The sequence below is a fragment of the Podarcis raffonei genome, chromosome 16 (genome assembly GCF_027172205.1).
Source record: "Podarcis raffonei isolate rPodRaf1 chromosome 16, rPodRaf1.pri, whole genome shotgun sequence".
In the NCBI taxonomy this organism is placed as follows: domain Eukaryota; kingdom Metazoa; phylum Chordata; class Lepidosauria; order Squamata; family Lacertidae; genus Podarcis; species Podarcis raffonei.
Window position 1 is genome coordinate 30,691,763 of NC_070617.1, and position 121,896 is coordinate 30,813,658.

Sequence of the window (121,896 nt, forward strand, 5' to 3'; positions counted from 1 at the left end):
TGACCATTAGGTCCAGTCGTGGCCGACTCTGGGGTTGCAGTGCTCATCTTGCTTTACAAGCCGTACAGCTTCTGGGTCATGTGGCCAGCATGACTAAGTCGCTTCTGGCAAACCAGAGCAGCGCACAGAAACGCCATTGACCTTCCTGCCGGAGCGGTACCTATTTATCTACTTGCACTCTGATGTGCTTTCGAACTGCTAGGTTGACAGGAGCAGGGACTGAGCAGCAGGAGCTCACCCCGTCGTGGGGATTCGAACCACCGACCTTCTGATCGGCAAGTCCTAGGCTCTGTGGTTTACCCCACAGCGCCGCCCGCGTCCCTCACCTATCTACATAGCTGTCAACTTTTCCCTTTTCTTGTGAGGAATCCTATTCAGAATAAGGGAATTTCCCTTTTAAAAAAGGGGAAAGTTGACAGCTATGCCTATCATCTATCATCTATCTATCTATCTATCTATCTATCTATCTATCTATCTATCATCTATCTATCCCACCATGAATGTAAAACAGCAGCCGCCCCAACACAATGGGGGGGGGGAGTCCAAACAGGTGTCAATGGCGTTGTAAGAAAATGAGAGATGGCCTTTGGTTGCCCCATTTGCTCAATAAATGGTTTCCTGCTCTTTGCTCCGTCAATTCCACCTCCCTGCCTTTCGCACACCATCCGTCTGGTGCCTGAAAAACGCAACATTGAGAGAAAGAATGAAGTAAGTCTGGTGAGATTCCCAAAACCGCTGCATTTAAGAGCAATGCCTTCCGGATTATCTCGAAAGCTCCTCTGCCAACAGCATACGGGAATTATTACCAACCTCTCTAAGGAAAAGGCCTGGGTTTCCTGACATTCTCAGCTGTGGTTACGCAGTTTCCCTTAGCGTGAGGTTGGAAGGGGGAAAAGATACACTTCCTTTCCCCCTTTGGAGCAAATACATTAATAAGAGTCATTAGGAAGAGCTGCTTTCAAGGCTGAGGCTGGACTGCTTTACCCCTGTTGGCAACACCTATTTTTCTTATTATATATATATTTTAAATATATCACTTAACAAGACCAATTCAAAAGTTAACAGAAAGCCAACTGAGGTTTCATCAGAAGCAACTCTATCTTGGATGTTTGTGCAAGTGGAACATCAACAGGCGCTTCGTGAACCCCCTGAGGCGCTGGGGCAAAGTTCTGCCAGAGTAGATGTGCCCCTGGAACTCCTTGCCACTGGGGCCTGATCCATAGCTGTCAACTTTTCCCTTTTTTTAAGGGAAATTCCCTTATTCCGAATAGGATTCCTTGCAATAAAAGGGAAAAGTTGACAGCTATAGATCAGGCCACGATCTCACTGAAGCCACCTGACACGAAAAGCAGTAGCCAGGAATTCCCCCGGCCTGTTGCCTCTGCTCTGTACAGCCCGAGGGCCAAATTCTCATATGGCCAAAGGTCGGCGGTTCAAATCCCCGCGGCGGGGTGCGCTCCCGTCGTTCGGTCCCAGCGCCTGCCAACCTAGCAGTTCGAAAGCACCTTCGGGTGCAAGTAGATAAATAGGGACCGCTTACCAGCGGGAAGGTAAACGGCGTTCCGTGTGCTGCGCTGGCTCGCCAGATGCAGCTTTGTCATGCTGGCCACGTGACCCGGAAGTGTCTGCGGACAGCGCTGGCTCCCGGCCTCTCGAGTGAGATGAGCGCACAACCCTAGAGTCTGGCAAGACTGGCCCATACGGGCAGGGGTACCTTTACCTTTACCTATCTGGCTGCGCTTCCCCAGCCACTCTGGGCGGTTTCCAAAAAAATATTAAAATACCTTAATACATCAAACATTAAAAGCTTCCCTAAACAGGGCTGCCTTCAGATGTCTTCTAAAAGTCTGGTAGTTGCTGTTCTCTTTGACATCTGGTGGGAGGGCGTTCCACAGGATGGGTGCCACCACCGAGAAGGCCCTCTGCCTGGTTCCCTGTAACTAATTGGAGGACGGGGCCAGAGGCGAAAGTGAGCAGAAGAGCAAGCGTCAGTTTTATAGAGGGGGTGTGGGGAAGTCCCAAGGGCCACATAGAGAGGTCTAGAGGACCACATTTGGCCCTCAGGTTCCTCACCCCCTGCTTTGACGGAAGAGCTTTTCTGTCAGATCCAAGCACACTGGGCTCACAGAAGGAACTGCCGAGAGACCTTTCCTTGAAACAGGCGTTTTCCTCCTGGATGCTGGTTTTGGCAAGCTGCAATCTACCTGTATCTACCCAGTGAACAATGCGGAGCGCCCTGTTTGAACAAGACCAGTCTCCCTTTCCACTCCTCCCCGAGGGAAAATCTCCCCCACCCTCTCTCAATTCCGACTGATGCAATCAAATTCTGGAAAACTACCTCCTGCAACCTCCGTCCCAGCCAGCCCTCTCGGGAATGAGGTTTAATTTTCCACACGGAGGCCGACAGATGCTGGCATGTGCTGGATCTTGTCTGTCGGAAGCAGGCCTGGCAGCGCCTGTGGGATTCCGACGGCCCTCTTTGCATGCGCAAAACAACAACATCCCCACAGCGAGGATCCTGATTGACAACGAAGGCAGGGAAAGGAAGGAGGGAACCTGGCCAACCATTCTAGTTCGGGCCAATAAAACGTTTTATTCCTCAACCAAGGATCTTGAAACCATGGATAGGGAATACAGTGGTACCTCGGGTTACATACGCTTTGGGTTACAGACTCCGCTTACCCAGAAATAGTACCTCGGGTTAAGAACTTTGCTTCAGGATGAGAACAGAAATCGTGCTTCGGTGGCGCAGCAGCAGCAGGAGGAGGCCCCATTAGCTAAAGTGGTGCTTCAGGTTAAGAACAGTTTCAGGTTAAGAACGGACCTCCGGAACGAATTAAGTACTTAACCTGAGGTACCACTGTACATTTGTTTGATACAGGGCTGGGCTGCTGCTTTTGAATTATGGTGCTGGAGAAGACTCTTGAGAGTCCCATGGACTGCAAGAAGATCAAACCTATCCATCCTTAAGGAAATCAGCCCTGAGTGCTCACTGGAAGGACAGATCCTGAAGCTGAGGCTCCAATACTTTGGCCACCTCATGAGAAGAGAAGACTCTGGAAAAGACCCTGATGTTGGGAAAGATGGAGGGCGCAAGGAGAAGGGAACAACAGAGGATGAGGTGGTTGGATAGTGTTCTCGAAGCTACCAGCATGAGTTTGACCAAACTGCGGGAGGCAGTGGAAGACAGGAGTGCCTGGTGTGCTCTGGTCCATGGGGTCACAAAGAGTCAGACACGACTAAACGACTAAACAACAACAACAACCATTGTACGTTTGTTTGGGACAGGGCTGGGGAAGCCCTGGCTCTTTCGCTGCTGCTAGGCTCCAGTCTCCATCACCCCTGGCCATTCACCACGCCGGCTGGGGATGAGGGGAGCTGTAGTTCAACAGTGTCTGGAGAGCCAAGGATTCTCCATTCGTGGTCTGGAGCTTGTGATGTACCGTATTTTTCGCTCCATAAGACACACTTTTTTCCTCCTAAAAAGTAAGGGAAAATGTCTGTGCGTCTTATGAAGTGAATGTGTGGTCGATCACTGGCTCCTTTTCCGGCCCAGGCCTCCATCGCTGAATGTTCTGCAGACGGAGGCTGTTTGTTTCCCCAGTGACATGTGACTGGCCGATTACCGTATTTCTCGCTCTATAAGACGCACCAGACCATAAAACGCACCTAGTTTTTGGAGGAGGAAAACAAGGAAAAAAATATTCTGAATCTCAGAAGCCAGAACAGCAAGAGGGATCGCTGCACAGCGAAAGCAGTGATCCCTCTTGCTGTTCTGGCTTCTGGGATAGCTGCGCAGCCTGCATTCACTCCATAAGACGCACACACATTTCCCCTTACTTTTTAAGAGGGAAAAAGTGAGTCTTATAGAGCAAAAAATACGGCAGATTATCTGTCTGGAAACTGTAGAAACAACTCCCTTTCCTTTCCTAAAGAAGCTGCAGAACTGTGAGTTGAACCCCATAAAAACAGGATTTTCCCCCTTTGCAAAGTAAGCTCAACAACTTTGAGCTGATCCTCAAAAAAAGGGGCTTTTCCCCTTTGCAAAAGAAGCTGCAAAACTTTGAGCGGATCCCTCAAAAAACCGGGCTTTCCTCCTTTCCTCCTCTAAAAACTAGGTGCGTCTTATGGAGCGAAAAATACGGTATATTGCCAAATACTTGAATGGGCAGTGAAGCATTTACTATGGTTTGGTCCAGGGATAGAGAGCCTCAGGCCAAATGTGGCCTTGTCAGGGACTGGGCAAAGGAGGAATGGATGGAGACCCCCTCCGCAGCCTGACCCATCCAGAGAAGAAGGAGGAGACAGTTCAGAATTACAACAGGGGGTTGAGGGAGGTCACAGCTCAAAGGCAGATGCGGGGGAAATCTGGGAAATAATGGGAGTGGAGGAAGAAGCAGTACCAGAGCGGGGACAGCTGACGGACACAGTGTCTTTAGAAAACAATCCAGACCCTTGGACTCCAGGGCTGCAGCACTGCTGTGAGGGACAAGCCCCTCTTGAAATAGCCATGCTGTAAGAACTGACTCCCTCCATGCAGACTGAAGGTATAAATAGGTGCTAAAGGTAAAGGTAAAGGGACCCCTGACCATTAGGTCCAGTCGTGGCCGACTCTGGGGTTGCGGTGCTCATCTCGCTTTATTGGCCAAGGAAGCCGATGTACAGCTTCCGGGTCATGTGGCCAGCAGGACTAAGCCGCTTCTGGCGAACCAGAGCCGCAGACAGAAATGCCGTTTACCTTCCCGCCAGAGCGGTACCTATTTATCTATTTGCACTTTGATGTGCTTTTGAACTGCTAGGTTGGCAGGAGAGGGACCGAGCAACAGGAGTTCACCCCGTTGTGGGGATTTGAACCGCCGACCTTCTGATCAGCAAGTCCTAGGCTCTGTGGTTTAACCCACAGTGCTACCCACGTCCCTCTGTGAATAGGTGAATAACCCATTATTTCTTAAAGCTACGACAGTCTCCACTATGTCTCAGTTCTCCAAAGGAACACAGGCCCTGGGTGAGTGACTGGAACCCCCCCGGACTCTAGCTGTCGCTTGGCGTATCGTGAGGGTGACACATGGCGATTGGAACAATACCATCATGAGGCGGACAAAAGCACAATGCATTTCTAAGTCTTTATCAAACCGATACATGCGTGTTTGTGCATACTTCCTATGCCTTTCTGCAGATGTTATTTGGCTGTAGAAGTGCACTGCAATATCGACAGCAGAGCGGATTTTGGCAGACACCTACATTTCAAGCACAATTCAAAGTGTTGGTGCTGACCTTTAAAGCTCTAAACGGCCTCGGCCCAGTAAACCTGAAGGAGCGTCTCCACCCCCATCGTTCAGCCCAGACACTGAGGTCCAGCTCCAAGGACCTTCTAGCAGTTCCATCACTGCGAGAAGTGAGGTTACAGGGAACCAGGCAGAGGGCCTTCTCGGTGGTGGCACCCACCCTGTGGAACGCCCTCCCACCAGATGTCAAGGAAATAAGCAACTATCTGACTTTTAGAAGACATCTGAAGACAGCCCTGTATCGGGAATTTTTTTAATGCCTTATGTTTTACCATTTTTAAATGTGCTGTAAGCCGCCCAGAGTGGCTGGGGAAACTCAGCTGGAGAGGCGGGGTAGAAATAATAATAATAATAATAATAATAATAATAATAATAATAATAATACAGTTCTACCTTGGATCCCAAACACCTTGCAAGTCGAACCTTTTGGCTCCCGAACGCCGCAAACCTGGAAGTGAGTGTTCCGGTTTGTGAATGTTCTTTTGGAACTCGGAACGTCCGACGCGGGTTCCAACCTGCGCCTTGGTTTCCGAACGTTCTGGAAGTCGAACGGACTTCTGGAATGGATTCCGTTTGACTTCCGAGGTGCCACTCTAATAATGGTAATAATAAATTTGTGCATTGTTTTTGGAAAGGATGAACCGAATTGATTTCCTTCCCCATCGCGGGGTATGGAAGAGCCCTTACAGCCACCTGCTGGAAAACCTGGTGACCGGAGGGAGCCGAACGATATGCATTTATGCCAGCTCCCCATTGCTGAGTGTGTGTGTGTGTGCATCATAGCTGCCTCTTCCCTAATGTAGCACTGCGCTGCCGTCTCTCTGACATGTCTTAAGGGTTCCCTGTCAGACTCATCAGAGAGGAGCTCATGTTCTTTTGTTCCCCCAACATGCAGGGTCCCATCCGCGTCTAGCAGAGCACCGGTAGGCTGAGCCGATGTTTTCTTAAGGTGTACACGAGATTAAAAGCTGTTCAGTTGGATGCCTAATACCACAACATGGCCCGGCCCTTTGTAGTTTGCGTGTTCTCCGCGGCAAAACCGAGCGACACGAGTTTCGAGAAAGGCGCTGAAGGGGATGTCTCGCGCGCCCCATCAAACCTCGATGTTAGGGGATTAGACCTAAGAATAGCTGACAATATTGACTCAGAGTGGCACAATGGAGACATAATTAGCAGCTTGACGTTTGGCGGACAGAAAGACTCAAGGTTTCTATGGCTGCTCAAGTAATTACATCAACATCTTCCCTGGCTGGCTCCCCACCCCCATCCAATTGTCGATATCTCAAGACGAATGGGTTGGATCCTGCTGAGTTCAGAGTAGACCCATTGGGATTTAATGGATCCGAGTTAGGCATGTCTATTTATGGTCAATAGGTCTACTCTGAGTAGGACCAGCATTGGATACAGGCTCCTTCCCTCCATTTCCTTGAGTTCTTTTTTAAAAAATAAATAAATTTGCAAATCTAACCTTTAAAAGACAATAAAAATAGTGTAACCATAAGACTAATAGTAGCCACCACCCTGTGATCATCAGAACACAATCTGAAGGTCAAGAGTCACCAGTACATACATTTTAAGTTAAATGTGTAAGTTTTGTATTTATTTCAAACATTTTATACAGGGGCACCTCGGTTTACAGGCGCTTCAGGTTACAGACTCTGATAACCCAGAAATAGTACCTCAGATTAAGAACTTTGCTTCAGGATGAGAACAGAAATTGTGCGGTGGTGGCGCGGCGGCAGCAGCAGGAGGCTCCATTAGCTAAAGTGGTGCTTCAGGTTAAGAACAGTTTCAGGTTAAGAACAGACCTCCGGAATGAATTAAGTTCTTAACCCGAGGTACCACTGTACTCTGATTGTTAAAAAGAAAACCTCAAAGTGGTTTACCAAAATAATAAAACAATAGAATTATTGATAAACATTAAATGTATCATTTGTGGGCTACAACAACAGCGAATATTTGTCCATTTGTTTTATAAAATTTATACACCGCTTGCTTGTAGAAAAACCTCAAAGCGGTTTACAAAAACGATAAAAACCATGAAATAATCACTAAAAGATTTACAGCCGTTAATTTGAAAACATACAGAAGGTTAAACTGCAGTAAAATAGACTAAAACAAATTAAAACTCCTACAAACTTCCTAGACATCTGGGTAAAAGGTAAAGGTAAAGGGACCCCTGACCATTAGGTCCAGTCATGGCCGACTCTGGGGTTGCGGTGCTCATCTCGCTTTATTGGCCAAAGGACTTGCACTTTGATGTGCTTTCGAACTGCTAGGTTGGCAGGAGCAGGGACCGAGGAACGGGAGCTCACCCCGTCGTGGGGATTCGAACCGCTGACCTTCTGATCAGCAAGTCCTAGGCTCTGTGGTTTAACCCACAGCGCCACCTGCGTCCCATAACATCTGGGTAAAAGGTAAAGGTAAAGGGACCCCTGATCATTAGGTCCAGTCGTGGCTTGACTCTGGGGTTGCGGCGCTCATTTCGCTCTATTGGCCAAAGAAGCCGGCGTACAGCTTCCGGGTCATGTGGCCAGCATGACTAAGTCGCTTCTGGCAAACCAGAGCAGCGCACGGAAACGCCGTTTACCTTCCTGCCGGAGTGGTACCTATTTATCTACTTGCACTTTGACGTGCTTTCGAACTGCTAGGTTGGCAGGAGCAGGGGCCAAACAGGAGCTCACCCTGTCACGTGGATTCAAGCCACCAACCTTCTGATCGGGAAGTCTGTGGTTTAACCCACAGTGCCACTTGTCTAAATAAGAATGTGTTTCACAGGTGGCGAAAAGAATAGTGAAGGATCCTGGCTGATATCTATAGGCAGGGAGTTCCATAGTGCCATTGCTGCCACATTAAATGATAGAGTTCTTACAGAGGCAATTGGGGGTATTTTTATGTGGCACTTGTAAAACTGATTGTATTAGCTGGATTGGTTTCCCTTCTAGGCATGAGGTGAATCAGCAATTTTCATTTCTCCGACATCTTTACTGCTGACTGCCACCCTCAATAATCTGCCACCTGAGGCAGGTGCCTTATAGTAGAGCCAGCCTTGCCGAAAAGTGGGGCGGGGGGGTTGGCTTTGTTTCTAGCCTAAAAAGCTGTACTCAGTCAAGAGAACCCTGGATAATTTGACTGATGTGGTCTCACTCCTAGGGTTTTTATTTTTTATTTAAAAAGAGAGCTTTATATTTGATAGTATTCGAGACGTTCTCCATGGCGCAGACTTTCTCCCGCCTCCGCGTTTTCACGCTTGAGGAGAAACCAGGCCCAGCCTTGACAGGTGGCAAGTCTGCCTGCGAAGCAGAGAGCCCGGCTTGTATGCTTTTCCGTGGCAGGGTTTTGAAAGGAAGATCAAAGCCAGGGAAAGTGTTTCTGTACAAATAACGCGGATAACTGTAATGTAAGCACTGGAGAGAAAGCGTCACATTTCAAACGCGGCAACTGCCTCAATTAAGCTGAGGTGGGTGGATCTGGTTGCCGGCCTCTCGCTGTCTCTGCTCCTTTCCCCGCATTTTTGGATGACGGTACAAGTCTCCGTTCAGCAGAGCGTGAACCTCCATCCATCTCTGTTCGTCAAATGTGGGGTTTAGCCCTACGGAGGTATGCAAGTCATGCCAAGGGCAGGGAGACTTCCAGAAGTTTTCACTTCTCTGAATTTCACCCTGGATTCGGAGTTCCAAATTATCAGGCCTTGTTTTTTGAGGAGAGTTGCAAGGGGCTTGGGAGACAAAAATAAAACCACCTTCTCAATGTAGAAGCTTTCAGCCACGAGGGCTGGCTGACCCTGGCAATTTTGGCTTCTTTCAGTTTCTCATTTCCCCAGTCTTAAATCCCAGTTCTCGCATTTCCACATCGGTCTGCGAATTATTCCTTTCTTTTGAACACCTTCATAAAATTCACCACCATTTTAGTGTGCATTTCTCGGAATGTACACCTTTTTTTGCTGTGCAATCTTTGTAAATGACTACCACGATAGAGAGGGACGCGGGTGGCGCTGTGGGTTAAACCACAGAGCCTAGGACTTGCCAATCAAAAGGTCAGCGGTTTGAATCCCCGCAACGGGGTGAGCTCCCATTGCTGGGTCCCAGCTCCTGCCAACCTAGCAGTTCGAAAGCACAGCAAAGTGCAAGTAGATAAATAGGTACCGCTCCAGCGGGAAGGTAAACGGCGTTTCCGTGCGCTGCTCTGGTTCGCCAGAAGCAGCTTAGTCATGCTGGCCACATGACCCAGAAACTGTACGCCGGCTCCCTTGGCCAGTAAAGCGAGATGAGCACCACAACCTCAGAGTCAGCCACGACTGGACCTAATGGTCAGGGGTCCCTTTACCTTTAGGGTAAAGTGTGACTTAAAAATGTGTATGTTACTGAATATAACACGCATTACATTAAGCAAAACTGTTTTGCCCAGAGGTATATTAGGCCAAAGATGTACAGAAACATGTGTATTTTCTTTGTGCATATCCTTTCAAGTTTGCAGCATTGCAATGCATCCATCCAACCAAAACCTATGTGCAAAAATGTGTTAGGGGAAAGTATGCAGTAAAAAAAGCAAAAAAAGTCACCTACATTAGCGAAGGCAGCGTACAAAAATGTGTTCTATCGTGGTAAAGGTAAAGGGACCCCTGACCATTAGGTCCACTTGTGGCTGACTCTGGGGTTGCGGTGCTCATCTCGCTTTATGCGTACAGCTTCCGGGTCATGTGGCCAAGTTACAGGGAACCAGGCAGAGGGCCTTCTTGGTAGTGGCGCCTGCCCTGTGGAACACCCTCCCACCAGATGTCAAAGAGAAAAATAACTACCAAACTTTTAGAAGACATCTGAAGGCAGCCCTGTTTAGGGAAGCTTTTAATGTTTAATAGCTTATTGCATTTTAGTGTTTTATTATTATTATTAATAATATTATTATTATTACCGGGCTGCAGAACTGCATTGCAAAATTTGAAGCAGCATGAATCTCAAAGGAGGGTTCCTTTTTGGGTTGTGTGTTGTTTTTCGAATTAGGTAGGTTCCCCTTTAAACGCAGACCGGATCCCATTTCTGTCTCAGTCATACCTGATACTCATCCGGTAGCTGCATTTTTGTTTGGCAGGGGGAGGAGCCAAACGCTATCTCGGTAATCAGTTTCATTTCTGCGTTGCAGCCTGGCACTGGAAACAAACGTTCTCCTGTTAATCCTCCTCGGCTGCCACTGTGTTTTTTTAAGGGAGTTCCCTCCCTGGCATGCCTCTTCCAGGAAGCATTGCCAACGTGCATTTATCATAAGTGGATCTGATAGTCCTCATTAGTTGGGATAAACAGGCAAGCGTTTGAATCATTGCCTAAGCTAAAGGGCCCGAGGGAGTTCTGCTTTGCTTAACACGTACAAATTCACACTATCGTCTTGTAGCGCAGGGGTGGGGCATCTCAGGCCTGGGAGTCAAATGTGGCCCTCTGGGCCTTTCCTTTCGGCCCCCAGAACACTCTGAAGGCCACGCCACCTTCTCCCAAGGCCACCTCTCCCTTCACCGGCTATCACACCCTCCTTGAGGGCCTTTGCCCAGCTGAAATGTGTCCGTGAACTCTGATCCTGTCTCTCACTTGTCTAAAGGAAGGATGAAGAAGTATTTGTGCATGTATACACAGAAACTAATTTTGGTTACCACTTTGGCCCTTTTCACCACTGGCCAGAGGCAAAGAATTTAGCCTTTGAGCAGAAGAGAGTTCCCCACCCTCAGTGTAGTTAATTTAAAGGTAAAGGGACCCCTGGCCATTAGGTCCAGTCGTGACCGACTCTGGGGTTGCGGCACTCACCTCGCTTTATTAGCTGAGGGAGCCGGCGTACAGCTTCCGGGTCATGTGGCCAGCATGACTAAGCCGCTTCTGGTGAACCAGAGCAGTGCACGGAAACGCCGTTTACCTTCCTGCTAGAGTGGTACCTATTTATCTACTTGCACTTTGACGTGCTTTCAAACTGCTAGGTTGGCAGGAGCTGGGACAGAGCAACGGGAGCTCACCCCATCGCAGGGATTCGAACCACCGACCTTCTGATCGGCAAGTTCTAGGCTGTGTGGTTTAACCCACAGTGCCACCCTTTGTAGTTAATTTGGGTGTCCCTTAATGCAGGGGGTGGAGCAGCTTTGGTTGAAAGGTGGCCTTCTCCTTAACTTCATGTGGTTCGCAGAGATGGGTTGCACAGGGGGAAAGCAGGAAAGGTGCGGGAGAGGGAGATGGGATGGAGCAAAGAACTACGTTCCGATTTTCATTGGTTATAATATTGTATGCTTGGGATTTCATGTGCCGTTTAGACATCTCCTGAATAAAACATTTGAAACGACGGGAGTTCTACATTCTTGCAGTGCTGTGGTAGAGCATCTGTTTTGCATGCAGAAGGTCCCAGGTCACGGCAGCCAAGTGGTTAAAACATACGGACATTAAACCCAATAGGGTGGAATTTTTCAGACCTGACAGGGGGCAGCTGACCACTTCAGGGAATGAACACTGGTTGGACGATGTCAGGCGTCGCCTGGAGGAATGGTTGGTGAGTTGCTGGTGGTGTAGGCATGTGGAGGTGACGCTCCGCTTGTGCTGAGGCAAACCCCGCACCAGGCATGCAACAGTGTGCCAAGGAGCGAACGCTCCCTGACCTTTTGCCTTCTTGGCTAGTGAACACGGTTTTTCCCCTGACCGTCGTTTGTCCTCTCACAGATTGGGTTACTAGACATAATGCTTGGCTAGAGCATCACCGGGGACACAGATGCAATCAAGTATCGGAGAAAACATTTTAGGGAAACACCAGCTGACATGTGTATTTGCTAATGCTGGAAATGTGCTTAGATGGAAATACGTCCTGTTCAGAGTGGTTTCACTACTGTTTCCAATTGTTGGCTTCTGCTAATAAAAGGAACCTTTGCAGAGCTAGTCGGTTGCTTGTTTTGGAGAATGCTTGCCATTCAACCTCCCGTCGTCTTCGTTACAGTGGTACCTCAGGTTACATACGCTTCAGGTTACATACACTTCAGGTTACAGACTCCGCTTATCCAGAAATAGTGCTTCAGGTTAAGAACTTTGCTTCAGGATGAGAACAGAAATCGTGCTCCGGCAGCGCAGCGGCAGCAGGAGGCCCCATTAGCTAAAGTGGTGCTTCAGGTTAAGAACAGTTTCAGGTTAAGAACGGACCTCCGGAACGAATTAAGTACTTAACCTGAGGTACCACTGTATTCCTACATAGGTAGCCTTGGCGGCGAGACCGCGATTCCGTAGTCTCAGGTGGCGGTTTCAGGCCTTGGGCAGAATCCTTTAGTCTATAATTCAAACAAGGGGGGCGTGAAGTGGTGACTCACCCCCCCCCCGGCGACAGTGTTTTCAGGGTTCCCTGTTAAAGGGAGTTGTGCGAGGGGAGACACTGGCAAAACGCTGAAAGGCACTTGGTGAACTCCCCTAAGTTGCACGGAGGGGGTCTGGCTGGCTGTGTAAACACATGTTTTGCAGTGCCCCCTCTGATCCGATTAACCCTGCTGTGCCTCACTGCCCCGGCTGGGGGACTGAGAGGGATACACGCCCAATGCCTAAGCCAAGGTTGCCTACATCTGAAATGGTTAATAAAGCTGTGGCCATTTTAAATCTCAAAGTACATTGTCGTGTGCAATTCATTGCTCTTGGACTGTCTCCTGGAGGGGCAGGGATCTGCGCCTGGGCACGCAAACATCTGTAACAATGGGAATTCTACATTCTTGCTGTGCTGTGGCAGGGCACCTGCTTGGCTTGCAGAAGGTCCTAGGTTCAATCCCCGGCATCTCCAGGTAGGGTTGAGAGGGACTCCTGCCTGGAGTCCCAGAGAGCAGCTGCCAGTCAGTGTAGACAACACCAAGCTAGATGGACCAATGGTCCAACACAGCATCTTCTACAGTCATACCTTGGGTTACAGACGCTTTAGGTTGTGGGTTTTTTTTGGGTTACGGACCCACTGAAACCTGGAAGTACTGGAACGGGTTACGCACGCACAGAGGACTAAATCACGCTTTGCGCATGTGCAGAAGACCAAATCACAACCCGCGCGTGCACAGATGCATTGCTGCGGGTTGCGAACATGCATCCCGCACAGATCAAGTTTGCATCCTGAGCATCCACTGTAATAATTTTTATTTGTACCCCTCCCTCCCCAGCCGAAGCCAGGCTCAGAGCGGTTAACATCATACAAATAACACAGTACACTTTAAAACAGGCATCAATTAATTAAAATACATCTTAAAATTAATTCAGACAAATTAAAATCTGGACAAATGGCAGTTATCAGGTTAAGACTGAGAGCGGTTAATACGTGCCAGGACCAACTGTTTTCACTGATCATATAAGGACCTGTGAACAAGCTGGTTCTTATACTTCATGCTTGTTCTTATACAAAGGAAAATAGGTCAGACTGCCCCCTGGCCAAAGGCCTGGCGGAACAGCTCCGTCTTGCAGGCCCTGCAGAAAGATGTCAAACCCCGCAGGGCCCTAGTCTATTGTGGGAGAGTGTTCCACCAGGCTGGGGCCATGGCCAAAAAGGCCCTGGCTCTGGTCGAGGCCAGTCTAATTTCCCTGAGGCCTGGGATCTTCAGAGTGTTGCTGTTTGAGAATGTATTCTTAAGGCTGCAAACTCCTTTTGTTTCTGCCTACTCATCACCTGCAGTTCTGGATTGACTTTCGCCATGGGGCAAAGGCCCCTCATTGGTAAAGTAGTTGTTGTTCCTCCTCCCCCCCCCCCCATCTTAAGCCAGGATGGGACTTGAAGTCCTGCCACATCTGGAGGACCAACGTGGGGAAACGTTGGTCCTCCAGATGTGGCAGGACTTCAAGTCCCATCACCCCTGGCCACTGGCCATGCTGGCTGAGGCTGATGGGACTTGCTTTGCAGCAACATCTGCAGGGCCACAGCTTTCGCAGACCTGTCTTAAAGGTTTTCAAGGTGCAAGCCCATCACTGACCTCTTCTGAATGCAGGGCACACATTTTGACTTTCCATTTCTGGGATCAGCCAGCAGAAAAATCATTCCCGATATGACAGATTAAGTCCAACCGTTTCAAGAGCGTAGGAAGAAGGGCAGATCTGAAGGCAAGAGTTGAATCGGGATAGAACCTTTTGTGTTCTTGAAAGACTTGGGCTGCATTCAGGCAGCACTCCATTCCATTTTCCTGATTCCAGCTTCCTTACCTGGCAATTTCCACGTGTGATTTCATGCAGCAAAATCTGGGGAGGAATTCTGGCGTGGAGTTCTCTCCCGCCATTTGAAACGTAGTGTGACAAAGTGGTAAATTGACCAGAAGACCACAGTTCCACAACAGGTAATGAATGATCTTGGACAAAGGAATTGAGGGGTTGCTCATCCAGTTTGCAGATGATCCCAAACCCAGCTAATCACGCAGAAGACAGAACTGGGATTCAGCACTGGAGAACTGGGCCAAAACTAACAAAATGAATTTCAGGAGGGACTAAGGTAAGGTTCTGCACTTGGGCAGGAATAACCAGCTGCACAAATATAAGATGGAACACACAAAAAGGATCAAGGGGTCTTGGACAGAGATGCTGTTGTGGCTAGCAGTCCCTGATAGCCTGATCTTCCATGGAGTTGCCTAATTTTCTTCTAAAGCCACCCAATGTCTTTCTGCCCATTTCCCCAACTTTGGGGTCAAATGCCAGGCCACACCCTTCGTTTTATCACCCCCCCGAAAAAAACTAAGGCAGAATGATGGAAGCAACATCTACTTAGAGCAGGCACCCCCAAACTTGGCCCTCCAGATGTTTTGGGACTACAACTCCCATCATCCCTGACCACTGGTCCTGTTAGCTAGGGATGATGGGAGTTGTAGTCCCAAAACAGCTGGAGGGCCGAGTTTGGGGATGCCTGACTTAGAGGAAAAACCAGATTACATCCAAGATAGTAGAGTAGAAAATGGCACTACAGATATTAACCACATTTGCTTGGCGGGTAAGGGAGTATGTTTATTTTTCCATAAGGATATGCACCATAAATATAACGGGATCTGTTGTGTTGAGGAAGGTCCCAGCAGATCATCAAGACTTGTGCAGTCCAATGTGTGGTTTAATACACAAGCTGTCATTAGCTGGCATCCGGGAAAAGGGGTGCGGGGGGCAGCTGGCCAGACTGCATTTATTTGTTTGGTGAACTCACACACACATTTTTCAGCTCCGCACACACACACAGGAAATAATCCGAATCATCCATCAGGCCATTCAAGTCAACGTTAGCCTGGCCGATATTGTTACAACGAGGCCATCCCTGGAGAGCACGAGGCAGATTCCATCAGGAAAGGAGCAAATCCCTTTTCGTTTCCATCCGTCCTGCTTTGCCGTCAGTTCCATCCCGTCAGCATAAATCCAGATTGACGTCTATGGAAAGGAAAGAAAAAAGAAGGGGGGAAATAGCTGACGGAGAACAACAACATCGAAGATTCGAGTTCGGTTTCTGAGAAGCCCTCTAGGAGGCCGCAGTATCATGATGCTAAAACAACAGAAATAAAAGACTTGCAACATAAAGGGATCAATTAAAGGAAGGAGCTTTGGACAGAGATGGTGAGGATTAGCTTTGTACCCTGCGTGTAACTGTGTATGGTCGCCCCCCCCCCGCTGCAGCAAAGCGTCATCAGATTCCTTTGGTGGTCTCACGACAGGAGAGGGAAATCGATTTATCTCCAAGGCCCACAAGTATACAAACAACTGGATGGGGCTGGCCCACCCATGAGGCAAGGTGAGGCGACTGCCTCAGGTGTCACGATCCACGGGGGCAGCCGATTCCAGTGTAGATCTTTATTCCCCCTTGTTTCTGACACAGATCTTCACTCGCCCTTTATCTCCTAGCAGGGAAGGGGGAAACCATTTTGTGATGTGCCTCTGGTGCCAAAATGTCTTGGAACAGGGTGGAATCTTTAGCTCAAATAATGCAAAAGGTCTCTTCATCACAGGCTGAAATACAGGGCAGGGCAGGAGGAATCAGGAGTGCCGAGGCCACATTGCGGCAACGAGGCGTTCTGTGCCATCCTCCCAAAAGCAAACCAAACCAAACCAGAAGAGGTGAAGCTTCAGACTGGTGCTACTGGGAAACAGATGCCCAACTTATCATTTTAATATCGCATTTAGGAGCTTCCAGACTACCTGTTTATTGAGCGTTTGTCCTGATGTGCTTGCCAGGAAATTAAGATGTTGCGTCAAAGCAAGTCTCACCCCACTCCTTTCCAGGGCATCTTTTTCCTTATGGCAAGAAAGTCTCATCTTTTTTTTATGGGAAGCAGGCTGGTTGCGCAAGGCTGTAACTGCACATGACCTGAGTTTGCTGGGATGTGACTGAACCCCATCTGAATACAGGGGTGCCTGGGAGAAGCCTCTTTTTCCACGGACAAAACCCACCAGGCAATGGAGGTTTTGTACTCCAGTGGAGTACAAATGAATTTGCACTGTACTGAGTCAGACCATTGGCGCATCTAGGTCAGTATTGCTGACACTGACTGGCAGCAGCCCTCCAGGGTCTTCCCCCTGCCTGGGACTTTCTGCAAGCAAAGCAGGGGCTCTGCCACTGAGCTATAGCCCTCGTGGGAGAATCCTGTGTTCCTGTGTAATTGGGAGTAAGCCCCATTGAGTTCAATAGGATTGACTTCCGAGTAGACAGTGTTAGGGCTCCCGCTGGAAGCTGGCAGCCGGATCTTCAGATCAAATCGCTGGCAAGGGTTGCCTTTGCAGAAAGGCAAGCAAGAGCAGCTTTTTAAAAAATTTAGGTTTGGATTTTGCCATCACGGCCCAGTTAATTATTTTCTGCTAAGCAGCCAAACCGACCAACTAGGCATCTGCCTTGATTCATGTTAGGGAGCATCTCCCCCTCCTGGCCAAGACGGAAATAAGAAAGGAATTAGGAAAGGAATGAGGCAAAAATTTAGAAGGGCCGTTTTGCTTAAGGAATAAGTAGGAGCTGCAACCGTCGTTGTTGTTGTTCCGCCCATCTGCCTGGTCTGCCCCAGCCATTCTGGGCAGCTTCCAACAAATTAAAACATTAAGCACAGTAAAACACCAAAGATTAAAAACTTCCTGATACAGGACTGCCTTCAGATGTCTTGTAAAAGTCAGATACAAGTCATACCTCATGTTACGTTTGCTTCATGTTACGTTCTTTCAGGTTACGTCCCACAGCGACCTGGAAGTACCGGAAAGGGTTACTTCCTGGTTTTGCCACATGTGCAGAAGCGCTAAATCGCGCTTCACACATGTGCACAAGCGCCAAATCGTGCCATGCACCTGCGCAGATACCGCGCTTCAGGTTGCGCTCTTTTCATGTTGCGAACGGGCCTCTGGAACAGATCCCGTTCGCAACCAGAGGTACCACTGTAGTTGTTTATCTCCTTGACATCTGAAGGGAGGGTGTTCCTCAGGGAGGGCACCACCACCGAGAAGGCCCTCTGCCTGGTTCCCTGGAGTTTCACTTCTCGCAGTGAGGGAACTAGCAGAAGACCTTTGCAGGAGGACCTCAGTGTCTGGCTGAACAATGAGGGTGGAGACGCTCCTTCAGGTAGACTGGAGAACAGGATGTTGGACAGCTGTGGGCAGGATTCCCTCACTGCAAGCGACTGGAAATGATGAGTCTTAGGGTCCTTTCCAACTCTACAATTCTAGGGTTAGGGATAGGCCTCTGGCCTGATCCAATAGGCCTCTTCATTACTAGTTTCTTCTCCTTAATCTCCTTTCCCCTGAAGAGTCTTTCGGGACATTTGCATGAGAACATAAGAATAACCTGCTGCGTCAGGCCAGGAGCCACCCAGTCTAGCATCCTGGTCTCACAGTGGTTGCCCAGATGTGTGGGAAATCTGTCCACAGGACCTGAGCACAACAGCACTCTCCTCCTGTGCTTTTGGGCAACTGATATTCAGAGGCATCATTGCCTCTGACCAGAGAGGCAGAGCATAACCATCATGACTAGTAGCCATTGATAACCTTTTCCTTCATGGATTTGTCTAATCTTCTTTTAAAATCCATCTAAATTGGTGGCCATTCCTGCCTCCAGTGGCAGTGAGTTCCACAGTCGACCTACGCACTGCATGAAGAAGTACTTTCTGTTATCTAGCTTGGATCTTCCAACATTCGCCTTTGCTGGATGTTCACGAACTCCAGTGAGAAGGAGAGAAACCATTCTCTAGCCACTTGCTTCCACAACATGCATGATTGTATAAATGCCTATCCCGCCACTTCTGACTCGCAGAATTAAAAAGTCCTGAATGCAGGGATTGCTCCACCTGCTAACTTTGTGGTTCCCCCAAGCCTGGAGATACCTCCCTGTTTTGTGCACGGATGGTGTTGTTCTGGATCCAAATTAGAGAATGCAACTGCTCTCAGCACACAGGATGCGATATTCGGCTTGATGAGATGCAGCCCCCATGCAGAAACCAGGATGCGGCGAGCAAAAGAGCCACGGAGCTGGCCGAAGTTTCATTTCCTGATTCTACGGCTTGCCTCTTCCGCAGCGGGAACTCGCAGAGCAAAATCAGGATGTTTACTTTACCCTATCTGCTCTTTAGATCCCAGCCACGAAGCCTTGATTTTAGCAGAAGGCTGCTCCGCCCTCCCTTTCACAACCCCTCTGAGAGAACAAAGGCTTCCTTATCAATGGAATTAAAATTATGCCATGCTCAAATAAAATGAAAAAGGGTCGCGTTTCATAAAAGGCAGCCGGGCTCCACCAGCAATAACCTTGAGCTGCCGAGTTCGTTTAAGATTTTTCAGGCCTAGAAATAGGGACGTAGAAGCTGTCTGGCACAGAATCAGGCCACTGAGCCATCTAAGCTCAGTAATATTTACAACAGGAACGGGGAAGATGTAACCCTCCAGATGTTCTCGGATTCCAACTGCAAGCATGACCAAAAATTGTTGGCATCCGAGTGTGCCTTCGGGGTTGAAGTCAAACCACTGGGGAGTTTCCTGCAGCTGTAGAGTCCGATAAGGGAGAGACATGTTTTGCTACAACTGGGGCAGATGATGGTGTCTGGCTGAGCTGCTGCAGATGCTCAATGGCTTTTCTTGAAAGACCTACATTGGCTCCCAGTACGTTCCCGAGCACAATTCAAAGTGTTGGTGCTGACCTTTAAAGCCCTAAACAGCCTTGGTCCAGTATATCTGAAGGAGCATCTCCACCCCCATCGTTCAGCCCGGACGCTGAGGTCCAGCTCCGAGGGCCTTCTGGCGGTTCCCTCATTGCGAGAAGTGAGGTTACAGGGAACCAGGCAGAGGGCCTTCTCGGTAGTGGCACCTGCCCTGTGGAACACCCTCCCACCAGATGTCAAAGAGAACAACAACTACCAGGCTTTTATAAGACATCTGAAGGCAGCCCTGTTTAGGGAAGCTTTTAATGTTTGATGCATTACTGTATTTTAATATTCTGTTGGAAGCTGCCCAGAGTGGCTGGGGAAGCCCAGCCAGATGGGCAGTGTATAAATAAAATAATAATAATAATAATAATAATAATAATAATAATAATAATAATAATAATTTTTAATAATAATTAAACCTGACTGTCTGCGGTCATGTGCAAGGGATTCCCACATGGCGGCAGTGACGTCACCAGCCGACATGAATGTCTGTTTGCAGACATTTTTGTAACACAGAGCCAGTCTGCCAACAGGCCTGGTGCCAGGAGCCAGTTCCCCGTAGCGCACGTCCTTGCGGATCCTGCCACCTTCCATTCCGTGGGCATGACCAGGCCAGCGTAGACGTCGCTGAGACAGGGGTGTAAACGTGCTGGGGTGTTAGAATTCCTGCTCCATGATTGCAGTCACGGGATTGTTGTCTTTCACATGACGGTGCATATTTTGACTCCACAGAGTGGGAAGTGACAGAGACAGGATATTCGTGTTACTGCGTTTGGTGAACTGGGACTATTGTCCTTTGTTCTTTTTCTCTCTGCTGTCTGATGCTAGAGAGAGAGGGAGCCGTATTGCAGTGCTCCGTGTATAAAGGTAAAGGTAAAGGGACCCCTGACCATTAGGTCCAGTTGTGACCGACTCTGGAGTTGCGGCGCTCATCTCGCTTTATTGGCTGAGGGAGCCGGCGTACAGCTTCTGGGTCATGTGGCCAGCATGACTAAGCCGCTTCTGGCGAACCAGAGCAGTGCACGGAAATGCCGTTTACCTTCCTGCCGGAGCGGTACCTATTTATCTACTTGCACTTTGACGTGCTTTTGAACTGCTAGGTTGGCAGGAGCAGGGACCGAGCAACGGGAGCTCACCCCGTCGCGGGGATTTGAACAGCCGACCTTCTGATCAGCAAGTCCTAGGCTCTGTGGTTTAACCCACAGCGCCACCCGCGTCCCTGCTCCATGTATGTTTTTTGTAAATAAAGTAATTAGCCAAAATGCTGAGTTGCTGAGGTCTGTTACACATGATGCGCAGACTTTGTGGATCCCTAAGTGTGCCAGTGTCTTTGGGCATCGGTCACTGTGAAGTTTGGGCTGAAGAAAGCTTTTGAAGCTCCCGAACGAAAGACCAGGAGGGAGAGAACATGCCAGTCGGGCATGTGTCTCTGCCAGGGTCCTACTCGAGTGTAGGCCGAGCTCCTTACAACAAGGGTCGCTGAGACAGGGGTGTAAACATGCTGGGGATGTGGGGAATTAGGGGAGCACGTCTTTTTTTGAGGCTCTGCCCTGCCATGAGATAGGAGTGACAAACTCTTTCCCCCTGGTCTCCCAGAATCAGGAGAGGCATGTAGAGGGCGGAGGAGAGGTTAGCTTCATGCTGGCGCAGCCTCAGATTGCTTAGGGAAAACCCTGGAGAGGAGAGGATTTAGGCAGCTGTGGGGAGGCTGGGACTCTCGACCTCAGCAACTGTGTCACAGAGGCAAGACCTGCCAGAGATGAGTGCTGCGCTCATTAGGCCTGACACTGCAGATCCTGTTTTTGCTAATAAAGAGTTAACTCCATCTTGCCCAGTGTGGTTTACTGCTGGCTCGAGCCTGTCACCTGGAGTAGCACACAGGCATCATGTCTAGCAGCCTTGCCCTCCATCCATTTGTCTCATATTCTTTCAAAGCAGTGCTGGGGCCTTGGTTCTGGCTCGCAGGACTTGAGAGGTCCAGAGGGCGGCAACACGAGAACAGGGCCTTCTCCGCAGTGGCTCCCGTCAGTGGCATGTTCTCCCCAGGGAAGTTCGCCTGGCACCTTCAGGTACCAGGCAAAAATGTTCCTTTTTAATCAGGCCTTTGGTTGACCTGATCGACACCCTGTATCCTTTTAAAATGCGGCTCTTTTGGAGGTGTGTGTTATTGGGTTATTGTTTTTACTTTGATTTTATATATTGTGATCTTTTATGTGAACTGCCCTGAGACCTCGGGATATAAATTCAATTAATAATAATAATAATAATAATAATAATAATGACAACAACAACTCTCTCCCCCCAAGACACAGCCCTCACTGTTTGTGTCTGACTGGAATGTGTCATTGGAAAAAGGCCTTTTGCTTGTCTGGATGGAGAATAAAGGGGTTTATTACGTGCAAAAGCTAACCTACTGCGCCACGGAAACATTTCACAGAATCATAGAGTTGTAAAGTTGGGTTCCAAGGGTCATCTAGTCCAACCCCTGCAATGCCTCGCCCAACAGCAGGCATGTCACTTGCTCAGAAGGGAATGTGGCCTTTGGGCTGAGAAAGGTCACCCCACACCCAGTTTTACTGCTGTCTAAGCTAGTGGCATTCACCATTCCATGAGGCAGGGAGTTCCACAGTTTAAGCATCCCGAAACACGTTCTCCTTGGACCCAAGTGGGACTAGGCTGAAGGCTGGCAAAAGAAGGCTAAAGCAACCGACCTGCCGTTTCTCAATCTTCCAGCTGTTCTCTCCTTTTCTTCAGATTCCTGACGCCGGGTGCTCTTTCGGTTGCTACCCAGGGATGGCAGCTAACCTCAGCAGCCAGTGACGGTAGGATCGGCCCCCGACCGCTTGGTGATATGCAGTTTGGCAACTTCCTCTGCAGAGGTCGGGTGGATCCCAACCGTCTTCGCCATTTGGGAATAGGTAGCGCCACATCTACAAAGAAGGAAAAGGGATAAAACTGCGTGGACAGCCAAAGCCCTATTGAATCTTCAGGATGAGAACAGGAATCTGGCTCCGGGGGCACGGCAGCAGCAGGAGGCCCCATTAGCTAAAGTGGTGCTTCAGGTTAAGAACAGTTTCAGGTTAAGAACGGACCTCCGGAACGAATTAAGTACTTAACCCGAGGTACCACTGTACTCTCCACAACATGCAATCTGCAATAACTTGTCTTGTTAAAGCAGATCCTTTGCAAAACAACAGAAACAAATCTTCATTTCCTATCATCCAGGACCAGGTTTAGGTTTGATGAGGCTCATAGCTACTGAAGGTAATGGGGCCCTTTATATATCCAGCTGTCAACAACAAATTGTCACTTTTTTTGTGCTGAATATATGCTATATGGTAATTTATGAATCTAACAGGTACCTAAAGCCATTTGCACATAACAAAATATGTATTTTATCAAAGTAATTGTTGAAAAGTCCATGCAGAATGCTAAGTCTATGCAGAATGCAGGCACCCTATATATTGAAATGAGCAAACCAGTGATATTTTAGGGAGCAGGCTGGCATTCCTTACATCATATGAGCCAACACAACAGAAAACATTGTTGCTGTACGTAGGTTTTATTTTATTTGCTTTTTATCTTATATATTGGAAATGTACATCTAGTTTTTTTCCCCTTTACATTTTTTTGGGCCCCCCAAGAGAATGGGGCCCTAAACCATAGCTTGTTCAGCTTATACATAAATCCGGCACTGCTATCATCCCATGCAGAAACTCAGCTTACTTTCTTAGACGTTACTCCTTTCAGACGCTAGAGAGCAGCAGTTACAAGGAAAAGGAACCTGGCCCCAGGCACAGGGAGATTTCCCAAACTTTGCAAAAGCACCAAATCACCCCTGGGATTTTTTGAAGAGCAAAGTTTCTCTGGAATGGAAATTTACCAAAATCTGCAGGAGCGCCTTCTCCCACTGTCCGCAAAGAGCGCCACGGTCCTCTTTTAGCAACAGTTTAAACTAATTAGATCAGCCTCCTCTAACTTGTAGTTCACTCCAGATGTGGTGAACTACAACTCCCTGATGACTGGCCATGGTGGCCGGTGCTTATGGGGGATGGAGTCTCCAGCAACATCTGGTTGGGGGAGGCTGAAGTTGAGAAACTCAGAGGGTGGGTAGAGCAAATCTGCAAAGTTGAAAAGTTACTTTTATTTTATTTTAAAGCCACTTCTTACAACGCAACGTCTACTCAGTGGGACTGACTCCCAGGAAAGTATGCACAGGATTGCACTTTAATGAAATTAAAAGCTGCCACAATTCAGTTTTTATTTCATTTTAAGGAACTGTTAATGTAAGTTTTTTGGGGGTATATTTTGAGGTATGCTTTCCTCCAAATATATATTCCTTTCGTACGGTATTTTGGACAGAGAAACACATCGCAACATTTGGAGATGTGTGAATTTTGAAGGCGCGTGTTTCAGTCTGAGTACTGTTTTCGAGAAGCGCCAACCAAACTCCTCCACTATCCCAGCCTGTGATCAGCTATTTTGGGCTACAGCACACTTGGTTCCATAAACTTCCCTCCTCTGCCCCCTGGGGTAAAAGGTAAAGGACCCCTGGACAGTTAAGTCCAATCAAAGGCTACTAATGAGGTTGCGGCGCTCATCTTGCTTTCAGGCCGAGGGAGCTGGGGTTTGCCCACAGACAGCTTTCCAGGTCATGTGGCCAGCAGGACTAAACCGCTTCTGGTGCAATGGGACACCGTGACGGAAACCAGAGCACACGGAAACGCCGCTTACCTTCCCGCCACAGCGGTACCTATTTATCTACTTGTACTGGTGTGCTTTCTAACTGCTAGGTTGGCAGGAGCTGGGACAGAGAAACAAGAGCTCACTCCATCGCGGGGATTCAAACCACTGACCTTCTGATCGGCAAGCCCAAGAGGTTCAGAGGTTTAGACCACAGTGCCACCCTCATCCCCTGTGCCCCCTAACCCTATAAAAAGCATTATTCAGAATAGGGCTTGCATGAACCACTAACAAGATTGAATTCAAAACGGTAACAATTAATTGCACGCTTATTCAAAATCCAGAACTATTTAGTTTAATTAATGCAACAAAACTGATGAATCTGATCCAGTCTGATAATCGTTTATACTGGCACTGCCCTACTGCTGCAATCTTGTCTCTTAGCACCCTGCTAGGTAACATAATCAAAAAAAGCTTTTAGATTCCCCCCCATTCTCTTTTAAAAGAAAGGCTTCTGCATATTTCAGCGATCATTTATTATCCTGAAAACATAAAGCTTTCCCCTTTGCTGCACTTTGAAGAGTTAACAGTTGGGTAGTGAAATGGATTTATTTTTTTGGGAGGAGGGCTGTACGGTTTGCCAAGAAACATATTTCATAAACATAAATGCAAAAAACCTGGTACATCCGTCACTAAGCCCAACATTTTATTAATAAAGAAAGGCCGTATTTTTTAAAAAAACGAAAATCTAGGAAACGAGACATAAAAGTAAATGGAAACATGGGCTCTTTTTTTTAGCACTGCCAAAAGCTAAACCGCTATCTTTCATAATCTTACGGTGACTTAAAAGAGAAGGCTTTTGGAAAACTCCAGGAAGGGAGCGGATGGGGTGGAGGGCAGAATTCTCGATTCCACTTACTTGATTCCGAGGGCAAATCCTTGAATAACTTCGCCGGCGTTTGGGCCAATGAAATGAAGGCCGAGGATTCGCTGTTCTTGCCGGCGTAAGCACACCATCTGAAAGCGAAACGGGGAGCAGCAGGAGACTGTCAGAAGAAGACACAAAAAACTGCCTTCTGCTGATCACTGGCCCACTGAGATCAGTTCTGTCTGCACTGGCTGGCAGTGCCTTCGCCAGGGTTTCAGACAAGGGACCTTCCCAGCCTGACCGGGAGATGCCAGGGACTGAATCTGGGGCCTTCTGCAAGGTGGATGCTCTGTCACTATCAGAGGATAGCTGACTATCTAGCGCATCAGACCATCGGTCCATCTAGCGCAGTGTTGCACGCACTGACTGCCAGCAACTTCTCCATGGTTTCAGGCAGGGGACACCCGTAGGCCTGCCTGGAACTGAGACTGGGACAGGTGAGACTGTTTATCTACCTAGCCCTATACTGTCTGCTCTGACTGGCAGTGGGCTCCAGGGTTTATGGGCAGAGAAAGTCCTTTCCAATCTGGGAGCATTCTGCATGCAAAGCATCTCCTCTACCACCAACCACACCTTTTGCTTAGAATATAGGAAGCTGCCTTATTTGGAGGACTATTCGTCCATCTAACTCAGTACTGCCTACACTGACAGGCAGCCGTTCTCCAGGATTTCAGACATTTTCATTTCCCTTTTGATTTGCATACGCCTTTCTACAATACGAAACACAAGGCGGTTTGCAAGCTGAAAAAACAACAAAATAGACAGCAAAGGGCACAGCGCCCAATAACAATCTGATTCAATACAAAAAAAGTCATAATAAAGAGATAACTTGTAGCAAATAAAGCAATACAGTGGTACCTTGGTTCTCAAACACCTTGGTACTCAAACGCTTTGGTTCCCAAACACCGAAAACCCAGAAGTGTTCTGGTTTTAGAACGTTTTTTGGAAGCCAAACATTGGCTATTGTTTCTGGGGCGCCTGCACTAATCAGAAGCTGCGCCTTGGTTTTTGAACATTTCGGAAGTCAAACGGACTTTTGGAACAGATTAAGTTAGGCACTTTTGTTTTTGCTATTTATTTTGCGTTTTTGTTTTTGAGGCTTTTTCAGTTAATTTGTTTTTGTGACTGTGTGGAACCCAGTTTAGCTACTGATTGATGGATTGTGTGACTGCGGAAATGGATAAAAGCCCCCATCCAAACAATCACTACCATCAGTGCAGGTAAGAAATTTTAAAAAAATTTTTACCATCTACAATACTGTCTTATTTATTTTATAGTACAATACATTGATTATCGCTTTTATTTTATGGATCAACGGTCTCGTTAGATAGTAAAATTCATGTTAAATTGCTATTTTAGGAGTTGTTTTTAAAAGTCTGGAACGGATTAATCCGTTTTGCATGACTTTCTATGGGAAAGCACGCCTTGGTTTTGGAACGCTTTGGTTTTGGAACAGACTTTCAGAACGGATTAAGTTTGAGAACCAAGGTACCACTGTATTCAACAATCCATTTGAATATAATAGTAAACAGTAAAATTAAATACCAGCAAGTAATAATTAAGTAGTTCACACTTAACAATTGCAATGAAGAACTATAATCAATAAAAATAACGGCAAGTCACAATGCATAAAATACCACAAAACACACACAAACTTGGGAGGGGGGCACTGCCAACAGCAGAGGCAAATGTGAGCCTGGACAAGAGCAGGGCACCCTGGCACTGGGAAGACTGGGGTGGCAGTTTTTTGGCACCCTACCACCCTACCGCTATGCAGAAGCGAATCACCAGGTAGGGCAGAACTGCTATGGCAGCTTCCCGGCAGACAGGTAGGTTGGTGCAGTGCAAACGCAGCAGCAAGGAGGCTGGATAGGCTCCGACAGTGCATTTGCCCCATGCCAGCCTCCCCAGGTAAGTGATTATAGCAAGGGCCATGGACTGCAAGAAGATCAAACCTCTCCATTCTTAAGGAAATCAGCCCAGAGTGCTCACTGGAAGGACAGATTGTGAAGCTGAGGCTCCAATACTTTGGCCACCTCATGAGAAGAGAAGACTCCCTGGAAAAGACCCTGATGTTGGGAAAGATGGAGGGCACAAGGAGAAGGGGACGACAGAGGACGAGATGGTTGGACAGTGTTCTCGAAGCTACCAGCATGAGTTTGACCAAACTGCGGGAGGCAGTGAAAGACAGGAGTGCCTGGCGTGCTCTGGTCCAGGGGGTCACGAAGAGTCGGACACGACTAAACGACTAAACAACAACAAACTCACATACTACGAGCCACCATCTTTCCAGCAAAGCCAAGGATGCAGAGCCTCCGTGCTGGAAGTGGAGGTCAAACGCCAGGAACACAGACTTACTTTTATGTAACATTGAGCTGCATCTCTTTCGGCCACGGTAAACTCCAACGGCTTATAAAACGCATGGTACACCTAACAGAAAGGAATATCGACAATCAGAGCCAGCGCCTGCCTTACATCATTGCTTCATTTTACATTTTTATCATTTCTGATAAGAGAAATCTCTCTCTTCTAGCTGTTTCTTCTGCTAGCTGTTCCCCATCCAGTATTTCCCAGCTTCTGCCTTCTGAACTAGGCCCCTCTGCAAACCACTGTTCCAAATCTATACTGTCCTCCTGCTCCTGGGAAGATTCAGGATCAGGATCAGATTGGAATGGCTTCCACCATTCTTCCTCAGTGCAGCCCTCCTCAGCACGGTCCCTGACACACAGTGGCAGAGCAAGCTGGCTACTCGGCACTGGTGGCCAGCAGCCATGGCTGTCAGGAGCCCAGCGTACCTCTATATGATCTGCTCCAAACCGTCCTGCAGCATCTTCTTCCGAGAGTCCTACACAGCCATACTCCAGGGGGGTAAAGACAGTGGTAGGCACCTAGGTGATAGAAGGCCATCCTGTTACTCTCTCCCCCCTCAATTTTTTTTATTCATTTTATAACACAAATAAAAAACACAAACAGAAAAGACAAACAAAACGAACAAATTCTTGTCATATCCTTATTTTTCTAAACATTGTTAAGTGGGCTTCCCCAAGTCCCACCTATCTGATTTTCATTTTACTTCATCTTTAGCAGTTTCCATATATCATAATTTCTAACAATCTTTTTTTTTTAATCACACTTAAAATAACTTCACATTTTATCCCTTACAAATAATATTATTTTAAAATACCCTATCTTCTCCTTCTAACCCTACAGCCTATATCCACTTCCAAAGTTATTCTAAGGTTTAAATATTAACATATGTTTTCAAATATTCCTTAAACTTCTTCCAATCTTCTTCCATCGTCTCTTCTCTCTGGTCTCGGAGTCTCCCGGTCAGTTCAACAAGTTCCATATAGTCCATCATCTTCATCTGCCATTCTTCCCTGGTGGGTAAATCTTCTTTCTTCCAATTCTTCGCGGCCATCCTGTTACTCTCAAACCAATAGATCAAGAGCCCCATGCTTCTCCCTATCCCCCAAAACTTAGTGACACACAGTAGTAGTGTAGTGGAAAAAGCCTCTAGGCCAACCCCCAACAATGCAGGAATCTCAACATGCGGTCCCCCATCCAATTTCAAACCATACCGGACCCTGCTTAGCTTCACAAATGTGTTAGCAGTTTCATTGCTGCACCACTAGGAGGGGTTGATGCAGGACCCCTTAATAATACTGACAACCAGGGCGACTCACAGCCATGTGTGTCCCCCCCTTAGATTATACAATAACTTAATAATTATACAAGTTATAATTAGGGATATATTGCAAATGATCAGTGCAGATCCTCCATATATTGCCTTTCCCCTAGATCAACTCCTTCTTGGTGTTCTTCCCTCACCCCTTCTCCAGAGTGACCTCGGAAGCCAATCTTCAGTGGCTGACTTGCCTCTTCGCACTCTGATTGGCTCCCATCAACCCACAGAGCAAGAAGGCTTATTCTCATTGGCCAAAAAGCTCCCCTTTCATGCTGATTGGGTGGTTCTAGGATGCTATAGACAAGGACTCTGCTACAGAAATAATACTAACAAGTCGTTGATCCCCCATGACCCTAGCGTTCTTTTGCTGTTTACTTGAATTATCCATGTTTTGCAATTTGTAAACTGCTTTGAAGCCATATTGTCAAATAAGTATATCAATTTAATTAATACAAATACAGTAGTTAATTAATTAATTAATTAATACTAATACACCGGCACAGGGATGCAGGTGGCGTTGTGGTCTAAACCACAGAGCCTAGGGCTTGCCGATCAGAAGGCTGGCGGTTTGAACCCCCGCGACGGGGTGAGCTCCCATTGCTCAGTCCCTGCTCCTGCCAACCTAGCAGTTCGAAAGCACATCAAGTGCAAGTAGATAAATAGGTACTGCTGTGGTGGGAAGGTAAACAGAATTTCTGTGCGCTGCTCTGGTTCGCCAGAAGCGGCTTAGTCATGCTGGCCACATGACCCAGAAGCTGTCTGCAGACAAACGTCAGCTACCTAGGCCTATAGAGCGAGATGAGAGCCACAACCTCAGAGTCGTCCGCGACTGGACCTAACAATCAGTGGTCCCTTTACCTTTAATACAGTGGTACCTTGGTTTTCAAACGTAAACCGAGGCGCAAAGGGCAGTCTGCAAATTCAATAGTGAAAATTGTGGAAAACAACAGATATATGCAGCGGAAGCCATTCGACTTCTGAGGTGCATTCGAAAACGGAAGCATTTACTTCCGAGTTTTCAGCGTTCGAAAACTGAAACGTTAGGCTTCCAAAATGTCCAAAAACCGAGGTACCGCTGTACTACAGATGTTAAATAACAACCACAATGAAACACTTATTCATGCCCAGTGGTATGTGATTGCTTTGCAACAAATCGTTCATTTTCGAACCCCCAGGGAAGAAAAAAACTCGCAAACTACTCACGTTGTCATAATCCATGAGTTCTGCCGACTGGCCAAATAGCCTCTGAGCAACCAGCTTCCCTGCAGCAATGGCCGTAGGTGTTAGCTCGGGGCGACCCTAAGACAAGACAACAGAATTAGGAGAGGTCCAAATGTCAATGCGAGACTTGAACTCACGACCTGGACTAAGTTATGTTATCTATCTGTTCAGTCAGAACTCACCAGAACTCAATTCTGGCAGCTCTTAGCTGGGCTCCATTGACATTATAATTATAATACATCTATGTGTGTATGAGAGAGAGAGAGGGAGAGGGAGAGGGAGAGGGAGAGAGAGAGAGAGAGAGAGAGAGGGAGAGAGAACAAACAAGACTAACAGAGTATTTCCAAAATCAACAAAAGGGTGGTGTGATACAACTGAGAACAGTCAGGTATAAGGAAAGGAGACCAAAGATATAAAGAAAAACATTGGAAGAATTGTACAGTGGTACCTCGGGTTAAGTACTTAATTCGTTCTGGAGGTCCGTTCTTAACCTGAAACTCTTCTTAACCTGAAGCACCACTTTAGCTAATGGGGCCTCCTGCTGCCACCGCCGCGCCGCTGGAGCACGATTTCTGTTCTCATCCTGAAGCAAAGTTCTTAACCCGAGGTACTATTTCTGGGTTAGCGGAGTCTGTAACCTGAAGCGTATGTAACCCAAGGTACCACTGTATGAAAGAGGCAATACGGCAACACCTCAAGATAAGTCATAAACAGCAGATCATATAATCTGTTCGCCTTGTTTGTTATACATTTAATGATAATTAAAAAGAACGGAAGCAAGTCCCAAGTTGCAGTTTGGGATTAATCCCAAGGTTTAGGCAAATGTATGTGTTATCTCTTTTTCCGAACTAACGTTTTGGCTTTCAAGATCGTCTGTCAATGTGATTTGTCAACGTTGCCGTTTCCATCACCCCCCCCCCCCGCAAACCGCCTGAAATGCAGCTGCCAATCATTTCTGTGGCAGGAAATACAGATGTTATTTTGGCGTTCCAGAGATCAGAGAAAGAGATAAAACCTGGAGGGTGGGGGAGGAAAGCCTCTGGCATACATTCCTTTAAAAAAAAGCATGAGGAACACCCAAGCTAATTACTAAAACATCCCTGCAGACATAAGCGCAGGGTATTTTTTTTTCTCTGAGCGTATGAAAAAACAATGGCTTAAGACTTCCCTGAGTAAACAAGTCGACACAAACGCTCGCTTTGCACCTATGCGTGGGATTATGTTAGATTATCGGCAATAAAAATTCTAGGACTGGTGAAGGCTTTCTGGGAAATGGTATATAATGAGTTAAAGAAGGGGTTTAAAAATACTTTTCTTAAAAAACTGGAAACCTTTCTCTTGGGTATAGTGGGTGAAAAGATATCAAGGGAAGATAAAAGTCTGTTTATGTATGCAACAACTACGGCAAGAATTGTTGTTGTTGTTTAGTCATTTAGTTGTGTCCGACTCTTTAGTTGTGACCCCCTGGACCAGAGCACGCCAGGCACTTCTGTCTTCCTTCTTTATGCCTTCTTTATGGTCCAGCTTTCACTTCTTTATGCCTTCTTTATGGTCCAGCTTTCACTTCCATACATCACTACTGGGAAAACCATAGCTTTTACTATACGGACCTTTGTTGGCAACGTGATGTCTCTACTTTTTAAGATGCTGTCTAGGTTTGTCATTGCTTTTCTCCCAAGAAGCAGGCGTCTTTTAATTTCACGGCAAGAATTATTTTAGCCCAAAAATGGAAACAAGAAGAAGTACCAACAAAAGAAGAGGGGCAGATGAAGATGATGGACTTTGCAAAACTGGCGAAGCTGACAGAAAAAATCCGAAACCAGCAAGATCAAGTATTCCAAAAAGACTGGAATAAATTCACACAATATCTGAAAGATCATTGTAAGCAATTAACACCACTAGCAGGGTTGTCTGAAGGCTTGTAATGAGAAATTTTCTCTCTTTCTATATTTATTTAAATTTTCGAGATATTCTGTAATGAGTGTAATTAGAATTGGAAAATGTATAAATTGCAATGATATAAAAGGTGAATTTTGAAAGCCATGAGGCGGAAGAGAAGGAAGTCAATAGGCTCTAAGAGCCAAGGCGGTATAGTGGATAACGATGATGTGAATGCATAATATTAAATGGGAAAGAACTAAAAATTATATTAAAAAATAAAATAAAGAATAAAATGAAATAAATAAAAATTATAAGTATCTAGGAATGGTGTTACAGGCCTCAGAAACCAACAAACTACACATAAATTCCATCGGGAGCTCAGCGGGGGGGAAATAAAAATTCGAGGACCCAAAGCAATGAATTCAAGTTACAAGAATGGTGATTCTGACTAAAGAATAACGTTTCTGACAGTAATATCTATTTGACAGTGGAACAGACTCCCCTGACAGCCGGTTAACTCTCCTTCTTTGGATATTTTTAAGCAGACGTTGGTTGGCTGGCCATCCATCATGGATGATCAAGCTGAGATTCCTGCATTGGACTAGAGGACCCCCGGGGTCCCAATTCTACAATTCTAATAATAATAATAATTTGTTATTTGTACCCCGCCCATCTGGCTGGGTTTCCCCAGCCACTCTGGGCGGCTTCCAACAAAGATTAAAAATACATTAAAATGTCACGCATTAAAAACTTCCCTAAACAGGGCTGCCTTCAGATGTCTTCTAAATGTCAGGTAGTTGTTTATCTTTTTGACATCTGATGGGAGGGCGTTCCACAGGGCGGGCGCCACCACCGAGAAGGCCCTCTGCCTGGTTCCCTGTAAGCTCACTTCTCACAGTGAGGGAACCATCAGAAGGCCCTCGGAACTGGACCTCAGTGTCCGGGCTGAATGGTGGGGGTCGAGAGGCTCCTTCAGGTATACTGGGCCAAGGCCGTTTAGGCCTCTAAGAGCCTGCCAGATCAGACCAGGGGTCCATCTAGTCCAGCATCCTGTTCTCACGGGGTAAACCAGGTGCTACAATGGGAAGCCCGCAAACAGCACCCAAGTGCGCCAATAAACTGTGTGGTGCGGTGGTTGAGGGTGCTGGACTAGGGCCTAGGTGGCCAACTTTGCTGAGTGACCTTGGGCCAGTCACCCAGGCTCTGCCTAACTTCTACCACGCAAGGCGTGAGGGTACAGTGTGGAGAAGTGTGTTCACCGCAGTAAGAAAGGTAGGATAATATAAATGCCACAGATAACTAAAGAATACCCTCACTTCCTGCTCTTGACAGCAAAAGATATTGAGAAGTGTTACCTCCTCTGACAGTGGAGGCAGAACGTAGCCGTTTGGGTTAGGAGGCACTAATACATGGGTTGAGGGCCGGATCCGGCCCAATCGCCTTCTAAATCCCGCCCGCAGACGGTCCAGGGATCAGCGTGTTTTTACATGAGTAGAATGTGTCCTTTTATTTCAAATACCTCTCTGGGTTATTTGTGGGGCCTGCCTGGTGTTTTTACATGAGTAGAATGTGTGCTTTTATTTAAAATGCATCTCTGGGTTATTTGTGGGGCATAGGAATTTGTTCATTTCCCCTCCCAAAATATAGTCCGGCCCCCCTGCTGAAAAAGTTTGCTGACCCTTAGCTTTCTCCTCCACAAATTTGTCTGTTCTCCTTTAAAAGTCATTCCTGACAGAGGATTTGTCAAATGGTAAAAGAATATTGGGAAATAATATATAATGAACTGGGGGGGAAAATGTTTAGAAGTACCTTTCAAAAAAAACACACACACCAGAGTCCTTTTTGTTGGGAATAATTCAGAGGGAAATTCCCAGGTGTCAAAAAAAGGTTATTTGTGTATGCTACTACTGCAGCCCGTGTTTTTTTTAGCCTCAAAATGGAAAATGAGCGAGGTCCCAACCAAAGAAGAATGGCAGCTTAAACTGATGGAATCCGCACAGCTTGCAGATTTAACTTTTCGAATAAGAGAACAAGAAGAATGTACGTTTAAAGAAGACTGGAAAATGTTTACTGAATATATGGGTGAAAATTGTGTTTATTTAAAAACGCTGGTAGCATGAAGTTTTGATGGATGTAACAATGGATTATTGAATGGTTCAGTTCATGTAAAATACGCAGGGATGAATGGTATGCAAAATGAACCATGGAAAGAGAAGAAGAGAAGTCTTTGATTTAAGGTTGTGTAAATGAATATTTTGAAATGTAAATTAGAAAATTTTATTATATGTAATGTCATTCCAGTTGGTAGCCATTATTACCTTTTGTGGGAGCAAATTCTATAGTTTAACTAGGGACTGTGTGGAGAAGCTATTTCTTTTTTTGTCTGTACTGAATCTTCCGGCATTCAGCTTTGCTGGGTGCCCTCAAGTTCTAATGTATATTAGAGATGGAGAGGAAGCTTTCTCTGCCACACAACATTTTGCCTCTCTTGCAAGAATGGTTAGAAGTTGTGAGTTGCTGCCAGCAAGACAGCATGATGCATTTCTTTCAGAGAGAGAGAAAGAGAGAGCAAGTAAGAAGTGATTTTGCAAAAACCGTGTGAACTTAATTGTCAATCAGTTTGATTTCGCAGTCAAATTACTAACACCTTCAGCCTTTCTTTAAAAAAAATTGCTGTATTTTTTTTTTTGCCTTCCACGGGCAGCAAAACCTATTTATTTCAGAGGCAGAATTGATATAGGAGAGATAACAAAGCCTTCTTGCCAGCTGTTGCCACATAATGCTTTTCTCCTGATAAGCATCAGTAATAATCTCTGATGCAGAGGTGTTCTGCGTGGAGGAAATTACTGTTCTGTGTTGCTGGCATAAACACTCCAAATGAAAATGAAAAGCGGGGCTTTAACACGCTGATATAGGCTTGACGACAAATGGGCAGCGGTTATTAATCAAGAACAAAGTAAGTTTTCCTGTCATTGTCAAGGAGTTTATGTAGACGTCTACCTCTGTTATGTCTCCAATTGCATAAATGTGAGGAACAGAAGTGGTTTCTCTTGCATCAACAATGATTTTCCCCGTCGCGGGATTTGTTTTCACTCCAGCCATCTCCAAGTTGAGAGTTTGGGTGTCAGGGGCTCGGCCTGGGAAAGAAAGAGTAAGAGAATGCATATGGGTTGGTTTGTTTTTTAGAAAACAATAAAAATTAAAAGAAACATTTTAAAAAGATTTTAGCAGTTTTAATTCTTACCAAAAAAACCCCCCAACAATGTAAGGACAAAGGAAAAGCCTTCTAGATCAGACCAGTGGCCCATTTAGTCCAGAATTCTGTTTCAATTATATGCCCGTGGGAAACCTGTAAGCAGGACCTTAGTGCAATTGTACTCTCCCCTCCTAGACAGCATCTTAAAAAGCAGAGGCATCACCTTGCCAACAAAGGTCCATATATGGTTTTCCCAGTATGGAAGTGAGAGCTGGACCATAAAGAAGGCTGATCACCGAAGAATTGATGCTTTTGAATTATGGTGCTGGAGGAGACTCTTGAGAGTCCCATGGACTGCAACAAGATCAAATCTATCCATTCTGAAGGAAATCAGCCCTGAGTGCTCACTGGAAGGACAGATCCTGAAGCTGAGGCTCCAATACTTAGGCCACCTCATGAGAAGAGAAGACTCCCTGCAAAAGACCCTGATGTTGGGAAAGTTGGAGGGCACAAGGAGAAGGGGACGACAGAGGACGAGATGGTTGGACAGTGTTCTCGAAGCTACCAACATGTGTTTGACAAAACTGCGGGAGGCAGTGGAAGACAGGAGTGCCTGGCGTGCTCTGGTCCATGGGGTCACGAAGAGTCAGACACGACTAAACGACTAAACAACAACACTCTCCCCTCCTGTGGTTCCCATCGCCTGGTACTCAGAAGCAGGGATGCGGGTAGCACTGCGGTCTAAACCACTGAGCCTCTTGGGCTTGCCAATCGGAAGGTTGGCAGTTCGAATCCCCACGAGGGAGTGAGTTCCCGTTGCTCTCTCCCAACTCCTGCCAGCCTAGCAGTTCGAAAGCACGCCAGTGCAAGTAGATAAATAGGTACCGGAGTTTTCAAGACTCCGTTGGGATCCTGCACACCCCCGCTGAGGATGCCTTGATCAACCGTTAACTTACGAATTAACTCCCCCTGCCCACAGACAAATGTCGCCTTCTGCAGAAAGCTCTCCAGATTGTTTTGAGAAAGGTCCGTGCAGTTTTGGGGCAGACGCAGACCAATTTAGCCAACTCATTAATGCGAAAAGCAAAGACCTTGACTGATTTCTACAAGGATGAATCCCAGCTGTTCATTTTCCTCCAGCTTTGCGGATTCAATCCTTCCCAAGGGGGCGTGCTGGGGGTAGGGTGGGGGGAACAGCTTGGAATTTGCCAGCCGGTTCTCTTGTCGGGGATTTTTAATGAGGTCCAAACATCTCCTTGGACTCAAAAGGCTTTTCCTCTTATTACATGACAGAGATTCACCCCCCCCCAACCAGGCCATTGTTAACCTAGAAACCTCTTAAGTTACAGGTGGACAGATTTTTGCTGAACCTTAAGGAGGAACTGCCTTGAACCCTAAACTAAGATCCATTGGTATTTTGGTTCTGTGGGCCTATCCAGATGTTCTTTTTATTGTGCATTAATTATTATTGGGGGGGGGAGGTTTATTATGACCCCACTTTAAATACTGTTTGTGCCTGCAAAATTTTGGGGCAAACATGCAGCTTTCTTTCTAATCTATGCATTTCTCGTAGCTTCCTGGTGAAATCCTGTAAAATAATAATAATAATAATAATAATAATAATAATAATAATAATAATAGTTTTTATTTATACCCCGCCCTCCCCAGCCAAGGCCGGGCTCAGAGAGGCTTACAAGCAATAATAAAAACAAGTTGAATGATTACAACTTAAAAACAAAATTAAAATACAACATTAAAATATTGAAACATTAAAATATTAAAATGTAGCCTCCTCGCATGAGGAGAAGGAAAAGAAAAAAGAAAGAGAGGGAGGGAATCAAATTGGCTCCAAGCCAAAGGCCAGGTGGAACAACTCTGTCTTACAGGCCCTGCGGAAAGAAATCAGATCCTGCAGGGCCCTGGTCTCATGAGGCAGAGCGTTCCACCAAGACGGAGCCAGAGTTGAAAAGGCCCTGGCTCTGGTTGAAGCTAATCTAACTTCCTTAGGGCCCGGGACCACTAGGGTGTTGCTATTTATGGACCTTGAGGCTCTCCGTGGGGCATACCGGGAGAGGTGGTCCAGTAGGTACGAGGGTCCTAGGCCGTGAAGGGCTTTAAAGGTCAAAAGCAGCACCTTAAATCTGAACCTGTACTCCACCGGGAGCCAGTGCAGCTTGAAAAGCACTGGATGAATATGCTCCCATGGCAGGGACCCTGTGAGGAGCCTCGCTGCAGCATTCTGCACCCGCTGGAGTTTCTGGGACAGCTTCAAGGGCAGCCCCACGTAGAGCGAATTACAGTAGTCAAACCTGGAGATGACCGTCGCATGGATCACTGTGGCCAGGTCGGGGCGGGAAAGGTAAGGGACCAACTACTTGATGCTATATTGCCTCATTTGATTTTTTTAAGCAGAGGTTGGATGGCCATCTGTCAGTGATTCTTTAGCTGTGATTCCCATACTTCCGGGAATTCGAAATGTTGGCCCTTAGGGTTCCTTCCAACCTTATGATTCTGTGTTCCAGGTTTCTTTGTTTCCCTCCACTTTTGGCATTATATGTGCAAGTCTCGATATTCATACACAAGGCATTCTCAGGAAATAGTTTGCCAGTGTTCACAAAATGAGCTAACAATTTCCATTGATTCCTATGGGGAAATTTCTAATGCGTTCTCGACCGCAGAATTTTGACCTCCAAAATGACAACAAAAACCCAGAAAAAGCTTCGGAAACCTTACAAAAGGCATACAAGAAAGGGGAAAAAATGCTTCCTTATTTGTCCAACCCCCTCCATCCTTCCCACCATGGTTTCTGGTGAAATGTCTGTCGAAAACCAGCAAAACACAAAAAAGTAAGGCTTGTTTGTTTACAGTACTACAAGCAGGTCCAGCAGGTCCACACTGAATCTGCAATGTGTGGGGGGGAGGCCAAGATTTGGGTCCTAATTCCTCATGTTTGGATAAGTGAATTTTTGTATTTGGATAGCGGGACCCGCATATATTGTGCAAGAGCGTTCCTCCAGGCGGCAATAGTGCGACCAAAGAGCAAACAATGTAACAGAACAATGTGTGAACAGTCCAGTATAAATCCACCACTGCTGCACTATTATTGCGTCAACCAACTGTCCACAGTCGCATCATGTGTTTAGAGCGCTGTGATACCACTTTAAACAGTCACGCCTTCCCCCAAAGAATTATGGGAGCTATGGTCTGTCAGTGACAAACCTAGACAGCATCTTAAAAAGCACCTTGCCGACAAAGCTCCGTATAGTTAAAGCTATGGTTTTCCCAGTAGTGATGTATGGAAGTGAGAGCTGGACCATAAAGAAGGCTGATCGCCGAAGAATTGATGCTTTTGAATTATGGTGCTGGAGGAGACTCTTGAGATCCCATGGACTGCAAGAAGGTCAAGCCTCTCCATTCTGAAGGAAATCAGCCCTGAGTGCTCCCTGGAAGGACAGATCCTGAAGCTGAGGCTGCAATACTTTGGCCACCTCGTGAGAAGAGAAGACTCCCTGGAAAAGACCCTGATGTTGGGAAAGATGGAGGGCACAAGGAGAAGGGGACGGTAGAGGACGAGATGGTTGGACAGTGTTCTTGAAGCTACCAGCATGAGTTTAACCAAACTGCGGGAGGCAGTGGAAGACAGGAGTGCCTGGGGTCACAAAGAGTTGGACACAACTAAACAACAACAAAATGGTCTGTCAAGGATGCTGCGAGTTGCTGTTCACCTCACAGAGCTACAGTTCCCAGAATGGTCTAACAGCCAACCCCTCTTCACAGGGATCTCTGGGAATCGTAGCTGTGTGAGGAGCAGCCTCCCATCTACAATTTGGCCCTGTTTGCTGAGGGACTGGTGGGAACTGTAGTTCAGAAGCATCTGGAGGGACCAGCCCTGGTCTAGGATCTGAGATGGGGTAGGCCACACTGGACCTGGTGTTGGATCAACCCTCTGGACTTTTGTCAGGCAGATTCCTGCATTCCTAAGTACCCTTTACCACTTGGTGCGTTCAGTGTGCCACCTTCACCTCCTGCTCTCAAGGGTCTAAGCATCTGAAGAAAGCCACCATTAGGCTCTGAACGCCAGTGTCTGGAATTGCAAGGAGGAAAAGCTCAGGTGCTCAGGTCTTGTCTTCCCATTGGCGCATCTGGTTGGCCACTATGACTTTGAGAAGACATCTGAAGGCAGCCCTGTTTAGGGAAGCTTTTAATATTTGATGAATTACTGTATTTTAATATTTTGCTGGAAGCCGCCCAGAGTGGCTGGGGAAACCCAGCCAGATGGTTGGGGTATAAATAATAAAAAGGTAAAGGGACCCCTGACCATTAGGTCCAGTCGTGACCGACTCTGGGGTTGCAGCGCTCATCTCGCTTTATTGGCCAAGGGAGCTGGCGTACAGCTTGCGGGTCATGTGGCCAGCATGACTAAGCCATTTCTGGTGAACCAGAGCAGCGCACGGAAACACCATTTACCTTCCCACTGGAGCAGTACCTATTGATCTACTTGCACTTTGACGTGCTTTCGAACTGCTAGGTTGGCAGGAGCTGGGACCGAGCAACAGGAGCTCACCCCGTGGTGGGGATTCAAACTGCCGACCTTCTGATTGGCAAGTCCTAGGCTCTGTGGTTTAACCCACAGCACCTAAAGGGAAAGGTATTATTATTATTATTATTATTATTATTATTATTATTATTATTATTATTATAACAGGGTGCTGGGCTACAGGGGCCAATGGCCAGATCCAGTAGGGCCTCTTTTTACACCAGTGTTTCCCAAACATGGGTCTCCAGCTGTTTTTGGACTACAACTCCCATCATCCCTAGCTAGCAGGGCCAGCGGTCAGGGATGATGGGAATGGTAGTCTAGAAGCAGCTTGAGATTAAGAACACATTGGGGGGGCTTCAAAATTTGGAAGTGGAGCTAGCTAAGCCTCTAGACGCATCTAAAGCATTTTCCCAAACCAAAATACTTTCGCCCATTTGATCTTAATGGAGGGTATTGAATAGATTCTTCGGCTTGGAAACCAGAGCTGGACATGGCTTCCAGCCAATAAAATTTCAACGTTAAGTTTTAACATTTTCGTCGCTGCTTTTAGGATTCCGCATGGGGCACACAGGGGAAAGAGGATGAGGTTTCGCTTTGGGTCGGCCAAATGCATTTCACTTTCTTCCTTTTCGTTCTTAATGCCCAGATATTCAGATGTCGGGAGATTGGAACCGAGAGAAATTAAACATTGCCCTGCAGATTTGATCATCTCAGCTGTTGTTTTGGTTACAGCATAAAAAAAAAATGTCAGCCTGTTTCAGGGAGGGGGGAGATATTCAGTTCAGTTCCCCTTTAAATGCACACTTATCCAATCTGCACTTTCTCTAACAATTTGCACACTGGAAGACAGTGATCCTTCGAAATTTGCACTTCTCTGAATTTTGCAATGCTATCCTCCCTTCAGCTAACCTGTACAAATACCAAAACATTAGGAAAGTGTGCATGGAAATGGGTATATATTTGTGAAAGTAGTATGCACAAATGCACTGTATGTGGAGAAACTGGTATGCAAAAAAAAATCGGATACAAAAATGTGCAAAGCAGGAGAAATTCACACTAAAATGCTGGTGAATTTTCATGAGGACTTAAAAAAAATGCAGACTGATGTGGAAAACTCAACTCAAGATTGGAAAAATGAGAAACTGAGAGAAACCTAAACTGACTGTACAGTGGTACCTCGGGTTACATAGGCTTCAGGTTGCATACGCTTCAGGTTACAGACTCCACTAACGCAGAAATAGTACCTCGGGTTAAGAACTTTGCTTCAGGATGAGAACAGAAATCATGCTCCGGTGGCACAGTGGCAGCAGGAGGCCCCATTAGCTAAAGTGGTGCTTCAGGTTAAGAACAGTTTCAGGTTAAGAACAGACCTCCGGAACAAATTAAGTACTTAACCTGAGGTACCACTGTATCTCCCACCCCTAGTTGTGGTTGAAAGGTGCTGCATTAAAACGAAAGCTTTAATTCGCCCACTTCCCTGGGTCTGACAGAAAATGGTGGAAATCAAAATGGGCAGATTCGCCCCTTCCTAATGTCTCGGTAGGTTGCTGGAATGAGAAATTTGTGTGGCTGTTTCTCTCTCTCTCCTTCTCCGCCCTCCCACTTCTCTCTGTTTGTTTCTCTCTCTCTTAAAAGTTAGCATATTGCGTGCTAACTTGTTCCTCTAAGCTCTGCCTGAGCCGGAAAACGGGGAAACTGGAAAAGCCCCCATTAAGCTGCCGGCTTGCAGGCCTCCCCAGACGTTTTATTCTTGGTGCACAAAAGAAATACAACAGGAGGAAGTTGTTTCACATCCGAGCCCGGGATAAGGTCTCGCTTGTGTTTTCTTTAAAAGTATTGTCGTTGTTATTATTTTTGGTGCCTGATAGCATCGGAGCTCAGGGACCAGAGGGCCAAGAGAGGGACGGCAGGGATCCGGCGTCCCACAGGGAAGGCTGAAGGAAGGCAGACAGATAGCTTGAGTGCCGACAGCTCCACTCGCCGATCCCAGAGGAAGTGTCAGTTTCGCCAGCTGAAATGAATCTGCTGGAGCCTTCCCAACCTCCCCGTCTCCGAGCCGTTCAGATTCAGCATTGTTTGGATTGGAAGAGCGGGAGGACCCTGGCTTTTCAAGCCGGCGGATAATACGGTGAATCATATGTTTATTTATAATCAGATCTCCAATGCAGGGGCCAGGCTTCCTTTTTGTTTAATAATTTCCCTCCCTCCACATCAAAGGCCCTTAAGTGTTTTCCTCCGCTCAGCCCTTGTTTTCGGAACGCAAACACATTTCCCATCCTGGCTTTAGAGGAGACTCTCAAGTTCACATCAAACGTTGGGATGGTGTTCCCTCTCCCAGCGAAGACAGAGAGGGAGGGAGAGAATGCTTTTATTCTGTTTTCCTACTATAAGCCTATTAAAAGGCTTTAAAAAAATAAAAAAGTCAGAGGGAAAATTTCTGATTTAGATTTCTGTTTCTGGATCTTGACCCCTGTTTCTGGATCTTGACCCCATCTTGACGTGATGATCTCGTGACTGAGCTGACCGTTGCCTGGAATGGTTCCTCTTCTTCACCTTGCAAGGTTAACTTGGGGGTCATAAAAAGAGGTTGCTGGATCAGGCCATTGGCTTATCTTCTCCCACATCCAGCATTCTTAAAGGGAAAGGTAATAATAATAATAATAATAATAATAATAATAATAATAATAATAATAATTTATTATTATTTATACCCCACCCATCTGGCTGGGCTTCCCCAGCCACTCTGGGCGGCTTCCAACAAAATATTAAAATTCAGTAATCCATCAAATATTAAAAGCTTCCCTAAACAGGGCTGCCTTCAGATGTCTTTTAAAAGTCTGGTAGTTAATGCCCGATGGAATTAATCTGCAGAACTCACTCTTTCAGGAGGCAGTGATTGCCTCCAAGTTTAGATGGCTTTGAAAGAGGATTGGGCAAATTCATGGCAAAGAGGAATATTGATGACTGCTAACCAAGACGGCTATGCCCTGCCTTCGCGGTTGGAGGCAGCAATGCTTCTGATTAAAAAAGGTCAAGGACTCCTGGACGGTTAAGTCCTGTCAAAGGTGACTATGGGGTTGTGGCACTCATGTCGCTTTCAGGCCGAGGAAGCCAGCATTTGTCCACGGGCAGCTTTCCGGGTCATGTGGCCAGCAGGACTAAACTGCTTTTGGCGCAACTGGACACCGTGACGGAAGCCAGAGCGCACGGAAATACCGTTTACCTTCCCGCTGCAGTGGTACCTATTTATCTACTTGCGCTGGTGTGCTTTCGAACTGCTAGGTTGGCAGGAGCTGGGACAGAGCAGCGGGAGCTCATCCCGTCGGGCGGATTCGAACCGCTGACCTTCTGATTGGCAAGCCAAAGAGGCTCAGTGGTTTAGACCACAGCGCCACCCGCATCTTGCTTTAATAAGCCATGATATCAACAAACCCGGAAGCCGAAGTGCAACGATATGGAAATGCAAAAGAAAATCAGGACGGAAATTGCCGCCTCCTTACATCCCAACCTATGTAACCCCATAGGAACTCAATGCACCTCTTGCCGGCAACCTAGGTGTTGTTTTTCCATACGCACAGGACCACGTAGGCAGTCTTGGCACCTGCCCCTGTGGCTCTTGGGAGCTACACCTTTTCCAAGCAAGTAAGCTAAACATCCCGACAATTGTGCTCTGTGGCCACTTTCCCTTCCGTAGCGGCAGTTCCAAACACGGCTGAATGTTACGCCAAGTACACCTGGAGTCTTCTTCGACATATGGCTCCTAAATCAAGCGTTGGGCTTGGCGCCATTCCAGGCGTTTGAGGCAAATCAGATAAGCCGCTCGGGGAAGAGCACAGAGGGGAAACACCCTCAGATATGCAGAACAAACCTTTCCTTAACTTTTCTTGATATGCATCACAACTGTCAGGCGACACCCCTTGACAAGGCAGATGGAAAGATACCTTTCGATCCGGCTTTGTTATTTTCCTCCCTCCCAGGAATCTCCTCCCCACTATCACCTACAAACAGGTAGCAGTAGCGCAGCTGGTTAAGAGCATGGCGCTGCCAGGAGTGGCAAATCTGATCCCCTTATGGGAGAGTTGCATATTCTTGCATTGCAACTGCGTACGAGCGGGTTGCGATTCGGCGCTTCTGTGCATGCGCAAAGCATGATTTAGCGCTTCTGCGCATGCGCGTCCGCTGAAACCCGGAAGTAACCCATTCCGGTACTTCTGGGTTTTGGCGGGTCCGTAACCCGAAAAACACAACGTGAAGCGTCTGTAACCCAAGGTATGACTGTATATGAATGTGCCAACCAAAACAACAAATCTCCCCATAAGCATAGCATAGTAAGAGCCATTAGACAGTGGAACAGACTCCCACAAGAAGCGCCAGACTCTCCTTCCTTGGATGTTTTTAAGCAGAGGTTGGATGGACATCTGTCGTGTGTGATCAAGCTGAGATTCCTGCATTGCAGAGGGTTGGACTAGATGACTCTTGGGGTCCCTTCCGACTATACAATTCTATGATTCTGTATCAGGAAAAAGGCAAGTCTACAATAGTTCTCCCTGACATCTACACAGGAAGATTTATTTGCAATAGTGCATCTAGTCATGTGGGACGCGGGTGGCGCTGTGGGTTAAAGCCTCAGCGCCTAGGACTTGCCGATCGAAAGGTCGGCGGTTCGAATCCCCGCGGCGGGGTGCGCTCCCGTTGCTCTGTCCCAGCGCCTGCCAACCTAGCAGTTCGAAAGCACCCCCGGGTGCAAGTAGATAAATAGGGACCGCTTACTAGCGGGAAGGTAAACGGCGTTCCGTGTGCTGCACTGGCTCGCCAGATGCAGCTTGTCACGCTGGCCACGTGACCCGGAAGTGTCTGCGGACAGCGCTGGCCCCCTGGCCTATAGAGTGAGATGGGCGCACAACCCCAGAGTCTGGCAAGACTGGCCCGTACGGGCAGGGGTACCTTTACCTTTACCTTTATCTAGTCATGTAAACAAACACCTGCAGTTTGAAGAGCTGCAAGTCAGAAACAAGTTGATCCCTACGGTAAGAACTAGGCCTTGCCACCCGGATAAAGTAAACAGTAATGTTTGGAACAACCTCTTTGCCTAGTCAGCTGGAGCGAGTGCGAATCACAGCCAAGTAATCAAGCAAACAACCTAATTATAGTTGGTAGATTTTAGGTAACAGAAGAAAGGTACATGGGCAGGTGAGTGAAGATGTGATAACACTGGTGGACTTTGTGACAAGGCCCCTCACAGAGACACCTTTCAGAGAAAGAATGTAATCGTGCAAGAAGGTATGTTTTGCACACATAAGTCAATCCACGGTTGTGTGCAAAACAGGCCTATATGCAAGTCTCCACAAGGGCTTTTCTCTTGCTGTAGTAGCTTAAAACATGTCAGCTATAAAATAATTGTGTATATTGTCTCCCTGCTTATTTAACTTATATGCAGAATTCATCATGCGAAAGGCTGGACTGGATGAATCCCAAGCCGGAATTAAGATTGCCGGAAGAAATAGTAACAACAACAGATATGCAGATGACACGACCTTGATGGCAGAAAACAAGGAGGAATTAAAGAACCTCTTAATGAGGATGAAAGAGGAGAGCGCAAAATATGGTCTGAAGCTCAACATCAAAAAAAGTAAGATCATGGCCACTGGTCCCATCACCTCCTGGCAAATAGAAGGGGAAGAAATGGAGGCAGTGAGAGATTTTACTTTCTTGGGCTCCATGATCACTGCAGATGGTGACAGCAGCCATGAAATTAAAAGACGCCTGCTTCTTGGGAGAAAAGCGATGACAAACCTAGACAGCATCTTAAAAAGCAGAGACATCACCTTGCCAACAAAGGTCCGTATAGTTAAAGCTATGGTTTTCCCAGTAGTGATGTATGGAAGTGAGAGCTGGACCATAAAGAAGGCTGATCGCCAAAGAATTGATGCTTTTGGATTATGGTGCTGGAGGAGACTCTTGAGAGTCCCATGGACTGCAAGAAGATCAAACCTATCCATTCTTAAGGAAATCAGCGCTGAGTGCTCACTGGAAGGACAGATCCTGAAGCTGAGGCTCCAATACTTTGGCCACCTCATGAGAAGAGAAGACTCCCTGGAAAAGACCCTGATGTTGGGAAAGATTGAGGGCACAAGGAGAAGGGGACGACAGAGGACGAGATGGTTGGACAGTGTTCTCGAAGCTACAAACATGAGTTTGACCAAACTGTGGGAGGCAGTGGAAGACAGGAGTGCCTGGCGTGCTCTGGCCCATGGGGTCACAAAGAGTCGGACACGACTAAACAACTAAAGAACAAAAGTAGATAGAAAAAAGAGTCACATATCTCAGTGGTAGAGAATGCATTCTGCAGGCGAACAATCCCGACTTTAGTCTCTGGAATCGCCAGGGAAGACTTGGGAATGGCTCCCTGCCTGAAATCTCAGAGAGCTCCTGCTGGTTGAGGTTAACAATTGAGTGGTCCAATCGTCTAACTCAAAATAAGGCAGCTTCTTAGTAGAGGAAGGGCTGCAGTTCAGTGTCAAAGCATGTAGAAGGTTGCCCTTCGTTGCATGACAGATAGCACAATTTCTGCTAGGGCAACTGTTGCATTTGGATTCCTCTGCAATGCAATATTAAATCTCACCCTCGTGCTAGCAGACAGAGAAGATTGGATGCAACCCTCCGTATATAGAACATGGTTCGGAACTGAGAGGTGTTTGCGATCACTCTTGCATGCCTATCTCTTCCCATGTGCTTTCCTTCCCCCAACATTTCCTGTGCTGCATTTAAAAAAAAAAAAAAACCACAAGAGGGAACAAAAGGAAAAGGAGTGCCAGAGGAATTTCAAAACGCAAGTTTCTTTTTACCTACTGCCCACATCACTGTGTCAAATTCGTCCGACTTTTCTTTGCCAGAATCGAGGTATTTCCACGTCACGCGCAGCCGGCCGTTCTCCGCCTTCTTCACTTTCGTTGGGCTACATTTCTTCAGGAATCTCGTCCCGTGGCCTTCCATGTGATCTGCCACAAGAGTAGCCATTTGCTACAAAGGTGATGAGAAAAATGAACAAACAAACTGCATTTTTTATTTATTTTTATATTTCATTTACTTACTACAGGACATGTGGCCTGAAGGACGTTGCCAGAAGGATGGTCCTCAGTCATAAAAGGGGTTTCCATTCCTGTGGTATATGATAAGCAACTACCGCCTCACAACAGAAATTAATAATGCTATTGGCTGGAAGTGGGAATGGCTAAATCTATTGATTTTGGTTTCTCTCAGTTTCTCATTTCCCCAATCTTAAATTTAGATATCAGTTTGCTTTTTCTAAAGCCCTCATGAAAATTCATCAGTAATATTATTATTATTATTATTATTATTATTATTATTATTATTATTATTATTATTAAAATTCATATACCACCCTTAATCTGAAGATCACAGAGCGGTTCACAAAATAAAAATACAAAACAAGAACACAAAATACACAATAAAAGCAAGAACAAAAGTAACAACAAACCAATAACCCCCTTCCCACGAGCATATTTAAAAGGACATGGAATGTTAATCAGCCAATGGCCTGCTGAAAAAGAAACATTTTCAGCTAGTGCCTAAACATATACAACAGACACCAGGCGAGTCTTCCTGAGGGAAGGCATTCCACAAATGCGATTCCAGTGCAATTTTCTCCCAATATACATTTTCGCAAAGCAATTTCTCCCAACGTAGTGCATTTTTGCACGTTACCTTCATAAACATATGCATATCAATGCACAATTTATCCCAATATAATGCGCACTTTGCTAGGCTGGAGAACTGCATTGCAAAATTCAGAGAAGTGTGAATTTCAAAAGATGGAAGCGTTTCGATTCGCGAATTGTTTTAGAGTGTGCAAATCTGGAAGCTTCACTTTTAAATAGGAAGTGAGTTGAGTTTGTCCCTACAATCCAGTATGGACGAGGGATTAGCAGAAAGATGGTTCCCGGTGCCCAAACTGTGCCTGGGCACCCAAAGGAACCGGGTTGTTTGAACCCCGTACTTCAGACCTAGCCCTGAGAACACAAAGGGTTTTACCCTCCCCCCCACAGCACCTGTCAGATGCCTCGTCAATATAGATGACTCGTTAAGGTATCCTGGAGGGCTCGTTTTACGGATGGAAAAGATGCCTTTGCAGAAGACACCTCCAAATGTTTGAACCAATGCCATGCTGCTGTCAGGCTCTAAACGTTCCTACTGACAACTTTGTTCAAAAAAGATGCCACAGCTGTTGATGGCGATAAGTCAAAACTGTCATCCGTCAAAGGATGAGTCTGGTAGTGGTGTAAAGGAAATATCACAAAACGCCCACACAGGAGAATTTAAGTGCTGGTGTTTGGCTTTTTAAAAATAAATTAAAAAATACATTTTACACACATGCTCTCAGTTGCAACTGGGGGGAAAAAGTGGAGAACAAGATGTTTGTTCTCTTCTGAAACTTGACACTCCTGTGTTTCCCTTTCAGCCTGTGCCGACTTGAGCCCCTGTGCCTATTTCGTCTCACAAGGGACCTGACCCCTCACCTGGGGCGGGGGGGAGAGTCTGCTGGGGGCCCTTGAGAAAGATTGCTGCCGAAGGATGGTGATCTGTCCAGAGTGACAGCATTGGGCTTGATGAACCGTGAATAAGGACACAGGTGGTGCTGTGGTCTAAACCACAGAGCCTCTTGGGCTTGCCGAAGGTCGGCGGTTTGAATCCCCACAACGGAGTGAGCCCCTGTTGCTCGGTCCCAGCTCCTGCCACCCTAGCAGTTTGTAAGCACACCGGTGCAAGTAGATAAATAGGGACTGCTGCGGTGGGAAGGTAAATGGCATTTCTGTGCATTCTGGTTTCCGAAGGAGCTTGGAAACCACCTAGCAGTAAAACCTAGAAGCCAGAGTCGGGCACCCGAAAAATGGCACACAACTTACCTGGTCAAATCCTCGGAGCGGGATGCTCCTCATCATAACTGTTGCGTTCAGTCCGAGGCCAGTGAGAAAGCCAGCACATTCGAGGGAAACATCTGGAGGGTTGCAGCTTAAGGAAAACAGCTCGAGTATTTTGAGAGGGCAAATGGACAAGAACTGCAACAGCAAGAGGTAAGGCAGCCATGTTTTGTCTTTTGGTCCAACCCAGTGCAATGCTTTACAAGCACCTATCATCCAGCTGGTTCTTGGGGGTCTGAGAACCGCAGGGCAAAGCACCAAGCACAGGGCTGGCAAAGCTTCTTTCTGTGAAGCAGAGGTGGCCGTGGTGTATGTACTCATAATAATACTTTTATTATTTATACCTTGCCCATCTGGCTGGGTTTCCCCAGGCACTCTGGGCGGCTTCCAACACATAATAAAACATCAAACATTAAAAACTTCCATAAACAGGGCTGCCTTCAGATGTCTTCTAAAAGTCAGATAGTTGTTTATTTCCTTGACATCTGGTGGGAGGGCGTTCCACAGGGAGGACACCACTACCAAGAAGGCCCTCTGCCTGGTTCCCTGAAACTTCACTTCTTGCAGTGAGGGAACCTCCAGAAGGCCCTTGGAGCTGGACCTCAGTGTACAGGCTGAACGATGGGGTGGAGACGCTCCTTCAGGTATACTGGTCCAAGGCCGTTTAGGGCTTTAAAAGTCAGCACCAACACTTTGAATTGTGCTTGAAAACATATTGGAAGCCAGTGTAGATCCTTTGGGACCAGGGTTATATGGTCCCAGTGTCCACTCCCAGTCACTAGTCTCAGCTGCACAGTTAACTCATCAGGGTTGAACTCACCACCCGACAGCTGATGGGCACTGGGGCTATGAAAGTAATGAACCTTAAGTTTCAGGGTTCCTAATCCTGGAGGAGCCCCAGGAAAAACTTTAGCCTCCATGGATTTAAAATGTTGGGTCTAGTAGACCTGATTTGTTGTCTATAGTTCAACAACTCCAAAGTTTGAGAGTCAGTAGCACAAATGTTGTAAATGTGTGGTGATCTGTCGTGGAACAAAGTCAATGAATAAGATAAAAGTGGTTAACCAGACCATGGTTGCTGGCTGCTAAGGGCCCCCCATGACAATTAAACCATGGATTTATTTTAACCATGGATTTCAACACTTGAGACTATTGAACTTTCACAGGAAATGTAAATCGGTCACGTGATATAATAAAGCGTTACAGCATTTACAAAAGATACAGCTGGCTCCGACAACCAACCTGTTCAATGCGAAGCAGGGGAAGAAAAGAGAAGAGGAATGAGATGGGGAATATTGCTATAAACAAAACAAATTATTTTCTGGAGCACAGTGCGGCACAATAACAGGTAAATTGCACAGAAAGACATCTCAGGTTTCACAGGTAGACAGGGATAGAGAAAAAACAGCTTTTCAAAAACAAAACATACGCAGAGCTTAACAACTGGAGTGCCCGTTTTGAAAAGTTAAAACAGCTAGAAATTACATGGTGTTCCCAAAGCACCTCCAGTGATCGAAAACGTTGAGGCTGCAAACCCAAAAAAGCACTTCGTGGGAAGTAAGCTGCATGGAACACAGTGGGACTAGCTTCTGAGTAAATATGTACAGAATTGCAAGGCCAAGCTGCACTCCTAAGCATGCCTACAGCCCCTTCAGACTGGCGAAGATTTTTGTTGTTGTATTTCACAATAGGCCATCAACAGCACTGACGTTCTATGTGAGAAAGTGATTCAGATGAGATTTCTCAGTAACGTGGGTTCAAATGAAATCCCAGAAAGCAAACGCCCAGGTGAGCATCGGGAGGGTCCACTTCCTTCTGTGTGAGACAAGGGTTAAGATCTACCTCTACCTTAACCCTTGTTAAGCTGTCACCCGATCAGGGCTGGATTTAGTTTTGACGAGGCCCTCAGCTACTGAAGATAATGGGGCCCTTTCTATGTCCAGCTGTCCTTTGTCAACAACAAATTGCCGCTGTTTTTTGTGTTGAATATATGCTATATGGTAATTTGTGGACCTAATAGGTATCTAAAGCCATTTGCACATGAAAAAATATGTATTTTGTCAAAGTAATTGTTGAAAAGTCCATGCAGAATGCAAAGTCTATGCAGAATGTAGGCACCTTATATATAGAAATGAGCAAACCAGTGATATTTTAGGGAGCTGGCTAGCAGGTGGGGCCCATTGCTTATATCATAGGAGCCAACACAACACAAAACACTGTTGCTGTATGTAGGTTTTATTGTGTTTGTTTTTTATCTTATATTTTGTAAATGTACATCCAGTTTTTTCCCCTTTAATATTTTTTTGGGGGGTCCCAAGAGAGTGGGGCCCTAAGCTATAGCTTGTTTAGCTTGCGCACGATTAAAGGGGTCTTCAGTTGATTATTTGTGGGACGCGGGTGGCGCTGTGGGTTAAACCACAGAGCCTAGGACTTGCCGATCAGAAAGTCGGCGGTTCGAATCCCCGCAATGGGGTGGGCTCCCGTTGCTCGGTCCCTGCTCCTGCCAACCTAGCAGTTTGAAAGCATGTCAAAGTGCAAGTAGATAAATAGGTACCACTCCGGCGGGAAGGTAAACGGCGTTTCCGTGCGGTGCTCTGGTTCGCCAGAAGCGGCTTAATCATGACCCGGAAGCTGTACGCTGGCTCCCTCGGCCACTAAAGCGAGATGAGCGCCGCAACCCCAGAGTCGGTCACGACTGGACCTAATGGTCAGGGGTCCCTTTACCTTTACCTAAGTTGATTATTAAAACCATTAGACAATCATGGCTGCAACATTACAGGCACTGAACTGGGATGAAAGGGCCACTGAACTTAATGGGACTTGGTCCAAGGACAGAGATAGAGAGCTATACTGTCAAACTGTATCAGATTTGCACAGGGAGGGCAGAGTAATTCTGGGTAGGAGTGGATTGGCAGATGTACTCCAACACATTCCAAGCCATGTCAGTTTGGACTGGCTAGGGCAGAAAGCAGAATGGGGTGGAGGCAGTTTTTTGTTCTTTTTCAATACAGTGGTACCTCGGGTTACAGATGCTTCAGGTTACAGATGCTTCAGGTTACAGACTCTGCTAACCCAGAAATAGTACCTCGGGTTAAGAACTTTGCTTCAGGATGAGAACAGAAATCGCGGCACAGCAGCAGCAGGAGGCCCCATTAGCTAAAGTGGTACCTCAGGTTAAGAACAGTTTCAGGTTAAGAACGGACCTCCAGAACGAATTAAGTTCCTAACCCAAGGTACCACTGTATGTGTGTGCATAATGTGATACCAGGCACATTTGGTCTCTTACAATGGTCTGACTTGGTATAACGCAGCTTTGTATCTTTCTTCTATGTTTCTTCTTAACCAATTCATCCAACTGGCCAATCTGCCCCCCCTCAATCAAAGTGGAAATAAAACAGTTTGCCAGCCAGGTTTCCCCACACTTCATAACAGAAAAATCCAAACCTTTTCACTACAAAACCATTTTTTAAAAAAATGTAGGGGAAGACAGTGGTTTTTGGGTTTTTGGTTGTGATGTGGAAGGGGCTCCTTATGAAAAACTGAACTATCTGCAAAAAGGCTGCCCCGACGGCAGGAAAGAGAAAAACTCAAAGAAAGGAGGAGGGGGAAATTAATGGGGATAATCTGCAGGCAGATTTTAACTCGGGGAGAGAGGTAGAGATGGAAAGAATGTGCAAATATTGTACATTAAGACAGCAACTCCTCAGCAAGGCAAACTAACGTGTGGGTGGCCCTGCGCATTGGCCCTTTCAAAAGGATAAGGCAACGCTAGATCACATAATAGCCATGTCAAAGCTAATCCCCAAGAGGTACTAATAATATAATTCCACCTCAGAAAGAAACCAAAAAAAGCAGGCTCTTCAAATAATGCTGTGGGTGCCCCGACGGGAATCACCCACCCTCCGCCGCGCCACGAGGGGTGGAGTGACAGGAATGCGCCTAGAGATATTATCTTACGGCTCCCGCACAGACAGGGCGGGCTTGCAACTGTCCGGCTCTCGTAAACCACGATTCGGCTTCTGAGAATAGATGGGGCTCAGGAGGATCAGACCTGAGATTTGGCTTCCACAATGGAGACAGACAAGAGCGTGACACTTTGCGGATGTTCAGGCGCTCTTAAAATGGTATTCCTGGGGGTGGGGGGCGAACAGATGAGCAAGGAAAGTGGGACCCTGCGAGCCCTTGTGGTTGTAAATGTCCAGGAAGGGTGGGAGGAGAAACACCCACCACCTGCGATTCATTGAGAGGAAGTTCTCACTGCCCCTCCTACATCGGAACGCATAGCTAAATCCAATCTCATTTGGATACCTAATGGGACGTACGGATTGCTTACGTTCATTTGTATTCTTAAATCAGGATGTGTTTACTGTTAACATCTGCTGCTGATGTTTCTCCCCCCCCCCGGTTATAAGAGCATATCTACCTATATACATGAAAACATAAGGCTGTCGTCACGCTTCAGTTTGCCTGACTGCCAATAGGCATGTGAGGGGCGGGTCTGTGAGGTGTAAAAGCAAGGGGGTTGGTCAGCTGTGCAGGAAGGGCAGTTGGCAAAGGGCCAGGCGGGGTTGGCGAGTGGATCAAGCAGGGGCAGCAGTCAACAAATCAAAATGAAGAAGCGAGGCGCTTTTTCTGCCCTCTCGCAAGTCACGAACGTCAAACGTTACTTTAATATTAAGGGTGTGCCTGTTTGCACGTGGGAAACGGGGCGGATTTTTATCCATGTAAGGAGAGGCTGCTGGATCAGGCCAATGGCCCACCTAGTCCAGCATCCTGTTCTCACAGCAGCCAACCAGATGCAAGCAGGATTTGGGCACACGAGCCCTTTCCACCCCCTGCAGTATTCAGACGCACTGCTGCCTCCAGCTGTAGAGGCAGGGCATAGTCTTTGTCACATAATCTTTAGGCACCTGGCAGAAACATTCCTCTTCTCAGAATATTATGAAAAGGAAAAAAAGTTAGTAATTTGAACAAGTTAATTTTATTAGAAAGTGGATATTGGAAAATTGCTAAAATGAGATTTAATGAAAATCAGCTAGGAAGGATTTGAGGAAGTCATTTAACAATGGAATTTAATTTGGATCTTTGATTGGAAGATGTATGTTTGCTTTTTGTTTTTTTTTTAAATTTTTTGTATATGTTTTGTTTTTTTGTGTTGTCTTGTATTTGTAATAAATTTGGAAAATTAATTTTAAAAAACGGAAAAACAACAACATTCCTCTTCTCCAAGGTCTCTGGCTCATTAAACCATCAATAGCCTTTTAAACTGTGTTGGGGGTGTTGCTGCTGTTTTTGTTTGTTATTATGATATGCATTTTTATGTTTTTTATTGCAAATTGCCCTGTGATCTTGGGATAAAGGGTGGTATAGAACTTCAATAAATAATAGTAATAGCAGCAGTAGTCGTCACTGACAGCCTTTTCCCTCATGAATTTGTCTAATCCTCTTTTTAAAGCCGTCCCAGTTGGTGGACATTACTGCTTACTGTGGGAGTGAGTTCCACAGTTTAACTATGTGCTTTGTGAAGAAGTCGTTACTATTCCATACCCTGACTCCTCCAGCGGTTCCACGAGTTCTAGTGTTAGGTGTGAGGGAGATGAACATTTTCTTTGCCCAGTTTCTGAGCCCCATGAGTAATTTTACAAAATTCTATCTTGCCGCCTGTTACCGTACTTTTCCGTGTGTAAGACGCACCCTTAAGAAAATGGGGGGAGACAGGGTTGTTGACCTTTTTTTAGGGGGGATTGCCAAAATTTTTCCGCATGCGGCAAAAAATCTGCCTATCGTCTGTCCCCTCACTGGCAGAAGCTGCCAATCGCCCGCCCAACTGCTGCAGCGTCAGCACCAGCCCTTGACGCAACAACCAATAACATGCCCAATAGCCGCTGAGAGCTGTGACAGCAACCTATCAAAAGTCCAACTTATGCACTATCCATGTATAAGATGACCCCCACTTTTTAGCATAATTTTTAAAGAAAAAACCAAGTCTTATACATGGTACTCACTTTTTCTCTAAACTAAAAAGTCCCAAATGCTGCAACCTGCAGAAGCAGATGGGAAGAGAGTTCAGCGATAGTTTTGAAAAATAAGCTGTGTGTCCTTGTTTCTCAGTTTGATCCTCAGTTTTGTACGTTTTGTGGTATTTTATGCACTGTGATTTGCTGCCATTTTATTGATTATAGATTAGGAATCTTTTATTGTAACTGATGAGCGTAAATTGTTTGGGATTCTAATGGATTATTGAATATTGCTTTATTTGATAGAAGTTGTTTATTTTAAAGATCTTGTGGACTTTTTAAACATAGGATCTGATTGTTAGTATTAATGTTTGATGTTTTATTATTTTTGGGTATGTTGGAAGCCGCCCAGAGTGGCTGGGGCAACCCAGCCAGATGAGTGGGGTATAAATAAAATATTATTATTATTATTATTATTATTATTATTATTATTATTATTAAATGCAGGAAACTTTTTGCCCAACATGGGGCTTGAACCCACAACTTTGGGATTAAGAGTTTCATGCTCTAAACTAACTTGTTTGTTTTTATTACTCTGTATTTTACAATGTTGTTTTTAAATGCTGTAAGCTGCCTTGAACCCCCACTTGGGAGAAAGGGAGTATATAAATATATTAAATAATAACAAAAACAACTTGGAAGGCGGCAGCTTGGCAAAGGCTCCCCTGTGCTGCTGACTGTATAGCTCATATATAGTTTTTTTATATATCTATATATATATATACAGAGGTAAAACAGAGGCAGAGCACATAGATGCAAAGCAAAGTTGGGAGATTATTATTGTTTTCAAATGTCAAGGCATTAAACTGAATCATGGGAACATTTCTACGGGAAATTCGTTTGACAGAAACAAATTGTTGCTGAATACACCGGCTCTCGCTCTCCGTCTGCCGTAACACAGTCTGATAAAGTACAGAAGTGCTACTGTAGGCCTCAAGGCTTATTTTGACTAAAGCTTAGGAATGCAACGTATAAACACAGGACTCCCGCATTACACTGTTACAACTTGCACTGGACAAAAGCCACATTTACAGAGAAATATCTCACAGGGATAAATCTTGTGTTTAGCTTTTCTTGGCTTCTTCTTTTTTAAAAACACACACACACACACACACACAATTTCCTCACTTAAATCACGTTCCCAAAATCCAAGAGGTGACTGATATACTGCAAGCGACTCCAGGTTCAGTTTATCTCGCTTTCAGCACTATCAAAAGGCCACCACCCTGTTTACCTGGGCGAGGATGAACAGAACCAATGCAAAAAGGGTGGCATCCAATTACGTTCAGCTTTGAGTAGACCCATTGAAATCAATGGATCTCTGCTAGCCCATGTCTCTTCTTTTCAATGTGTTTTTTTTTGGGGGGGGTTAAAATTTACATGCTCACTGATTGTAAAAACGGCAACCCCCAAAAACCTAAAAGGGGTTTACAAAAGAAGAATAAAATTATCAGTAAAAACAGTTAAAAACAACTATTTAATTAAACAAAATCAGTGATAAACAAACAAAACCAGATTAAAACACACACCAACCTTCTACATATTTGGGGAGGCTTGTCTGAAATGTTTTTTGCAGACACCAAAAAGAGTACAGCAAAGGCACCTGCCTGATGTCAAGAGGCAGGGAGTTCCATAGTCAAGGTGCTACCACCCTGAAAGGTAGTTTTCTTACAAATATGGAACAGGTATTGGCGTGGCACTTGTAACAGCACCAATTCCACAGATGGAAGCGGTCCAGTTGGGATATATGGAGTAAGACAATCTCGCGAGTAAATGAGTCCCAACTTATTGAGGGCTTTGTATACTAACACGAACTGGAAACCAGTAAAGGTGACCGAGCACAGCAGGGCTGTTGTGGGAGTTAAGTAAGGAGAAAGAGAACCATGTTTACCACCTTGAGCTCACGGGAGGAAAAGGCAGGATGAAAATGGAATAGATAAAGGATAAGGTCTGATCGGCTGCTGGTGAAATCAACTGAATCCAACCAACTAGATAGCTCAGTTAGGTTAGAGCATGATAATGATTATGCCAAGGTTGCAGGTTTGATCCCCGTATGGGACAGCTGCCGGTTCCTGCATTGCACGAGGCTGAACTCTAGATGGTCCTCAGGGTCCCTTTCCAACTCTACAATTCTAGGATAACGATCAGTGTTCCCCCCCCCCACTAAAAAATGTTTAGGGGTACTCTCAACTCAAGAAAATCACCATTTTATAATTCAAATCATGAAGACCATAAAGAAGGCTGGTCACCGAAGAATTGATGCTTTTGAATTATGGTGCTGGAGGAGACTCTTGAGAGTCCCATGGACTGCAAGAAGATCAAACCGATCCCCTCTTAAGGAAATCAGCCCAGAGTGCTCACTGGAAGGACAGATCGTGAAGCTAAGGCTCCAATAATTTGGCCATCTCATGAGAAGAGAAGACTCCCTGGAAAAGACCCTGATGTTGGGAAAGATGGAGGGCACAAGGAGAAGGGGACAGCAGAGGATGAGATGGTTGGACAGTGTTCTCGAAGCTACCAGCATGAGTTTGACCAGACTGTGGGAGGCAGTGGAAGACAGGAGTGCCTGGCGTGCTCTGGTCCAGGGGATCACGAAGAGTTGGACACGACTAAATGACTAAACAACAGCAACAACAAAATAGTTCAAATCGGGAAAAATAAATACAGCAAATGGATAAAAGTGCAGTTGTACCTCGGAAGTCAAACGGAATCCGTTCCGGAAGTCCGTCCGACTTCCAAAATGTTCAAAAACCAAAGCGCGGCTTCTGATTGGCTGCAGGAAGTTCCTGCAGCCAATTGGAAGCTGTGGAAGTTGTCTCAGACATTCGGCTTCCAAAAAAACGTTCGAAAATCGGAACACTCACTTCCAGGTTTTGATTGTTCGGGAGCCAAAACATTCGAGAACTAGGCTGTTCGGAAACCAAGGTACAACTCTACAGTGGTACCTCGGGTTAAGTACTTAATTCGTTCCGGAGGCCCGTACTTAACCTGAAACTGTTCTTAACCTGAAGCACCACTTTAGCTAATGGGGCCTCCTCTGCCGCCGCGCTGCCAGAGCACGATTTCTGTTCTCATCCTGAAGCGAAGTTCTTAACCTGAAGCACTATTTCTGGGTTAGCGGAGTCTGTAACCTGAAGCGTATGTAACCTGAGGTACCACTGTACAACGATTCACAAAATGTTTAGGGTTCCCCCTAGGGGAAAAAAGGCACTGATAACGATAATTCCTTTCACACCACTTTGCGCTTCGAACTTCAGCTGTTTTCAAGCCCTTTGAACTCTGCCAAGTTATCAATGTTAGCAACAAAGCAAATTGTATTCTTCCCCTCCTCCTCTGCCGCCAACTCCGATAGAAGACACAACAGATGTATGGAGAAGAGACTCTAGAATTACATAAACCAAAATAGGTGATCGAGTCTGCATCTTAAAGCACTTGCTGCCCTCTTGTGGCAAGCGACCGGCAAAAGAGAAATCAACAAAACGGGGAATGTATGCTTAAAAAATATATCACCGTCACTTTTGCTTATTGCATACCATCAACACTGATTGAAATCTACAGTGGGGCTTTATAATCTAGAAGTCACCGTTCTTACACGGCCTCTGTTAACTCACACTGGGAGTTTAATTATTGCATGGATATCCCACTTTTTCCCCTCCCAGGAGCTCAAGGTCGTGTACGTGGTTCTCCCCATTTTATCCTCATAACAGCCCTGTGTGGTAGGTTAGGCTGAGCGGCCGTGACTCACCCAAGGTCACCCAGTGAGCTTCATTTCAGAGTGGGAGGATTTGAACTCTGGTCTCCCAAGTCCTAGCTTGACACCCTTAACTGTTGTACCACACTGGTTCGCTCAATCGGGCTGTTTGACCAAAATGTATTTAATAAAACAGAACCGTTTCTATATATGTGTGTGTGTGTGTGTGTGTATACACACATACACACACACCTACACACACACCGTATTTTTTGCTCTATAAGACCCACTTTTCCCCTCCTAAAAAGTAAAGGGAAATGTGTGTGTGTCTTATGGAGCGAATGCAGGCGGGAGGCTCTGCTCAGCACTCCCTTTAAAGAATATTTTCCCCCTTGCATTCCCCCTCTAAAAATTGGGTGCGTCTTATGGTCACGTGCGCCTTATGGGGCGAAAAATACAGTATATTCTCCTTGGATGTTGGCATTCTCTAAACTGAGAGTGTCAGTCTAAACTGAGAATGTCAGTCTAAATTTCCCATTAATAGCTACCACCCTGAAAATACCGCTCCTCCGTCAAATAAGCTGTTACCTGTTTCCAGTTTTGGGCTACCGCCCTAACAGCAAAGGAAACCGATAACCTCCAATAAAGCATCTTCTAAAACTCTTCAGTCACTGTCTACCACGTATGTCCACTGCATATGGCAACATGGACCTAGTCTCCCACCCTCCCAAAATTTGGGGTGGCACTGAAATATTCATCTCAGAGTCAGATATCACCCATGAACCAATCTAAAAGAATTATCTTTAAGCTTTGCACTTTTTCTGACCCGTTTTTCTGAATCTATCCCCTTACTAATATCCTGTTCCCATGCTTGACATAGACAAGCAAGTGATCCAGCAGATTCAGCCAGCAAAACGTTATATACAGTGGACCCTCCAGATATGAATTAAATTCATTCCGGGGGTGTCTGCAACCCGAAAAGTCCGTAGACAGAGGTGCCACTTCTGCACACGCGCACGGCACACAGAGCGCTTCTGCAAATGCGCGCAGCGAAACCTGGAAGTATACACTTGGAGGTTTGCCGTGTTTGTAACCCGAAAGTTACGTATCCAGAGCGGTACGTAACTAGAGGGTCAACTGTACAGTGGTACCTTGGTTCACAAATGGCTTAGCTGACGAACAAATCGGTTCCCAAATGCTGCAAACCTGGAAGTAAGTTTTCCGGTTTGCGGACGTTTTTCAGAAGCCGAACGTCTGACGCGCCTTGGTTTCCAAACAGTTTTGGGAGTCGACTGGACTCCCGGAATGGATTAAGTTTGAGAACCAAGGTACCACTGTACGTTCCTTCTTGCCCCTGGGATATTCCAGGCAAGGAACCACCGCAAACGCCCCATGCTCAGGGGAAGAAATGTTATCACTCGCGTGGGAGACCTCGATCTGCGACACTTACGTTTTCCCAGGAGACTTTTTCAGCCAGAAGAGATCATCACTCGTTATCCCATACTCCCGTGCTCCCGCAATCTAAGAGAAAGAACAAAAGAAAGGTGCACCCATCATAAGCTGACAAGAGCAGGCCTGCTGCGTCAGGCCAAAGGCCCATCTAGCCCAACATCCTGCTCTTACAGTGGTCAAACAAATACCTAAAGCAAGCTCTTCAGCAGCTCCTGGGTGTTTTCCACCTGATTCCTAGAAACTGGTGCCGAGAGGCACACTGCCATAATTTGCCCCTTCCTACCACCGGAATGTAGGGACGCGGGTGGCGCTGCGGGTTAAACCACGGAGCCTAGGACTTGCCGATCAGAAGGTCGGCGGTTCAAATCCCCGCAACGGGGTGAGCTCTCGTTGCCCAGTCCCTGCTCCTGCCAACCTAGCAGTTCAAAAGCACATCAAAGTGCAAGTAGATAAATAGGTTCCGCTCTTGCGGGAAGGTAAACTGCGTTTCCGTGCGCTGCTCTGGTTCGCCAGAAGCGGCTTAGTCCTGCTGGCCACATGACCCAGAAGCTGTACGCCGGCTCCCTCGGCCAGTAAAGCGAGATGAGCACCGCAGCCCCAGAGTCGGCCACAGCTGGACCTAATGGTCAGGAGTCCCTGACCACCACCGGAATGTGGCCCTCACAAGGTTGCCCAGAAGACCCCGTGGCCCTTGGGCTGAGAGTGTTTACCACTTGCCGTATCCTGCAAATCAGGATCCATGCCTGGGTACAGGTGTGATGGCTTTCTCTCTCCTCCTTGTTGCAAATCTCCCGCTCCCTTCACTGTAGTTTGACAGCTGTATCGCCGCTAACTATGGTTAACACCAGCCAGGGTTGGATTAACGCAAAAAACTTACGTTTGTGGGATATTTAGGCCTTCCCCCCGTGGCAAGGACTATGTTTTCTGCTGTGAGCAATGTCTGGGGATAAAAAATGAAAATAAATCAGAGAGTTTAAAGGAAAGAGCTGCCATCAAGCCCGAGCATGTGTACACTATTCAAAAGAATCCTTTACTGTATTTGCAAAACTATTAAAACTACATTTTATTGCATTTTTTAAAAAAACAAAGGAAATATAGCCAAGCAACTTACCTCTTTGCCTTTCATCAGCCCACGAATTGTGTGTGGATCCACGAAACTGCCTTTCACGTTTAAGTATTTCACTTTCCTATTATAACGAAAAAAGAAAGCAGTAGCTTCAATGCTACTCTATTTGCAGCACGATCCTCAACCTGATCCAGCCGATTCCTGGGTAGATCAGAATCACCTTGATCTGGGATTCAGCTGGATCTGGTGCACGTCCTGACCTAATTACATCTATTGGTAACACAATGGTTGATACTTATTAAGTAAAAACAGTTTGACTGCGTGAGAAAGAAGAATTGCATTTACTTATCCTGCAGCTGCACCCTGTGGCCCCAGTTCAAGGATTTGACGTAGTTTTGAACAGCTTTTGACATTGCAGACCTGGGAAGAAAGAAGAATAGGAATGTTATATTTGCTTTAAAACAAAACAGGAGACGAAGAATCACAGAATACTAGAGCTGGAACATGAGGATCATCTAGCCCAGGAATGTAGGAATCTTTCACCCAACGTGGGGCTCGAACCCATGAGATTAAGAGTCTCAGGCTCCGCCCACTGAACTATCCCTTGTTTTAAGAGAATAATGAGAGAAAGAGGCACATCTGCTAGATATTTTGTAGAAGACGTTCACCTGTCTGTTCTCTATGTATCCAAATATCTCTTAAGCAAATCACAAGCAAATTTGGCATGATGGTTTTTGCTTATGTTTTGATGCCATTTTGAACGAAGATGGCAGGCAAAGGCTTTCAAAGCTTTTGCACTGCTTTTGATAACCGATTTCAAAATGGCCCTGACTTTTGTTTGATTTCCAAGCAACACCAGGTATGAGGCTGCAGTTTCCCATAACCGCATGTGGAAAAGGCAGTGCGGAGGCCACAATATGTGCAAAAGCGCCACTTGCAGTCATGGTCAAGTTACATGACACCGTGCGTGCAAGAACAAGACCATAGTCACCTCATGGACCACCCAGCAGAGTGTCCAGCTGGCCCAGGAATATATGCTGCTTATTTATTTTTTATTTGAATACATTCATCTATCGCTTAATTGGTTTTTTTAAAACAACAACAACAACCATGCACTTTACATAAAACCATATAAAATATTCATTTAAAAACTCTCATAAAATTAATACATTAAAAACAAACTGGCATACAAATTTATCAAAGTACAAATAAAACCAGCAGTTCTAAAAACAAATACACAAAATAAACCTACAGTGGTACCTCGGGTTAAGAACTTAATTCATTCTGGAGGTCCGTTCTTAACCTGAAACTGTTCTTAACCTGAGGTACCACTTTAGCTAATGGGGCTTCCCACTGCCGCCGCCCCACTACCACGCAATTTCTGATCTTATCCTGAGGTAAAGTTCTTAATCTAAGGTACCGTATTTTTCGCACCATAGGACGCACCGGACAATAGGACGCACCTTGTTTTAGAGGGGGGAGAACAAGGGGAAAAAATTCTTCCGCTCTCTGCCCAGCGCCCCTTCAGCGAAGTGGCAGGAGGCGCTGCGCAGAGAGGGGGAGAATTTTCCCCCTCTTGTTTTCCCGCTCTAAAACAAGGTGCCGTTCAGGCGGCTACCTTGGAAGCCTGGAGAGCGAGAGGGGTCGGTGCACACCAACCCCTCTCGCTCTCCAGGCTTCAGGTTCCTTTCGACCTGCTCTTTGGGGCTGGCGGGGGGAAGCCCACCACCAGCCCCAAAGAGCAGGTCAGTGAGCAGCGGAAAGAATCAGCGGAGAGGCTCCTGCCATAGTCACGCGTCACCTCTCCAGCTGGGAGAGGGTCGCGGGGCTATGGCGTCTTCGCTCCATAGGACGCACACACATTTCCCCTTCATTTTTGAAGGGAAAAAGTGCGTCCTATAGAGCGAAAAATATGGTACTATTTCTGGGTTAGCGGAGTCTGTAACCTGAAGCGTCTATAACCTGAGGTACCACTGTACTTGTTAAAATTGCATGTCGTAATTGCACGGCTGGGTAGCGTTGCCTAAACAAAAAAGCTTTTCAGCCAGTGCCGAAAAATCATTCCACCAAGACGCTTTCCTTAATATCCATTGGCAGGGAGTTTCAGAGAGCAGCTGCTTGCAGCACTAATATCACGTTGCACTTGCACAAGGGCCAGTTTCCCCGTTTCCATATGAGGTTGCATAATACTTTTTGTCCATCTGGGTTAGCATCTTACTGGCCGTTCACCAGGGCCTTAGCCAGAAGGGTCTTTTCCATCCTTTGCCACCTGATCCATCTCAACTGCGGATGCTAGATAATAGACACAAGACCTTCTCCATCCAAAAGCCTGGTCTCTCCCTAACAATGTCAGAAACATTTGGGCCTCCTGATTTACAAGCAGTCCAGCGAGTGGCACTGGCTGCTCTTCCTCCTCCTAAGTCTCAGTACAGCCTTTGTAGAACTCAACAGGGAGCAGGTGGGAAGCAAAACCAGAATTAGTGGGCTCTGCCTGCCATTAGCTCTGCTGGACTTTCTCTCATTCCTGCCGCACTGGTCCTAGCTGGCACCAGCCTCCACTGTCTTTTCAGAAATTGAACCCGGAGCTTCCCCACCCCCCCACGGCTGATTTCCGTGCCTCCCCCGGTTCCATTCCCCCTCCTCCCCTTCCGAAGCTCCAGCCGAATTCTTTAGCGCTCTGGATAATACAAGGCGGCGTTAGAATCCTGCTGTTTATTTTACCACGCTGCACAGTAACCGGCTTTCAATTTGATTTATCTGCAAGCGCTGTGAGCTATTACTTAGGGAATGATTGCAAATCAAGACCATAAATAAAGGCACCTTCTGGGCAAGGACGCCAAGATGGGAACAGAGCAGGAGAAGAACCTGGAATTTCCATGCAAATATCTAAATCCGTTTGGCCTGAAGGCACAAGTGTAGGCCCTGGATGGAGAATGCCACCAAGCCTCTGTCCATGCTGCGCTTTCTTATTGGATGATAAGTACAGCTAGTGAGGGGGCGTGGCTTTATTTGAGGGCCAGACAGAAACTCCCGGAGGGCCACATTTAGCCCCAGTCGTGAGGTTTCCCAGCCTTGCACTACAAACCCACTAGGAGCTTTCCATGGTGCTGAACCTGTGCTGTTTTTTCCTGAACCCAACTTTCGTGGCCTCTCTCTTCGTACACCTGACTTGATCTGATTTGACTCCTCCTGCTGTGAATTCATAGAATTGTAGAGTTGGAAGGGACCACAAGGGTCATCTAGTCCAACCCCCTGCAAGGCAGGAAACTTTTACCCAAAGTGGGGCTCAAACTCACAATACTGAGATTAAGAGTCTCATTCTCTACCAACTGAGCTATCCCTTCAATCTGTGAATTGGGCTGTGAATTTGCCCAATGCGTCTGCCTGATGAGGTTTCGCTCAATTCAAGCCACATCTGCAGAATGCATTTAAAGCACTATTATACCACTTGGACAGTCACGTACTCCCCCCGAAAGAATCCTAGGAACTGTACTTTCCCCTGAAGAGCTACAATTCCCAGAGCAGTTAAAAAACCAGGGGACTCAGGCACTGTAACCCTGTGAGGAGAACAGGGGTTTCCTAACAACCCTCAGTACCCTTAAGAAATGACAGTTCCCAGGATGCTTTTGTGGAAGCCCTGTTTAAAACGATATGGTAGTACCGTATTTTTCGCTCTATAGGGCGCACCTAGTTTTTTGGGAGGGAAATAAAGAAAAAAAATATATTTCCATCCTGCTGGCTGTCTTGGCTTCCTCTTTAGCCACGCACAACCTCTCCAGCCAGGAGAGGCTGCGCGCGGCTTCGTTTTTAGCCGCGGGGCTGGGGCGGGGGAAGCCCGAGCTTCCCCCACCCCAGCCCCCAGAACAGGTCTGGGAGTGGCGGCAAGTGCTGCGGATAGCTGCCCGAAGCCCGGGGAGCTCAGCGCTGCGCTTCCCGGGCTTCGGGCTGCAATCTGCAAGCCTTCGGAGCCCGGCGGGAACTCCCTCCGGGCTTCGAAGGCTTGCGGATAGCTTCCTGAAGCCTGGAGAGCGAGTCAGCGAAAGCCTGCATTCGCTCCATAGGACACACACACATTTCCCCTTCATTTTTGGAGGGGAAAAAGTGCGTCCTATAGAGTGAAAAATACGGTGTTTTAAATGTACAATGCAGATGTGGCTTAAGTCAGTCTAGGACTGCTGCCCACATCCTATCCCCATGAACTCCAGGCCTCTGCAGAACAAGATGCGAGGCATCTTGGCAGAGTATTGTGTGTATTGGACAGATTGCGTCCAGGTTTGTTATCCCAGAACAAATGACCACAGTTCTTAGTTATTCCAGAAGAAATGTGGTGTTCCCTCCATCACATATATGTGGAACACCATAAAGTAAGAATGGGGAAGAATGGGGAGTCGTAGTTTAGAAACAACTATAAATTCCCCCATCCTTTCAGTAAAGCAGATAAATGGGATTCATTTTACCAGTCATGATTCACGGGATAGGATACATTCCAGCCATAGCGCTGGGCGTCTTTGAGAGAACTTCCCAGGAGAGCTGCTTGGTGCATCAGCTTCTTAGGAATGCAACCAACGTTCACACAGGTTCCACCAAGACCCCATTTGGTTCCTGCGGGAAAACAGAAAAAACGGACGCATGTGTTCAGTGCCCCAGCCTGTCCTTAAAACGACATACCGTATTTTTTGCTCTATAAGGCTCACTTTTTCCCTCCTTAAAAGGGGAAGTGTGTGTGCGTCTTATGGAGCGAGTGCAGGATGCGCAGCTATCCCAGAAGCCAGAACAGCAAGAGGGATTGCTGCTTTCACTGCGCAGCGATCCCTCTTGCTGTTCTGGTTTCTGAGATTCAGAATATTTTTTTTTTCTTGTTTTCCTCCTCCAAAAACTAGGTGCGTCTTCTGGTCTGGTGCGTCTTATAGAGCGAAAAATACGGTATATAAATATTGTTCTTATTTGAATTTATGCTCCACCTTTCCTCCCCAAGGAGCCTGGGGCGGCAAAGAGAAATACAACTTAAAGCAAATACAACACCATCTGAAAACAGTGAAAACTTCCTAAAACCAATCTGTATTTTGCTTCATATTGTTACGTGACACTCCAATCTTTGCTGAGCCGCTACACGAGATTCCAGCTGGTGTAGGCGTACCTTTGGCAATGAGGCACAATGACGGCTATAGTGTATTGATCATATAAGGCTTATTTACACATTTATAAAATCATAAAATTGTAGAGTTGGAAGGGACCACAAGGGTCATCTAGTCCAACCCCCTGCAATGCTGGAATCTTTCGCCGAACATGAGCTTACTTATGGAGGGGCTCGTAGCAGCAGCACCCCAAGATGTGACAGCTTATTTCATAGCAGCAGCAACAAAAACCCAGCACCATCTTTTCTCTGCAGCCTATCCTGTGCTGCAGGGCACAACCCAGCTTTACTGTTCTTTTCTCTGCTTCCTGGTTACATCCCTTCTGACCCCAACCCCATAGCTTCCCAGCTTTCCATTTCTACCTCAGGAAGAGGCCTCACATCTGCATTCTCACGCCTATTTCCTTTGATCCTGTGTTGTGTTAATGCCTAATCCTTTGATGCTCTGAACTCCCTAATTGTTTATCCCCCTCAGGCGTTCACCTCACAAAGAAGTCTGTCCGACTCCATTAACACTTGTTGATTTTGCTAGGATTACAATGTCCAAGGCACAACTCATGAAGCCATTCCTGGGTTAGCTCTTCACATATGCTAATTCCAGGGGGTTGACAGCAGCTAACCCCTCTCTTAAATACGCAGGAGTCTGGCTATTGCCAGTCATAACGTACCACTTCGAATTAAATCCTAAACATTGATTAAACCCAAGCATTTAGCAACCACAGATCCATAACAATATATTACATGAGGGTGATGATGACCAAATTGTTTCTTACCTTTCGGAGATGGTTCCACATAATCTAACACAGCTACCTTCTTTCCAAATTGGGAAGCTTCAGAAATAAAAAGAAATTGCACAGTTATTTTAAAGGAAAGAGTAAGGCACCAAGAGTAAGGGGGAGGTTTTTGCTTTGGTGAGTTACTGTATTTTTTGCTCTGTAAGACTCACTTTTTCACTCCTAAAAAGTAAGGGGAAATGTGTGTGCGTCTTATGGAGCGAATGCAGGCTGCGCAGCTATCCCAGAAGCCGGAACAGCAAGAGGGATTGCTGCTTTCACTGCGCAGCGATCTGTCTTGCTGTTCTAGCTTCTGAGATTCAGAATATTTTTTTTCTTGTTTTCCTCCTCCAAAAACTAGGTGCGTCTTGTGGTCTGGTGTGTCTTATAGAGCGAAAAATACGGTAGTTTTGCCACTGCCTGTACCCAACATCCACCGCACCTTACTGTAATCACAGCACACTCAATTTCATTTCACTTCATTCTCACTTTTAATTTGTATACCGCCTTTCTATATTACTATGAATAAGGCAGTCTATAAGCAGAACAAACAAACAAACAAACAAACAAACAGAAAATACAATGGTCACACACATCCTAAAAATTTGATCCAATACAAAGAATCATAGAAGCATAGCTATAAAATGAACAATAAAGTAATATCCAATAGCCCATTAGAATACACAATAACTTAAATTTAGAATACAGTAACACAATAAATTAAGTAACAAAGAGCTGGCCAAGACGCTGTTCCCTTATTTTCATTCTGATTTTCAGTTATGGTATCTTTGCTGTCACATTATGATGTTCCACAATAAATCAGGCCAGAGGTAGCCAATGTACCGTAGTTTTCTGTGTATAAGACTAGTTGTGTTTTTTTTACCCAAAAACAAGGTTTAAAAACTGGGGGCGTCTTATACATGGGTAGTGGGTAGGGGTGACGGGTGATTGGTTGCAACCGCGAGCTGCAGATTGTCACTGGCGAACTGAAGTGTGATTGGCGGCTGTGGCGAAGGGTCGTTTTGTATTGCCTGTGGGAAATGGGTGTGTGATTGGTTGCCGCGTCAAGAGCTGCTATTTACTTCCGCTGTCGGTGATCAGGTAGATGCTTGTAGCAGATGCGAGTGATTGTTAGCAAGCGGTGCGAGCGATTGCAATCGTCGGGCTAGTGATTTACTGCATCCCCCCCCCAAAAAAACTCAACAACTCTTCTCAATACTTCCCTCCAAAAAGTAACAACTTTGGGGCATTTTGAAGTCCCCCAAAATAGGGGGGGTATTATACAAGGGGGCGTGTTATACACAGAAAAGTACGGTAATCCTCTCTGGATGTTTTGGGCTATAATTTCCATCAGTCCCAGCCAGCACAACCAATGGTTAGGGATGATTGGAGTTGTGGTCCAACGAAACCAGGAGGGAACACTTTGACTCCTGTGATCTACCGTATTTTTCGCTATATAAGACGCACCAGATCACAAGACGCACCTAGTTTTTGGAGGAGGAAAACAAGAAAAAAAATATTCTGAATCTCAGAAGCCAGAACAGCAAGAGGGATCGCTGCGCAGTGAAAGCAGCAATCCCTCTTGCTGTTCCGGCTTCTGGGATAGCTGCGCAGCCTGCATTCGCTCCATAAGACGCACAGACATTTCCCCTTACTTTTTAGGAGGGAAAAAGTGTGTCTTATAGAGCAAAAAATACGGTACTTAATTCGTTCCGGAGGTCCGTACCACTTTAGCTAATGGGACCTCCAGCTGCCGCCGGAGCACGATTTCTGTTCTCATCCTGAAGCAAAGTTCTTAACCTGAAGCACTATTTCTGGGTTAGCGGAGTCTGTAACCTGAAGCGTATGTAACCTGAAGGGTATGTAACCTGAAGCGTATGTAACCCGAGATACCACTGTAATAGCAAAATAGAGTTCCACTCCCAACCCAGGCTTATTACCGTATTTTTTGCTCTATAAGATGCCCCAGACCACAAGACGCACCTAGTTTTTGGAGGAGGAAAACAAGAAAAAAAATATTCTGAATCTCAGAAGCCAGAACAGCAAGAGGGAGCGCTGCGCAGTGAAAGCAGCAATCCCTCTTGCTGTTCTGGCTTCTGGGATAGCTGCGCAGCCTGCATTCGCTCCATAAGATGCACACACATTTCCCCTTTTTAGGAGGGAAAAAGTGAGTCTTATAGAGCAGAAAATACAGTACATTAAACACTACTGCTGCTTGACTCTTAACTGAAACCTCTGGGATTCAGCAAAGAGGCAAAGGGCCTCCATCCTCCCTCTCAAGCTGCTCTTTGCCTATGGCACCATCCATGTCTTCCTGCCCCTCTTCCTCATCTGACAACACCTGCCGCCCCAGCCCCAAGCCAGTCAAGGTAGTGGGAATCACAAGCCCTCCATTAAAAGCAATCCGGACAACCAGTCGTCGGCAGCCCCACAAAGGAAAGGCAACCTAGGTTCTGCTGGACCACAACTCCCATTGTTCCTGACCATTGGTCATGCTGGCCAGAGCTGACTGTAGTTGGGAGTCCAAAAACATATGGGAGAAACAGACTGGCTAATAACCCTGAGCTAGAGCAACAAAAGGATGCGGGTGGCGCTGTGAGTTAAACCACAGAGCCTAGGACTTGCCGATCAGAAGGCTGGCAGTTCGAATCCCCGAGACGGGGTGAGCTCCCGTTGCTCGGTCCCTGCTCCTGCCAACCTAGCAGTTCAAAACCACGTCAAAGTACTAGTAGATAAATAGGTACCACTCCAGTGGGAAGATAAAGACTGTTTCCGTGCGCTGCTCTGGTTCGCCAGAAGCAGCTTAGTCATGCTGACCACATGACCCGGAAGCCGTATGCCGGCTCCCTCGGCCAATAAAGCGAGATGAGCGCCGCAACCCCAGAGTCGGTCACAACTGGACCTAATGGTCAGGGGTCCCTTTACCTTTACCTTTAGAGCAACAAAAGCAGCTGGGAGGATCACCCTTGGATGAACTGCCAACTAACACATTGCAATAATGATTTACAGGTGCAGACCTTGCTACAGCATGGTGAATTTCATTACCCCTTTTGGGCGAAAGGCCAGGCAGAGATAATGTTGAGATAACTCAACCCAAGGAGAGCCCTGCTAATAAATCGGGCCAAAATCCAGCACCTTGTTCTCAGAATTGCCAACCAGATGCCCACGGGAAGCTCAAAAGGAGGACCTGGGCGCCACAGTGCTCTGCCCACCTGAAATTCCTAGCAAAACAGATATTTAGAGGTATAGTGCCCCCAACAGTGGAGACAGAGCAGCGAATAGCCACTGATAGACTATCCACATCTCTGTATGCCCTGCCTCCTTCCCTCAGGAAAACCTGATCTTTGGAGCTCAATCGGAACAAACAGCAATCGGGTTTTCTGTGGTTAGTCATTTGTTCCGATCTCAGAACCAAAGAGCAGGTTTTCCAGGGGAAGCGGAAGGGGGAAGGCAGAACCGCTTTGACCCATGCCTAGAAAAATGTGGTTCTAGTGGGAAACAGTTCAGACCACAAGTGTGGACAAGCCCTTTGGGCTTAATGTGGATTGTAAGCCCCTTCTTCCTCCTTTAATTCTTCCTTGTCTATGCAGAGTCTTCCTCCTCTACCCCCTGCTCTCCCACAGTATTCGCATTCCATCAATTTATAGAATGGTGCTATGATGTTGACAGTTTTATTCTTGACCCCTTTGGCAATTATCCCGAGCAGAGTTAGGATGCCTCACAACTGCGCATGATGCCATGAATTACCTTCTTTCGCGCAAGCAAGGCCGCCAGATCCTCCCCCGACGACTAGGAGATCATACTCGTGCTTCTCTGAAAGGAGAAAGGAGGGGAGATTTTAAAATTTATTTTTATAGCACAATCCAGGAGAGATAAGGCTAAGTATCTGAAGAGGCAGCCTGATATTTGGTTGGCCTATTTTGTTATCCAGCTTAGGGCCCTCATATTTACGGGACTGCCTCTCCTGGTATGCCCCATAGAGGACCTTAAGGTCCATGAATAATCGTAGTTTAGAGGTCCTGGGCCCTAAGGAAGTCAGATTATCCTCCACCAGGGCCAGGGCCTTCTCAGTGATGGCTCCAACCTGGTGGAATGCTCTGTCCCATGAGACCAGGGCCCTGCAGGATTTAACCTCCTTCCACAGGGCCTGTAAGACAGAGCTATTCCACCTGACTTTCAATTTGAATTTAGCCTGATCTTTTATTCCCCTTCCCTCCCCCTACCCTTTTTATGAAGATTACCCGCTCTGGGATCCCACAGCTAATTCTCCCCTGGTCTCCTCGCTGGCCCAAATAGGACTAATTTAGCCAGCTAGCCCTGGTGATCATCTAATGTTTATTGGATGGATTTTCCCCTAAATTGATTTTTGAACTTTGAATTTATTGTTATTCATGCTTTTATACTGTACTGTATTTTATGCTGTTTTTTGTTGTATCAAAATTGTGTTTTAAATTTGTTGTTAGCCGCCTTGAGCCTGGTTTTCTGAACCAGGAAGGGCGGGGTATAAATAAAAAATTATTATTATTATTATTATTATTATTATTATTATTATTATCTTGGCGGGGGGTGGTTACAGGCTGCTCGCCCTGTGGTACATGGAGTTGAACAGGTGCTGGGAACCTTTTGTTCTTCAGATGTTGCTGAACTACAACTCCCATCAGCCATAGCAAGCGTGGCCAATGGCCAGGGATGATGGGAGAGGTAGTTCTGCAACATCTGGAGGGCCCAATGTTTCACACACCTGGAACAGAACTTTCAGTAATGCCCTGGTTCACATATAACATTTAACCATGGTTTAATTTAATCATAGTTAAAGTCGATTGTCTGAACCACCCCCTTGGCTTAACCATGGTTTATTTACTATTACAAGGATTGTTCAGCGCAGTAATCTATGGTATCAGTATTTGGAGGGTCCCCTCCCCAAGAACGCTCCTATTTTCAGCTGTAAAATTGTAGATGCTGTGAAGTGTATCATAAATCTCTCTCTCCCCCCCCCCTATTTTGCTGAGCTTCAGAATGACAGACAGAAACAGAGAGAATCACACAGACATTTCTTTGCAATAGCCTGTTTGTGCTCTTGCAAGGCTGTTGCAACAGTAGAAAATATTACCTCAGCTTTCCCCACCCATTCTAGGCAGGAGCATGCAGGAAATGTACAAAACAGTTCTAAGCAAGGACATCACATAACCTGGCACTGAGAATCTAGAAATTTCCGAATCGAGCATGCCGAGTTTGGAAAACAGTGCAGAAAGGGCATGTTTTAATAGCATTCTCAGATGATAAGTCATCATGAAACACAGTGAGACTCTTATGACAGGAGCTGGGTCAAAAGTGTCCCCAAATTTCCATCTGTTTATTTGTGCTGGGGAGAGGGAGACAAACCCCGCCTGTCACATATCTCAGTGACCCAAATGGTTATGAGGGAAGGGGGAAAACAGCTTTGTGGTCTGCGCTCTTTAAGAAGGCCTTGGGAATTGTTTGAGAGGGAAAAGGTTGTTTTTTTCTTGAGGTTTATTTGCCAGATAGGCCGTGGTGCAAAAAACAAACAAACACCAAAGCAGTGATTATTTTTAAGCCTGAAACATTATCATTGCTGGGTGCACAAGGGAGGAAATGAGATTTAGCCAAAAAAAAAGAAAGAAAGAAAGAAACGAAAAGAAACCCTATCAACCATCAGATTGCTGAAGTTTTCCTGAGAAGCACAGACAGTATCCAAATCAAGCCAGCCCTCCCCAAGTCGCCTCAGACGGCCCCCAAAATTGGCCAGATTGCATAACAACAAAGCAAATATCATAGAATCAGAGGGATGAAGGGAACGTTTACAGGCCATCAAACCCAAGCTAATGTGACAGCCGGCTGCTTCAACTCCTGGCTTCCAAAGCAGACTGGTTTCTCTACTGCCTGTCTCTCACACCTTTAGCATCTTCCCCGCAGGCAAAAGAGGGAAGAGGGGAAAAAGGTAAGCAGGAGGACTGATAAGAGGTTGGACATTCCCTAGGTTATGGGGTGTGGCAGCTCAGTAAGAAGGTGTTTATTTAGGGTGTGATTCTGTTTGCAGTTTCTATTTTAGTTTAGGGAAGCTTTTTAATGTTTAATAGATTACAGTGGTAACCTCGGGTTACAGACGCTTCAGGTTACAGACACTTCAGGTTACAAACTCTGCTAACCCAGAAATAATACCTCAGGTTAAGAACTTTGCTTCAGGATGAGAACAGAAATCGAGCTCCGGCGGCGCAGTGGCAGCAGGAGGCCCCATTAGCTAAAGTGGTGCTTCAGGTTAAGAACAGTTTCAGGTTAACAACGGACCTCCGGAACGAATTAAGTACTTAACCCGAGGTACCACTGTATTGTATTTTAATATTCTGTTGGAAGCAGCCCAGAGTGGCTGGGGAAACCCAGCTAGATGGGCAGGGTATTATTATTATTATTATTATTATTATTATTATTATTATTATTTACTGGCCGAGGGAGCTGGCCTACAGCTTCCGGGTCATGTGGCCAGCATGACTAAGCCGCTTCTGGCGAACCAGAGCAGCACACGGAAACGCCGTTTGCCTTCCCGCCGGAGTGGTACCTATTTATCTACTTGCACTTTGACGTGCTTTTGAACTGCTAGGTTGGCAGGAGCAGGGACCGAGCAACGGGAGCTCACCCCATCGCGGGGATTCGAACCGCCGACCTTCTGATCGGCAAGTCCTAGGCTCTGTGGTTTAACCCACAGTGCCACCCGCGTCCCAACCTGAGGTACCACTGTATTATTATTATTTTAGGGGGGGGGGCTGCAGCTTAGTGGTGGAGCACCTGGTTCACATTGCGGAAGGTCCCGGGTTCAAATCCCCAGCATCTTCAGGTAGGGCTGGGTGAGACCCCTTGTCTGAAACCCTGGAGAGCTGAAGTCGGTCAGTGTATAAGACAATACTGAGCTGGATAGGCCAATGGTCTAACTCTGTTCCTATGTACTTAGTATTATCAGAATAACCGTCTATTAGATTTCTTACCTATCCTTCACCGTAAGGTCCCAGGGGAGGTGAAAACAATGCAAAAATACAAGATTAAAAAAAAATGCAAGATTAAAATCAGTTAAGACAGTTGGCAGTCAAAAGAATACACTGCATTGCAGGGGGTACAAGAGAATCTTCCCTTGCAAGGCTGATCTCTATAAACACAGACTCAGACTGCATACACACATTACATTTAGCGCATATGGCTTTCCCCAAAGAGTGCTGGGAACTGTAGTTCACCCTCACAGAGCTATAGTTCCCAGCAGCCTTAACAAACTAGATCCTTTGGGGTGAGTCAGGTGAGTCAGCTCAGAAGCAGATCCTGCTGTGGTTTGAAGGACCCCCCCCCCCCAAATTAGCAATGTTGATAAATACCGTATTCAAATTGCTATGATCTTTTAAAAATGGGCCTAACTGTATTTTGAATGTTGTACCACCGCAGTGACTGGATGGGTGCTCACATCAAGGAAACCCCCCTCCCAAAAAAAGCTTTCCTGAATACAACAGGTTTTTTAAACTTGATTGTTGCTCAGTTTCATTACTTTTGTACTTGATCGGTTAACGATTAAAGTTGTGAATTGCTCAGAGGCTGTGGTTAATTGGGATGTATATGAATGTGCCAACCAAAACAACAAATCTCCCCATAAGAATAGCATAAAGGTAAAGGGACCCCTGACCATTAGGTCCAGTCATGACCGACTCTGGGGTTGCGGCGCTCATCTCGCTTTAGTGGCCGAGGGAGCCGGCGTACAGCTTCCGGGTCATGTGGCCACCATGACTAAGTCGCTTCTGGCGAACCAGAGCAGCGCACGGAAACGCCGTTTACCTTCCCGCCGGAGTGGTACCTATTTGCACTTTGACATGCTTTCGAACTGCTAGGTTGGCAGGAGCAGGGACCGAGCAATAGGAGCTCACCCCGTCGCGGGGATTTGAACCGCCGACCTTCTGATCGGCAAGTCCTAGGCTCTTTGGTTTAACCCACAGCGCTACCCGCATCCCAAGAATAGCATAGTAAGAGCCATTAGACAGTGGAACAGACTCCCACAAGAAGTGCCAGACTCTCCATCCTTGGATGTTTTTAAGCAGAGGTTGGATGGACATCTGTCGTGTGTGATCAAGCTGAGATTCCTGTATTGCAGAGGGTTGGACTAGATGACCCTTGGGGTTCCTTCTGACTCTACAATTCTATGATTTTGTATCAGGTAAAAGGCAAGTCTACAATAGTTCTCCCTGACATCTACGCAGGAAGATTTATTTGTAATAGTGCATCAAGTCATGTAAGTGAACACATGCAGTTTGAAAAGCTACAAGTCAGAAACAGGTTGATCCCTACAGTGAGAACTAGGCCTTGCCACCCGGATAAAGTAAACAGTAATGCTTGGAACAACCTCTTTGCATAGTCAGCTGGAGCGAGTGTGAATCACGGCCAGGTAATCAAGAAAAGAGCCTAATTGCAGTTGGTAGATTTTAGGTAAGAGAAGAAAGGTACATGGGCAGGTGAGTGAAAATATGGTAGCATTTGTGACAAGGTCCCTCACAGAGACACCTTTCAGAGAAAGAATGTAATCGTGCAGAAGGTACCAAAATTATTTCATAACTGACACATTTTAAGCTACTACAACAAGAGAAAAGCTCTTGTGGAGACTTGCATATAGGCCTGTTTTGCACACACAAGTCAAACCATGGTTTAGTGTGAAGACAGGAAAGAGATTACAGATGCTGCTACACTCAGGGAAGCTTACGCCAGGGTTATCTGGCTTTTGTGTTACTGAAACCCAGGCTTGTGGTTTAGTTTTCTCCAGACTAACCACAACCTGTAAAACCCAGAACAAACCGGGAGCCCACGTGTTCACACTAAACCATGGTTTGGCGTGGAGTGCTGTGGAAGCAAGCACACAAACAGATTGCAACATAAGCTATTGTGGACAGAGCACAAAACATTGGTTGGTCTTTTAAAATGTCATTGGATTCTTGCATTTTATTTCATAGCTGGGAACCCTATCATTTGCAGGTCTATGTAGATGGCAGGCCATCAACTGTTGACAGAAATCAATTATTTGTATTTACAAAGGGGTACTTTGTTGATATAATTGTCCCGCTTGACAAAACCTGAAGGATTTGGGCCTAGCATACTTTAAGGACCACCTCAGACCTTTTATCCCAGCTCAGTCACTGAGATCAGAGGCTTAAATGGCCTTTGACTTTCAAGTGTTTCTTAAAAACCTTTTTATGCCTTTGTAGCAGTTTAATTTTTATTTTTGAACAGCCAGTACACCCCTGTGCATTTTTATTTTTTCTTTTAAATGGTGTTTTAGGGTTCAACACCATACACTGCCTTGATAACTCGTATTTCTGGTGGTACAGAAATACTTCGGCAAACAAATAAAACTCTTCCCTTCGCACTGCTAAATTAATCTGAGAATTGGCAGATCCAAAAATGTAAATAACCATCTTGATACCCACTCACCATTTTTGTGTGCAATTTCAAATTTCTTGATAACTTAGGCGCCAAGGCAGGGCACCCATCTAAGATATGTGCTCTGAAACACCCTGCCTATAATTGGCAAGGCAGGCATTCAACAGGTGGAGCATTCCAGGAACTTGGTTTGGGCCCTTTACACACCCCCACACCCACACCCCCCGCTTCAGTGTAGAAAAAAACACAAAGCAGGTCCCCACCCCCCAAAAAGATAAAGTAATAAAAGTATCCCTTAAAAAATTAGGACCAGTTAAAAACACACAGAAAGTTAAGACCACAATAAAATAGACTAAAGCTGGCACAGATTTTCTAAGCGTAATAATGACCATTGCTGGCTGCTCTTTTTCTTCCCTGCCTCCTACTGTCGTGGCTTAAACCGGTAGTGTAGCAGGCAGGAATTCAACAGGCAAAGCCTCCCCCAATAGGGGAGAATGCAAAGGCGGGACCCCAGGCTGGGGAAGGCTTCCCCGGTTGGATTCCTGCCTGCCAGGGGAGCGTGCAGCTCTGCCAGGGTCCTCTCCTCTCCAGCCCAGCTTTGCAGAGGCGCCTGCTCCGTCTCCGCCCGCCTGCGACCCCCGCCGACCATGGGGGATCCCCGTACCTGAAGACAGGGCCCGCGCTGTACGGCAGAGCCCGGGCTTGCGTAGGAAGCGCGGGCTCGCTCGGCACAGCGCCGCCATGCTGCTGTACGGCAGCCCAGCTTCCCCACGAGGACCCCGGCCTCGGATCAGGGGCTGCCCGCGCGAGTGCCTGGTTGCCTGCTCGCGCCGCCTCAGACGCCCCGTCGCCGAGGGAGGAGGAGGAGCCAGGCGGGCGGCGCGGAGAAGGGTCGCCTTAGGTGCCGGGTAGGTGAGACTCGCGAGGGAGGAGTCCGCGGTGGGAAGGGCCCTGCCCAATGGGTGGGGCAGGAGAGGGAGGGGTCACCCACCTCTCCTCTTTCCTGGCAGAGGTTCAACTGGTAGAGCATGGCTTGGCAAGGCAGGCATTTAACAGGTGGAGCATTCCAGGCACTTGGTTTGGGCCCCTCTTTTCTACCCCGGCAGAGGTCTAACTGGTGGAGCACGAGCAAATGCAGGCATTCAACAGGTGGAGCATTCCAGGCACTTGGGTGGAACCCCTCTTTTCTACCCTGGCAGAGGTCCAACAGGTAAAGCGTAGCTTGGCAAGGAAGGCATTCAACAGGTGGAGCACTGCAGGCACTTGGTTTGGCCCCTCTTCTCTACCCTGGCACAGGTTGGTAGAGTAGGGCTTGGCAAAACAGGTGGAGCAATCCAGGCACTTCGTTTGGAGCCCTCTTCTCTGCTCTGGCAGAGGTCCAACTGGTAAAGCACAGCTTGGCAATAGCAGGCATTCAATAGGTGGAGCATTCTAGGCACTTGGGTGGGACCCCTCTTCTCTATCCTGGCAGAGGTTCAACAGGTAAAGCATAGCTTGGCAAGGAAGGCATTCAACAAGTGCAGCATTCCTTCGTGCAGATAGCAGATTGGGAATGGCTGGAAGGTGGTGGTTTTTGTTTACGCTGCATTGTTTGTGTGATTCTGCTTACTAAGAGGGACTTGTTGCTGTTTAGTCAGAGCACATCACAAGAGGAACAGGAAGGAAATGATGCCTGTGCAACCAAAGACAGGCATTGGCAAACTTCAGACTACAATTCCCATCATCCCTGACTACTGGTCCCGCTAGCTAGGGATGATGGGAGTTGTAGTCCCAAAACATCTGTAGGGCCGAGTTTGCCTATGCCTGTCCAAAGATGTTGATGAACTGCAACTCTGTCAGATCCCCCATGCCTCCTTCCCAAAGCCCAGCACCTCCTTATCCAGCTTTAGGAAGGCAGCATGAGGGCTGCGGGGACGTCAAAGGTTGCCGAGGGCCACCAAAAAGCCTTTGAGGGCCACATACAGCCCTCGGGCCATGTGTTGGGCTGCCCCGAATTCTAGACAAAGGTCCCAGGTTCCCCCCTCCCGATATATGAACTGACAGACAACCCAACCTGAGGGCAGTCAGCCCTATATAGTATAGTGCATTTGAAAACATGCTCTACCAGAATGGAACCTCAAATCAAATCCTTGCAGGCTGCCTGGGTTACTCCCAGCATTCCCTATCGCTGCAACTTGACGCAAAAACCCTGCACAAACACTATGCAACAGAAAAAAAGGTAAAGGGTAAAGGGACCCCTGACTGTTAGGTCCAGTCGTGGCCGACTCTGGGGTTGCAGCGCTCATCTCGCTTTATTGGCTGAGGGAGCCGGTGTACAGCTTCTGGGTCATGTGGCCAGCATGACTAAGCCGCTTCTGGCAACCAGAGCAGGGCACGGAAACACCGTTTACCTTCCCACCGGAGTGGTACCTATTTATCTACTCGCATTTTTTTTTAATATACTTTTTATTAATTTTCAACCAAAATTATACATTTTTGACCAAATTTTCACAAATTATACTTTTAAGACTTCCTTCGATTTTTCTGGTAATCATCCATATTTACCCCTAACGAAAACGCATTTCCTTTATTGCATTGCCTTTTAGCTTTCACCTCTTTCAATATATATTTTCCCAAACAATACATCTTAACCTTTACAGTGCTTCTTGGAACCCCACTAGCGTTGTTTGTAAATCACATACGTTTTTCAGATAATCAACAAACTTCCCCCAATTTTCGATGAACTTTTGGTTTTTTATCTACTCGCACTTTTGATGTGCTTTCAAACTGCTAGATTGGCAGGAGCAGGGACCGAGCAATGGGAGCTCACCCCGTCGCGGGGATTTGAACCGCTGACCTTCTGATCGGCAAGTCCTAGACTCTGTGGTTTAACCCACAGCGCCACCCGTGTCCTTATATGCAACAGAAAGAAATATCCCTACCCCATCCTCTGCCATCGCTCTCTCTCCCGGTGCAGGATTCATGTATAAGCTAAACAAGCTATAGCTTAGGGCCCCACTCTCTTGGGGGCCCCAAAAAAATTTAAAGGAGAAAAACAACTGGATGTACATTTCCAAAATATAAGATAAAAAACAAATAGAATAATACCTACATACAGCAACAGTGTTTTGTGTTGTGTAGGCTCCTATGATGTAAGTAATGGGCCCTGCCTGCTAGCCTGCTCCCTAAAATATCACTGGTTTGCTCATATCTATATATAGGGAGCCTAGGGTGAGTCTTTGTAAACTGTGTTTCTAAAGGAACTTTTGTTATTGCCAAATGCCAATGTGTTTGCATTATTAAGTTTGTTATGAATAAAAAATCATTTTAAGTTAGAACTTAATAATTATTTCACCATTAATATACTTCTTCTTAATTGTATTTCACTATTAATATACTTCTCCGTAACTGTATTTCAGTTCAACAAATTACTTTGATAAAATACATATTTTGTTATGTGCAAATGGCTTTACATACCTATTAGGTCCATAAATTACCATATAGCATATATTCAATGGGGGGGGGGAAAAACAGCAACAATTTGGTGTTGACAAAGGACAGCTGGACATATAAAGGGCCCCATTACCTTCAGTAGCTTAGGGCCTCCTCAAACCTAAATCCAGCCCTGCTATCTCCCCTCTCTTTCCCCCCCAATATGTATAACAATAAAGTCCCACACCGAATGTAAACGAACTGTGAAAAAGACTCAATTAATTGAAAGTAGAGACGCTTTATGTACTTTTCCTTGTTTATTTGTTTGCTTTGTAACACAGAAAATCTTTAATAAAAATTAATTTCAAAACAGCGTGAGTCTTTTCATATGAAATTGTATTTGCCACGCAAGTAATCACCTTGAAGACGGTTATCTTGGAGGTAACTACTCGCCTGGTACTGATACGGCAAGTGCAATTTCGTATGAAAGAACTTCACCTCCACAGAGAGCGGAATAAATTCCTTCCATCCATTCATGTCCAAGAGCAGTTCTTTGTTGACCCAACTTCCTGTGCATCAAGGTGACGTTAAAGACATTAGAAGCTTTGTGGGCACAGACGGGATTTAATTTCACCTCTGGCTCCTGTTTTCAATGTCAATACCTGGCCATATAAACATATAAAAGGTTGATTATAAAGGAAGGGAATTGTTGGTGTAACGTGATCCAAAAACCTTAGTCTCTTCCAGCATTGGTCTTTGCATGTTGAAAGCCCAGCGGCTTTGCTTAGTCATGGATTCATCACATTGCTATCTATCGAAACATTTGTTGAAGCAATGTGTCAGCATAGACGCCGTGTTGTGAAATGTACACTGCGCACGTCTAAAAAACAGAGAGGGGTGGATCGTTTTGCCCCTTTGATGGAATTGTTGTTCCACTCCTTTACAGAGTTATGCAGACTTACCAGTTCATAGAATATTATTGTTGTATTGCTGTTCATTTAATCTCTGTACCACTTCATATTTTTAAGGGGGGAAACAATCTCAAAGCGGTTTACAGCCTGCATTAAAACAGCAAACAATACAATCCAGAACAGAACATTGCTGAAGAAAGTCAGATATAAAGTATCCATTTAAAGCAATGTAATTAACAGGAAAAGGGACGCGGGTGGTTAAACCATAGAGCCTAGGGCTTGCCGATCAGAAGGTCGGCAGTTCGAATCCCCGCGATGGGGTGAGCTCCCGTTGCTCGGTCCCTGCTCCTGCCAACCTAGCAGTTCAAAAGCATGTCAAAGTGCAAGTAGATAAATAGGTACCGCTCCGACGGGAAGGTGAATGGCGTTTCCGTGTGCTGCTATGGTTCGCCAGAAGCGACTTAGTCATGCTGGCCAATTGACCTGGAAGCTGTACGCCGGCTCCCTCGGCCAGTAAAGCGAGGTGAGCGTCGCAACCCCAGAGTTGTTCATGACTGGACCTAATGGTCAGGGGTCTCTTTACCTTTAATTAACAGGAAACTAAAATATTATCTTAAATGTTTCAAAATGAAACATTACAAAGGAGGTCAAGTACAGAATGCACATTTAACGCTGCCAAGTTAAAAAATATATCTTAAAACAGCTCAAAAGAAAACAGGATCAAACCAGAGGATGCTGGCAGGACTGTGTCCTCAAATCAGGAGAGTCATGAATAAGGTGCTGATGGCTCTCTCACAGAGGCCCCTACCACTCACATTGTTGCCATAATGGCACTTTTGACCACTGGTCCTTGGGGTGTTGTTTCGTGGCCATCAGCCGCTTCTGCCATTGTTGCAAGTGGGGCAGAAGTGAAATTGTTAATGCAGATGTTGTTACAGGATCAGTTCCAGCACTAATTTAATTCTGGGTGTTTGGATGCATCCTATTACCGTATTTTTCGCTCCATAAGACACACTTTTTTCCTCCTAAAAAGTAAGGGGAAATGTCTGTGCATCTTATGGAGCGAATGCTTGGTCCCTGGAGCCGAATTGCCCAGGGGCAAAAAGCAGATCGTTCTTTCTTTCTTTCTTTTTAGAAAGAGGGAAGGGGGTGTTGAAACAAAGCTACTGAACAGCTGATCGGCAAGCGATCGGGAGAGAGATAAGGGACTCTAGCGATAAAGGAGGCTGCCTGGGAGGGGGGAGGTAAAGACAGCCAACTTGCAAGGAGAGGAGAGAGGAATACTAAAACAAGCAATGAGGAGAGAAATTAGAAGAAAAGGAGGAGCAAAAAACTGCTCCAGCATTGGCGCAAAAATGTGGTTACAAATCACGGATCCACATGGATCCTCAAGATTTTTGCATTGGGTCACCCCAAATTCACCATCAGATCATATAGCATGTCCATGGCTATAGACTGCACCAAAAAAATCACACATCCACTGTTTCGTGGGGATGCAATGGCGCAAAAACGTGGTTACAAAGCACAGATCCACATGGATTCTCAGGATTTTTGCATTGGGCTGCCCCAAACTCACAGTCAAATCACATATCATGTCTGTGGCCACAGCATGAACCACAAAAATCATACATCCACTGTTTCGTTCAGAATATTTTTTTTCTTGTTTTCCTCCTCTAAAAACTAGGTGCACCTTATGGTCAGGGGTGTCTTATGGAGCGAAAAATACGGTAATCCTGGAACTTGTCCTCAGTCCTTGATCCTACAGATGGGGATGGCTCCTGTTTACTAAGACATGTTTGCTGTTGGCAGATTTAGCACATCAGCATTTTGGCTTCCCTAGAGATGGCACAATAATAACATGTTGAGCAGATGTGAACCTGCACAAATGATCCCCAGGAGGGGCAATGATGGGCCCAGGCTGAAAAAGGTTGCTGACCCCTAGTTTAGTCAATACAAATGTGCACTGTTGTTGTTTTTTTTAATGCAGTGGGTTAATTGATTAAAAGTTGCCAGGATAATAAATAATAATAATAATTGCAACAATGCCCTCTCACAGCTAGCCCTACCAAAGTTTGTTGATGGTGGCTTGCATTTTTGCAGGCTCTGTGCTGCGCTCCAGCTGCATCTATGCTTGCCACATCAGCCATGACCTTTGGAACAGCACACAATGGGAAAGCAATAGCGCCCACTCAGCAATCCAGGCAGCATTAATTGTGCCACAGGAATTTCTGAAGTTGGTCTCAACAGACTCGCAGCACAGTCTGCACCATGTTTACACAGACGTGAGTTGCCTTGAACTTAGTGGAGTTTGCTACCTGGTAAGTCGGATTGCGGTCTGAGAACGAGAAGCTGGACACCTGCGTGTGGAAATACCAGGAGGTGGGATGGGGTAGGTCCTTGCACTTTGTGCTGCAAGCGCAGAATGTGATCCTGAGCATGGGATCCAGCTTTTGGGAAACCTCTCCATTGAAGAACAAAAACTAGGCAAGTTTCCAGCCCTTTTAAGATGCCTGGGAAATTGCGAGGGCAGTGTTTGCCAGGCTTCTCGAGCTCCTCAGTTTTTATTTTTTAAAAAACGACGACAACAAGGCAAGCTGCTAGCCCTTACGCTTATGCTTGGAAAGTACGGGCTGTGCTTGGCTGAGTATGGATACTTTTGCTACCCTGCAGAAAAAGTCTATTGCCCTAGCTCTTGTTTAGCTGGAGCCTCAACAAATCAGGTCAAATAATACACGTTAAACCCCTCAGGTTTAAATGCTAAGCTTGATCATGCACGATCATAGTTGGTATTTACACTTCAAGAAGTTGGGGTGGAAAAATTAGATGTGACATTAACATGTGGAAGCAATTAATGTGTGCAGCTATGGGAGATCCTGGGCAGAATCATGAAACGACACCGGTTGCCAGGGTCTTGCTATCTCAATTGTCCTACCCTAGGCCACCCCACTGTACCATATAAACATATTAAGCGGCCTTATAGATAAGTCAAAATATTGGTCCTTTTAGCCCAGTAGTTAGCCATGAAGCTCAGTGGATGCTTTTTCAGTACCTGTTAACCCAGCCTACCTCACAGGGTTGTTGCATAGATAAAAATGTTCAGGAAACAAGCGTGCTGCCCTTGAGCTTCTTATTGTTGTTGCTTGGCATCCGTCTGTCTCTGGGACAATGGAGGAGTGCAGCTTTGGGGGTGAAGTCAAACTGTCGGATGGTTGCAGCGCCTGCTGTGGCTGTAGAGAAAAAACGAGACATGTTTTGTTGCAGCTGGGGCAGGTGAAGGCATCTGGTTGTGCTGCGGCAGATGCACCATGGCATTTTTCCTCTCTGCGCTCCTCCGAGCAGTCATTTCTCCTCTGGTCATTGCTGTGGAAACACGACTTGACTTTCTGTCTCCAGCCACTGCGGTCGTCTGCAAGGGATTCCCTTACAGCAGGGTTAACATTGACAGCCTCTGTGTCATATTCGAAGACAGAGGTCCTTTGGCTGGGTCAGGACAATATGGGATTTAGGGGCGCAATTCGTGCCAGCACCGTCCGTTAAGAGTTTGGGTGTAATCTTCGATACCTCCCTTTCCATGGAGGCGCAGATTGCAGCTATAACAAAGGCGGCATTTTTCCATCTCCGCCAAGCTAAGCAGTTGGCTCCTTACCTCTCTCGCTCTGACCTAGCCACTGTGATCCACACGACGGTCACCTCCAGACTGGATTATTGTAACTCGCTGTACGTGGGGCTGCCCTTGAGACTGACCCAGAAACTCCAGCAGGTGCAGAATGCCGTGGTGAGACTCCTTACGGGGTCCTCGCCGCGGGATCACATTCGCCCAGTGCTATACCAGCTGCACTGGCTCCCGGTGGAGTATAGGATCAGGTTTAAGGTGTTGGTTTTAACCTATAAAGCCCTATATGACCGAAGACCTTTGTACCTACTGGACCGCCTCTCCTGGTATGTCCCATGGAGGACCTTACAGTCTTCAAATAAAAACATCTTGGCGATCCCGGGCCACAGGGAGGTTAGGCTGGCCTCAACCAGAGCCAGGACTTTTTCGGCCGTGGCCCCGATCTGGTGGAAAGCTCTGTCACGAGAGACTAGGGCCCTGCGGGACTTGACATCTTTCCGCAGGGCCTGCAAGACAGAGCCATTCCACCAGGCCTTTGGCCAAGGCACAGCCTGACCCCCTCCTGTAATCCTCATAGAACTCTAGCCCAATGATTGCCATTAATTTGACTCTGAATTGATTTTAGAATGAATTGATTATAGAATATTTCAATTAATTTATTTTTTATGTAAACTGATTTTATGTAAACTGTGTTGTTGTTGTTGTTGTTGTTGTTATATTTGCAGACATTTTTGTAACACAGAGTTGGTCTGCTAGTGGGCCTGGTGCCTGAAGCCAGTTCCCCATACAGCATGTCCTTGGGGATCCTGCCATTTTGCGTCTGTGACAAAGCCAGGGTAGTCGTTGCTGGGACAGGAGTGCAAACATGCTGGGAAAATGGGCTTGGAAGAGCACATCTTTCTTTGAATGTGATGCTCTGTGATGCTCTGACAATAAAACAATGAACAGGGTGGTGGTACAGTGGAACCTCGGTTTTTGAGCATCTCGGAAGCCGAACAGCCTCCGCTGCATGTTTTTCTTTTTTCTTTTTTGCCGACCGCCCATTGCTCCTCGAATGTCAAACAGTCTTCCAGAATGGATTACATTCGAAAACCGAGGTTCCACTGTTTTTGACTACTGCAATCGACGCAAGATAATATCACCAAGACAACTATTTGTAAACAAACAATAAATGTCCATAAGTATGGCAAAAGTAGTTTCTTTCCCAAATAGTTTCTTTATCTTAAACAATTGCAAACACAGTAAATAAATAGTTCACTTGTAACATATCAGTAGTTCAGTGCTCATTTCTTCTCTTTCCAGAATAGATTTTATCTTGAACAGTTGCAAATGCAGTAATAAAGAGTCCTTTTTTGATATACCAGTGGTTCAGTGTTTGGACGTCATTCCAGTAATCAGACATTTTGTTACTAAAGAGCTTAGGCATCAAACTTTGTAGTACAGTGGTACCTTGGGTTACATATGCTTCAGGTTACATACGCTTCAGTTACAGACTCCGCTAACCCAGAAAGAACAGAAATCGGGCTCCTGCGGCAGCAGCAGGAGGCCCCATTAGCTAAAGTGGTGCTTCTGTTTAAGAACAGTTTCAGGTTAAGTACGAACTTCCGGAACAAATTAAGTTCTTAACCCAAGGTACCACTGTAAATAATATAGAAGAGAAGACAGTATGTAAATGACTCCAAGCAGGGGCATATCTTTTTTTTTTTTAAATAAATTTTTATTAATTTTCCAACACATATTAAATAACAATACAAGACAATACAAAAACAAACACACATATAAACATGTATAATTTCTTAACCTTCTTTTCCTTGAACCTTCTTTCAACGACTTCCCCATACCTCCTTTTTCTGCATCCTTGTTTTAAATTTTTCCAGCAACCTCTAATTTTATTTACTTATGGCACTTCCTTTAAATCCTTTTTCCCATATCCAATTGTTTATCGCTGCAATTCTATTTTGCATTACTCAAAACATTTTAGCACTCATTAATTTTACAACAATTCTTAAGGTAAACTTTAAATTTCTTCCAGTCTTCTTCCACCCTCTCTTTCCCTTGGTCTCGGATTCTGCCGGTCATCTCAGCCAGTCCCATGTAGTCAATCACCTTCGTCTGCCATTCTTCCAGTGTGGGTAGTTCTTGTGTCTTCCAGTACTTTGCTAAAAGTACTCTTGCTGCTGTTGTCGCATACATAAAAAACATCCTATCTTTCTTTGACACCAATTGGCCTACCATGCCCAAGAGAAAGGCCTCTGGTTTCTTCGCGAAAGTGCATTTAAGCACCTTTTTCATTTCATTATAGATCCTTTCCCAGAAAGCCTTAATCTTTGGGCATGTCCACCAAAGGTGATAAAAAGTACCTTCAGTTTCATTACATTTCCAGCATTTGTTATTGGGCAAATGGTAAATTTTTGCAAGCTTGACTGGGGTCATGTACCACCTATAAATCATTTTCATAATATTCTCTCTTAAGGCATTACATGCCGTAAACTTTATACCGGTGGTCCATAACTGTTCCCAGTCTGCAAACATAATGTCATGTCCAATGTCCTGTGCCCATTTAATCATAGCTGATTTAACCATCTCATCCTGTGTATTCCATTTCAACAGCAAGTTATACATTCTTGACAGATTCTTAGTACTGGGTTCCAAGAGCTCTGTTTCTAATTTCGACCTTTCCACCTGAAAGCCAATTTTCCTGTCCTGTTTAAAAACTTCATTTATCTGGTAATAATGGAGCCAATCTCTTACTTTGGACTTCAATTTCTCATAACTTTGCAATTTAACTTTTCCCTCCTCATACTCTATAATTTCAAGCAGGGGCATATCTGTCCCCATCTGCATGTTTCCATCGGGTGGAGCATAGAAAGAGGACGATGTCCTTCAGTTTGTTAAGCCTTTGAGGGGCTGTTGGGAGTTGTAGTCCAAAAGATCAGGAGGGCACCAGGTTGGGAAAGGCCGGTCTGCATTAATTATTATTATAATATATTTATTCATACCCTGTTTCCCGCCCCCCCTCATGGGACTCTAGGCAGATTACAGACAAAAATAAGAACCCCTAAAAACAGTCACTAAAAACAGTTAAACCTGGATAAGATTAAAACTATATACTTCTAAAAAATCTATTAAAACCATACCAATAATTTCAGTAAAAACAGCACGCCCCCATGCCATGCAGAAGAAATTGTATAAATGAGTCTTGCTTGCATAATTTAATCAAGTTGCAGAATCAAGCTGCTCTTAGTGCAGAATTTGACTTTAAGAATCGATGCAGAATGGGGATGGTTTTAGCCAAAGTATGGGGAAACAAAAGATGTAAAAGTAAATGGGTGAAATCTACAGGCTTAATGTAGCAAAGGATTAAGCGTGTGCCTTTATGTCCTCCTTGCACCTAATTCTTTTGTGACCTCAGTCACACAGCAGTCCCTCTTCCCCCTTTCCAAGCATCTTTTCCTGTTGCTGGCAGAACGAAACACATATGTGGAAAATAAAAACACAGCAATGCTGAGAAAACGAAGCACATGCCCGAAAATGTGAATGGGTGCCAACTCGCCAAGGTTTCAGGCAGAGGCTTTCTCCAGCTTCCAGCTCCTTTAGTGGGACCTTTTGCCTGCAAAGCACTTGCCTGAAAATCTCTCCAAAGCCAGATGGTATTCCCTGGGCAAGAGCGCTTTCTTTCAAAGGAATTCAGCTCAGGGGTGAATTGGCTCCTTACCTGGGCTCTTGGCCATGTCAGCTATGTGTCAGTAACCAAGTAACAGGGGGCGTGTCACAAGGAAATGCGCGCATCCCGAGGTGCATTCTGAGGTCAGCTTTAAGAAACAGCCCCTGCAAGCTGAGTGTGGTTTGGGAGCAGCAGGGACGGAGGACGAGAAGGGAGGACGCTGCCCCTTTTAGAAGAAGCTCCTGCTCTCGGAATCCCTAAGCTCTTGTCGTAATGTGATCAATTGTGACCAAAGAGAATACTGCAGCCTCCAAGATATCTGTAAGATCCACATCAACACAGAGAAAGATCACTGCAAACTGCTCCCATCCTTTTCGGAAAGGTACCCGTTTATATTTTTCCTGTTTTTCTGCAGACCTCTATCTTTGTTGCGTTTTAATGCCAAGATTTAAGGAGCCAGGTCAGGAGGAGAAATTTGAGGGACGGGGGGAGCCTTGTCTCTCTCAATTCCACTTTGCTTCTCGCTTGTACAAGCTAATCTGTGCAGGGAAAAGAACGTTTTATTTTTTAATGCACCCAGTGTGGAACAGTGGCACTTCAAAGGGGTGAAACAAGATGATGATGATGATGATGATGATGATGATAATAATAATAATAATAATAATAATTTATTATTTGTACCCCGCCCATCTGGCTGGGTTTCCCCAGCCACTCTGGGCGGCTTCCAACAAAGATGAAAGATACACAAAGATAGCTTTGTGTTGTTGTTGATGATGTTGTTTAAATTGAAAGCGTAACGGCTGGATGACTACCTGCAGTGGAACCTATAGTATGTTTACAGAAAGGATTTTGTTCAGACAGAACAGCAGAAGTGGGGGGTTGGCTGATACTTTAAGTAGAGTCGGCTGCCAAGTTATGTTAACTCCTGGATTGTGTTTCACCTTAAAGAGCTTCTGTTATAATCTTTCTCCCTCTCCCTTTCTCTGAAATGGAAAAGCAGGCAATAAATTCTTGTTGCCACTTGTATGCCCAACAGGAGAACCTGATTTTGAAGAAAGTGGTTGTTTGTTTCCTTGCTTGTGAGAACAACTTTTCTATCCCCCACCCCAACCCCTGAACCCATTTTTAAAAGCTGATTTCTTCATTTCCATGCTCCTGTCTGCCTCTGTGCTTGCTTTCAGGGAAGTAGCAATGACTATACTATCAAAATTCATTTGCCTGCCCAAATGCTATTGGTTTGTTTTTGGAAAACAGATGGCTTGATTTGCGCTGTAAACATTCCAGACCCGCTTAGTGTTGGTGTTGAATCGCTGAGGTGCAAAAATGCTGCTTTTGTTCAGTGTGTTTTATTTTATTGCCGTCTTATCGGGTGTTCCTTTTGCAAGTTTATAAATGCAAGTCTGACACGAGCAGTTGATGCTGTCCGTTGTACCACTCCGTTGCCTGAATGCCAGAACACCGCTGGCGTCTCTGGGGCCTGTGAGATTTTTGTCGGTCCAGCTGCCGTCTGGCCTCAGACAACCTTCTGCTGGGAGCCAAGCTGTTAAACAAGAGCAGCAAGAAAATATTTACCTTTAGACCTCCCCTGCCCCCCCCCAAAGCAACACAGCAAATGTCTGTAAAATAGCTATTCAGGGGAGAAAGCCACATTTCTAATGCAGCAACAGATTTTGAGTGGTTGCCTAGCACCACCTTGCTGACTCCTGTCCATACGTGGAATTGTAAGATTGCTGGGTTCTGCTGTTTCAGAAACCATTTCTAAAAACATTGCTTTTTGAGCACATTTAATTTATCAATGAGTTCAGAAACAGGGGGCGTTGTAGCCAACTAAACTCTGCTTGTCACAAACCCATTGAAATCAACGGACATGACTAACTTAGGACCCCTAATTTCAGCGAATCTACTCTTGAGTGGCACTTAGCTAGAGATAACGCCAATTTGCCTAGAATTCCGAAGCAAATCCCCACTCCCACCCTCAGATTCTGAAGAAGCTAAAAAATCGAAAGGGAGTTTGCAAGTGAAGTGGTGTTTATACGGCAATTTGCGTATCTGGTTCTGAGATCCAGGCTGAGCGGCAGTTGAATCTCATTGAAGACTAGGGGATAAGTCAGGTGGGCCTTTAAACCCCATTGATTTCAATGGGAGCTAAGTGCAAGCAGCTCAGGATATGATAATCTGGTTCCCTTGGCAGACACCCCTTGGTGGAATTTAATTTTTAAGTCAGCGCACCTAAGATTGTGCTGATGGTCTGGATCCAACCCTCTGGCTGTCTCTTTCACGACTGTTTCATTTTGAACTTCTTTGGTACGTCGGTGCCTAGCGGAAGGGATGCGATTATGAAGAGACAGGGTGCTTTGAGCACTCAGGTTACCTGAATCCCCATACTCAGCCCCCAACATTGCATTTGTTCTCGGCCCTTGAAATGCATTTGTGATGTTTAAGGTCATTTGCTTTAGCTTAAATATATTATTCATAATTATTATTATTAATATTTGGTAGTTCCTTTTTTTTTTTGCAAGATGAACTCAAAGCAGCATTAAAAGTGAGTAAAAGCAAGAGAGTTTTAAAAAGCCTAACATGCTAATATGTACCAAAAAGCCGACCCACTATTTAAAAAAGCAGGAAATTATGGTCCAGAAGCCCAGGTGGATATAGATATCTTTGCTTGGTGCCTAAAAACAGATAGTGATGGGACTAGGCATGCTTCATAGGGGAGAGCATTCTGCAAATGGGGAGCCACCACCGAGAAGGTCCGTTCTTGTGTTAGCAAGGCCCTGTGAATACATCTAGCACAGGGGTCAGCAACCTTTTTCAGCTGTGGGCCGGTCCACCGTCCCTCAGACCATGTGGGGGGCCGGACTATATTTTGAAAAAAAAAATATGAACGAATTCCTATGCCCCACAAGTAACCCAGAGATGCATTTTAAATAAAAGCACACATTCTACTCATGTAAAAACACCAGGCAGGCCCCACAAATAACCCAGAGATGCATTTTAAATAAAAGGACACATTCTACTCATGTAAAAACATGCTGATTCCTGGACCGTCCGCAGGCCGGATTGAGAAGGCGATTGGGCTGGATCCGGCCCCCGGGCCTTAGGTTGCCTACCCCTGATCTAGCATATTCCTATAAACCCTAATGCCGGAGACCTACTCTACGGCAACCCTGGTAGGTAGGGTGGCCCTCTGGCCTGCACTTCCTGGTCAACCCTGTCATCATTCAGCAGCCTGGCTCAGATATCTGCTGTGGTTGCTGACTTACAGTACGTTTCCGAGCACAATTCAAAGTGTTGGTGCTGACCTTTAAAGCCCTAAACGGCCTCGGTCCTGTATACCTGAAGGAGCGTCTCCACCCCCATCATTCTGCCTGGACGCTGAGGTCCAGCGCCGAGGGCCTTCTGGCGGTTCCCTCATTGCGAGAAGCAAAGCTACAGGGAACCAGGCAGAGGGCCTTCTCAGTAGTGGCACCCGCCCTGTGGAACGCCCTCCCATCAGATGTCAAAGCGATAAACAACTACCTAACATTCAGAAGACATCTGAAGGCAGCCCTGTTCAGGGAAGTTTTTAACGTGTGATATTTTACTGTATTTTTGGTTTTTATGGAAGCCGCCCAGAGTGGCTGGGGAGGCCCAGCCAGATGGGCGGGGTATAAATAATAAATTATTATTATTATTATTATTATTATTATTATTATTATTATTATACTTACTTACTTACTTACTTACTTAATTGATATACCGCCCTTCAACCGAGGACCACAGGGTGGTTTTCAGCCTTGTAAACAGCCTTGTTGCCAGCCCAAAGGTCAAGGTGCTACTATTGGTGCATAAGGCCCTCAACAGGCTGAGAGCGGTTTGCTTGCAGGATCACCTCGCTCCATATGTTCTCACTCAACCACTTCAATCTGGCCACTGTTACCTTCTCATGCCGTACTTGTAAGAAATCAATCTTTTAGTATGCTTTGGAACTCCCTGCCGGCTGACACTTTGTAGTACTGTCTGAAAACATTTTGGTTTGGGCAAGCCTATCCATGTTTACATATACTGTTTTTTATTGTTAATTTTAATTATCTTTAAATGTTTTTATTTATGATTTTAATATTTCTTGCATACCACACAGAGGTTTTATTACAACCAAGCGGTATATAAACTTTGTTAAATAAACAAATCCGTAGAAACCTCTCGTGAAGAAGAACTTGCCACCTTCCAAAGCAGTTTTGTTCTGCTGTTACATCACCAGGAAGTTCTTCTAATATTTATTCAAAATTTTGTCATTTGAGCCCATTTATTCAGGGCTCATCTTCTGGAACGAAAAAACACATTTGCTCCATTATCTATGTGACTCACAGCTTTTTTAGGTTTTTGAAGATAGCTGTCACATCGCCTCCCAACAAAACAATCTCAACACATTCAATTTTTCTTTGTGAGATGTGGTCTTCACTTTCTGAAACACGCTGTGTGGCCAATTTTAGACATCTTCAGAGAAGGGAATATTAACTTCCTTAAAAAAACAAAAAACAGTTCCTGCAGCTTCTAAATAAGTGGGATTTTTAAAAGCCAAAAATGAAATCGGAACACTATGTTTTTGCTTTTTTAATGTACTCATTTCTGTTTTCGTTGTAATGAAGTTTTAAATTATAAAATTTGGTAAATGGGCAAAGAAAACAATTTATGCCGCAATCCTATTCCCACGTGTACCTGGTTTAATGAACTTCTGAGATGACATGAATAAGTTGCACTGCTGGTTTCACATTGACTGTGATGAAGTTCTCCATATGGGGGAAAATATTGGTATTTAAAATCCAGGATATTGAAGAGAAAACTTATTCCTCATAGTTGCTGAAATTTAGAGCAAAGTCGGTTTTCTTAGTCAGCAGAGAAAAAATATTAATTTTGTTTCATGACCAAAGAAACCTTTTTTGAAAGTAATAATATTCCTTAATATTCCCTAACAACCCATCTCCTGTTTTAATGGAAATTGCCACAGCAACATAATCTTAACAGTGGAATTGCTCGTGTGACACATGCTGGGCACGTGTTGTAGGTAGAATTAAAATATCCACTAGACAAACAGAACTCCAGCTGCTTCAGATCCTTTAGCCAGGAAAATGAGAGTGTAAGGGATTTTACGCATACCTGAGCACCACCCTCTCCTCTACAGATTTTCTGTGAATATATGTCTGGTGACCATATCTTCCGAAAAATCAGTTTCACCATCCACAAAAGCATGAGGGTTCTGTTGTTAAGAGTGTCAGACTTGGGAGAACTAGTCTGAACCAGCCCGTGAAGCCTTTGGTTCAATTTGGGCTAATCAGTATCACTCGGCCTTGATCCAGTTCTAAAATTGAAATACACAGCATTATACTTTGTAGAGCACGCTTCACATTATTGGTGCTGACCTTCAAAGCCCTAAACGGCTTTGGCTCTGTATACCTGAAGGAGCATCTCTGTCCCCATCGTTCAGCCCGGAAACTGAGGTCCAGCTCCAAGGGCCTTCTGGCTGTTCCCTTGCTGTGAGAAGTGAGGTTACAGGGAACCAGGCAGAGAGCCTTCTCGGTAGTGGCACCCGCCCTGTGGAACGCCCTCCTGGCAGATGTCAAAGAATAAACAACTATCTGACTTTTAGAAGACATCGAAAGGCAGTCCTGTATAGGGAAATTTTTTATTGTTTGATGTTTTACTGTGGTTTTATAGTTTTTTGGAAGCCACACAGAGTGGCTGGAGAACCCAGTCAGATGGACAGGGTGTAAATAAATAACAATAAATGCTATGAGTTAATCTGTGACAAGTGGCTTGTGCAGACGCTCAGGCGAGGGGTGTCTATAGCATTATTCAGGGAACAGCCACATAGTTCAGGCTCACAGGAAAGTCTGGGAGAAACTTCAGTCTGATTGTCGGTGTGGACAGTACTGTGCTGGGTGACACAAAGATCTTTTTTTTTTAATAGGATATTTATTAAGATTTTTTAAAGTATTCCAATAAAGTGAAAAAGAAGAAAAAACAGATAAATAACAAAAATACAGAATAAAGAAAATTAAAAACACATAAATTTTCAGTTGCTTATTTTCTTTTAACTTGTTTCCCGGACCTCCTCATACCTCCCTTTTTTGTATTCCACCACAAATTGTTAGTTCAGCAAATCCTTACCATTATATTATTACCTATTTATAATCCTTTTTTTCATATTCTCTTAAAGCATTACAGCTGGAAACCACTTAATTTCAATCCAACATCATTCTAACACTCATTAATTTTACAATATTTCTGTAGATAGTCTTTAAATTTCTTCCAATCTTCTTCCACCGACTCTTCTCCCTGGTCTCGGATTCTGCCAGTCATTTCTGCCAATCCCATATAGTCCATCACCTTCATCTGCCATTCTTCCAAAGTGGGTAGATCTTGTGTCTTCCAATACTTTGCAATAAGTATTCTTGCTGCTGTTGTGGCATACATAAAAAAAGTTCTGTCCTTCTTTGGCACCAATTGGCCGACAATGCCCAGAAGAAAGGCCTCTGGTTTCTTCAGGAAGGTGTATTTAAATACCTTTTTCATTTCATTATAGATCATTTCCCAGAAAGCCTTAATTCTTGGGCACGTCCACCAAAGGTGAAAGAATGTACCTTCAGTTTCTTTGCAGTTCCAACATTTATTATCGGGCAAATGATATATTTTTGCAAGCTTGACTGGGGTCATGTACCACCTGTATATCATTTTCATAATATTCTCTCTTAAGGCATTGCATGCCGTGAATTTCATACCTGTGGTCCACAACTGTTCCCAGTCAGCAAACATAATGTTATGTCCAAAATCTTGTGCCCATTTAATCATAGCAGATTTCACCGTTTCATCCTGAGTATTCCATTTCAACAGCAAGTTATACATCTTTGACAAAATCTTAGTTTTGGGTTCTAACAGTTCTGTTTCTAATTTTGATTTTTCCACCTGGAAGCCAATTTTCTTGTCCAAATTATATGCCTCCATTATCTGATAATAATGAAGCCAATCTCGCACTTTGTTTTTTAGTTGCTCAAAGCTCTGCAGTTTTAGTCTATCTCCCTCTTGTTCCAAAATTTCCCAATATTTCGGCCATTTGGCCTCCATATTGAGCTTCTTCTGGGCCTTTGCTTCCATTGGTGACAACCACCTTGGGGTTTTATTTTCCAATAAATCCTTATATCTTATCCAAACGTTGAACAAAGCTTTCCTGACAATATGGTTCTTAAATGCTTTATGTGCTTTAACCTTGTCGTACCACAAATATGCATGCCACCCAAAAACATTATTGAAACCTTCTAGATCCAAAATGTCTGTGTTCTCAAGAAGCAGCCAGTCTTTCAACCAGCAGAATGCTGCTGATTCATAGTAAAGTTTAAAGTCTGGCAGGGCAAATCCACCTCTTTCCTTTGCATCAGTTAATATCTTAAATTTTATTCTGGGCTTCTTGCCCTGCCAGACAAATCTAGAAATATCTTTCTGCCACTTCTTGAAACAATCCATCTTGTCCACAATCTGCAGTGTTTGAAACAAAAACAACATTCTAGGCAAAACATTCATCTTTATAGCTGCAATTCGACCCAACAAGGAAAGCTTCAAGTTTGACCAAATTTCTAAATCTTTTTTCACTTCTGTCCAACATTTTTCATAATTATCTTTAAATAAGTTCCCATTTTTTGCTGTCATATTAATCCCCAAGTATTTCACTTTCTTAACCACAGTCAGACCTGTCTCATTCTGAAACCTCTCTCTTTTGATCGGTGTTAAATTTTTCTCTAAAACCTTAGTTTTTGACTTGTTCAGTTTAAATCCTGCCACTTGACCAAATTCTTGAATTAGTTCTAAAACCCTTTTGGTACTAGATTCTGGCTCCTGTAACGTCAATACTAAATCATCTGCAAATGCTCTCAATTTGTACTGTTTGGCTCCGACCTGTATACCTTTAACTAACCGGTCCCTTCTAATCATATTCAGCAGAACCTCCAGGACCGATATAAAAAGCAATGGAGAGATTGGGCACCCCTGTCGTGTCCCTTTTTCTATCTTAAATTCTTCCGTCACCACATTATTTACAATTAATTTTGCCTTTTGTTCAGAATACATTGCACCTATACCATTTTCAAAACCTTGGCCTACCCCCATCCCCTGTAGGTTCTTCTTCATAAAACTCCAAGAGATGTTGTCAAAAGCTTTCTCCGCGTCCACAAATATCAGAACTGCTTTAGTGTTTATATTCACTTCTAGTTTTTCCAGCTTCTTGTGACTAATGGAGGGAGAAATTAGATGTGATGCAGAAGATCTGTAATAGGACCATCCCGCCCCCTTTTTATGGCCTTTCCATCAACAACCTTTCCCTCTGTTTCATCCTCTCCCCACCCCTTCACCCCGGTCCTTTATCTCCCACATCAAATCTATTTCATCCCTTATTTTTGTGTCATAACATTTGGTGGCCACCAAACAAACAAACAAAAAATGCATGAAAAATTTACTTCTCAACATCTTTTGAAACCCATCGTGATTAATACTGAATTGATCACAAAAACAACCACCACAGGTAAATGAATTTTTAGGACGAAGAACTGGGCCTGTTCTTTTGACTACAATTTCTAGACTGCTGTATTTTTCGTCGTATCATTTCTGGAGAAAGAGAGAGAGAGGGAGAGTTTTAATTTGTACACGTCAGTTTTACAATGGCCTTTGGCTATAGCAACTTGCTGAAAGAGCTAATTAATTTTGCTTTGCCATTTTGGAAAATAAACCCACTGTGTAATTGCAAAGTATCATTACACACTTGCTGGGGAGGACTCTGGTTATTAGTGGTAACACCTCTGCAATGAGATCAGGACTGCTCTCCCCCAGGCACTGTGCCATTAAAGTTTGCGTCGGCTACCATCAGCACCACCAGGCTGATGGAGAGCTCATTTTTGTGGAAAAGTAGACTGGATTTCCTAAGCACTCCTTCGGCCAGAATGAGCTAATAACATCTAGATTAGATTGTAAACTCTTGTGTGTCTGAATTCTGCCGCACAAACCTCAAAACCCTGTAATAAACCTTGAGAAGCTAATCATGCCCCTGGAAGGAATTTGAAAACTCATGCTGCAACTGGATGTAGTATTGTTACCGTTCGGTCCTAGAGATAAATGATCAGTGGCTTGAAAAATACAGGGACAGGCAACAGGTAAAAGACCCCTGGACAGTTAAATCCAGTCAAAGGCGACAGTGGAGTGCGGCACTCATCTTTCAGGCCGAGGGAGCCGGCGTTTGTTCACAGACAGCTTTCTGGGCCACGTGGCCAGCAGGACTAAACCGCTTCTGGCACAACGGGACACGGAAACACCGTTTACCTTCCCGCCAGAGCGGTACCTATTTATCTACTTGCACTGGTGTGCTTTTGAACTGCTAGGTTGGCAGGAACTGGGACAGAGAAACGGGAGCTCACTACCGTCACACGGATTCGAACTGCTGACCTTCCGATCGGCAAGTGGTTTAGACCACAGCGCCACCCGCGCCACAGGAATGGGCAAAGCTATATTGACACCTGAGGCAGAAAATCTCAAGAGCATCCCCACCACATACAGCCTGGGTAGCCAACATGTTGCCTTCCAGATTATCCCTGGAGAGCTCAGTTGTTTAGAGCATGGTGCTGATAACACCAAGGTTGCAGGTTCAATCCCCATATGGGACAGCTGCATATTCCTGGATTGCGGGGGCTTGGACTAGATGATCCTCAGGGTCCCATCCAACTTTACAATTCTATGATTCTATGGTGATGATGATGATGATTAAAATTTGTATACTGCCCTATACCCACTGGTCTCGGGGCTGTTCACAAGATAAAATCAAACTATGAAAACATAAAATACATACTCAAAATAAAACAAGAACAACCCAATAACCCCTCTCCCCAACACATTATAGAAGGGCAGATGTTGTTAAACTCAGCTCCAGCCAACATGGTGGGAACATGGAGGTCATTTTGTTCTCTATCCCTTGTCTATGCCAACTTGCAGTACAGTGGTGCCTCGCAAGACGAAATTAATTCGTTCCGCGAGTTGTTTCGTATTGCGATTCTTTCGTCTTGCGGAGCGCAGATTCCCTGGGTATTAACGGCTTTAAGAAAAAGGAAGCAAACTCGCAAGACGTTTTCGTCTTGCAAAGCAAGCCCATAGGGAAAATTGTCTTGCGAAGCAACTCAAAAAACGAAAAACCCTTTCGTCTTGCGCGTTTTTCGTCTTGCGAGGCATTCGTCTTGCGAGGTACCACTGTAGCTCTTTGAAGTTTATATATATATATATATATATATATATATATACACACACACACACACACACACACACTTTTATTAGTTTTTTAACATATCATTTTCAACAGTAATTAAACATACTTTTACATCTTATTCAATTTTTTTGACTTCGATCAGTCCTGTCTGAAAATTTTCCAATCTAATCTCTTAGTATGCATTTCTTATTTTCCCTATTACATTTCAAACTCATAACCAATATCTTTTTCTGCTTTGTAACACTTCATATATTCCTTTTTACAAAACGTCTTGTAGTCCTACTAATGTAATTTGTTGATTACAGTTGCTCTTCAAATAATTCATATACTTCTTCCAATCTTCTGTAAATCTCTGGTCCCACAGGTTTTGAATCCTTCCTGTCATTTTGTCCAATTCTGCATGGTCCATTAATTTCGTCTGCCATTCTTTTTTCATCTTTCTTCTTTCTGCTTCCATTTCTGGGCTAACAATACTCTTGCTGCTGTTGTTGCATATAATAACAGTTTGACATCTTGTCTATTAATGTCTTGGCCTATAATACTGGCTCTTGTGAGGTTCCAAATGGAAGCCTTTCCTAGCCCGAGCTGAAGGTTCATGGACCGAACCTGTATGTGAGTCTGTGCACCAAGCTACAACTCTTCCACAAGCCATAGACCCGTCGGAAAACGCCCCATTTTAATGGGGGTGGGTGCAATAGAGAAATGCCCTGTATTGGGGGACCCATTGAGTCCAGCATCCTGTTTGACCACTGGCAGATCAGTTGGCTCCAGGATGTCGTGAGCAGAACTTGGTTGGCAATAGTGCTCTCTTGCTGTTTGCCCCTTAGTAACCGGGCCGTCCTGACCTAAAGATGTAGTTTTCCTGCCTTCTTCAGTCTCTGAGGATGGACCCCTAGTGGGATCCTCATCCACTCCATAGTGTGGATGTTGGTGCCAACAGAATTGATTGAGGACCCTTTAGGCCAGCAAGTGTTGTAAACAAAATCTGCCCTTTTTCCCTTATGGGGTATCCAAGAGCCCATATAGAGTCCTTACGTAGGTTCCCTATTGGTAGTAGAAAATAACAGGACAACCAGAGAATATTGAGAAGCAAAGCAGCTAGTAAGCTTGATCTTTAGAAGAAGAAGAGGAAGAGTTTGGATTTGATATCCCGCCTTTCACTCCCTTTAAGGAGTCTCAAAGCGGCTAACATTCGCCTTTCCCTTCCTCCCCCACAACAAACACTCTGTGAGGTGAGTGGGGCTGAGAGACTTCAGAGAAGTGTGACTGGCCCAAGGTCACCCAGCAGCTGCATGTGGAGGAGCGGAGACGCGAACCCGGTTCCCCAGATTACAAGACTACCGCTCTTAACCACTACACCACACTGGCTCTCTTTATTGATCTGTTGCAACAGGGGGCTCCCCTCACACGCAGGAAAGGAGGAGGAACCCAGAACAATGGCACGCAAGGCCTTATAAAGACTTTTGAAACTGCCACGCTGTAGATCAAGACTACCCCCAGATACATCATACGTACATCACAGAAAAGGCGGTCTAAAACAGAAATTTGAATGTTGTTTTTCCTGTTTGCCAAGTTATCTGATTGCCTTTTCTGATTGTCTTTCCTGATAGTCTGTCACCCATTATCTGATTGCCTTTCCTGATAGTCTGTCACCCATTAAAATGCCGATTACTCAATTCCTGAGACAAGGGGAAGGCTCCCTGACCCCCACTCCCTCCTTGCAGGGAAAACATTTGGTCAGTTTGGGAATCAAAATGGTTCCGGGTCGGTCTTCCTGTGCTGATCTACGTACGTGCTTGGTTGGTACACTTATGAACATTACCATATATCAAGACCTCAAAATTCCTATCACACAAGCCAACTGCTCAAAGAGGCTGTGCCAGCCTGTATAAGACCCCGGATGGCCTCAGCACATGGCTGAGACAATATTGGGAACATAAGGAGGTGCCTCTTCCCCAAGTCAGACCATTGGGGCTTCCAGCTCACTATTGCTACACTGACTGGCAACAGTAAAGTAGAAAGAGGGAGCAAAACACACTCTCTTCGTCCAACCCAACTGCTTCACGGGCATAATTCCATTATTCAGGACATAATTTTAAATATTGCTTGCCATTTCCCCACTGAGTTCTTGTGAGACATGTTACCAGAAATGGCATGATTATGCCAGGTTTTCTGTGAGCTCCTGAAATTATCTGTGCATTGTGAATATAGTCTTTGGCAAAGTAGAACAGTTTTACTGCGCCTTCAGGAGTTTTGAGGTGCACATATTGTGCATGTGTCCATGCGCGCACACACACACCCCTTCTGTCCGGGGGACAAGGAGCAAAAAGATTGTCAGTCTCTGCTCACCATGTTGGCTCTCTGCCATTCCCAGAGGCTAAACGGAGACTGTTTCTATGCAAGAGAATAAAAGAGACATTTTTTATTTAAAAAATTGTCACGCACAGAAACCAGCGGGGAATATTTTAGTCTCCCTGAGCACTCTTTTAACTGACTTGAAAGTTGCCACTTCTCAACAACAATAACTTTTCAAAAGAAAACTCCAGTGTGAAGCTGCCGAGTTTGATTTTCAGACTTGAGTTCAGGTGGGTGGAAAGTAATTATCTTTCCCCAATTCATCACCAATTGTTGGTGGGTCAAATCCACTTGGGCTTAATCTTCAACCCAGATCTTATTGTCCTCTGTTGGTGTGAAGAGCTGTGTCAGCCACATGATTAACCCTCCTGACATTAGCTACAATTGCTGTGAAACTTGCTGAATGATTAATCAGTAAGATGAACAAATTATCTAGGCTGTAGACTAGGAATACCCATTTCCAGTGTCCTCTTACAACCTCCACCCTGGGAAGGAGATGGCTCCACACCTTAGGAGCCACTGTGGAGCCACTGTGACCTTGTCCCCCCGTACCCCATGGAAGTAGCTCTGCCACGGGACTCCTGTGAATAAACCAGATAACTTGGAAGATCAAGAAAGATATGAGGAGCTTTTCCCACAGCTTGAAAACCCATTGTCTAGAAGAAGCTAATGACTGCATTAAAAGATGCTCATCCTTCGCATGGCCAGATGTAGCACTTGGGGGATGAATTTTTAATCTTGACTTTGAATGTAAGAAGAGCCTGCTGGATCAAGCCAATGGCCCATCTAGACCTACATCCTGTTCTCACAGTGGCCGCCCAAATGCCTGTGCGCAAGAGCACTCTCCCCACCTGTGTTTTCCAGCAACTAGTACTCAGAAACATTGCTACCTCTGACTACAGAGACAGAGCATAGCCATTGTATGGTCCAGAAGATAAAAGTTCTGGCAGTTGTTCCAAGCTGGGGCTGAAACAACTTGCATCTTTGGCTCAGCTGCAGGGTTGCTAACCGTGGTGCTGAAATTCATGAACTTTGCATCAGGACCTCCGCGGCCTTAGTTCACAACCAACTCCAGATCCCTTGGCCTGCTGGTCTCCACCTTGCTTTTGCCATCACCTCTCGTCTGTGGTGGAAATGGCAATGGCTCAGAGAAGCTTTTAATATTTGATGAATCATTGTATTTTAATATTCTGGTGGAAGCCGCCAGAGTGGTTGGGGAGACCCAGGCAGATGGGCAGGGTATAAATAAATAAATAAATAAATAAATCATCATCATCAACAACAACAACCACCACCACCACCTGCATAAACCCGCTGGCAGCAAAATGATCCCTCTTTTTCCGCATGTTGTGGAGCAACAGTTGCAACAGCAAAGTCCTTCCTCTGCCCCTGCTGTGTGCACCCTGGGGATAAGGAAGGAAGGTGCTGGCTTGTTCTAGTTGTCTTTCGTGGCACCAGCTGCCAGTGCTTCAACCAAAACAACAACAAACAGATTAATCTGGCAGCACAAAACAGCAAGAACGGTACACAGGGGAAAGAAAGCAGGCTGAACAGGAGCTGTATCCAGTGCTACTCGTACTCAGCATAGATCCACTGAAATTAACAGGCATGATTAATATAGGTGCATTGGCCAGAGTGAAACTTTGTTGGCTACAACCCCATCTTGCTAACTCATGATGGCCGCGCTGTATTGCTGGCAAACCCCACTGGGATCAGAAGCAATCCCAGTAGAGCACGTTGGAGGAGAAGGTCTGGTTTCGTGTAAGGCACACCCCTGTGTGCATATGAAACATCAGGCTGGGTGCTACATGACATTGTCACATTTGTGCATGTGGGATGCAGCCAGTTGTCTGGAGCACAAGGAGGGCAAATGGTTGGCAGTTTTATTATTTATTGACAAAGAATACATTCACGGTAGCACGTAAGGTGCACAGTGGCTATAAAACAGATCCAGTCCTCATTGAACATTCTGGGGGCTTCTTAAACACACACACACACACACAGAGAGAGAGAGAGAGAGAGAGAGAGAGAGAGAGAGAGAGAGAGAGAGGATCTCTTTGTGTGTTTATTTGTGCATCCTTCTACATACCTTGGGGTTCCTGCAAACCTGCTACTGTTTCCCTCTTATATCTGGATGTCAATGCTTGGACTACACAAGCACTCAGAACTCAAACGCTGGAAACAGAAGGAAGTGTGGCATCTTCTCTATTTTGGCACTGAGAAGAAGCAAGGAAAGAAGCAAGGAGAAAAAAAGAACAAATACGTATCACAGGGTAAAAGCGTAGGAAGGGGAAAGGCCATAGCTCATCGGTATGGCATCTGCTTGGCATGCAGAAGGTCCCAGGTTCAATCCCCATCATCTCCAGGTAGGGCCAGGAGAGTCCCTTGCCTGAAACCCTGGAGAACGGCTGCCAGTAGACTATATTGAGCTAGCAGTGTTTGAAAATCCCATTGTTGTAGCTCATTTTGCAACAAGGAATTTCTTTAGTGTGAGCAGCTTCTGAACTCTGGGTGCAGTACTGCACTTAAGATTTCAGCTTAAAACTGCAGAGTGGAAGGAAAGGGGGAGCTTTATCTGCCTCCCCACTTCCAACTAGTCTCTGAAAACTGGAGAAGAGACCCTCTTAAGAATATTAGGAAGGTAGGCAGGGGAAGGACTAGACCATGCAAAAAATGAACAAAGTACTTTAGCTGCAGTTCATTCATTTTCAGCTTTGTAAAAAGGTAAAGGGACCCCTGACCATTAGGACTCTGGGGTTGTGGTGCTCATCTCGCTTTATTGGCCGAGGGAGCTGGCGTACAGCTTCCGGGTCATGTGGCCAGCATGACTAAGCTGCTTCTGGCGAACCAGAGCAGCGCACGGAAACGCCGTTTACCTTCCCGCTGGAGCGGTACCTATTTATCTACTTGCACTTTGACATGCTTTTGAACTGCTAGGTTGGCAGGAGCAGGGACCGAGCAACGGGAGCTCACCCCGTGGTGGGGATTCGAACCGCCAACCTTCTGATCGGCAAGTCCTAGGCTCTGTGATTTAACCCACAGTGCCAACCGCGTCCCTTCAGCTTTGTATTCTTGTTATTAAAAAGTGCACCTAGACACCCTGTTGTTCCACCCATAACCTAGGCTTAAGGTGCCATTTAGCTCCCATCTTTCATATCTCAGTTTCTAACGCTGTGAGCTAGATGCATCAATGGTCTGACTCCATAGCATCCTATGTGGAAATGGAGTTCTTCCACTTTTCAGTCCTGACTTTTCCTCTCAGAGGGGCTGGTGCTCAGGTAGAGCATCTGTCTTACACAAATAAGGTCCCAGGTCTGGTCCACAGCATCTTCAGGTAGGGTTTGCAATTGCTTCTGCCTGAAACCTTGAGCGAGTTGTTGCCAGTCTGTGTCGGCAACACTGAGTTAGATGGCCGAGTGGGACTGATTTGGTGTAGGCAGCTTCCTCTGTACCTGTGGCCTCCTCACCTTGTCTCAAGATAATTCTGAATTACCTTGCAACCGTATGAAGAGATCCAGATACACCTTGTGTCGTTCAAGACTGCCTTGGGGAAAAACTCTGTTGAAAATGCATTAGACTTAGAGGTTCATATTTCTTCTATTTCCCCCGATCAGAATTTGAACCTGAGCCTGGTCTGCTTTCGCTTAGCACTCTGCTACAGTTGCGGTTTTCTACAAACTGCTCCTGTGCACAAAAACAAAACAAAGCAATATAAAAGGGCAATTTGAAGTTTAAGCCTTTGCACGGCAGAGAAAATGCATGACAAAGTTTTGTGGAGGAGAAAAAGAGGCCGTTTGCAAGACTTTGAAATGGATAACGCTCCTCGCGCAGCCAAGATAAGTAGATGGGTGAACAAAGACCAACTGCACTGTGAGCGGAGGGGGTCTCCATGGCAACATAATTATTTTTCTGACTTCAATCTGCGTCCTGCATAATGATAAGAAGTTTAAAGGGAGGAGGAGGGACATCTCTCCCACTTGCTTCCCCAGCAAAACCGACTGGAGAGAGTAAGCTATCAGGGCATGTGTAGCTGCTACCATCCCTGTTTAAGCAAGATGTCAGCCCTGTGTGGTGCCAGCATTTGGGGGAAGACGGTCCCTGGTTCCAAACTAGCAAAGCCAATGATATTATCCTGCGGCAGGGAGTTTTTCTTACGAACAGGCCCCCAGGCTTCTATGAGCTCTTTTACAATACGATAATCTTTATTGTCATTTATTGTCATTGTCCCATACAGAACAACGAAATTGAAAAATCTACATAAAACATTCAAAACAACAAGCCTGCTATCCCAGCTATCCCAACCTGGTTGCCCCCCTAAAAACTCTGATACCCCATTTTTAAATACAATCTACTCCCATAGAGACTCCTTACATTGCGTTTAAAACCAAAATCGCATTTGGGTAGAAACTGTTTCAGGGTCTATACGAGCAATCTCTACCTGCGGGATAATCTCACTCTGCCAGTTAAGTAAAAAAACCCAACAAGGTCTCCATTGGCCACCTTCAGGCCTTAAAATTGAACGTGCTGGTGGTGTCCCCAATTTCTCTGGTCCTCTGGTTTTACCTGTACAGTGGACGCTCCGGATACAAGCTTAATTCGTTCTGGGGGTCCATTCGCACCCCGAAAATTTCGTAAATAGAGGCATGGTTCTGCGTACGCACACGGCGCGATTGAGCACTTCTGCACATGCGTGCGCGGCGAAACCCAGAAGTATACACTTCTGGGTTTGCCGTGGCCATAACCCGAAGATTCCATATCCAGAGGGATATGTAAGTAGAGGTACGACTGTATGTCTCTTGGATTCATCACTGAGCATTGAATCCTGTCTGAATGTCAGGCACTTACCTCTAGGTCTCCAGCCATCAACCACTCAGTGTCAGGGGACTGAGGAGGAATGGTGGAGACCCCCCTTCTCCTACACTTCCCAGAGAAGAAACAGACAGCATAGATTTAGAAAAGTGGTTTGCAGAAGGGCATAGTTCAGAGGCGAGTAGCTGGGAAATATTGGGAGAAGAGCAGCAGGAAGAAGAAGAACCAAGGGAGAGACAGCTGACAGTGTCTTTAGAAAGTATTCCTGACCCCCCACCTCCCAGGACCAGTTTGCACCCCAGGTGAGCATTGAGAGTAGTAGAACAGAAAGCTCAGAAGCAGAAAGCTCAGTCTAGCCATCGCAGGGTTGACGTAGAATTAGGAGAGATGGCGCGGATGCGACTTATTCAGAACACCACCATTATTTAGCGGAGATTGTCTCTCTCTGTGAATACTGAATAAATAACCTGTAAGAACTCTTCTTATTTTATCTGCTCCTTGGCTGCCACTGTGGGAGGGATAGGATTCACTGAAGCCTGGCACTCAGGTAGCAAAGGTGCAGTTTTCGTCCTCCAAAGTTTTACAGCTTTGCTGCCAAGTCGGCATGCAGCTCAGCAATTTGTGCAGAGACCATGTCCATTGCTTCTACTGCCGTTACAGTGGCATCATTTGGTGATACCTTTTGGCCGTGTTTGCAGCCTGTGTCCGATCATTTACCTGAGATCATGACTCGCCTGTTAGCTTAGGTAGTGAAATTGTGGTCCTTCCTTGCTGGTGCACCACGAATCATGTCGCATCTAAGCAGATGTAAAATTGTGCATTCCGATTGTGGAATGCTTTCCGTGGAGAGACTTGCTTGGCGCCATCCTTACATGTCTTTAGACGCCATGCAAAAACCATTCCTCTTTACCCAGGCTTATGGCTGTTAAATTATAATCTATGGCCTGTGAAAGCATCGGGGGAGGACTGTTATTATTATGATTATTTTACTATTAGGCTGTCGTGGGTGGCGCTGTGGGTAAAAGCCTCAGCGCCTAGGGCTTGCCGATCAAAAGGTCGGCGGTTCGAATCCCCGCGGCGGGGTGCGCTCCCGTCGTTCATTCCCAGCGCCTGCCAACCTAGCAGTTCGAAAGCACCCCCGGGTGCAAGTAGATAAATAGGGACCGCTTACTAGCGGGAAGGTAAACGGCGTTCCATGTGCTGCGCTGGCTCGCCAGATGCAGCTTTGTCACGCTGGCCACGTGACCCGGAAGTGTCTTCGGACGGCGCTGGCCCCCGGCCTCTTGAGTGAGATGGGCGCACAACCCTAGAGTCTGTCAAGACTGGCCCGTACGGGCAGGGGTACCTTTACCTTTACCTTTTATGCTTTTTACTATGTCTTTATTACATTTTTATCATTGATGTTTTGTTGTGTGCTCCTAACGTTGCACACCACCCTGGGATCTTTTGTTTTTTGTTTTTATGAAATCATGTTTATTTGATTTTACAAATATAGAATTATAACAATCCAAATACTCTGAATCTCAAGACTCCCCCCCCCCCCTCTTCATGGGTCCTATTGTAAGCATTCACAACTACATATTATTCTGTTCTATATTTTATATCAATCCATATTGTCCATAGTATTTGTCACATTACAAGTGAGATTAAAATCCTGCTAATGTTTTCATCTGCTTGCAATGGTCTCTTAAATAGATTTTTAAAATTTCCACCCCGGAATCTTTTGATAAAGGGTAGTGTATAAATTGAATAGATGATGATCATCATCATCATCATAATAAATCCCTTTTCTGAGTAAGGGAATGGGAAACAAAAGTGGTAAATTCGACCATGCCTGGTAGGATTGCTCTGTAAAATAGCTAAAATAGGCACGCATAGAATCTTGGCTTAGGTTTCATGGAACAGGCAAAGGCAAACTGGGCCCTCCAGCTGTTTTGGGACTACAATTCCCATCATCCCTGACCACTGGTCCTGTTAGCTAGGGATGATGGGTGCTGTAGTCCCAAAACAGCTGGAGGGCTGAGTTTGCCTATGCCTGTCATAGAAGCAGTAGCCTCAGTCTCCTTAGACGACTAGCTAGTTATAAAACCTTGCCTATGATAGAGTGAACCTTTCATGCCTGGGTTCCCTTCTCTTTGTCTCTGTCTTCGATAGCTGGACTATACTAGAGGCTCTCCTTCTCCTGAATTTTATTTCAATAAGAAAATGTGAGGGAATGCTAGCAGTTTGGGAATCATCCTTTTTTGGAGGGCTTGCAGAATAACAACAGCAACCACCTGTGCCACAAACCAGATTGGATGAAAACTCGTATCGTAGTGCTCTGTAAATTGATAGCCATAGTTTTTAATATACTAACCCTTTATGCTCTTCCACACCCGTTTAATTAGATTCTTATAGACTTTTATATATACCTTCTGTTTCAATACTTTTTAGCTTTCCAAAATGTTTTACAGTTTTTAAATGATTGTACCCCATCCTACTTATCCTGGTCTACGAACGTAATAAAAATTTGAATTTGAATTCAACAACAACAACAATAAACTTGGGTGGTGACAAAAGTGGTGGTTTTCTTTGCATTCCTTTGCCTTAGCAGCTTTGCTGAGACCTTTTAAAAATGTTTAGTGTTTTTTAATCTGTGTTTTCATGATAACCTTTTGTATAGTTGGTTTTAATGCGTCTTGTGGATTTTAGCTGTGGTTTTATTAGCAGTTTTATGATGTACTCTGTCTGGAGAGCTCATTGACTGATGTATTAATCTTTCAATAAAATAAATGTTCCATCTTAAAAAAAAATTATACCAAGTTTAGCGCACCAGCTCACATTAACGAGGCCGGGGGCCGTCAATACACCCGTCTCAGCTTAAGCATACAAGCCGAAATATGCCAGCCAGCTTGGGACATATCCACATGAAATAGACATTTATAATGCAAGGGTAGTAAGGTCCTCAGACCATTGCCTGGTTGTAGATTGTGGGTGATTATCTTTCCAGTGCAAGTCACACGGTGATCATAAGTGTTTGCAGGAACTGTCAACCCCGATTAGCTTAGTTTCTCGCTCCAGTCTTAAATTCAGTTATCTACATTTTGCAGCAATTGTCGTTTTTTAAAAAAACAACAACAAATGTCGTTGTGAAAATTCATCAGCACTTTCTCCTAATAGACACCTTTTTATATGCAGTTTCCCTCATATGCATTTTTTGTATGTCGTTTTCACTAATATCCTCATTTTTATGCATACCTTAATATATGTATCTTTTGCAATCATTGTTTAGTCAGCACTGCAAAATTCAGATGAGTGCAAATTTTGAAGGATGCAATGTTTCGGTTCACGTGTTGTTTCGGAGAGCACGCATGTGATAAATCCAGCTTTCTTAAAAAAATAAATAAATTAGATTTTCCACAATTGTAACAAAAACCACAAAGCAAAATAACACACAAAGATAAAAAAAAATAATAATAAAAAACAAATAACAACAAACTTAATTCTTTGAAAAGCCCACCTTTTTACACCTCTTAATTGACTTCTAGTCCCTCCCTTCTGAGTTTCCTTATAATTGAATGTAACAGCTTTCCAATATCATTATTAAACTAAAAATTACTCCAATTAAATTCATCTTATTCACTTTTCTTAATATGCTAAATCCCATTTTTTTATTTATATCCTATTCTAATCCTAGGCCTATTTGGTACTTTCAAGTAGTTTTTAATTTTCTATATTACAATATTTATTCAAATAGTCCTTAAATTTCCTCCAATTTTCCTGAAACTCCTCTTCTTTCTAGTCGTGGATTCTTCCGGTCAGGTCAGCTAGCTCCAAAAAGTCCATCATCTTCATCTGCCAAAAGTCTGCCAATCTTCCACTGTTGGTAGTTCTTGTGTTTTCCAATTTTTAGCAAGTAATATTCGAGCAGCCGTTGTGGCATACAAAAATAATTTAACATCTTTCTTGGGCAGTTCCAAACCTATTATTCCAAGAAGGCAGGCCTCTGGTGATAAATCCAGCTTTCAATGTGTTCTGAAATGGATTTCTTCCCCATCCCTAACTGGTTGCCTACCTATGTCTTCCAGATGCTGGAAGGTTGGATATTGACCATCCTGGTATCTGTCGGTGTCGGCTCCCTCCTGTTCATGGTGGCGCTGGTGATCCTCCTCAGAAACAACATCCATGCTACTATGTTCTGGAATGAAATCGTGCTAGAGAAAATCACCAACTTCGTCATGGATCAGAGCAAAGAGCAGCGGATCTTGAACTCTGTGTCCTACAATGCCGTCAAAGGGGATCCCGAGAGCGTCTTGGACTGCATTGACAACTACTGCTCCCAGAAAGAATGGGCCATGAACGTGGGCGATGAGAAAGGTAAACCGGTGTCATGGACGAGTTGGACGTTTCTGAGCACAATTCAAAGTGTTGGTGTTGACCTTTAAAGCCCTAAACGGCCTCGGCCCAGTATACCTGAAGGAGCGTCTCCACCCCCATCGTTCTGCCTGGACGCTGAGGTCCAGTGCCGAGGGCCTTCTGGCGGTTCCCTCATTGCGAGAAGCAAAGCTACAGGGAACCAGGCAGAGGGCCTTTTCAGTAGTGGTGCCCGCCCTGTGGAACGCCCTCCCATCAGATGTCAAAGCGATAAACAATTACCTGACATTCAGAAGACATCTTAAGGCAGCCCTGTTCAGGGAAGCTTTTAATGTGTGACATTTTAGTGTATTTTTGGTCTCTGTGGAAGCTGCCCAGAGTGGCTGGGGAAACCCAGCCAGATGGGCGGGGTACAAATAATAAATTATTATTATTAAATTATTATTGGACGCAGAGGAAGGGTGGGAAGAACCAGCTGGGGAACCCCCAAGGGAAGGAGGCTCGGATCCCGGGGAGTGGTGGCGGGGCAACAATGAGTGGTCAAAGGGAGAAGATGGAGAAGACTGGGAAGAGGCGGTGTCAAAGGATGAAGAGGTAACAGGGCTTAGTCAGCTGGGATGCAGAGCCTGTGGTGCAGAGTCACGAGATGCCAGCTCCCTTCTCCCTGGTCTCCCGGCGGTGTGAAAAGAGTGGAGGAGGGGTTGGCTTCATGCAGACACAGTCTCTGATTGCTTGGGAGAAGCCCTGGAGAGGAGGGCTGTGGGGAGATAGAGACTTTCAGTCTTGGCAACTGATGCGTAAGACCTCCCAGAGATGAGCTGCTGTGCTCCTTAGTCCTGACACTCAGCCAAGTGATGATTGTGCTTTTGCTTCAAAAGAGTCAACTCCAACTTTGAGCAGTGTGATCTACTGTCAGTTCGCTCTTTGACAATGGAGTGGAGCTCCTTAAAAGTTGGTCTTTGGTTGCCACCAAGAGATGTGGAGATGGCTTCTCTTTAGAATATAAAGAAAGCCTTGCTGGATCAGGCCAAGGGCCCGTCTAGTCCAGCATCAATATCCACCCAGCCAGCAGAACAACACTAGTAATAATAATAATAATAATAATAATAATAATAATAATAGTAATAGTAATAATAATAAATTTTATTTATACCCCGCCCTCCCCAGCCAAGACCGGGCTCAGGGCGGCTAACAACCAATAATAAAAACAAGTTGATTAAAATACAATTTAAAAAACAAGATTAAAATACAACATTAGAACATTAGGATGCAGCCTCTTCACAGGAGGAGAAAGGAAAAAGAAAGAGAGGGAGGGAATCAAACTGATTCTAAGCAAAAGGCCAGGCGGAACAACTCTGTCTTACAAGCCCTGTGGAAAGAAATCAGATCCCTCAGGGCCCTGGTCTCATGAGAAAGAGCGTTCCACCAGGCCAGAGCCAGTGTTGAGAAGGCCCTGGCTCTGGTTGAGGCTAATCTAACTTCCTTAGGGCCCGGAACCTCTAGGGTGTTGCTATTTATGCACCTTAATGTCCTCCGTGGGGCATACCAGGAGAGGTGTACCATAGAGAGAGCATACCACTAGCCTTCCTTGTGATTCCCAGCAACTGGCCTTCAGAGGCATTCTGCTTCCGCCAGTGGAGGCAACCTGCCTCTGGACAGCCTTGCATTTAACAACGTGCCTGGTAGCCACAGCCGGCCAGGAATTCCATGCAGGCACATCCTTACAATTCCATGTAGGTCATTGAGACACCTAGTGGAAAAAAGACCAATCTCTTCATTTTCCTATTGGCAGCCTGCTGCATTTTGGTGCTGGTGGGACACGGGTGGCGCTGTGGTCTAAACCACAGAGCCTAGGGCTTGCCGATCAGAAGGTCGGCAGTTCGAATCCCCGCAACGAGGTGAGCTCCCGTTGCTCAGTCCCTGCTCCTGCCAACCTAGCAGTTTGAAAGCACGTCAAAGTGCAAGTAGATAAATAGGTACCACTCCAGCGGGAAGGTAAACGGCGTTTCCGTGCGCTGCTCTGATTCGCCAGAAGCAGCTTAGTCATGCTGGCCATATGACCTGGAAGCTGTACGCCGGCTCCCTCGGCCAATAAAGCGAGATGAGCGCCACAACCCCAGAGTCGTCCGCGACTGGACCTAACGGTCAGGGGTCCCTTTACCTTTACAGGGGAAGGGGAGCCCCAGTTCATTTTGAGTACATAGCAGTGCCCCTGGGCATGGATAAAAGAAGCTGGTGAATGCATTGATGCAGGGGATGAAGGAATGCAGTGTATATTTATGTGAATGGATGGGGTTTTTGTTAATGAATGGGACTGATAGGGGACATGAATGGAGAGTGTTGTTGTGATGGGAAAGACAGAATCATAGAATCATAGAGTTGGAAGAGACCACAAGGGCCATCGAGTCCAACCCCCTGCCAAGCAGGAAACACCATCAGAGCACTCCTGACATATGGCTGTCAAGCCTTTGCTTAAAGACCTCCAAAGAAGGAGACTCCACCACACTCCTTAGCAGCCAATTCCACTGTCGAACAGCTCTTACTGTCAGGAAGTTCTTCCTAATGTTTAGGTGGAATCTTCTTTCTTGTAGTTTGGATCCATTGCTCCGTGTCCGCTTCTCTGGAGCAGCAGAAAACAACCTTTCTCCCTCCTCTATGTGACATCCTTTTATATATTTGAACATGGCTATCATATCACCCCTTAACCTCCTCTTCTCCAGGCTAAACATGCCCAGCTCCCTTAGCCGTTCCTCATAAGGCATCGTTTCCAGGCCTTTGACCATTTTGGTTGCCCTCCTCTGGACACGTTCCACTTTGTCAGTGTCCTTCTTGAACTGTGGTGCCCAGAACTGGACACAGTACTCCAGGTGAGGTCTGACCAGAGCAGAATACAGTGGCACTATTACTTCCCTTGATCTAGATGCTATACTCCTATTGATGCAGCCCAGAATTGCATTGGCTTTTTTAGCTGCCGCGTCACACTGTTGGCTCATGTCAAGTTTGTGGTCAACCAAGACTCCTAGATCCTTTTCACATGTACTGCTCTCAAGCCAGGTGTCACCCATCTTGTATTTGTGCCTCTCATTTTTTTTGCCCAAGTGCAATACTTTACATTTCTCCCTGTTAAAATTAATCTTGTTTGTTTTGGCCCAGTTCTCTAATCTGTCAAGGTCGTTTTGAAGTGTGATCCTTATCCTCTGGGGTGTTAGACAGAGAGAGGGGAGGAGTGACTTTGGCCCCACCTACCAACTGCATGCACCCCTAAATAGCCCTTTCAAGAGGTGAGGATACATGTCAGGATTTGGCTCATGGCAAGGAAAATATTATCCCTCTCAGTACCCAGAAGAGTTCTGTATTACCTGCCTTGCCTCCTGGTAAGATGTGCACAATTCAGTCTCGAGCTATGGTCATCGCAGATTGAAAATTTCAATCAGAATGTAACCTAAAAATTTTAGGATATGGCATTTCTCTTCTAAACATCAACAAGTCAAACTCAGACAAATGAAACAGATATAACAACCGACAACAAAAACTCCAATGCATTCTGTTCTTAAACAATATTAAACACTTGTTAATAAAGCATAAAGTTGTACATTGTCCTGTCCATTTCTCATCCCAGTGGCTCCATTTTCAAACAGAAGCACTGTCTGTTTCCCCCCTCTCTCAGTCTCTCACTGTCTTAGTCAATTTCACTGGGTATACCACGTCCCAAATTCTCAATAGCTATTCAGTGGTAAATCTATACATATGATCTTGCTCCTAGGTACCCTGTCTCAGACACCTCTACTGTAATTTAGAAAAAAGAAAAAAAGGCAGTTTTTAGGGCTCTTCTGTCAACTAATCAGGTCTCCAGGCATATTAATCGAGCCCTGCTAAAGTCAACACCCTCCTTTTCCAGGTGTGATCCTAGATAAGGTCGTTGAAGAGGCGGATCCTACCATCGCTTTGGAATTTGGAACGTACGTAGGCTACTCGGCCATCAGGATCGCTCGCCTTTTGAAACCAAACGCCCGTCTTCTTACCATCGAATTCAACCCCGAGTTTGCCTCCATTGCAAGAGAGATCATCGAAATTGCTGGACTCAGCGAGAAGGTACTATCCGGCACACAGAGAGCTCCGAAATGTTTGTCAGCAGCAAATGGATGGTGGTCGCGGCTCTCTGAGAGAGTCGTTGTTTTTAATTCCGTTGAATTGTGGAGATGGGAGGGGCCCATCAAAGATCATCTGGTCCAAGTCCCTCCCAACGCTCCCACAGCATCCCTGATAGGTGGCAACGCTCTGGGGCATTGTGGGAAATTTAGATGGCAGACCTCCACACCAGCCGTGCTGCTGGAAATTAAAATGTCAGGCCCAGTGCTCATTGGATTGGAAATCAGGGCATCTCTCCATCAGTCCTGGTAGCTCTGCCTAAGGATGTGGGTGGATGCCAGGCCAGAATGAGGTAGGCAAGGGAAGATTCAAACTATACATTTGAAACATATCCGACACACATTTAAAGCACGATTTCTGCACTATGGTTACCAGATTTTTTTTCAATGAATCCGGGGACACTTTTTTTTTTTTGTGAAGCTGAGTAGCAACAGGGAGTCAGTAGTGGGGATGTTGAGACAAAAGACCCTGGGCCCAAGCACACATGCATATTGTATAAAGGTGCAAAGCCCTTCTTTTGCACCCTGTGAAACATAAACGCCCAGAGTTTTTTTAAAAACTGGGCAACGGCGCACCGCCCACCCGTGACTCCCGAGCCCTCCCTGATCTCCTTCCTCCTTCCCCCTTTGTTTTGACAGATCAGGGGAGGCTCGGGAGTCACGGGCAGGTGGCCGTTGCCCAGGAGAGGCCAGCCTGGAAGTGCAGTTGGCTCTGGCTGGCTTCAGGAGCTGCTCACTGCCGTGGCGCAGGAAATATGGCAGGTGCCACGGCAGCGAGCAGCTCCTGAAGCCAGCCAGAGCCAACTGCACTACCAGGCTGGCTCCGGGCTGCTGAGGCTGCCACGTTTCCCGGGACAGATTTGCAAATCTGGGGACATTCTGGGGACAGAATTTGTCTGGGGACAGATTTGCAAATCTCCAGGAACTGGGGACATCTGGTAACCCCATCTTAGACTACATATCCGTTTTGCTGCTGAAATGGAGCGCGCACTCTGTTTTGTGATCAAGGATGGCGAAACTGTAGCTCTCCAGATCTTTGGTGGACTACGGCTCCCATCGTTCCTGGCCATTGGCCATGCTGGCCAGGGCTGATGGGAGTTGTAGTCCACCACTTCTGAAGAGCCACAGGTTCCCCATCCCTGCAGATGATTGGGGCAGATCTGGGTTTGACTGGGGGGTAGTTTGGCCCTGAGTGACCCTTATCCAAGCTGAGTTGTTGGGAAAGGGCTTGCTCTTTATTATTTTGCCCTTACAGAAGAAACAATTGCAGCCTCATAAACTTTCCCGGATCATAAGCCAAGCGAATCACTAGTTCCCACCAGAGACTTCCCTTGCCACTGGCAGAAGTGTTAACATTCCCTTGAACAGGAGCAAAGGTCATCTACTTTATAACTACACAGAGAGAAAACGTTTGGGGAAGAAATAACCAAGCCAGCTTATTATGCGCACACAAAACCCAAGTGACCCCCCAAGTCGTATTTGACCGAAGCATTTTTTGTTGTTTACAGCAGGGCAATTCAACTGCTTTGGTGGCTGGTGCGCAATGGGACTGATAGGGCAGAAGGCAGGGAGACCAACAGTAGGTGGCGCTGCAGGCAATGACAAGCAGAGCCAACCAATTCTAGTTTTGTCCCTGCTGAGTTCTGCAAGGGGTAACACTGAGATGAAGGAGGAAGAAGCTGGCAGAGGCATCGCTCCAACTTACTCCTCTTGGATTCGTTGTAAATAAGGAGGCAGGTGCATGGAGGCTGGTTGAGGGCAGTGCCCCCTAATAAACCAGCCTCTACTGCAATGGTTTCCAAACTTTTTCAGGCCACTGCCCTTTGGCTTCATAAACTCATCCCCAGTGCCCCCTGAAAGAGCGTCTCCACCCCCTCATTCTGCCTGGACACTGAGGTCCAGCTCCGAGGGCCTTCTGGCAGTTCCCTCACTGTGAGAAGCGAGGGCCTTCTCGGTAGTGGCACCCGCCCTGTGGAACGCCCTCCCCTCAGATGTCAAGGAAATAAGAAACTATCTGACTTTTAGAAGATATCTGAAGGCAGCCCTTTTAGGGAAGTTTTAATGTTTGATGTTTTATTGTGTTTTTAATATCCTGTTGGAAGCCACCCAGAGTGGCTGGGGAGGCCTGGCCAGATGGGCGGGGTATAAGTAATAAATTGTTGTTGTTGTTGTTGTTCCCCATAAAAAGCATTCTTCAGAACAGCGGTTTGCACAATCCGCTATGGAACATAATAGCACAGTAAGATTCAAAACAGTAGCAATCAATTGCACATTTATTCAAGGTCCAATTAAAATGATTTAGTTTAATTTTCAGCTATGGACCACCCACGTTGGGAACCATGGCCCTCCTGCTTTCAACGTCTAAAGCATATCATCATCATCATCATCATTAATTTATTAGTTGATTTACTTCCGAAAGTGACACAAACAAGCTACTAAAATGGTTAGTCTATGCAAATCAACCACAAGAACTTGAAACTCTTCAAAACAAGAGCTGACTATTGCTATGATTGTCATAATTTCTTAGTTGCTTTGCTGACGACAAGTGACTCAAACGAGCCACTGAAATGTTTAAAAAGTATGCCAATAAAAGGCAGGTCTTTCATAACCGACCCCTCTAAAAACAACCACAAGTGCTCAAAACCCTTCCAGTTATGAGCTAAAAGAAGAGTTTTTGCTTGGTGTCTAAAAATAGATAAAAGGAAGCCCCAGGTGAGTCAGCCTTAGGGAGAGCATTAGGCAGTCTATCCATAGCATACAATCTTGGTTCTGTATCCGGGGCTGGCTCTGGGGCCTGGGGCAAAGTGGCCTCTTGTGAGCCTCCTCTTCTCTTGGTGGGACCTGGCGGGCTTACCTGGCGTTGGCGAGAGACAGCGACACCATTTAACTCGCACTAGCTGCCCTTTTTGCGGGACGCGGGTGGCGCTGTGGGTTAAACCACAGAGCCTAGGACTTGCCGATCAGAAGGTCGGCGGTTCAAATCCCCATGACGGGGTGAGCTCCCGTTGCTCGGTCCCTGCTCCTGCCAACCTAGCAGTTCGAAAACACGTCAAAGTGCAAGTAGATAAATAGGTACCGCTCCCGCGGGAAGGTAAACGGTGTTTCCATGCGCTGCTCTAGTTCTCCAGAAGCGGCTTAGTCATGCTGGCCACATGACCCGGAAGCTGTACGCCGGCTCCCTCGGCCAATAAAGCGAGATGAGCACTGCAACCCCAGAGTCGGCCACGACTGGACCTAATGGTCAGGGGTCCCTTTACCTTTTTAGCTGCCCTTTTGATGTCTCATATTGCCCAGATTGACACTGCCTAGGGCAGGCTTCCTCAAACTCGGCCCTCCAGATGTTTTTGGCCTACAACTCCCATGATCCCTAGCTAGCAGGACCAGTGGTCAGGGATGATGGGAATTGTAGTCTCAAAACATCTGGAGGGCTGAGTTTGAGGAAGCCAGGCCTAGGGGCACTGTGGAAAATTTAAAATGGCTGCTGGACCCAGCCACTAGATGCTGCTCACAGTACTAGGTCAGGGATTAGGGATTAAAGGGGGCTCCAGAAGAGACGTCAGCAATGCCCCCCACCCAAGTGCACTGAGACCCCAAAAGCTGCCCAAGGAAGGCGGATACTGATGCCAAACCTTTCTGTAACACAGCTCTTCTTTGCTTTCAGATCACAATCATCGAGGGCCATTCTCAGGACATCATCCCACAGCTGAGGGAAAAATATCAGGTGGACAAGGTCGATTTTGTCTTTCTGGACCACTGGAAAGAAAGATACCTTCCCGACACCATCCTCCTCGAAGTAAGTTGGAGCGATGCCTCTCTGGAAATTAAGAGATTCCATATTCCTGGTGTGGACCACACGCAGCCGTCTGAACTCTCATGCGGCCTAGAGCCTGCTAGATTTTGTCTTTCATTTTGGTCTTCCGAAAGACCAAAGGCGATGGGAGTTCAGAACACCTGGAGTCAAAAACATCTGGATGTCAGCAGCTTGGGGAGGGCTGAGTTAGCCTGCCTTGCATCCTTTGAGAGGGAGAAGCTATCAGCTTGCTAGCTAGGGGCCTTGCATTCATTTTTTAAATAGTCCTATTTGTTTTAGCTATGAAAACAAATGGGAATTCAAATGAACGAGTTCCAAATGAAAATTACCTTTGTTTTTCGTTGGTTTCTACGGGGATGAAAACAGTGAAAGAGTTTGAAGCAGGTGTAAAAGGGCACAACAATATTTTAGAAAGCCACCAGGGGTGGAGGATGTGGGAGAACAGTAAAACTGACGGAGCTGAAAATGGGGTCTGCAAAATGGGGACCCTGCCTGCACCCAGCCAAGGGAGGGTGGTGTCATCGCAGAATGGCTAGAAAACACAGAAGTTAGAGGCAGCAGAAGTCTGGCCAAGTCTCCCATTCAAGCCATAAAGCGAACAACAAATGGAAGTAATGCAAAAAGTACAGTTCAAGCCAGTGTAGAAACGAAACAAACTTGCCCAGCCCACTTCCAAACTTCCACATTTCCACTTCCAACCATATTAGATAAGAGATGGAAAGAAGATGAAGCCCCTCCTAGTGAAGAATGGCAGATCAAGTTGATGGATTATGCCGAAATGGCAGAAATGATGGAAAGAATCAGAAGTCAGGAAGACCAAAATCTTAATAAGGAATGAGGGAAATTTATAACTTATCTTAAAGACCATTGCAAACAGTTAAAATCGTTAGTAGGATTGGAATATCGCTTGTAGTTTAATGGTGAATTTTGGATACAATGGAGAGGTAAAAGATTTAGGTTACAGTGGTACCTCGCAAGACGAAATTAATTCGTTCCGCGAGTTTTTTCTTCTTGCGAGTTTTTTGTCTTGCAAAGCACGGTTTCCCATAGGAATGCATTGAAAATCAATTAATGCGTTCCTATGGAAACCGCTTGCCGGGCTGGCGGTGCGGAGAAGGGCTTTTCTCCCCACCACAAGCCTTCAGGACAGGTCCGGGAACAGAGGGGAAGGCGCGCTGCGCTTCTCCTCTGTTCCCGGAGCTTGCGGGGCTTGCGGTGAGGAGAAGGGCTTTCCTCCCCACCGCCAACATTCAGAACAGCATTCTGAATGTTGGCGGTGGGAAGGAAAACCCTCCTCCCACCGCAAGTCTTCAGGACAGGTCCGGGAACAGAGGGGAAGGCGCGTTGCGCTTCTCCTCTGTCCCTGGACCTGTTCTGAAGGCTGGCGGTCCACCGCCAGCCTTCAGAACAGCCATCCGAAGGCTGGCGGCGGAAGGAGGTCTCTCCGCCCCACCGCCAGCCTTCGGAGGAGCCTTCCGAAGCCTGGCGACGGGAGGAGGTCTCTCCGCCCCACCGCCAGCCTTCGGAGCAGCCTTCCGAAGCCTGGCGACGGGAGGAGGTCTCTCCGCCCCACCGCCAGCCTTCGGAGCAGCCTTCCGAAGCCTGGCGGGGGGAGGAGGTCTCTCCGCCCCACCGCCAGCCTTCGGAGCAGCCTTCCGAAGGCTGGCGGGGGGAGAAGGTCTCTCCGCCCCACCGCCAGCCTTCGGAGGAGGTCCGAGGACAGTGGGGAAGACGCGCTGCGCTTCCTCGCTGTCCCCGGAGATTTCCCTATGGGCTTTCGTCTTGCGAAGGAAGCCCATAGGGAAATTCGTCTGGCGAAGCACCTTGAAAAACGGAAAACTCTTTCTTCTTGCGAGTTTTCCGTCTTGCGAGGCATTCGTCTTGCGAGGTACCACTGTATTATAAAAGATATGGGAGGAAATGATTAACAATAGGACCCACAAAGGGGAGAAGGGAAGTCCAAGAGATTCCTTGGAATCTCGTTTTTATGTGGTAGATCTTCCGAACATCTCTTTGAAGAACTTCTGGGATTCTTCAAAATGAAGTAAAGACCTCCCTTAGAGTGGTAGGACCACTCTCAAGAGAGAGCTAATCGTCTATCTCCTGTCTCTTTTCTCAGGAATGTGGCTACCTAAGGAAGGGCTCCATCCTTCTGGCGGACAACATCGTCTACCCGGGGGCTCCAGATTTCGTCAAGTACATCCGTAGCCACAAAAGCTTTGACTGCACTAACTACCCCTCTCACCTGGAGTACATGAAAGTGGAGGACGCAATGGAAAAGGCCGTTTACATGGGATGAGAGCGAGAGTATTAAAACCTTAGTGTCGAGCCACTGTTTGTATGTGTGAACACACAGCGTAGTCCTGTCTGTGGGTCGGCGTTAGCTTTCTGTAGTTTTGGGCTTGTGGTTAAAGCGAATTTGTCACAGTAGAACAAGTTGCAAAGAAGGCAAGTCAGCAGGAGAACAAGGGAGCTTCTGTTATGGTCAACTGAGACCCACTGAAATGAATGAACATGGCCAACCTAGGTTCATTGATTTCAGTGGGTATACCCAGAGTAGACCCTAGCAGGATACAACCCCTTGTGTATAAATAGGCTAGGCAGCTAAGGATCCATCTGGAGATGATGGGCAATTTTGTTACATTTCCATTTTAGCGAATGACCATTTTCATTGATGGACTGCACCTATTGGATTTTCTGCTTTTTACCCAACAATGCCAAAGCCCAGTGGCTCGCTTTGTGTTTCTCAGCCAAACAAGACCAAATTGCCTTTGGAGACAGACATAAAAGGGGCATTTCTGGGGGGGAAATATGGGGGAAAGCAATGAACAGATTTTTGAGGGAATTTGGACAAAATTACCTCCCCTGTGTTCCCATTAGTGCATGGATGGGGGAACTGGTGGTCTTCCGAACGGTGTCGGGACCTCCGAGCTCATGCTCAAGGAAGATGGGAGTTGCAGCCCAGTGACATCTGGGGAGAGGTTATACTGCTGCCTTGTAAACAGATTAAATGGGGGGGGGGAGAAATGCTTGGATTTATGGTGGGTCCTTCATCCGAACTGATTGACGATGACCTTCAGGGTCCCTTCCAACTCCCTTTGATTCTATGAAATCTTACAACGTTGTAGTAGTTGCAGAAAGAGAAGCTGCTTCTTTCTACTAAAGGCCCAGAATGTGCAGGTGACAAAGACCCTGATGGAGGTGTAGCTGTTCTTCACTTTTATCTCTTTGGGCATTGCTTGTAAACCAAGGGAATCCTTCCGGAATGATCCGTGGGAAATTCATGTTGCTGCAGTTGATAGTCGTGCTCCCATTGGTTGAGCTGTCGTTTGTGTTCTGCACTGTAAAATTGCTGAGTGATTTCCTCACTTCCCAAGGTGAGAGGGAACAATGCAGAGAGAGTGATGATGTATCTCCTCAAAGCTTTCAATAAATCCCCTGGCTGTGTACTCCCTGTTGCAGGTCCCAAAGGGCGTATATAATTCAGATTTATAAGTAAAAAATAGGTTTACCCACCCACCCAAAGAGAAACATTTGTGTAATTTGCCATTCTTGCATCACTCATGCCTGTACTCTTTTATAAATTCTCGACGTTATAACAGACTCTCTTATATATCGCACACTTGTTTCATTTCTTTCCGTGCTGCCTTTAAAGATGCGCTTATCCCTGAGGGTATATATACACACACAGTAGTAACGACTGGTACATAATATAACAATCATAAACGGACTAAAATTTATAAGCAAGATGAAGAACAGCCACTGAGCGGGGAGGGAACCCCATAATTGGTTAAGAATTAAAACCCTGACAATTTTTTTTTAAATTATTTGCCAATCACTGAAAAGATAGCAGGTGGGACCAGGTGAGCTTTCGTCGGGGGAAGAATTCCCTAGATGGGGTGCTATCAACCAAGAGGGCCTCCAACGATTATCAGAACAGGAGTCCCCAGCCTTTCGGGGCCTGTGGGCAAACTAGGAATTTTGAGAAGTTGCTGGGGTCGCTGCTCACAAGATGGCTGCCATGGGGGTGTGGCATAACTACATAACGGCTGCTGTCAGGTGTGTGGCATAAGACAAAATGGCTGCCATATTTAAAGGAGCAGAAAAAGAAGACCACAAAACACACCTCCACCAATGTAGACAAGACACACCTACAGTACATCAGCATATGGTTGCATTTGCTTACACTGAAAAGCTCTTTGCTCCTCCTGTTCCGAACAGGAGGAAGAGTGGGTGTCCAGTCCAGGCATCCGGCAAACTCAGAAAGTCATACCTCAGGTTACAGCCACTTCAGGTTGTGTTTTTTCAGGTTATGCACCCGCCGAAACTCGGAAGTACTGGAACAGGTTACTTCTGGGTTTCGGCGGTCGCGCATGCGCAGAAGCGCTAAATCACGCTTTGCGCATGCGCAGAAGCGCCGAATCGCAACCCATGCGTGCGCAGACGCGGCACTGCAGGTTGCGAATGCTGCGGGTTGTGAACGTGCATCCCGCACGGATCACGTTTGCAACCCAAGCGTCCACTGTACTGGTATTGTAG

General features: G+C 45.8%; 2 protein-coding genes across 5 annotated transcripts; one reads left to right on the forward strand and one right to left on the reverse strand.

Annotated features, from left to right (window-relative positions):
* Positions 1-15,211: 15,211 nt before the first annotated feature.
* On the reverse strand, positions 15,212-76,772 carry TXNRD2 (thioredoxin reductase 2). Of its 2 annotated transcripts, XM_053369480.1 has the most exons (18): positions 76,674-76,772; positions 70,340-70,405; positions 66,593-66,649; positions 65,143-65,287; positions 61,031-61,105; positions 60,731-60,806; positions 60,497-60,559; positions 59,618-59,688; positions 49,682-49,701; positions 48,445-48,536; positions 46,366-46,540; positions 34,785-34,921; positions 29,886-29,981; positions 27,790-27,882; positions 27,353-27,424; positions 24,986-25,083; positions 22,095-22,313; positions 15,212-15,649 (listed from the first exon to the last, which is right to left on the reverse strand). In XM_053369480.1, the coding sequence occupies exons 1-17, from the start codon at positions 76,750-76,752 to the stop codon at positions 22,190-22,192; spliced, it is 1,539 nt and encodes a 512-aa protein (XP_053225455.1). In that variant the 5' UTR covers positions 76,753-76,772; the 3' UTR covers positions 15,212-15,649; positions 22,095-22,189. The 2 variants fall into 2 exon arrangements, with proteins under 2 accessions (XP_053225455.1, XP_053225456.1); XM_053369481.1 differs by lacking the exon at positions 27,790-27,882.
* A 124-nt stretch (positions 76,773-76,896) lies between these two features.
* Positions 76,897-120,876, forward strand: COMT (catechol-O-methyltransferase). 3 transcript variants are annotated; one of them, XM_053369506.1, is made up of 5 exons: positions 76,897-76,917; positions 109,113-109,401; positions 113,297-113,490; positions 117,208-117,339; positions 119,477-120,876. In XM_053369506.1, exons 2-5 carry the CDS (start codon positions 109,113-109,115, stop codon positions 119,654-119,656), a joined length of 795 nt encoding a protein of 264 aa, XP_053225481.1. In that variant the 5' UTR covers positions 76,897-76,917; the 3' UTR covers positions 119,657-120,876. The 3 variants fall into 3 exon arrangements, with proteins under 3 accessions (XP_053225481.1, XP_053225479.1, XP_053225480.1); XM_053369504.1 differs by lacking the exon at positions 76,897-76,917 and adding an exon at positions 87,641-87,990; XM_053369505.1 differs by lacking the exon at positions 76,897-76,917 and adding an exon at positions 107,194-107,252.
* Positions 120,877-121,896: the final 1,020 nt, after the last annotated feature.

Bases quoted from the DNA above. Each gene is read 5' to 3' on its own strand.
- COMT (XM_053369506.1), top strand. From the start codon at position 109,113: ATGCTGGAAGGTTGGATATTGACCATCCTGGTATCTGTCGGTGTCGGC. The intron at 109,402-113,296 runs GTAAACCGGTGT...CTCCTTTTCCAG, and splicing joins GAACGTGGGCGATGAGAAAG to GTGTGATCCTAGATAAGGTC. The intron at 117,340-119,476 runs GTAAGTTGGAGC...CTCTTTTCTCAG, and splicing joins CCGACACCATCCTCCTCGAA to GAATGTGGCTACCTAAGGAA.
- TXNRD2 (XM_053369480.1), bottom strand. From the start codon at position 76,752: ATGGCGGCGCTGTGCCGAGCGAGCCCGCGCTTCCTACGCAAGCCCGGG. The intron at 29,982-34,784 runs GTAGACGTCTAC...GTCTTGTCTTAG, and splicing joins CAATTGGAGACATAACAGAG to GGTCGCCCCGAGCTAACACC. The intron at 22,314-24,985 runs GTAAGTGGAATC...CCTTCTTTGTAG, and splicing joins GGATTTGCCCTCGGAATCAA to ATGTGGCGCTACCTATTCCC.